The sequence below is a fragment of the Ovis canadensis genome, chromosome 24, assembly GCF_042477335.2.
Source record: "Ovis canadensis isolate MfBH-ARS-UI-01 breed Bighorn chromosome 24, ARS-UI_OviCan_v2, whole genome shotgun sequence".
Taxonomy (NCBI): Eukaryota; Metazoa; Chordata; class Mammalia; order Artiodactyla; family Bovidae; genus Ovis; species Ovis canadensis.
Genome location: NC_091268.1, coordinates 28,907,010 through 29,050,152, shown reverse-complemented (window position 1 = coordinate 29,050,152; position 143,143 = coordinate 28,907,010). Strand labels below are relative to the sequence as shown.

General features: G+C 43.8%; 4 protein-coding genes across 5 annotated transcripts; 1 reads left to right on the top strand and 3 right to left on the bottom strand.

Annotated features, from left to right (window-relative positions):
• Positions 1-9,172: 9,172 nt before the first annotated feature.
• On the bottom strand, positions 9,173-15,659 carry MPV17L (MPV17 mitochondrial inner membrane protein like). 2 transcript variants are annotated; one of them, XM_069570187.1, is made up of 4 exons: positions 15,241-15,659; positions 11,561-11,631; positions 10,067-10,096; positions 9,173-9,985 (listed from the first exon to the last, which is right to left on the bottom strand). In XM_069570187.1, the coding sequence occupies exons 1-4, from the start codon at positions 15,548-15,550 to the stop codon at positions 9,806-9,808; spliced, it is 591 nt and encodes a 196-aa protein (XP_069426288.1). In that variant the 5' UTR covers positions 15,551-15,659; the 3' UTR covers positions 9,173-9,805. The 2 variants fall into 2 exon arrangements, with proteins under 2 accessions (XP_069426288.1, XP_069426289.1); XM_069570188.1 differs by lacking the exon at positions 11,561-11,631 and having other exon boundaries at positions 15,241-15,617.
• A 24,916-nt stretch (positions 15,660-40,575) lies between these two features.
• PDXDC1 (pyridoxal dependent decarboxylase domain containing 1) lies at positions 40,576-95,619 on the top strand. Its single transcript, XM_069570182.1, has 23 exons — positions 40,576-40,795; positions 58,556-58,629; positions 59,137-59,202; positions 61,652-61,732; positions 63,669-63,815; positions 65,220-65,409; positions 67,774-67,842; positions 69,419-69,497; positions 73,961-74,045; positions 75,116-75,164; positions 75,307-75,408; positions 76,270-76,395; positions 79,552-79,602; positions 84,454-84,517; positions 85,701-85,789; positions 86,860-86,965; positions 89,670-89,841; positions 90,421-90,539; positions 90,818-90,939; positions 92,039-92,131; positions 92,219-92,315; positions 93,064-93,168; positions 93,843-95,619. Exons 1-23 carry the CDS (start codon positions 40,772-40,774, stop codon positions 94,094-94,096), a joined length of 2,364 nt encoding a protein of 787 aa, XP_069426283.1. The 5' UTR covers positions 40,576-40,771; the 3' UTR covers positions 94,097-95,619.
• Positions 95,620-95,958: 339 nt separating this feature from the next.
• Positions 95,959-111,086, bottom strand: NTAN1 (N-terminal asparagine amidase). The gene is made up of 10 exons (XM_069570183.1): positions 110,824-111,086; positions 103,860-103,962; positions 103,718-103,783; positions 103,339-103,447; positions 101,529-101,602; positions 100,299-100,352; positions 99,708-99,761; positions 98,393-98,490; positions 96,697-96,810; positions 95,959-96,308 (listed from the first exon to the last, which is right to left on the bottom strand). The coding sequence occupies exons 1-10, from the start codon at positions 110,902-110,904 to the stop codon at positions 96,129-96,131; spliced, it is 933 nt and encodes a 310-aa protein (XP_069426284.1). The 5' UTR covers positions 110,905-111,086; the 3' UTR covers positions 95,959-96,128.
• Positions 111,087-113,730: 2,644 nt separating this feature from the next.
• Positions 113,731-142,843, bottom strand: RRN3 (RRN3 homolog, RNA polymerase I transcription factor). The gene is made up of 18 exons (XM_069570180.1): positions 142,676-142,843; positions 140,518-140,623; positions 139,777-139,833; positions 135,555-135,644; positions 135,282-135,411; positions 134,826-134,885; positions 134,369-134,432; positions 133,582-133,651; positions 131,148-131,246; positions 129,473-129,565; positions 128,329-128,467; positions 126,361-126,491; positions 125,011-125,141; positions 123,887-124,071; positions 120,352-120,460; positions 117,692-117,844; positions 116,830-116,917; positions 113,731-115,730 (listed from the first exon to the last, which is right to left on the bottom strand). The coding sequence occupies exons 1-18, from the start codon at positions 142,762-142,764 to the stop codon at positions 115,569-115,571; spliced, it is 1,956 nt and encodes a 651-aa protein (XP_069426281.1). The 5' UTR covers positions 142,765-142,843; the 3' UTR covers positions 113,731-115,568.
• Positions 142,844-143,143: the final 300 nt, after the last annotated feature.

Below are 143,143 nucleotides of genomic sequence, written 5' to 3'. Positions count from 1 at the left end.
AGCCAATGTGAAGCTCTCATCTGAAGGCTGACAGGCTCCAGACACAGGAAGAGCCAATGTTTTGAGTCCAAAGGTAGCAAAAAGGTCAATGTCCTAGTTTGAAGGCAGTCAGGCAGTAAGAATGCTATTACTTAGGATGAAGCCAGGCTTTTTGTTCTATTCAGGCCTTCAACTGATTGGAAGAGGCCCACCCACATTAGGGAGGGCAATCTACTTGACTTAGTCTATAATATACATGTCACTCTTATCCAAAAACACCTTCAGAGAAACACCTAGAATAATATTTGACCAAATATCTGGGCACCTCATGGCCCAGTCAAGTTGACACATAAAATTAACCATCACAAAAGGGTTTCCCTCATAGCTCAGCTGGTAAAGAATCCACCTGCAATGCAGGAGACCCTGATTCAATTCCTGGATTGAGAAGATCCACTGGAGAAGGCATAGGCTATCCATTCTAGTATTCTTGGGCTTCCCTTGTGGCTCTGCTGGTGAAGAATCCGCCTGCAATGCAGGAGACCTGAGTTCAATCCCTGGGTTGGGAAGATCCCCTGGAGAAGGGAAAGGCTATTCACTCCAGTATTCTGGCCTGGAGGATTCCATGGAGTGTATAGTCCATGGGCTTGCAAACACCTGGACACGACTGAGTGACTTTCACTTTCTTTCAATGGTAGTCTACTGGTTTGAAGGAGGCCAAACTACCTTGATTCTACCCAATTGTTTTTCTTTCTCTTTCTGTATTTTTGGCTGTGTTGGGGCTTTGTTGCTGTGCAGGCTTTCTCTAGTTGCAGTAAGTGGAGGCTACTCTCTACTTGCTATGCACGGGTGGCTTGTGGTGGCTTCTCTTGTGGAGCATGGGCCCTAGGGCATGGGCTCAGTAGTTGGGGCACATGGGCTTAGTTACTCCAGGGCATGCAGAATCTTCCCAGATCAGGGACTGAATCCATATCTCCCACACTGGCAGGTGGATTCTTAACCACTGGACCACCAGGGAAGTCCTACACATTTCTTAAAGACAAACAATCCAATCTTTAGAGAGTTATATAAAGAGATGATTTTCAGAGGGTGTGTGCAAGTTGGACCAGGGGCATCAAAGCCTTCAAGTCCTCACCATCTCTAAGAAAACACAATTTTCTGGGCCTGGGACCAAAGTAAGTGAAGGTCTGAGCTGTATCCAGCTTAAGACAGGACAGCTACCTGCACACAGGGATGAAAATGAAAGGGTCATCCATCCAGACTGCTCAGCAGCAGTCTAGAGGCAAAAAACAGGAGAAATCCACAAATTACATTCATTCATTCAACAGTGTTACAGAGCTTCTGCTCCATGCCAGACACTGTGCTAGACATTTCAGAAACAAGTATAAATAAGAACTATATTCTTCCTTTCAGAAGTTCATTTCAGTAGGGATTATAAATATGCAAACAGAGGATGATCATACATTGTGAAAAGTTCACAATAAATTGCAATGATCTCTGCCCAGCTGGTTTTATTCAATGGGAAGTAGACCGCGTAATGTAAAGTATATCAGAAATCTTCTGCCAAAACACACCTTCTCTCCACCCCCACCCACCCAGCAATAGTTCCCTAAAACTCCATCCAGAGATACGCTGGCATTAGTAATTTAAAAAGCGAAGCAAAACTCAATTAGAAAGGCTGTCATCCGCATCTTAGTAAATTAGTTTAATAAACCTACTCTTCTAAATGTAGCTGAAATCAGTCACATGAAGAGAATGGGAGATTTGAGAAATGAGGAAAAGAAATGAGAAGTGATTTGGAAGATACAGCACTAAGCCAGAGAGAACGTGGGCTTCCCTGGTGGCTCAGCGATAAAGAATCCTCCTGCAATGCAGGAGCCACAGGAGATGTGGGCTCAATCCTTGGATCAGGAAGATCCCCTGGAGAACGGCATGGCAACCCACTCCAGTATTCTTGCCTGGAGAATCCCATGAACAGAGGATGCTAGAGGGCTACAGTCTATGCATCGCAAAGAGCTGACACGATTGAATCAACAGGACACACGCACAGAGACAATGCAGAGAACAGGCATCCAGAGATAGAAGAGGATTTCAGAAAAGAAAGGGGATGCAGCAAGGTCGAAGTCTTTGGGCACAAGAACCTATTAAGTTTTTAATACTTTCAGAAGATGAATCTAATTTCAGATGGAACCTGCCTCCAAAATGTTTCAGTTTAGTTCAGTCGCTCAGTTGTGTCTGACTCTGTGACCCCATGAACTGCAGCACACCAGGCCTCCCTGTCCATCACCATCTCCCGGAGTTCACGCAAACTCATGTCCATCGAGTTGGTGATGCCATCCAGCCATCTCATCCTCTGTCACTCCCTTCTCCTCCTGCCCCCAATCCCTCCCAGCATGAGTCTTTTCCAATGAGTCAACTCTTCGCATGAGGTGGCCAAAGTACTGGAGTTTCAGCTTTAGCATCAGTCCTTCCAAAGAAATCCCAGGACTGATCTCCTTTAGAATGGACTGTTTACTCAGTTCAAAATTCTCCCAAGGGCTGAACTTCCTCCTTTTTCTTTCTCCAGAAGGAAGAAGAGACCCACAGAGCAAGCTCTGCTTCCATCTCTGAATCATGGCTGTCTTGTCACTGAACTGTGTGGGCTCTAACTTCATCAGTTTCCGTCCCCTAGGAGTGTCTGGGTGGTCAGGTTTGTGGAGGAATGAAGGACAGAAGAGGGCTTGTTATGGCCATTTGACAGAAAGAGGAAGGTATGGATAAATAAAGATTTAAAGAAAGACAGACTTACAACAGGGAAGCAAACTAAAAAAAGATAAGCTTCTGATATATGCCCATAATGTTAATCAGTTATTAACTATACACTTGGGTAACTACAGTTTATAATAGCTTGAAATCCCGAGTACATCATTTATTGTTAAACCAGATTTCCCATTTCACTTATTCCCATGGACAATATTAAAAGAAAATTTTTCAATAGGTTTAAAATTGCATTTTCTATGACTTGGTTTCTTCAGATTCTAAGCATTGTAGGCAAAACTAGATTACATATAGCCAATGCAAAGTCAAGATCTTCAGGCACAAAAAATCCATTAATGTTCTAATACTTTCAGAAGATGAACCTTATTTCAGATGAAAGCTGCCTCCAGAATATATGGTTAAGTATGTTCTGGGTATAATTTGTTTTGGCAAACAGCGTAGAAATTCATATGAAACTCTACTGAACTAACAGTAAATTGCCCACGTAGAAAAAAATAAATTTTCAATAGCTTCAAAAGAATTCTAAAGGATGACAATCCTTGGAGGAGAAATAAAACATGGATGAGTTAGAAATTGTAGTTCTGGGCTGTTATTTAGTTGCTAAGTCATGTCCAACTCTTTTGCGAGCCCATGGACTGTAGCCCATCAGGCTCCTCTGTCCACGAGATTCTCCAGGCAAGAATACTGGAGTGGGTTGCCATTTCCTTCTCCAGGCCATCTTCCCAATCCAGGGATTGAACCTGCGTCTCCTGCACTTAGATACAACCTGAAATAGCAAAGTTAAATTTCTATATCCACATGTTTTATAGTGAAAGAAACAGAATAAAATTTTCTTAAAAGTATTAATAAATCCAAATTGCAATTATTAATGAAGTATTAGAATGTGAAAAAATGTTTTCTACCTTGAGTTATCTTTTAGTAGCTCTGGGTTTCTCTGGTGGCTCAGACAGTAAAGTGTCTGTCTGCAATGCAGGAGACACAGGTTTGATCCTTGGGTTGGGAAGATCCCCTGGAGAAGGAAATGGCACCCCACTCCAGTATTCTTGCCTGGAAAATCCCATGGACGGTGGAGCCTGGTAGGCTACTGTCCATGGGGTCACAAAGAGTCGGACACGACTGAGCGACTTTACTTCACTTAGTAGCTCTAATTCCTTTCCTCCACTGGACAGTTTTCTTATTCTGGATCCCAAAGAAAATCAGTGCCAATAAGATAAAGTTTTCCTAAAGCACTCTTCATTTTTATGAACCCCTAAGTGCCAAATTCCACTCACTGTATACTGGGCAAATTGATCACTTTGTCTATTCAATCTCCTTAGTGATAGATTTTGAGGAAAACATTTTTTCATGCCACTGTCACACATGGCTTCAGAAAATTTTCAATTCAGTGCACTCAGTCCTATCTTAAGTATATGACTTTTAAGTATATGATTTACTCAAATTTAATAGATATTAATGTATCTTACATTACTGGGGCAAGAGTAAGGAAATTTCTAGACAGTTTAACTCTAAAATAATTGGTTTGCATAGTTGTAAAGTAGTTCATACAACAGAAGAGCTATTTCACAACATGTAACACAAGCTTTGTCATTTAAAACTATAACTATAGTTTTAGAGTAACTATAGTAAAGGCTACCAGAGTAACTACAGTAAGGGCTACTCGGCAGCCTTCTAGATGAGCTTTAATATTACTTACGGTGAAAGAATAGTGTTTGGGAAAATATTTGAGAAAACAAACCTTGGAGGAAGAGAGAAAAGCTTCAGTTCAGTTCAGTTCAGTCACTCAGTCGTGTCCGACTCTTTGCAACCCCATGAATCGCAGCACGCCAGGCCTCCCTGTCCATCACCAACTCCCGGAGTTCACTCAGACTCATGTCCATCGAGTCAGTGATGCCATCCAGCCATCTCATCCTCTGTCATCCCCTTCTCCTCCTGCCCCCAATCCCTCCCAGCATCAGAATCTTTTCCAATGAGTCAACTCTTCGCATGAGGTGGCCAAAGTACTGGAGTTTCAGCCTCAGCATCATTCCTTCCAAAGAAATCCCAGGGCTGATCTCCTTCAGAATGGACTGGTTGGATCTCCTTGCAGTCCAAGGGACTCTCAAGAGTCTTCTCCCACACCACAGTTCAAAAGCATCAATTCTTCGGCCCTCAGCCTTCTTCACAGTCCAACTCTCACATCCATACAAGACCACAGGGAAAACTATCATGCATCAAAGTTTGATAATCTTTACTTAATGTGTTACTCTGTACTGTAGAGAATATACAGCATATATTCTCTGAATACTTGCAAATAATACGCTTTAAATTTTTATGCAAACCAAACAATAATAATAAGATAAAATTGTACAAAGTACAATTGTAAAATTGTAAAATAAATATAAAATTGTAAAATAAAATTATACAATGGTTGCATAACTCTAAGAACATACTAAAACCCACTAAATTATTTAAACTATTATCCAAAGAAATGACATTGAGTGGTATTTAACCATTTAAATCACAACACATTCAGTTCAGTTCAGTTCAGTTGCTCAGTCATGTCTGACTCTTTGCGACCCCAAGACTGCAGCATGCCAGGCTCCTCTGTCCATCACCATCTCCTGGAGCTTGCTCAAACTCATGTTCATTGAGTCAGTGATGCCATCCAACCATCTCATCTTCTGTCGTCCCCTTCTCCTCCTGCCTTCAATCTTGCCCAGCATCAGGGTCTTTTCCAATGAGTCAGTTCCTTGAAGCAGGTGGACAAAGGATTGGAGCTTCAGCTTCAGCATCAGTCCTTCCAATGAATATTCAGGACCGATTTCCTTTAGGATTGACTGGTTGGATCTCCTTGCTATCCAAGGGACTCTCAAGAGTCTTCTCCAACACCACAGTTCAAAAGCATCAATTCTTTGGTGCTCAGCTTTCTTTATGGTCCAACTTTCACATCCATACATGACTACCGGTAAAAACCATAGCTTTGACTAGATGGACTTTTGTCAGCAGAAAAATTTTAAAATGTGCAAACTCTCACATTGCCTAATTCTTTCTCACCAAACCAACTATGACATAGATAAAATGGAGTAACTGTCATTAATTTTCCTACAAATGAAAGAGTGATAGGTTGCAAATTATGTATGATTTTAAATTATAAGTAAGCTAGACAGAAGTATCTACATTATTCAAAGTTGAGGAATGGTTATGGATATTTCTATGTTAGAAGCTACATGCCTTTTTTTTTTCTTTGCTTTCTCCTTCAAGATCGCATCTCATCCTGGGACTTCCTGGTGGTCCAGGGACTAGGACTCCATGCACCCAATGCAGGGGGCCCAAGTTCAATCAATGGGCAGGGAACAAGATCCCACATGCTGCAACTAAGAGTTTGCACGCTGAAACTAAGGATTCCATATGCCTCAACTAAACAACCCAAGTGCTACAACTAAGACCAGTGCAGTCAAATTTTAAAAAAAAAAAATCTCATCTGATCCTACCATTACCACTCCAGTTCACAGACCCTCAGTCTTTTGAATCCATCTTTCAACATCCAGCTGTGGCATCTCCTCCATGGAGCCTCCCCAGATTGCTCAGGCACCATGATTTTAAAAACTTATGTGCTTCCCTGGTGGTTCAAACGGTAGAGTCTGCCTGCAATGCCGGAGACCAAGGTTTGATCCCTGGGTCAGAAAGACGCCCTGGAGAAGGAAATGGCAACCCACTCCAGTATTCTTGCCTGGAGAATCCCGTGGACAGAGGAGCCTGGTGGGCTACAGTCCATGGGGTTGCAAAGAGTCGGACATGACTGAGCAACTTCATTTTCACTTTTCACTGCTTATGTCACCAGCCTATGTCTGGGTGGCATTATTACATTAACAGTCAAGCTTTCTATTGACCACTTGTCATGGATGCTGTTCAGGTACTGAATAGTGAACTGGATTAGATCTCCTGAGAACCTGACTATCATTTTTTTTAATACTTATCCTTGCAACTAGATCAAGGACTTCTTTTTTAATTTTTAAAAAACATTTATTTACTTGGCTGCATTGGTCTTAGCTGTGGCATGTGGGATCTTTGTAGCATCGTGAGGGATTTTTTGTTGTGGCGCATGGACTCTCTAGCTGTGGCACGCAGACTCAGTAGTTGCAGTGCTCAGGCTTAGTTGCTCTGTGGCTTGTGGGATCTTTAGTTCCCCAGCCAGGGACTGAACCCAAGTCCCCTAAATTGGTAGGCGAATTCTTAACCACTGGGCCACCAGGGAAGTCCCCAAGACCATCGACTTCTTTTAACAGTTGTCACATGCTATTTATCCTCTTCACATCCCTACAGTGGCCATTTAATAACCTTTACTATTTACGTGAGGGTTATGAAATTTTATCTAAACAGTTATCCTAGTGGACTATAAGACGGGTTCCATCCACTCGTGTAGAAGGAAAAGATCTCTCCTGAATTGAGAATTCATTTTTTAGTTATTTGAGTAAAAGGCCTATGTCTGAAACTGGAAATGGAAACCAGGAAAGTCAAGACTGGACACCCTTGATATTAATGGTAGCAGGGTCAGGAAGACAGCTCCCTGGGTGTGGTGGCCAATGGCATCATTACAAGGTGACTATGAAAGAGCCAGAAAAGGAGGAAAACTGGCTAAGTGCCATCACAGCTACAGGGCAAATGGACCCAGGATCAGGAAGCAGTAGTCTGTGAGCTTTGAAAACAAATGTTTTGACATCCTCCAAATTTCCATTTTGTTTTCTACATGTATTAGGTGAAGTTGTTTTGAAAATCCAGTCTTCTTCAGCTCTGTCATGGGAAACGAATGAAAGGTTTTACCTTTGCCTGAGCAACAGAGGGCCAGAAAAGAGGGCCAGGGGGCAACACACAAGCACAAACCCTAGGGGGAACTTTCCTGATGGTCCAGTGGTTGGGACTCCACACTTTCAAAGCAGAGGACCCTGGTTGGAGAACTCAGAGTCTGCACGCTGCGAGGCACAGCCAAAAATAATGATTGAAAAAACAGACAGAGAAGAAGAAGCCTTATGGAATGGAGAAATTTGGAAGAATAGCATCCATCTGGTCTGTTCTAAACCCTGGAAGGTCAAGAGCGTGTTTTACCAAGGATGGCAGCATTTTAAAACAAACATTGCATTATTTCAAATGAGTTCCATTTCTCACACTAAGACTCGAGAAAAATTAAAATGGTATCATTTGCAAAAATTCCGAGAATACATGCTACATGTCTCTGGAGTACAGAGTAACACATTATTGAGTCAAGATTATCAAACTTTTATGAATAATAAGATTTTCGCCCTTCCCCCAAGGTTTGTTTTCTCAAATGTTTTCCCAAACACTACTCTTCCACCATAAGTAGTGCTGAAACTGATCTAGAACAGTGTCAAGCAGTCCTTACTATAGTTACTTGGGATATGCTTTTCTTTTTGATAGATAAATTGATTGATTGATCTCTAGTTGTGGCGTGTGGGCTCCAGAGCATGGGCTCAGTAATTGCAGTACAAGGTAGGGCTTAGCTGCCCCTCAGCATGTGGCATCTTCCCAGACCAGGGATTGAACCTATGTCCCCTGCATTCACAGGTGGATTCTTAACTACTAGACCACCAGGGAAGTCCTGGATATATTTTTTAAATGATAAAACATGTCTTACATGTTGTGAAATAGCTCTTCTGTAATATGAACTACTTTTAAAACTATATGAAAAACCAATTATTTTAGAATTAAACTCTATCTTACTCTTGCCCCAATAATGTAAAATATATTAATATCTATTAGATTCAAATAACTTATGACATATAAATTTAAATTATAACTTACATAAATTATATGCTTAAATATTTAGGCAAACAAGCTTAAATTAATCTTAAATATAAAGTCTCAAGATAAATATATTAATATCGCAATGTTTAACATCTTTAAATTTGTGAAACACTCCATTGGAAACAACTGAATAGTGATGCAATTCTTGGGTGAAAATTGCTAAAACTTCTTAAAATAATCACATAATTTTTAAATCCACTGACTTTGAAGATAGAAATGAAAAATTGGATTGAGTTTCTCATGTCAACCTTAAAAATTACCTATAAAGACTTACGTTAAAGCAGTAATTTAAAAAAATATATCATCAGTGTGAATTTCGGGATAAATATTTTCCCTGAAACTTTATGGAATTGAGTTCTTTCTTCCAGAAGAAAAGTTTTTTTTTTTTTTTAGGAACTTCATTCAATATATTTCTTTTTAAAACCAAATATTTTATACATTTCATACATCTAGGAAATGGGATATTTAACCAAGTGAATATACTAAAAACTAAAAAACATTAACCAAAAAAAAAAAACCAAAATAGAAAACATCAATAAAATGTACTCTATTCAGGACCACTGATGATACACTATTTTTAATATATAAAATGTACTTGCAGAGCTTTCATGTTAGCATAACAATAAATTATTATACAATATTTTGGGGGTAATCTGTTTATTCAAACTTTCTGATTGAATGTGGTGTAAAGAAACATTTACTGTAAGGACTATTTTTGGTACAAAAAAATAATCTGATCCAAAAGTGTTTGGGAGACAACTTGAGATTTTAGAAGAGATGTATACCATCAAAATGGGGGTTTTCTACATCAACTGGCAATAAAATATTAGACCAGAAATAGTAATGATTATAAAATGCCACTTTGGCACTATCATTGATATTAACCAAGGGAGTAGAGGTGTAGGAAATGTGGTCAAAGTGGTGTAGGAAATGGCAACCCACTCCAGTATTCTTGCCTGGAAACTTCCACAGAGAGAGGAGCCTGGCAGGCTACAGTCCATGGGGTCGCAAAGAGCCAGACACAACTGAGCACCAGCATTAGAGAGGTGAAAACATTAGAGAATTAATAGCTCCAGATTAGAAGTAGGGGGGAGAAGGATATTTGGATAAAATTGAAAGTTATCATTGCTAATTAAAAAGCAGTCAGGTCTATAGGAAAGTAAATCTTCAAAACGGAGCACGTAACTGGTAAGCAGAGTATTTTATCTGCAGGCAATTCACTGTGCTTACTTAAGGGGAAGAAATGAGTCCCTTTCAGGGAGTTCTTGACTTGTCATTTCTCTGGGGGCTTTTCAACTTCATTTGTCCCCTTGATACGACGGAAAGTAAAAGCTGATTTGAAGGTGCCATCACCTTCCTGTTGAGAAAAACAGAGGAAGGTGGCCCACAGAAAACCACAGAGTCCAGTGTAAGCTGTTCGCCAGCGAATGGGAATGAGGCTGAAGTTGGTCAGCTGTAACAGAGAGAACACATCTGTGAGAGCTCCGTACAAACCAAACCCACGAATTAGCATTCTCAGTAGTTTGAAACTCACCTGTACAAAAGGCCAGTACATCAGACCACTCTGGAATAAAGGAAAATTTTATTAGGATGCTTTTAAATAGCACAAAGTAATCAGTTTGTACTATAAAGTGTTAAAAAAAAAAAAAAAACACACAGACAACAAAATAAATAAATAAAAACAAAGATGAAACAATGGTTTAAAAAAGAAATACCAGACAGGAAGAATGTGGAGGTGGGAGTATATTTCAGACTAAGCAGATTAAATTAGACGACTTATGGTCTCTCAAGTGGAAGAGGGTGGGAAGTTGTGCAGAAAGCTGTTAGGCACAGGAATAAAGATTTTTATTAGTTGTAGTCATAGACCTAGACTATAGAAAAGTCTACCTGAATGAGGACCAATTCTGGAAGACAACTACTTTCAAATCATTGTTAACAACATATATTTATATATTGCAGTTTTCCTGTTTGCTCATGCAAATGATTCAGGGAAATACCGATAAAACACAGGATCGTCAATGAATTTTTGAAACTATAGACCAAACCCACTTTATGGTGATTTTCTAATAATGTAGTCTAGCTACTTCATGCTAGAGAATAAATTTAGCTTTTAAGATGGATTTATTTTAACAGGCTTTAACCTGTTGGTTCGGGTTTCCCAGGTAATAGTGGTAAAGAATCCGCCTTCCAACGCAGGAGAGACAGGTTCGATCCCTGAGTTGGGAAGATTCCCTGGAGAAAGAAAAGGCAACCCACTCCAGTATTCTTGCCTGGGAAATCCCATGGACAGAGGAGGCTGGCGGGCTACAGTCCACGGAGTGGCAAAAGAGTCAGACATGACTTAGTGATTAAACAACAACTGAGTATACAGGACAAGAGGTGACTTGTTTCAAGCCCTGGAACAACCCTGAGAAAGTTTCCTTTTCTGTAAATACCATTGTGACGTTAAGAAGGTTCATTTCACAGGGACACAGCAGAATGCATACCTGGAAACATCAGCTCTAAAAGTGGCAATGATTCCATTAAGCCACTCATATTCTACAATTCCTATTTTGCAATAACCTCTTTGACTCCAAAAATCACTGTAATCACTTACAAGAATAAATACAAGAATGTCAGAAATCATTGTGAACATTGAATAAAATTCAGAGACACATATAGACATTCTTAAAGCTTCTCCTTTAACCATTAAAACAAATTAAGAACTGTCAAAACATTGTACCCTTGTGTCAACCATCTGGAGCCCTAATTTAAGAATATTTTTATTTAAATGTATTTTATGTTAAAAAGATACCAAAAAGGACTTCCCTGGTGGTCCAGTGGTTAAGAATCTGCCTTCCAGTTCAGAGACGAAGTTTCGATCCCTAATGGGGAACTAAAATCTCACATGCCTTGAGGCAACTAAGCCTGCACACCACAGTGAAAGATCATCGTGCAGAAACTAAGACCTGACACAGCCAAATAAATAAATATTTAAAAAAAAAAAGATACAGAAAGATCATTGTTGTATTTTTCAAGTCTGTCTTACCTTATACGTATTCCAGAATTTCTGTCTCATGTCCAAAAATATGTCATCCTTTCCCTGGAGAATACTCATACCTATTTGCAAAAACACATACCAAAAGAATTTTAATAAGATTCAATAGGAAGAATACTGTATAACAGTTCACGTTCAAGTTTTCTATTCCAATATGCAAAGTGACCACCGCTATCACTCACTCAGTATGTCCCATCTGACCCAACAGTGAAAACAAGACAATCTGCATTCTAAAACCGAGTACATTTTAAAGTGATGATTAATATGAAGTGACAATATGGGTATGAGGTTATAGCAGAATTATTTAAAAAAAAAACTGTAAGAGAATTCACAAAACCTCAATATAATCACAGTGGGACTATTGGTGACATTTTTCCTCTCCTTTCAAAACATTTTTTGAAATTCTTAAATTTTTAAAAATTAATTTCCTCCTTTTACAGAAAGGCTGCCAGACCCTGGATGTTCTAGCAACTGCAGATTTCCCATCTAAAGAGGCTTTCAAATTGGAATTTGAAAGCGGAACATCAATTCAATGCTCCTAAAAACATGTGGAAAACTTTGATATTCAACAACCCTGAAAAGGAAGTTAGAGGAAAAGAATAAAACCCTCTTATTTTAGGAAGGGTGTAAACATGCTGCTAAGTCACTTCAGTAGTGTCTGACTCTGTGCGACCCCATAGACGGCAGCCCACCAGGCGCCCCCATCCCTGGGATTCTCCAGGCAAGAACACTGGAGGGGGTTGCCATTTCCTTCTCCAATGCATGAAAGTGAAAAGTGAAAGTGAAGTTGGTCAGTTGTGTCCGACCCTCAGCGACCATAAAAGACTGCAGCCTACCATAAGAGTGCTTTAAAAACTTTCCCCCAACTCTGATTAGGAGGAAGGGGAAATAAAATATTTTAAGTCAATTGCAGGGGATTCTTAGAACAGGACTTACAAGAAAACTGAGCCCAATATTGGTAATACTGTACTCAACTTACACAGCAGTAACTAAGGGATAAGCATTTTCTGTGCTTTTTTTCATAACCCTGGGCTAAGGATGGTCAAGTTACAAAGGAGGAAAAGCGCTCAGGGAGGCTGATAGTGATCCAAGAGCAACCCAGGTGTGGATTCTGAACCAGGTCTCATAATCACAGCTATTCTAGCTTCCAAGGGATGCCCAGCACAAAGGATCATCTAAGACAGGCAGTTTCCAAGCCTAAAGAGCCTTGAACAGACATCCAACCTACCCCTCTCCTACCTCCCCAACTTCATTTTTACAGGAGGAGAGGGAAGCAGGGTCCAGAAATGTGAAAAGAAAACCAAGCCCCGTGGGCAGGAATCTGTTTCAGGGTCCTTGGGCTCGACTCACAAGCCCCAGCAGCCCTGTGACTGTAGCATCTTTCTGGTTTCAGGCATACTGACATTCCCCAGGGAGATGAAAACCATGCCATGAATTGTGTTTGTTTCGGGCAAATCATTTTTTCTCCTATGACCCTCAGTTTCCTCGTGTGTGTGTGTTAGTCACTCATTTGTGTCTGACTCTTTGTGACCACATAGACTGTAGCTCGCCAGGCTCCATAGAATTCTCTAGGCAAAAATACTGGAGTGGGTTGCCATTCCCTCCTCCAGGGATCTTCCCGACCCAGGGATCAAACCCAGGACTCCTGCATTGCAGGCAAGTTCTATACTGTCTGAGCCACCAGGGAAGCCCCTTCCTCATATGTAACATGGGAATAATGGTACCTGCCTTGCTGTTTAATTTTGAGAATTAAACAAGAATCTGATTCCCAAAAGCCAACACCACCACCCTCCACCCCATCACCACGGTACAAGGCCACTGCTGCAGCAGGCATGAGGAAACTTCACCAACCTGGCCTGGGCGTCACTCCCAGGGATAAGGCACAGATTTCTGATAAACCAGGCAGCTCCTGCTCTCAGGTCCTCTAGGCCCTGACCTCATGGACCCTGTCAACTTTGTGGCTGGCACTGTATCAGGCATGATTCCTGTGCAATTTGTGAGCAACTCTGGTCCTCGAGGAGAAGGCGATGGCACCCCACTCCAGTACTCTTGCCTGGAAAATCCCGTGCACAGAGGAGCCTGGAGGCTGCAGTCCATGGGGTCACTAAGAGTCGGGTACGACTGCACGCCTTCACTTTCACTTTTCACTTTCATGCAATGGAGAAGGCAATAGCAACCCACTCCAGTGTTCTTGCCTGGAGAATCCCAGGGAAGGGGGAGCCTGGTGGGCTGCCGTCTATGGGATTCCACAGAGGTGGACACGACTGAAGTGACTTAGCAGTAGCAGCTCGTCCTCAAAATGAGATCCATGGGGCAGTGTAGGTTCCTTCAAAGTGGTAATTTGATCACTTCGACCCGTTTAGAAGAAAGCACCAACAGGCACTGGCATGACCCTATGGGGGGGAATCTGTGATCCCCAATGCCAAGGCCTGGCCCAGAATCCTTGAATTTTCTTAATGGATGGGTACCCCTCCCCTGATCACTCCTTTCCAGGTGATAGAAAACGCTATGAAGATGAAGGCCACAGAGCCCTCTCCACTGTTTTAGAATTTTAGGGCGCTAAGGAAGATTCCCAAATGTAGGCCCTCAGGCTCCGCGGTGCACTTTCTGAAGAGTGGGGCTCCCTGCACCCTCACGGGTACAGAGTCCTCTCATAACAGGGGTCCAAGGTCTTCTCACATTTTTCTGTGGGTTTTGATGTGGGGATGGGACTCCCTTCAGGTAAACCTTTACAAAAGCAGGAAAATGGCCCTGAGCACACATTCTGGGGGGAAACAGGTGGGACCCGGAGGCTCAGATGGTATAGAATCTGCCTGCAATGCAGGAGACCTGGGTTCAATCCCTGAGTTCGGGCAGATCCCCTGGAGAAGGAATTGGCAACCCACTCCAGTATCCTTGCCTGGAGAATCCCATGGACAGAGGAGTCTGGGGAGCCTACAGTCCATGGGGTCACAAAGAGTCAGGACACGACTGAGCGACTAAGTCTTGAACACTTAGGCGGGACCTCAGATTCCCCTGTCTCTGCCCCGACCATCCTGAATCCCCTCACATTTTTTTTTCGTGTTGAAAAGGCTTATCCCTCCAGTGGAAACGAAGCCCCCAGGCCTAGGCATGAATTTTCCCAGGAGCGGGACCGCCTCCCCCCACCCCACCCCGGACCGTCCCACCCCACCCCCACCCCACAACATAGTCGCAGCGGCTACGGTAACGAGCTGGGGGTCTCCTTGATATTCCTGTGGATCTTTTTTTTTTCAGGGGAAAAATGGATCTCCTTTCCTGTTTCCCCCAATTCCGGCCTGCGTACACCGCAGGGCCCCCTGAAACTTCCAGCCCCAGACTGTTTGCAACCCCAGCGTCCCAAATGCGACCCTCACGCCCTTATCCCAGGCCTCTCCAGCAACCACGCCTCAATCGCTTTCCTCTCAACCCCCTTAATCCACGGTCCCCAGACTTCCCGGTCCTCACACCTCGATCTCCCGCTCTCGCCCCGACCCTCCCAGTCTCCTAACCCTTGGCCCCCACGGGAGGGTTTCCAGCCCCGGCCCCGTTCCCACAGAGCCCCAGGCTTCTGCTCCGTCCCAGCCCCAGGAAGCCCCTGCCTCCAGTCCCCCAATTCCTGATCCGACCCCGTTCCCCAGCTCCACCTCCAGGTCCCCCTCCCGGCTTCTCACCGGCATAGAAGGTAGAGACGTACACCGGCCCGCCCAGAGCCTGGTCGCACAGCACCTTGGCCAGGATGGTGCGCGGCGCGCGCCCAGGCAGCGCGCGCTCCAGCAGGCTTAGCCACACATAGTTTAAGTTCGCGTGGAAGGCCACGGCCACGGTAGCCACGTGCCGCGTATGTTGCCAGTCGGGCGGGCCGCCCCGCAGCAGCTGCTGCAGCGCGTCGCCGCCCGAGAAGAACCCGGCGTAAAGCAGTACGTTCGCTGGCCAAGGGTAACGCCCGGCGGCGCGCGTGACAGCCTGCCACCAGCTCACCATGCCGGTTCCCAAGGCGCCCCACGAACGCCGGCCGCTGGCTCCCGGGCCTTCCCCCTTCGCCCTCCGCCCCGGCAGCCGGCGCGCCGCCTCCAGCCACTTGCACCTACCTCCTTCCGATGCTCGAAGGCGATTGGGCGCCCCGCGCACACCCAACCCCCGCCGGCCAATCCCGTGGCCCCTGGCGATCCTGGGGCTGAGCTTTTGACGTGCGGTGGGTCCACAAATGCTTGATCCCCTTGCAAGAAATACCCAGAACAGGCAAACCCATTCAGACAGTAGACTAGTCAGGGGCTGGGCGGTGGCGTGGGGGCGGGCGGGGGTGCGAAGTGACTGCTAACCGGGTGTGGGGTTCTTTTGTGGCGTGATGAAATATCTAGTAATTAGGTAATGGTAGCGATTGCCTGGTAAAGAAAACCATTGAATGAATCGTGAACTGTGTGGTATGTGAATTATACCTCAAAAACAAACCAAAAAAAAAAAAAAGTTAAAAAAAGGAAAAACTTGGGGAAAAGTGGGCATACCAAAACTCTATTACCAAGGTGGCGGTGTATTTTAAATGTTTTTACATGCAAGAGATTCACAGTTTCCACACATACAGTGCACTGACTATGTGCCAGTCTTTGGAGACAATGTCAGAAATTAACCTCTGAGGTCTTTTCTGAATGTGAGGTGGTATTCAATCCTCTTCAGAGGCTATGCCTCAATGAATATTACCTCCCAAAACATACGCTGAGTTCCCAGAAGCAGGGGGTCATTGAAAACCCAAACAGCAGGTGTAACCTCTGACCTCATGGAAGTCACTTTCTCTTTGCTTCTTTTTCTCCATTTTTCCTTCCTCCGTGGTCACATCCAATTCCATTCTCATTTTCTCTCTTTCCCTCTTCTGTTTACCTTATTTGGTTAATTATTAATTTTTGATTTTAACTTTTCATTTTGAAATAATGCCAGACTTTTTGAAATGTTGCAAAAGTAGTACAGAGTTCCCCTATACTCTTCACCCAAGTTTTCCCAGATATTGACATCTTACATAACCACAGTACAATCCTCAGAACAAGGAAACAGGCACTGATGTAATAACCTGCCTAGAGACCATATTCAAATAACTGCCAATTGTCCCACCAAAGTCCTTTTACAAGGACTAGCATTCAATCCTGGGTCACTTTGCATTGCATTGAATTGTTACAGAGCACTTTAGTCGCCAATTATGAGCATTAACCAGTTATTTTACAGTTTGTTCCTCAATTTGTCAGCCCTACTTTATGGGCTGAACTGTGTCCCCACAAAATTCATAGGTTGAGGCTCTAACCCCTAGTACCTCAGAATGTGGCTGTCTTTGGAGAAAGGGCTTTAAAAGAGGTGGTTAGGTTCAAATGAGGCCCTTAGGCTAGGCCCCAATCCAATCTGACTGGTGTCCTAATAAGAGGAGCAAATTTGGACATAGGAAGAGACATGAGCAGTGCATGCATGCACAGAGGAAAGGTCATGCAAGGACCGGGTGAGAAGGGGGCCACCTACAAGCAAAGGAGACAGGCTTCAGAAAAAACTAAGACAGCTGACATTTTGACCTTGGACTTCCAGCCTCCGGAACTGTGAGAAAATAAATTGTTTAACCCACCTAGCCTGTGGTATTTTCTTCTGGCAGCCCTAGCCGACTAATCCACCCATTCTCTTCACTTTTGGGGATTCTGCCAATTTCCGTGTCCTTTGACCTTTGCTATCTGCTCATGTACTGATCTTCATCCTTTCGTGCTCGTCGTCCTTGTTACTGGTTGCAAGTAAATCTTCTGTTAGACTTGTCTCCACTAGGCAGGTTCCTGGCACACACCTTTGTTTATTACTTAAATTCCCGTTGTATTATTCTTTTCCTATTGTTGCTGTGACAAGTTACCACAAATCTGTTGCCTTAGAGGTTTGGAGGTCAGAAGTCTAAAATGGACCCACGGACTGCCCTCCCTTCAAAGGCCCTAGAAGAGGATCCATCTCCTTGCCCTTTCCAGCTTCTAGAGGCCCCCTGCATCCCTGGATGGCTCCTTCCTCTGTCTTCAAAGTCGGTTTCATAGCATCTTCCAGTCTCTCTCTGTCATTCTATCACCACATAGTCTTTTCTGACTCCAACCCATCTATTCTTCCTCTTAGAAGGACCCTTGTGATCACATTCATCCTACCTGGATAACACAGTGTAACCTCCATGCCTTGAGATCTTACCTGTTTGACTCTTTGCAACCTTAGGGACAGTAGCCTGCCAGGCTCCCCTGTCCATGGGATTTCCCAGGCAAGAATACTAAACTGCCATTTCCTACTCCAGGGGAACTTACTGATCCAGGGATCAAACCTTTGTCTCTTTCGTCCTGAATTGGCAGGCGGATGCTTTACCACTGCAACACCTGGGACATCTTTGCAGGGCTATGGGGCTTCCTGTGTAGCTCAGTCGGTAAAGAATCTGCCTGCAATGCTGAAGACCTGGGTTCGATTCCTGGGTTGGGAAGATCCCCTGGAGAAGGAAATGGCAACCCACTCCAGTATTCTTGCCTGGAGAATCCCATGGACGGAGGAGCCTGGGGGAGCTGAAGTCCATGGGGTCACAAGAGTCAGACACGACTTAGTGCACTTTGTCTTACTTCTCTGTAATCCTTTCAATTGCTAACTGCAATTGATCACATCAGCTGAAATAAAAGGACCCATATCTCAACAAACTGCGATAGGACCAGCTGTTAACTCAGGCAATCTTTCATTCATTCATTCAGTTGATCAGTATTTACTGAGCACAGTTATGGGCCGGGCACTAAACCATGGGTTTGTGGCATGGATTTGTGTTCAAAATGATTTTTTTCTAAAAAAAAAAAATCTAATTCGTGCCTAAATTAGAGGAAATTGTGGTCTTCATTAAGAAAAAAAAAGGAAACCATCCTAATGCCTCCTACACAATTCCCTTAACCAAATTTGTTAGAGAGAAAAATAGAGCAAAATTGGGGAAATTTTCTGAAAAGTAGGGTAGGGGAGGGATTAGGGTTTCCTGGTAAAATGTTCAGTTCAGTTCAGTCTCTCAGTTGTGTCCGACTCTTTGCGACCCCATGAACTGCAGCATACCAGGCCTCCCTGTCCATCACCAACTCCCAGAGTTCACACAAACTCTTGTCCATTGAGTCAGTGATGCCATCCAGCCATCTCATCCTGTCGTCTCCTTCTCCTCCTGCCCCTAATCCCTCCCAGTCCCTAATCCCTCAGGGTCTTTTCCAATGAGTCAGTCAACTCTTCGCATGAGGTGGCCAAAGCATTGCAGTTTCAGCTTTAACAACAGTCCTTCCAAAGAACACCCAGGACTGATCTCCTTTAGAATGGACTGGTTGGATCTCCTTGCAGTCCAAGGGACTCTCAAGAATCTTCTCCAACACTACAGTTCAAACGCATTGATTCTACGGCACTCAGCTTTCTTCACAGTCCAACTCTCACATCCATACATGACCACTGGAAAAACCATAGCCTTGACTAGACGGACCTTTGTTGGCAAAGTAATGTCTCTGCTTTTCAATATGCTATCTAGGTTGGTCAAAACTTTCCTTCCAAGGAGTAAGCGTCTTTTAAGTTCATGGCTGTAGTCACCATCTACAGTGATTTTGGAGCCCCCCAAAATAAAGTCTGACACTGTTTCCACTGTTTCCCATGAAGTGATGGGACCAGATGCCATGATCTTCGTTTTCTGAATGTTGAGCTTTAAGCCAACTTTGTCACTCTCCTCTTTCACTTTCAAGAGGCTTTTGAGTTCCTCTTCACTTTCTGCCATAAGGGTGGTGTCATCTGCATACTTGAGGTTACTGATATTTCTCCAAGTAATCTTGATTCCAGCTTGTGCTTCTTCCAGCCCAGCGTTTCTCATGATGTACTCTGCATATAAGTTAAATAAGCAGGGTGACAATATACAGCCTTGACGTATTCCTTTTCCTATTTGGAACCAGTCTGTTGTTCCATGTCCAGTTCTAACTGTTGCTTCCTGACCTGCATATAGGTTTCTCAAGAGGCAGGTCAGGTGGCCTGGTATTCTCATCTCTTTCAGAATTTTCCACAGTTTATTGTGATCCACATAGTTAAAGGCTTTTGCATAGTCAATAAAGCAGAAATAGATGTTTTTCTGGAACTCTCTTGCTTTTTCCATGATCCAGTGGATGTTGGCAATTTGATCTCTGGTTCCTCTGCCTTTTCTAAAACCAGCTTGAACATCTGGAATTTCACAGTTCTCGTATTGCTGAAGCCTGGTTTGGAGAATTTTGAGCATTACTTTACTAGCGTGTGAGATGAGTGCAATTGTGTGGTAGTTTGAGCATTCTTTGGCATTGCCTTTTTTGGGGATTGGAATGAAAACTGACCTTTTCCAGTCCTGTGGCCACTGCTGAGTTTTCCAAATTTGCTGGCATATTGAGTGCAGCACTTTCACAGCATCATCTTTCAGGATTTGAAATAACTCAACTGGAATTCCATCACCTCCACTAGCTTTGCTCGTAGTGATGCTTCCTAAGGCCCACTTGACTTCATATTCCAGGATATCTGGAATGATATCCTAGGTGAGTGATCACACCACCGTAATTATCTTGGTCGAGAAGATCTTTTTTTGCACAGTTCTTCTATGTAGGATGCCCATTTAATTTTGAATTTCATATGAACAATGAATAATTTTTAGTGTACGTATACCCTGGTGCAGTATTTAAGCATGCTTACACTAAAAAATTTTAACTGTTCATCTGAAATTTGAAGTGAATTGAGCAGCCTGTACCTTTATTTTTAATTTTTGGCCACACCCTGTCGCTTATGGGATCTTAGTTCCCTGCCCAGGGATTGAACCCAGGCCTGGAAAGTGAAAGTGCTGAGTCCTAAACACTGGACCTCCAGGGAACTCCCAAGGGCATCCTGCTTTGGTTTTTTAAATATTTATTTATTTATTTGACTGTGCTTAGTCGTGGTATGTGGGATCCAGTTCCCTGACAAGGGACTGAATGTGGGCCCCCTGCACTGGGAGTGCAGAGTCTTAGCCATCGGATCAGCAGGGAAGTCCAGGCATCCTGTATTTTTAAAATACAACTCTTGGGACTGACATTCTTGGAGAGCGCGCTGCATGTGGCAGTTTTCTACTAACCACTTTAATACATGAATTCTTTTTCTCCTGACAGAAAGCCAGTGAGGCTGAGGATTGGTAACAACCTATATAGGGGCAAATATCCTCCAAAATCTATGGTGATGTTTATGAAGGAGCTCAACATATTTACTTAATGGGAGTTGAAAGGAAGAGCAATTAATATTTTGAAAGTTGAGATGGTTTTATGTAGAGTGGTATATACTTGTCTCTTCTTAAAAGCAATAAAAAAATGCAGCAGTTAAAAACAATCTAACTCAGTAAAAATGCTAAAGAACCTGCCTGGCCTTCAAGGGAGAAGAGATGCTGTGAGATAAATTAATTCATTCCATTGACGCTTCATCATTTGTGCAAGCTGTGATTTCCAGCCCTCTGGCAATAATGAATTAACAGTTTTACAGGACATTAATATCCCTGAACAATGGAGGATAACCAGGGAATGTAGTGCTGAGTTAAAATGGAAAAGAGTTTTGTTAGGAGTTCTTTCAGCAGGGAGTAAAGTACTAATGTGGGAACTGAGCTTCAATTTACAACTAAGGATCACATTAAACACGCATTAAGATGATTACACGAAAGCTTATTGTAACCATTATTATTTCATTTTATTTAAATGAATGGGGACTTAATAAGAACCATCATGTGGGCTGCAATGTCTAAAATCTTCTGTCTTCTTTCGCTAATCTGGAAATTTCTACTGACAAAAGTTTACTGTGCTGAATAGGCTCCAAGACCAACAAGTCTGTTTTCCAACAAACGAAGGAAGCAATCAGCTTCAAAAAAAAAAAAATCATGACCTTCAGAAAAGGTCATGGAAGTTCCTCCTGTCCCTTCAATATCACCTCTGAGACGTCTTTTGTTTCTGAGGGTGTGGGTACTAAGCCAGAGACCGACTCCTTGTCACCTGAAGTGAGGTTGGCAACAAAAGCTCCAATATAATCCTCTTTCTTGCAACATTTTCTCACCCACTCACCCCTTCAGCCCAGACCCCTTCATTCTCAAAAATTATCATTTATCTATTTTTGGCTGCACTGGGTCTTCATTGCTTCAGGCTTTCTCCAGTCGTGGCAAGCAGGGGCTACGCTCTAGTTGCCATGCTCTTCTCCTTGGGGTGACTTTTGCTGCAGTGCAGGGGATCTAGGGTGGGTGGGCTTCAGTAGTTGTGGCTCAAGGGGTTAGTTGCCAGAGGCATGTGGCATCTCCCCAGATCAGGGATGGAGCCCATGTCCCCTACATTGGCAGGTAAGTTCTTAACTACTGAACCACCACAGAAGTCCATTCTTTTTTCTTTATTTTTATTTATTTATTTGACTGCAACAAGTCTTAGTTGCGGCATACAGGATCATCAATCTTCCTTGTGGCACACGGGATCTTTTAGCTGAGGCATGTAGGGTCTAGTTCCCCGATCAGGCATTGAACCCAGGCCCCCTGCATTGGGAGCACAGAGTCTTAGCCACTGGACCACCAGGGAAGTACCCCCAGAGGCCTTCTTTCTTAATGGAATTTCTCCAGCCTTGATCTGAATGGAAGGGGGTGCTTTGATTTGAAGCTAAGTATGCTCAGTAAACACAAGGTTTTTGTTTAGTGTGGTTACAGATGAATAAAAAGAGCTATGCTTTATGTAAATGTTAATATCATTTTCTTTTCTAAAAATTACTTTTCTTTGGATGGGTTCCAGTGGGTGGGGTTGAAATGATGGAGGTGGGGGTAGGAGGTACCACCACTGCTGACGCCCTACTATTACCGAAAGGTATGCATGGGGGTCTGGTTGCTGACCGCTCAAAAGCCAGTAAACAGGCCAGGTTGATGGAAAGGAAATTTTGTTTTATTTTAGATGCTGGCAATTGGGGTAGGGGAGGAGGAGGGGGAGGGTGGCAGACATATGTCCAAAGGCTGATTCCCCCCGCAACCCCCACAAGCAGAGGGTAAGAGCTTTCATAGACAGATTTGATGGGTGGGGCGGAGGTTATATGCAGAAACAGCACAGTGGCCTGACTAGCATCATCTTGGTTGCTTTAGGTACAGTTAATCGTCAGTTTCAGGGTGCACTTGTTCCCATTACTTTTTGGCCAGCTCTCAGAATTGTGCAGCTCAAGTCCTGGGTACAGTCTGGTCATCACGTAGTTACCTTCTCCACCTGGTGTTCTCATATCTATAAGACAGCTCACAGGATATGGCTCAGAATATTATCTATAGCCCTTGAGAAAGAACTGAAGGTCCTTGATGATACTTAATGACAACATTGTTATTACTTAGTCTCCTTTGACTGTTTTGTTTCAGCATTTCTCACTTCTCGGATTAAACTTGTTCTTTGATTCAAGTTTTCTACAGGCAAAAGGCGGACAGAAGACATGGTGAGGGGCAAGGATCATAGAGTCCTGCTCTGTTTCACTACATGAATGTCCATAGGAGAGAAAGAATGGGTACTCTAGCTGAAAAAGTTCCAGAGAGGAGGTTAGAAGGAAGAAAATACAAGCCTAGTTCCAACCGGAGCCTTAATTTCTCCTCTTAGCAGCAATGATATGAAGCAATCCCATCATGAAATCGTTGCATGTCAGCTCTAATGTGGAAAAACCACACCTAAGAAATCTGTTTCGGACTTCCCTGGTGGTCCGGGGGTTAAGAATCCGCCTACCAATGCAGGGGATGTGGGTTCAATACCTGGTCTGGGAAAATTCCACATGCCTCAGGGCAACTAAGCCCAGTGCTCCACAACTACTGAGCCCATGCACTGCAACTACTGAAACCCATGCATTCTAAAGTCTATGCCCCACAACAAGAGAGGCCACTGCAATGAGAAGCCTGTGTACCGCAAAGGAGAGTTGCCCCTGCTTGCTGCAACTAGAGAAACCCCATATGCAGCAACGAAGACCCAAAACGGCCGAAAATAAATAAATTCATATATGCATAAAAAGAATTCCGTCTCTATGACCTAGGCAACTCTTACTCCCTTGACATTGGCACCAGTTATCTGAAAGTGCTGGGTTCCATACGATCGTTTTCAGACCTTCTTAACGTTGTTGTATGGATGGATATGACAGTTGGACTATAAAGAAAACTGAGTGCCTAAGAATTGATGCTTTTGAACTGTGGTGTTGGAGAAGACTCTTGAGAGTCCCTTGGATTGCAAGGAGATCCAGCCAGTCCATTCTAAAGGAAATCAATCCTGAATATTCATTGGAAGGGTGGATGCTGAAGCTGAAGCTCCAATACTTTGGCCACCTCATGCGAAGAACTGACTCATTTGAAAAGACCCTGATGCTGGGAAAGACTGAAGGCAGGAGGAGAATAGAGGATGAGATGGTTGGATGACATCACCAACTCAATGGACACGAGTTTGAGTAAACTCCAGGAGTTGGTGATGGACAGGGAGGCCTGGCGTGCTGCAGCCCGTAGGGTTGCAAAGAGTCGGACACGACTGAGTGACTGAACTGAACGTTGTTGTTGTTGTTGTTCAGGTGCTCAGTCGTGTCTAACTCTTTTGCATCCCCATGGATGGTAGCCTGCCAGGCTCCTCTGTCCATCGACTTCTCCACACAAGAATACTAGAGTGGGTTGCCATTTCCTTCTCCAGGGAATCATCCTGACCCAGGAATCGAACCCATGTCTCCTGCATTGGCAGGGGGATTCTTTACCACTGAGCCACCAGGGAAGCTGGTGGCTTAGTTTGGGCTGGAAGTAAAACAAAGTGCTAAGGTGAGAGTTGTATCCATCCCTTGCTCTTGTTGAGAAGTTTGGAATAGTTTCCACTTTCCATCCTGCCCTCAAGAGAATATGAAAATGGGGCCATGGATTTCTTAATAGGGATGGTGGACATCAGAGAGTTCACCTGAGACTTGGTACTTTGTGCTATCTGAAAGAAATATTTGAAATAGAGGGTTTCTCTGGCACAGGAACTGTTTTCACCAGCTTTGTTTTCAGTGACTATTCTGCCCACATTGGTGTGGAATAATAGGGCAGCCAATTAAATTTATATCATTAATTTTTCATTTTTAAGCTTTGGAGAAAGAAATACCTTTTTAGTTCTCCTAAAATATGTCAAGAAGAGATTTTTAAAAATCTGAAATTATGAAAAATCTAACACTAGAGGCAGCTTTAATGATAGTGCATATTCAAATATGCAATTAAGAATTTCCATATAAAAGGTGGAATTCATTTCAGAGAGTTCTCTTCTCCAATTATGCTTTTTTTTGAACCTCTGAAACTTCAATTACTTTCAAAAAAAGGTATGACTCTACTAATATGTGAAAGAAATAATTAATTGGTGGAATAATGGTTTAAAGATGATGCTAGTGTTCTGAATGATCCAATCAGGAGAGAGAAATCACACTGTAATTAGAACAGGGAAAGTTTGATACAGTCGATTTTTATTACTCGAATTAGTTACAGTCTATAAAGTTGCTATAAGCACTAAACCAGCAAATGCTAACCCTTCCTCCTAGAGGAATTACAGGGTTAGGTTCCTTTCAGCCTCTGGTCACATTTCATCAATTGATCAATACAAAGCCTTGCTTTGTGTTTCTGCTAAAACACAAAGGACACTTTATTGAATATGCATTGTGGATGTGTTAACACTGAACTCTCAACCCAACAGCTTTATAACTCCTGCCTGAACAAAACTAGGTATTCTCTACAGAGGGCACATCACGGCCTTTTTGCATTTAGGAATACTAGACAGCACTGTAGAAGTAAGCTCAGCCATTTAAAACCGTGAAATTCCTAACAAAAAGCATAAAAATGCAGGAATCACTGTGAAAAGGACACTTGCAGTAGGAGAGACGACAAAAAGGTCAAGCATCGCCTTGTTTGACTGTAGCTGGGAACATGCAAGTTAGAAGATTCAAAGCTTTTGCTTCTCTGAGCACGTGCATGTCTTCAAATGATAGCAAAAGCATTAAGAGTATTGGTTGTGGGGCTTCCAAACAAATTTTAGCAAGTAGGTGAATTTGCAAATATAGAATCACCAAATAATGACTATCGACTGTATAAAGAATTGTTAATGGTAAATTCAAATGATGAGGGATTGAATACAAGAGAACCCTAAAGAATACAGAAATAGCAGATATAAGGACCAGCCACTACTCCTAGGGCTGAGATAAAACACCCAAGAAGAACCCTCCCTACCCTTTAGGGCTGAAATCCTGATCTTATTGGGACGGCACATGGCAGATAAGTCAGCTGCTCTAAGGACCTGCCAGCCAGTGGAATTTGCTGGAGATCTGCCTTCTAGGGTAAACTGCTGTGGGACCTCACTGGAGGTTTGTTGTTTAGCTGCTTTGTCTGAATCTTTGCAACCCCATGGACTGTAGACTGCCAGGTTCCTCTGTCCACGGAATTTTCCAGGCGAGAATATTGGAGTGGGTTGCCATTTCCCTTCTCCAGAGGATCTTCCTGACCCAGGGATGGAACCCATGTCTCCTGCATTGCAGGCAGATTCTTTACTATTGAGCCACTAGGAAAACCACCAGAGTGAGCACCAGGGTGTGATACAGTGATTTTCTTGCTACTGCTAATTCACTTCAGTCGTGTCCGACTCTGTGCGACCCCATAGACGGCAGCCTGTCAGGCTCCTCCATCCCGGGGATTCTCCAGGTAAGAACTCTGGAGTGGGCTGAGCATTAAAAAAAGTTATTTATGTAATTTGGCTGTGCAGTATATGGGATCTTAGTTCCCCAACCAGAGATTAAACCCCACCCCCTTCATTGGATGAGTGGCGTCTTAATCACAGACCTCCAGGGAAGTCCCAATGATATAGTGATTTATAATAAGAAATATTTATTTGCTCTGTGTCCCATTTCTGGCACAGAGCTCCTAAAATGCTTGGATTTTCTGAGCGATAAGAGCAATGGGAGCATCACTTTGTTATAATATTTGGTCTACAGTTTTGTACTCTGCCTGAAATAGCTTCGGAGTCCTCAGACTGAAAGGAGGAGTGTCTAGTTATTTGCAACAAGTTTAAGTGTTAGTCGCTCAGTTGTGCCTGACTCTTTGCAACCCTATGGACTGCAGCCCACCAGGCTCCTCTGTCCATGAGATTTTCCAGGCAAGGATACTGGCATGGGTTGCCATTTCCTTGCAACAAGCCCCTTTCAACTACAACTGAGTTTATGTTAATGAGGCAACTTTTGGGCTGCCTTTAAGGCCAGACTTGTTACCAGGGGAAACCAACTGCGACATCAGAGGGTTGGGACTTTTAGTCCTGCTCCCACCTCCAGGGAGGGGGGCTGAGGACTGGAGATTGAAGCAATCACCAGTGATTTAATCACCTGTGCCTTTGTAATGATGCTTCCATAAACCCCCGAGAGGATGGGATTCAGAGAGCTTTTGGGTTGGTGGACATGTGGCCATCTAGGGAAGAGGGTCTCCCCTCCCAGGGCATGGAAGCTTCAAGCTCCATCCCACATACCCTGCCCTATGAACCTTTTCCATCTGGCTATTCCTGAGCTATGACAAACCTAGATGGCATATTAGAAAGCAGAGACATTACTTTGCCGACCAAGGTCCATCTACTCAAAGCTATGGTTTTTCCAGTAGTCATGTATGGATGTGAGAGTTGGACCATAAAGAAAGCTGAGCACTGAAGAATTGATGCTTTTGAACTGTGGTGTTGGAGAAGACTCTTGAGAGTCCCTTGGACAGTAAGGAGATCCAACCAGTCAATCCTAAAGGAAATCCACCCTGAATATTCATTGGAAGGACTGATGCTGAAGCTGAAGCTCCAATCCTTTGTCCACCTGCCGCAAAGAACTGACTCATTGGAAAAGACCCTGACGCTGGGCAAAACTGAAGGCAGGTGGAGAAGGGGATGACAGGGGATAAGATGGTTGGATGACATCACCGACTCGGTGGACATGAATTTGAGTAGGCTCCAGGAATTGGTGATGGACAGGGAAGCCTGACATGTTGCAGTCCATGGGGTCGCAAAGAGTTGGATGAGTCTGAGCGACTGAACTGAACTGATTCCTGAATTATATCCTTTTATAATAAACTGGTAACCTAGTAAGTAAAATGTTTCTCTGAGTTCTATAAGTCACTCTAGCAAATTAATCAGATCCAAGGAGGAGGTTGTGAGAAACTCCGATTTATATCCGGTTGGTCAGGAACATAGGGAAACAATCTGCATTCGTGGTTGGTGTCTGAAGTGGGAGGAAGTCTTGTGGGACTGAGGCCTTAACCTACGGGATCTGATACTCGAAAGGCAGTGTCAGAATTAAATTATTGGACATCACACCCAGCTGATGTCACAGAACCGCTAGGTGAGTGGCAAACCCTTACATCTGGTAGAAGTGGAGTCGTGTTGTATCAACAGTAAAGTGTCAAGAGTAGAGGAGACATAGGAGTGAGTTTTTCCCTACATCTAAGGAAACCTGCTCCTAGCATTAGAGAGGCCACCAGTTAAGAACCTAGAAGCAAAACTCTTTCCTCTTGTAATGTCTTTCCAGCGCCCTCTACTGACAAAATGTAACATAACATTGTGCCAAGCTGTCAAAGGAGACATATTTGTAAAGGGCCCAGATCCATCTTTGCAAACCAGGCAAAAGGAATGGATTTGGAGCAAGATTATAAATTAACAAATAGCACAAATATCTGGGCTTCCCTCATAGCTCAGTGGGTAAGGAATCTGCCTTCAATGCAGGAGACCAGGGTTTGATTCCTGGGTCGGGAAGATCCTCTGGAGAAGGAAATGGCAACCCAATCCTGTAGTCTTGCCTGGAGAATTCCATGGACAGAGGAGCCTGGCGGGCTACAGTCCATGAGAACGAAAGAGTCGGACACAACTTAGTGACTAAACCACCACCACCACCACAAGTACTATTTAATGTTCTCCTTTTAAGTGACTCTACATGTGTGGAAAACAAATCAAATTAAGAAAATTAACATTCTACAGCTAAGCAGTTTCCGATTTTAAATAATTTTAATAACTTTTTCCATGTATTCATATGTTGCTGCTATTGTTTAGTTGCTAAGTCGTGTCCAAGTCTTTTTCAACCCCAAGGATTGTAGACCACAAGGCTCCTTTGTCCATGGGATTTCCCAGGCAAGAATCCTGGAGTGGGTTGCCATTTCCTTCTCCCTGGGGATCTGCACAACCCAGGGATCAAACCCACATCTCTTACGTCTCCTGCATTGGCAAGTGGGTTTTTTTTACCACTGAGCCACCAGGGAACCCCATGTATTCACAAACTTTTCCTTAAAAAAATAGGTTTATAATATACATGATATTTTCTTAGATATCTTTTTGAGGCAACATATCATCTCTCCATGTCAATAAGTAGGTTATCTACATCATTGTTTGGAAAGGTGTGTTTCGACCAAGTTTACCATAATGACCAATTTTTCATTATATTATGGAACACATAGATTGCTTAAAATACTTCATCATTATAAACAATGCTGATATGACATTCTTATAGCTAAACCTTTAACTTAATGATTTTTTAGTTTAAATTTCTGGGAGCAGAATTTGGGGGACAAAAGATATGTATATTTTAGGTTTTTCTGTTGTTATTACTGAATTGCAAACTGCACTCAGTTGAATGTAACTGAAATCTATAAAAGGTGTCATAACAATTTGAAATTCAAGCAGCAATGCATGAGATTATTTCTTCTACTCTAAGTAACAGCAGATTAACATTATTAGCAAAAAAAAACCCCAGTTAGTTTGACAGGCAAAAATCTCACTTGATTTTTGCACTTTTTAATCACTAGTAATGTTGATACCTTTTCATGTGTATCAACATCTACACATGTTTTTCTTTTTTTATATTGTCTGTTAATGTCGTTGTTCATTATTCTTTTGGGGCATACAACGAAAGAGTCGGACATGACTTAGTGACTGAACAACAATAACAAATGTTCGAGAAGACCGAATTCTTTCATAAAATATAAATCTGAGACACATGAAAGGTAAAATTACCATTTTATACTATTTCACCTTTTTACAATGTCACCTAAAATTTCAATATACTCTAAAATCCTGCTTAGAACATCTTAAACAAAAAGAAAAGAACGTCTTAAATGTTCTTTTAACGTAGTTTAAAATCTTAGTAAAGGGACTTCCCTGGTAGTCTAGTGGCTAAAATTCCATGCTCCCAAATGCACAGGCTTAATCCCTTGGACTGCAAGGAGATCCAACCAGTCCATTCTGAAGGAGATCAACCCTGGGTGTTCTTTGGAAGGAATGATGCTAAAGCTGAAACTCGAGTACTTTGGCCACCTCATGCGAAGAGTTGATTCATTGGAAAAGACTCTGATGCTGGGAGGGATTGGGGGCAGGAAGAGAAGGGAATGACAGGATGAGATGGCTGGATGGCACCACCGACTCGATGGACATGAGTCTGAGTAAACTCCGGGAGTTGGTGATGGAGAGGGAGGCCTGGCGTGCTGCAATTCATGGGGTTGCAAAGAGTCAGACACGACTGAGCAACTGAACTGAACTGAACTGAATCTCTTTTAAGGACTTCCTGGTGGTACAGTGGATAAGAATCTACCCACCAATGCAGGGGACACGGGTTTGATCCCTGGTCTAGGAAGATTCCACATGCCCCAGAACAACTACACCCGTGCTCCACAACTACAAAGCCCAAGAGCTGCAACAACTGAAGCCCCTGTGCCTGCAACCTGTGCTCCACAAGAGAGGCCCCCTTTTGCTACAACTAGAGAAAGCCCACTCACAGCAATTAAGACCAAGTGCAACCAAAAATAAATAAATATATTTTTAAAAATCTCCTTCAATCATTGTATTCCTGATTCCTGGAATACTGCCTGGCATATAGTGGACTCTCAGAAAATATTTGTTGAATCAAGGCATTCAGTAACTACTCATTGAACACCCACTCCATCCTAGACATTGGCCTGCCCAGACTTGGGAGGTAAAAATCGCCACTTGGAAGATGAAGTGTCTTTAAGCTCCAGGGGACAGTGAAAGACAGGGAAGCCTGGCAAGCTGCAGTCCATGGGGTGCAAAGAGTCGGACACAACTTAGAAACTGAGCAATAAATAAACCCATTAAAACCAGATTGAAAATAATGGAAATGTCTAGAAATAAAATCCACACATCATGCCATATAGATTCATCATTCATTCATTCATCCATTCATCACACAACTTTTTTTAGAGCTTACCTGCTAGTCCTTAAGGACAAAATAAGATTAAGACAGACTCCATCTTTACAGAAATTGCATTCGTAGTCTATCAGAGGAGACAGGCATTAAATAACTAATTAATTACAGTTATGCTAAGTACATTGAAGGAGACACATAGGTGCCTGTAAGTACTGATGACATTGCCCAAAGAATGACAGCTGAGACCAAAGAGGTTGAAAAGGGTAATACCACACCTTTCGGCCATGTGAAGGACATACACTTTATTCTAGCAACAAGGAAGGCTTATAAGCAGAGGATCCAGTTTCTCTGTTTAACAGAGAACAGAATTGTTAACAGAGAACTTGTTATTGATGGCAAGTTTGAGTACCTACTGCACGGTGAGGCCAAACAAACATCAACTTCAGAGTTTAGATCAGAGAAAAGTCTATTGCAGGGCCAAGCTTGGAGACAGGGGGGCTCATGTCCTCCCTCAAAACCTGAGTTCCCCAAAGGGTTCAGGGAAGCCCCCACCCCTATTCCCCTCACCCCCCTCACCTACCCCATCCACCCCACCCCACCCCATCCAACACCATTCAGCTTGCAGGATCTTAGTTTCCAGATCAAGGATTGAACCCTGGCCCTCAGCAGTGAAAGTGTGGAGTCCTAACCACTAGACCAACAGGAAAATCCCTCAGTAAAGCCTTTTTAAAGGCAAACTGAGGACTTCCCTGGTGGCCCATAGGCTAAGACACCTCACTACCAATGCAGGGGCCCAGGGTTTGATCTCTGGTCAGAGAACTAGATCCTGAATGCCACACTAACGATCCTGCAAGCTGCAAGTAAAAATATTCAGCATGAGGCAAGTGAAAATATTTGGAGTGCTGCAACTAAGACCTAGCACAGCCAAATAAAGAAATATTTTAAAAATACAGAACATTTCTATCACCCTCAAAAGTCCCCTAATACCCCCATACATTCAATTCCCTTTGACCCCTTGTTGTTATTCAGTTGCTCAGTCATGTCTGACTCTTTTGTGACCCATGGACTTAACCCCCCAGGTTCCTCTGTCCATGGGATTTCCCAGGCAAGAATACTGGAGTGAGTTGCCATTTCCTTCTCCAGAGGATATTCCTGATCCAGGGATCAAAGCTGAGTCTCCTGCACTGGCAGGCAGATTCTTTTACCCCTGAGCCACTGGGGAAACCCTTTGACCCCTGGCCCCAGGCTTTCTGTCATTATAGATGAGTTTGCATTGTCTAGAATTTCATATAAATGAAATCACAAAGGACATATTTAGCATCTGTATTAATTTGGGTTTGGCTTCTTTCACTCAGCTTCATGTTTTTGAGATTCATCTATGGCAGTGATCAGCAAACTCTAGCCTATGGGCCAAATCTTGCCTACTGCCTGTTTATTTAAAGACCCAAGAGCTAAGAATGGCTTTATATTTTCAAACAACTTTAACAAATCAGAATAATTAAATTCAAAATTCAGTGCCTATAAATAAAGTTCTATTGGGACACTGTCATGACTCATTTCTTTATGTATTATCTATGGCTACATTCATGCTACACAGAGTTGAGTAGCTGCAACAGAGACAAATGGTCCACAAAGCCTAAAAACTTTCTGTCTGGCATTTGACAGAAAAGTTTGCTAATCCCTACTTTGTGCTATTCCATATATCAGTGCTTTATTCCTTTTTACTGTTGTATAATATTCCACTCCATTGTATGGCCAAACCACAATTTATTTCTGTTGATGGACATTTGGTGTTTCTCCTTAATATTCTTATTCCATATACCATGTGGTTCTGATGTTTTTTATTCCGTTTAATTTTTAAAAAATTGCTAGATATGACCCAGTAAACTGATTTCACAACCCATTAATGAGGTGACTCTCAGTTTGAAAAACAAGATGTTGAGATGTTAAGTGAATAATGGAGAATGAGAATGTATAGAGTAAGAAAAGGACTTTAGGGATGAGTGCTGAGGAAATCCAGTGGTTATATGTTAGGTAGAGGAAGAAGGACTGAGCAAGGGCAGAGAGGAGAGGACAACCAAGAGAGTCTGATACTTTAGGAAGCAAGAAAAGTCTCAGTTGCCAAAGGAGGGTGATTATCTGGATCCGGTGTAGCTGAGACATGAGGTAAAATGGATTGAGAAGATTCTATGGGTGGATGAGATTCGCTTGGGGGAAAGCAGCTGCAACTAGACTGAAAGGAGTTGGTTGGGCCTCCCTGGTAGTCCAGTGTTTAAGAATCCACCTGCCAATGCAGGCGACATGCGTTCCATTCCTGGAGCAGGAAGACTCCACACGCTGCAGGGCAAGTAAGCCCGCGGGCCACAACTATCGGGTCCACGCTCTAGAGCCCACAAGCCCCAACAAGAGAAGCCCACGCACTGCGACTAAGGCCCTCACGCAGCAACATAAGACTCCACGCAGCCAAAAACAAACAAACAAACAAACAAACAAGAAACGAAATGAGTTGGTGGTGCTTGTGTCATGAAAACTCAGACCATGAGAGTAACTGGAAGGGAAGGGGGTCCGAGGAGAAGTTCTTGTTGACGTGCTTCTCGGCTGAAAAAAAAAAAAAAAGCATACAAACGTATGCTAAAGCACACCGAAAGGTTAGGTATAACCTGGATTTTACAGATCAGTAAACCAAACATCATGAGCTTAAGCAACTTGTCCAAGGAGCTTTCACTTGCACAGCTTTAAGACCCCAGACTGACTTGGGTCTAGAATCTGAGCTGTGAAAATATGCTACAGAACTAATCAAGGAAAAGCTGGTCTGGGCATAAGTCAATATTTACACCTTTGATTTAAAAGTCTACCATTGAAAGAATAGTTTGTAATCTTTTGCAAGCTTCTGGGGAAGAAAACATGACTATTCACTACCTGAGATTTGTGAACAATAAGACATTAATCTATTTTTATATCAGGTGAGGCTCTGGACATTTGTATGAAGAAAGTCACTACGCATTTGAAATATCAACATAAGGACCTTCTAAAAGTAGATGGAAATCTCACATTGATGGACGTTCTGCAAAGTATCTGGCCTGTACCCTTCGCTGTTGTGAAACACAAAGTCGGAGGAACTATTCTAGAATGCATTATTCTAGACTTCTGCCTTCCTGGACTTTACTGGGACAATTTGTCAAGATCTGAATAGAGTTTATTGATTAGAAAATATTGCAGTATCAATGTCAATTTCATAATTTTGGTGCTTGTATTGTGGCTGTGAAGGAGGACGTCCTTCACAAATATACGTCAAATTGTTGAGAAACCAAGGGGAGCATCTGCAACTGACTATGAAATGATTCAGGAAAAAAAAATGTGTGAGTTTATTTAAGAAAGAGAGAACAATGAAGCAAGTATGGTAAAATGTTAACATTTGAGGAATTTGGGTGAAGAGTTTTCAAAAATTCCTTGTACTTTTCTTGTACGTAAGTCTGAAGTTATGTTAAAACAAACATGACAGACTTCCCTGGTGGTCCAGAGGTTAAGAATTCACCTGCCAATGCAGGGGACACAGGTTTGATCCCTGGTCCGGGAAGATCCCACATTTCTCAGGGCAACTAAACTCGGGCGTCACAAGTCCTGAGCCTGAACTCTAGAGCTGAAGAAGTCCTCCAGCAAGCAAGTCCTCACCCGACAACTAGAGTAGCCCCAGTTTGCCGCAACTACAGAAAGCCCACATGCAGCAATGAAGACCCAGTGCAGCCAAAAACTTAAATAAAATTTAAAAATAAAACAAAAACACAAGAATCTTAAAAATGGAAAGTACGGTGACATGAAATCATAGCTTGGATTTATACTCTTGAAAAACCTTCCTCAGATGTAAAAATGTATATGGTATTTTAAAAATTCACAGCTCTTCCACTGAGGTTAGAATTAATATAAGTTAAAGAATCGTGGATCAGCTGGTAAAAGCATCTGCCTGCAATGCAGGAGATCCAGGTTTGATCTCTGCGTCAGGAGATCCCCTGGAGAAGGAAATGGCAACCCATTCCAATACTCTTGCCTGGAAAATTCCATGGATGGAGGAGCCTCGAAGGCTACAGTCCATTGGGTCGCAAAGAGTTGGACATGACTGAGAGACTGGACTACTTACTGCCTTCTAACAACACAGAAAGACAGAAAACCAGACACTGAGTGCCTCTTGGTGAAGAGAACAACACCATCTTTGAATTCTTTTCTGCAGACTTCAAATCTGAATCTGATTAAACGTAGATTCAACAGCCAAGCTGCAGGAAATATACCGAACAGAGGAAAATCCAGACTAAGGAAAATCTGGAACAATAATCGGGTGTCTTCAACAATTAAACTGCAAAGGAGGAAAAATATATAGGAAAACCTGTAGATTAAAAGAGATTAAAGGATACAGATATGAATAGGTGTTTTTTGTTTTTGTTTTTAAAGATGAAGCTAAACTGTAATGGTGAGGGGTGCATCTTTGGGTGATAAAACTGCAAAGAAAATGGAAGTGAATGATTACTATAAATATAGGAAATGGCTATTTTTTCTTGGGAGGGAACTAGGATTGCTTGAGAAAGTGTGATTGTTTATAGGGTGTCTGAGAAGGCTCCTTTCATTGGGGGTGAAGCTTACAGGGTATTAGTCAATGACAATTCACTTCTTTTAAGTTGTTTTCTATATTTTAACAATAAGATTTTTTAAAGAAAAACTTTCTTAGTGAACTTGATGTAACCAACGAAGTAAGTTAGGAATCAAATAGTCTCAGGGTCACCACCTCAAGTTGCCTTTAGGGACTGCAGACTTCTCTCTCAAATTTTTAAAGTAGTAAAAATGATTCGAATCTATTTTTTACAGGCAATTTCAGTTCAGTTCAGTTCAGTCACTCAGTCATCTCTGACTCTGCGACCCCATGGATTGCCACATGCTTCCCTGTCCATCACCAATTCCTGTAGCCTACTCAAACTCATGTCCATCAAGTCACTGGTGCCATCAAACCATCTCTCACCCTCTGTCATCCCCTTCTCCTCCTGCCTTCAATTCCTAGGCCATTCAGGTATGACCTAAATCAAATCCCTTATGAATATATATTGGAAGTGACAAATAGATTCAAGAGATTAGATCTGAAAGACAGAATGCCTAAAGAACTATGGATGGAGGTTTGTAACATGTATAGGAGGCAGTGACCAAAACCGTCCCCAAGAAAAGAAAATGCAACAAGGCAAAATGGTTGTCTGAGGAGGCCTCACAAATAGCTGAGAAAAGAAGAGAAGCTAAAGGAAAAGGAGAAAAGGAAAGATATACTCATTGGAATGCAGAGTTCCAAAGAATAACGAGAGATAAGAAAGTCTTCATAAGTGAACAGTGCAAAGAAGTAGAGGAAGACAATAGCATAGAAAAGACTAGAGATCTCTTCGAGAAAATTAGAGATACCAAGGGAATATTTCATGCAAAGATGGGCACAATAAAGGATAGAAACCATATGGACCTAACAGAAGCAGAAGATATTAAGAGGTAACAAGAATACACAGAAGAACTATACAAAAAAGGTCTTAATGACCTGAATAACCATGATGGTGTGATCAGTCACCTAGAGCCAGACACCCTAGAGTATAAAGTCAAGTGGGCCTTAGGAAGCATCACTATGAACAAAGCTAGTGGAGGTGATGGAATTCCAGCTGAGCTTTCAAATCCTAAAAGATGATGCTGTTAAAGTGCTGCACTCAATATGCCAGCAAATTTGGAAAACTTAGCAGCGGCCAAAGGAAAAGATCAGTTTTCATTTCAATCCCAAAGAAGGACAATGCCAAAGAATGTTCAAATTACTATAAAATTGCACTCATTTCATATGCTAGAAAGGTAATGCTCAAGATCCTTCAAGCTAGGCTTCAACCATACGTCAACCGAGAACTTCCAGATATACAAGCTGGTTTTAGAAAAGGCAAAGGAACCAGAGATCAAATTGCCAACATCCGCTGGATCATAGAAAAAGCAAGGGAAATCCAGAGAAACATCTACTTCTGTTTCATGGCCTAGACTAAAGCCTTTGACTGTGTGGTTCACAATAAGCTGTGGAAAATTCTTCAAGACACGGGAACACCAGACCATCTTACCTGCCTCCTGAGAAACCTGTATGCAGGTCAAGAAGCAACAGTTGGAACTGGATATGGAACAACAGACTGGTTCCAAATTGGGAAAGGAGTCCGTCAAGGCTGTATATTGTCACCCTGATTATTTAACTTATATGCAGAGTACATCATGCAAAATGCCAGGCTGGATGAAGCACAGCTGGAATCAAGATTGCCAGGAGAAATATCAATAACCTCAGATATGCAGATGACACCACCCTAATGGCAGAAAGCAAAGAGAAACTAAAGAGCCTCTTGATGAAGGTGAAAGAGGAGAGTGAAAAAGTTGGCTTAAAACTCAACATTCAGAGAACAAAGATCATGGCATCTGGTCCCATCACTTCATGGGAAATAGATAGGGAAACAGTGGAAACAGTGTCAGACTTTATTTTTTCGGGCTCCAAAATCACTGCAGATGGTGACTGCAGCCATGAAATTAAAAGACGCTTGCTCCTTGGAAGAAAAGCTATGACCAACCTAGACAGTATGTTAAAAAGCAGAGATGTCATTTTTCCAACAAAGGTCCAAAGACAAAGTCTATAGACCAAAGGTCTATGACTTTTGACATAGTCAAAGCTATGGTTTTTCCAGTAGTCATATATGGATGTGAGAGTTGGACCATAAAGAAGGCTAAGCTCTGAAGAATTGATGCTTTCGAAATGTAGTACTGGAGAAGACTCTTGAGAGTCCCTTGGATTGCAATCTTTGGATTGCAAGGAGACCAGACCAGTCAGTCCTAAACAAAATCAACCCTGAATGTTTATTGGAAGGACTGATGCTGAAGCTGAAGCTCCAATACTTTGGACACCTGATGCAAAAAGCCGACTCACTAGAAAAGACCCTGATGCTGGGCAAGACTGAGGGCAGAAGAAGAAGGGGGTGACAGAGGATGATATGGTTGGATGGCATCAATGACTCAATGGACATGAGTTTGAGCAACCTCCAGGAGATGGTGAAGGACAGGGAAGTTTACAGTCCATGGGGTCACAAAGAGTCAGACATGACTGAGCAACTGAACAACAACGATGAATAATAAATATATATTCCATATATGAAACTTGGTTGATTTTAAAACTTAAAGACTTAAAAACTACAGTATAATGTATATGTGTTAGTTGCTCAGTCGTTTCTGACTATTTGCAACCCCTTGCAAATAGTCATGGACTTTATTGACAGTCATGGACCTGTCAGGCTCTTCTGTCCATGGAATTCTCCAGGAAATAATACTGGAGTGGGTTGCCATTCCCTTCTCCAGGGGATCTTCCCAACCTAGGGACTGAACCCAGGTCTCCTGTGTTGCAGGCAGATTCTTTACCATCTGAGCCACCAGGGAAGCCCATGTTGTGGGTATGTAAATATTATTCAGGGTATAACAAAAACCCAAAGGGAAAAATAACCACAAACTTCCTTTATTTGGTTTGCTTTTTGTCTATTAATCAGGAAAAGTCTATATCAGAATGTATAAGCTCAGTTTTCCACACAGTGAGTGGTTTTATGTTCTGACTTCCTACAATATTTTTCTCATTGGACCCTCTCTTCATACTAGCCCATAAAATGCTGTATTATAATTTAGCTGTTTATCTATAGGCTAATGGTTTTGTTTTTCCAGGTGTGTGTGTGTGTGTGTGTGACTTGAGTATAAAATGAAAGCTATGCTTATTCTCTCTAGAAAAATGCACTCGTGCAAAATTTGGAGCATAGTTTCAGGAGTTTCAGACCTCCTCCTAGGTCCCAAAGTAAAAATCTCTGCCTTAGTATTTTATTAACAGCAGGATCTTGCCTTATTCTTGTATGTCTAGCCCCTGACTGTCCAAGATGGTAGTCAATAAGTATTTGGGTAAATACTGAATGAACCAATTATTCCCACTTTTTCATGTTGAGTTTTAAAGTCTACTTTTAAAATAGATAATGTATCAATAAATTTCACATCTCTATTATTTGTTTTGTAGACTCTACTTTTTAATATAATCCAGATACTTGGAGGTGGCTTTAAAAATTAGGAGTTTTTAATGATATCCAAAGGATGAGGTGTTAAAGGGTGAAATGTATTGAGGTCTGCAACTTTGCAATGTATCAAAACATAAGGTATACTGATGGATAGAAAGATGGATTGCTTACTTAGTCTGTTTGCTTACTTCAGACTGCTTGAGACCAAGGCCAGCCAGGCTCATCTGTCCATGGGATTCTCCAGGCAAGAATACTGGAGTGGGTTGCCATGCTCTCCTCCAGGGGAACTTCCCAACCCAGGGATCACTCCCATCTCCTGTGTCTCCAACACTGCAGGCAGATTCTTTATCACTGAGGCACTGGAGAAGTCCCAGATAGATGGATACTGATGTAAATACAATATTAAAGCAAATATAGGTAAATGTTCACTGCAGAATAGGCATATAGGTGTTCATGGTATAACAACTTTTCTGTTTGATAACACGTTTGAAAAGGAGAGTTGTTTAGCTCAAGCAGAGGTACATTCCACTTTTAACTCTTGCAGAAATCTATCATTTTTTTGTTTGCAGAGCTGTCTAGAGAACCTTAATTGTTCCCACTGTACACTCTAAATCTACACACAAGGCATCTTTGGTAGAATATAATTTTATTAACATAACTGGCCAATTTATCTGATTCAAGTTAGAGAGCTCAAACAATGTAATTACTACACTGAAATGTGACCCAGTCATTTACACATGTTTCAGAAGAGGTGCACAAAAAGAGAGAAAATGAATGTTTCTGTGGTCGTAGTATCATCGGTGTTCTAGTGGTGAATTGTTTATGGACTGCAACAGCAATAGACTAGTTCATTTCAGTTTCTCTCGTTTACAGGGGAAAATAAGGACATTTATGTCCTCCCTCATTCCCTGGAAATACCTTATGATTATACAGCAGGGGTGGGAGTGGTTATAGAGGCAGTACGTGTAGCATACAGGCGCTGGGATCCTACCTAGATTGGCACTGTGAAACCGGGATAATGATGATCTCTACATCACAGGGCTGCTGTAGCATAAAATGGAAGAGCAGCCGCTGATCTATTATTATCATTATTATCTAACAAGTCATAATTGTGCCCCAACATGAAGAAAGAGACTGTGCCGGTTGTCTCAGAACGTCTAAAATTCTGCGGGAAGATCTGAGACAAATTCCACAGCTCTGCTGCTAAGTAACTTCAGTCGTGTCCGACTCTGTGCGACCCCATAAACGGCAGCCCACCACAGCTCTGACCAGGGCCTTTTCAGTGCAGCCGGTACTCTCGATGGAGTCCGATACTTGAAACCCGCGGAAGCCCTTAGCACCTAGGAAACCACCGATGCTGCGCCATTCTGTGGTGGAATGGCCTGTTCCATTCCTGAGGGATGTTGATAGTAGGGGAGCTTGGGAGACTAAGCCCGGAAGTGCCGGTGAGTTTACTAGCATCTCCACCATTTTACTACATGACTGATATCTTGTAATTATCACACTTCTACCCTGACGCCCGCGACAGGCTTTTTGAGGAGCGTTTGGAACGGCGCCACAGTCTCTCACCTGGGACCGTTTGGGCTAGCCGGCGAGACGGCCAGGAACAGAAGCCTGGAGGGCCCCGCCCCCAAGCAGCCCCCGCCCCGCCCCCACGCAGCCCCCGCCCTTTCAAGCCGCGCCCCGCCTCCACGCGGGCTCCGCCCCTCCGCGCCGCGCCCCGCCCACAGTCCCCGCCCCACTTCGCCGCGCGCCGCGCCCCGCCCCCGCCCCCACCTCTGCACCCCGAGACCCGCATTCCCCTCCCAGCGGCGCTGTTGGGCAGCTCCACCTCATCTCGGCCCTGCCCGCCGCGGGCGCGCTGGACGTCAGCGCTGCCAGCGTGGAAACGGCGGCGGGGCGCGGGAGGCGGAAGTAGCGCCTGGGACTGCCGAGCCTCCTTCTGGCTCCACCGGCCGCCTCAGCCATGGACGCGTCCCTGGAGAAGAAGGTCCGTAGCTTGGGGATGGACGCGGCGCGGCGACCCGAAACCCCCCTCCTCCGGGGCGACTGTTTGCCGCTCGGGAGCTGCCATTGTGACCCGGGAGGGGACCGGGGGCTAACGGGCCCGCCTGAGGTGGTCTGGCTGCGAGGGCGTCCGTCTCGGCCCTCGCGGCTGGGCCCTGGTCACGTCACGGGGCCCGGGGGTCTCTAGGGTCCCCGTGGACCGGGAGGGGTCTTCGGGGCCGGGTTCTGTGCGGGGGCTGCGAGCCCCCGGAGCCCAGTCGGGGGCCTCGGGGCCGACCGTGGCGCCTGCCTCCGCTCGGCTCGCCCTCTCGAATGACAGAGCCAGCAGTCTGCGGCCCCAGAAGCGCCTGGAATGAAGCCCCAGTTGTTTCGAAGCCAACTGCAAACCTGTAGGTTGTCTGCGGTCTCCGAGTTTGCTTTCTTTAGCGTGCCTTGGAGTCACCTGGGGCCCTTGGTTAAGGAAAAAATATCCAGATTTTCAGCCTCGAAGTCCGAACCTCAGGGGGGCGAGACTGGGATTTGTGGGTTAAACAAGGTCCCCACGTGATTCTGATGCGGTAGTTTAAAGACCCCTGAGGTCCAGAAAGGGGCGGGGCTTCTGCAGATGGTGACTTTCGTTTGGGGCGATGCTGCTGCCGCGCAACTTTCTGGCTCCCCCTTTTTGTGGCCAAGGGAGACCCTGGGGTCAGTCGGAAAACCGCTGGAAGGAGCGTTTTCCTCTGGTCTCCTCTTGGGAGAACAGCAGCGTGGTGTACCTAGCTGACCGCTCTGGCATGTGAAATGGATTCTAATTGCCCCGGATTTAGGGCGGGTAAACGAGAACCAGAGCTTAGGTTTCTTCACGGATCCCTACCTTAAGACCTCGACTTTCTGCCCGCCTCCGGAGTTCTTCCTTGGGAGTCTGCTTGTCCAGACCGGGTTTTTCAGTTATGTGGGATTCAGGAGCGATGGTAGTGTTTTAAGACTGCTTTATTTTAATTTTGAACTGGCAAATATTTGGTCATTTTTTTCAGTGCAGCAGCTGCTATAGATTTATTCACTTGTCACTGGCTAGTTGAAGGGAGTTAACTACAAGTTGAGCCAGAGGTCTTCACATGCGATTTAGCCTACACGTTGGTTATTCCTCATAAATTGGGTGGAAGGAATCAAGAAAGGGCAAAGATAATATGTTTTTATTCCACTGCCTCTGTGGTGAATGTTTCTGCCTAGGAACAGCCTTCCCAGGCTTTTGATGAACACAGTGTCTATCTTTTTTTGGAGTTTTCAGTCTAAATCAGTGTTTCTCAACCACCAGGCAGTTTTTCCCACCCCGGGGGATATTTGGTCAACGTTTGGATACATATTTTGGTTGTCACAACCAGGAATTAGGGAGGGGCCTCTGGTTCCTAGTAAGTAGAGGCCAGGGATTCCGCTAACATGCGACATTGCTCCGGACAGACACCATGCCAGAGATGATCAGTAGTGCCGAGACCCAGAACCCCAGGTCTACAGCTCATGTGGACCAGTGGTTGAATACCAAATGATGCTAACAATTTCCCCTCAGTGTTGTTTCCTTTCCAATTTCATAAAGAAGATGGGAACAGCTTTGTGTCATTTCCGTTAGAAACTGAAAGAACTGGAGTGTTTTCCTCCAGGAATAGTTCATTACAGGCAAATCTAGGAAAGAGTGAGTTGGAATCCTGCTTTACATACTACTTTTTTGGTATTTGATCAGTATATCACAGTGTTTGGTCCCTAAGAGTTAATTGATAATAAAAGATCTAAACTCTTCAAATGAAGATCTGAAGAGGTACTGAAACTCCGACATGCTTAAGCCTGGCGCATTCACAATTACAGTGATCTTTTAGGAATTCAGAACGTGTGGGCTGGAAGTCTCTGCCTTTGGCCAGTGTGGAAACTTTGAATGTAAGTTTTTCAGAACTAGTACTGTGTCTTATTTTTATATTCCTTGAAGCGATAGAGGGCTTTTCTTGTAATGAACAGTTTCTCTTGGTGCTAAGTGGGCAGAAAAGAAAAAGCATTGCTGTAATATGAATGTTGAGGATTTTGTGTTCTGAAAAATAGTTTGCATCAAAGTAAAACATTGCATTGTGCCCACTATTCTGGTTTCTTTGAGGAACAGACGATTCTGTGTTAAATTCTACATTGCTAGTATGTGTAAATTTAAGAACCTTTTGAGCAGTTCTGAATGATCCCCTTTAAACTGATCCCTGCATGATTAATACTCGCTACAGAAACCACAATGTTATTTAATACCCATCCTCTAAAATTTCAAGTAATCTCTCTCACTCTACACTGTACTGTGCCATCGCTGTTTAATAGGATCACTCAGTACATTTCCTTTGGTCCAAATGTCATTTTGTACCCTTGCTTTTTCTTTAAGTAATATTCAGACTGCAAACCTGTGATGACAGAGCCTTTTCCTTGCCTTGATTTTTCTTTCACAATATATCAGTTGTCTTTTTGTATTCAAATTTATTGTCCGGAAAAACTAGAGATAGGGTAATTAAAGTGAAAGTGAAAGCCGCTTAGTCATGTCCAACTCTTTGCGACCCCATGGACTGTATGGTCCATGGAATTCTCCAGGCCAGAATACTGGAGTGGGTAGCCTTTCCCTTCTCCAGGGGATCTTCCCAACCCAAGATCAAACCCAGGTCTCCCACATTGCAGGCGGATTCTTTACCAGCTGAGCCACAAGGGAAAGGGAAAGTGAAGTCGCTCAGTCGTGTCTGACTCTTTGCGACCCCATGGACTGTAGCCTAGCAAGCTCCTCTTTCCATGGGATTTTCCAGGCAATAGTACTGGAGTGGATTGCCATTTCCTTCTCCAGGGGATCTTCCCGACCCAGGGATCGAACCTAGGTCTCCCGCATTGTAGACAGATGCTTTACTGTCTGAGCCAAAGGAAGCCCGAGCCGCAAGGGAAGCCCAGTGTAATTCAAGGGGCAAGAAATTCAAACTAGAAGAGTAGGAGCCTCAAACCATCAATACTGTATGTCCAACTCATAAGGAACGAGTGTCACAGTGTTTACTTATGTTTAAGTAAAATGTTGATCCAAGTTTAAAAAATGCCACAGGAAGTAATAACACTGGTGCTGAAGATCTTAATGAGGTATTCAGCACACCTACATACACCTGTTAGTAAAAACCTGCTACTTTAAACTTGTAGAACAGCCCAGACCTTTTCCTGTTGCTTAGGAAAAAAAACTCATTCTTCCTGGGTATTATGTTTAGACAAGGTGTATTGCAGTTTGTTTTGCATTTACTTTAATTCCAGCCTTGAGTAAACTTAGAGCAGATGTCTCCTCCTTGACACCCCTGACATTGGGCTGGGTCGTTCTCTGCCGTGGGGGCCATCCTATGCACTGTGGGGTGTTTAGCTGCATTCCTGACCTCCACCCGCTCAATGCCAGTAGCATCTCCTCCCCGACAGTGTGACAACCAAAAACATCTCAAATTGAGGCAGTTGTCCCCTGGGGTGAGAGGATCCCCTCTGGTTGAGAACCACTGACTTAGAGAATCTAGAGCTGCACCATCCATCAGCCATATTTGGCAGTTTAAATTTAAATCTAATTAATTAAAATTGAGTAAGTTTAAAATTCAGTTCTTCAGCTGCATGAGCCGCATTTCAAGTGTTCAGCAGTCACAACGTGGTTTGTAGTGCAGCACACACAACAGCACATTCCCATCGCCGCAGAAGTTCTGTTGGACAGTGGTGTGGAGCGGGGCCAATTTATTTATCGTATGTCCAACTCTTGGCTCTAAGAGAGGCAACTTGGAGCCTGTTTCTAACCTAAATAGTTGCTACCAAGCCCATTTTTGATCGTTGTGCTCATCCAGAGTTAAGTGTCCCCTATCCCTTGGACTTGACTTTGGAAAATTCTGTTCCCACCTCACTGTTTATGAGGAGCAACAGGAGCTGCATGGTGGGAACATTGCTGACCATTACTGATAAGAACTATCAGAATTTTTATCCCTGCTCTTTACTTAAATGCTCACAGAAAGAGCCCCCATGAGCCAAACTTGAAATGAGTAGTTTCTGTGATATGCCTTTGTGGATCCCACTCTTACAGAGAAAAGGAAGACTTCCGTGAGGAGATGAACACCCATAATGTTCATTTAAAGCTGACCTCTGCATTATTGTGATGGAGGGTTTTGCATGTAGGTGCATGGTGCCTAGGGCAGTAAGTGATTCTTAAATGCTGGGTGTCAGGGAACCATGGCGCAAAGTTCCTGATCCCAAACATTTGTGACATCTGTGGTTCTTGGTTTATTCAAGATTTCAGATGCAGTTTATTCAAGATATGCAATAGTTAACAGTAGAGCTATTGGTGTTCCCCAGGCCTGGGTATTCCATCTTACCTAGGATTTTGAGTTATAATTATAGATAGCAGTTGCTTGAGCTTAATGTCATCTGTTTTCACCCAGAGCACTTTGACTTCAGGTTTTTTATTGCTGGTCATCTATACTCAAAGCCCTGTGCCGTGTTCAGAAAGAGACACAAGATGCATAAGATATGATCTCTGAAAGAGGTTACAGTAGGGGGCATACAAGTTTAGGCAAAGCCTTGTATAGCAAGTCAAAGTTCGCTCAGTCATGTCTGACTCTTTGTGACCCCAATTCTCCAGGCCAGAATACTGGAGTGGGTATCCTTTCCCTTCTCCAGGGGATCTTCCCAACCCAAGGATCGAACCTATATCTCCCGCATTGCAGGCAGATTCTTTACCAGCTGAGCCATAAGGGAAGCCCAAGGATCCTGGAGTGGGTAGCCTATCCCTTCTCCAGGGGATCTTCCTGACCCAGAAATCAAACCGGGGTCTCCTGCGTTGCAAGCGGATTCTTTACTAACTGATTTATCGGGGAAGCACTTTGTATAGTGAAGAGGGATGAAAAGAAGCACAGGAATTAAGAAACAAAGGGCATTGAGTGAGTGGTCGGAAAGTTTATGTGGAAGAGATTCTTTAGGTAGAATACTTAGTTCAGAATCGTGACTTTTCTAGGTTTGTTCTAAATGTAAATATAATGCATTTTTTTGCTTTATATTTGTGCCTAATGTTACTGCTTAAGTGTGTGTTAGTCACTCAGTTGTGTCCGACTCTTTGCCGTCCCACAGACTGTAGTCTGCCAGACTCTGTCCATGGAATTCTCCAGGCAAGAATACTGGAGTGGGTTGCCATTCCCTTCGCCAGGGGATCTTCCTTACCTAGGGATTGAACCCGGGTCTCCTGCTTTGCAGGCAGATTCTTTACCGGGGAAGCTCCCAGTGTTACTGCTGTTAGCATATAAATTAAGAGAAGAGAAGCCATTTTGTCTCTTTAGGTTAAATCAGATATTAAAAGATACATATATTTATATGCCTCCAATCACATTGAAAGTATCCAGAACTTCCTTTCAGAAATTTATCTAGCTAAAATCGAATCCATTCTCTCCAAACAATATTTAAGGGCTATAAAATTATTCTGAGTTTAATATTTGTTTAATTTCTGTTACTGTCAACAATAGTTTTTGTTTTTGTTGTTTCCTTTGTGGCAAATGTTAAGTGTTTAGCTGCCTTAATGTTAGATAGTTCTTGAGTCCAGCCTGGGACCCTATCTACTTTCTAATGCCCATGGAAAAGGCATTGAGTTTCAAATGACTTGAGGGGCAGTAAACTTTTCTAAGATCTTTTTTCTATATGCATAAAAAGTAGAAACAGCAAAATAAAGTCTTCTATTTGAAGGTGCAACTCAGTGACACTGAGCATGTTGCTGCTATAAGGCTTTCAGTAACCTAGTGAGACTGAATTGCTTATTAGACTGGGCATTGTATTGGGTGGGGTCCTATGAAACTGCTGGTTTTGGCCCCTGGAAATAGCTGAATATTAGCAGAGTCACAGTTTTACTCAGTAAAGGCCTAAAGATACATAGAGGCTTCAAGAATTGACGGTTTCCTTTCCTGAGAATTCTCATTAAGATAAGGTTGACAACATTAAATCTGCATAATTCCAATTCAGTTTTGGAAGTAATTGTATTGATAAGGGCAATGGATATCTTTATCTTTCTGAATTGATCCCCCCACCAAGTCCTAGGAAACACCTTCTTAAAGAAGCATGTCTCAGTGACTTATTTTTCCCAGTGACTATAGCATGCTTTTCTTTAGGCGGTTTTCTTTTTTGTTCCAGAGTTAAGTATGTGGTTCTATGTGATTCCAAACAAACTAGTAAACATTTTAGAACTAGAGCTTGCTTGTTGTGGTATTTTTCCTTCCTTGTAGTTATTGGCACTCATGATAAAATGTCTAAGTGAATTGATTCTCCAGAAGTAGTAGTCTCTTGGAATATACAGTTTTTGAAATTTTTGGGTCCCTGGTCTTCCCAGCATGTATCTTAAAACAATTTTTTAAATTTAGTTATATATTTATTTTTGGCTGTGCTGGGTCTTCTTGCTGAGCGGGCTTTTCTCTAGTTGCGCCGATAGGGGGCTGCTCTCTAGCTGTGCTGTGCGGCTTCTTATCTCAGTGGCTTCTGTTGTTGCAGAGCCCGGGCCCTTGGTGCACAGGTTTCAGCAGTGGCTCACAGGCTTAGTTGCTCTGTGGCATGTGGGATCTTCTCAGACCAGGAATTGAACCGGTGTCTTCTGTATTCGCTGGGAGATTCTTTACCATTGAACCATCAGGGAAGCCTGCCCAGCATGTATCTTATGGCAATGAATTGATGGCCCTTTTTCCTTGTGATGCCAGATTTGATCTGGTGTCACTAACTGTGTTTCATCCCTACTGATAACCAGATTTTTCCCCTCTTATTTGTGTATTTTTGCCCCTTCTTTTTCCTGTCCTTTTCTGCCTCTTTTCTTGAGGGATTTGTAAGGTTACATACTAACACCTTATGCCACATTTGTATATCCCTTTTCAACTAAAATATTTTGCTTAATAAGCCAGTAAGTACAGGATGTCTTCATGTTCTCAAACACTCACACATAGAGTCTATGATAGTTAAAAATAAAAGATTTTCCAAGAGTATCCAATTTTTAAAAGACAAACAGATGCGAGTGCCTGGTTCTTAATTAAATTATTTTCTGTTGGCACTACATAAAAGTATTTAGACATGTAGAAACTGAGGCCCCAGTGAGAAAGTCAGGTTTGCAAGGTGCTCTGTCGGCTTGGAGGGTCCCTGTCATCTCTCATGGTTAACCTGAAAGGAACAGCTGTGTTCATGCAGCAGCTGCTGCTGCTGAGAAACTCTGCTTCTCAGAGATGCGTAGTATTTGGGGTACTTGTTTAGTGCTAGACAGCAGGCATTCTCTATGTTTTCTGCTATGTTTTCACCTGGGAGGAAAATGTATGGTGTTTGGAGAGTTGATACTTGCATGATTATCACTATCCAGGATTAAACCTGCTTAGAAAGCTGTGGAAAGCTGAAGAGTAGGTGGAATGTTAAAAACATCAATTCAGAGCTTTATTGATTGCCTTGAAGAGTAGTGAAGAAAGGTAGTGATTTGTTTGTTTTTAATTGCAGTATAGTAGATTTGGGCTTCCCTGGTGGCTCAGCAATAAAGAATCAGCCTGCATACAGGAGACCCAGGTTTGATCCCTGGGTCAAGAAGATCCTCTGGAGAAGGGATTTAGGATCCACTCCAGTATTCTTGCCTGGAGAATTTCACGGACAGAGGAGCCTGGCAGGCTACAGTCCGTGGGATTGCGAGAGTTGGACATGACTGAGGAACTAAACCACCACCACCATACTTGACTTATGATGTTGTGATAATGTCTGTGTAGTGACTTTTTTATGTCCAATGCAAATGTTGAAGGTTTAGGTCTGCATTTTTAAAATAGCCATTATTCATATACTGTTTGTGAACTTTGTTACCACTTGTATTGTTATTTGCTGAATATTTCTTTTCAGTCGACTCAATCAATTTGCCCTCCTTTTTTAAAAATTAAGGAACGATTTATATGCACTAAAAACACACAGTTTGAGTTTTGGCAGTTGTGTATAGTTACATCGGTTCAGTTCAGTCATGCAGTCATGTCTGATTCTTTGCAACCCCATGGACTGCAGCACGCCAGGCCACCCTGTCCATCACCAACTCCCGGAGCTTGCTCATCATGTCCATTGAGTCGGTGATGCCATCCAACCATCTTATCTTCTGTCATCCCCTTCTCCTCCTGCCTTCAATCTTTCCCTGTATCAGGGTCTTTTCAAATGAGTCAGTTCTTCACATCAGGTGGACAAAGTATTGGAGTTTCAGCTTCAACATCAGTCCTTCCAATGAATATTCAGGACTGATTTCCTTTAGGATGGACTTGTTGGATCTCCTTGCAGTCCAAGGGACTCTCAAGAGTTTCCTCTAACACCACAGTTCAAAAGCATCAATTCTTCAGCTCTCAGCCTTCTTTATGGTCCAACTCTCACATCCAAACATGACTACTGGAAAAACTGTAACTTTGACTAGGTGGAACTTTGTCGGCAAAGTAATGTCTCTGCTTTTTAATATGCCGTGTAGGTTGATCATAGTGTTTCTTCCAAGGAGCAGGCATCTTTTAATTTCATGGCTGCAGTCACCATCTGCAGTGATTTTGGAGCCCAAGAAAATAAAGTCTGACACTATTTCCACTGTTTCCCCATCTGTTTGCCATGAAGTGATAGGACCGCATGCCATGATCTTACTTTTCTGAATGTTGAGTTTTAAGCCAACTTTTTCACTCTTCTCTTTCATTTTCATTAAGAGGCTCTTTACTTCTTTGCTTTCTGCTGTAACGGTGGTGTCATCTGCATATCTGAGGTTATTGATATTTCTCCCGGAAATCTTGATTCCAGCTTGTGCTTCATCCAGCCTGGCATTTCACATGATGTACTCTGCATATAAGTTAAATAAACAGGGTGGTGATATACAGCCTTGACATACTCCTTTCCTGATTTGGTACCAGTCTGTTGTTCCATGTCCAGTTCTAACTGTTGCTTCTTGACTTGCATATGGATTTCTCAGGAGGCAGGTCAGGTGGTCTGGTATTCCCATCTCTTTCAGAATTTTCCACAGTTTGTTGTGATCCACACAGTCAAAGGCTTTGGCATAGTCAATAAGGCAGAATAGATGTTTTTCTGGAATTCTCTCACTTTTTCAATGATCCACCAGATGTTGGCGGTTTGATCTCTGGTTTCTGTGCCTTTCTAAATCCAGTTTGAACATCTGGAAGTTCACGGTTCATATACCGTTGAAGCCTGGCTTGGAGAATTTTGAGCATTACTTTGTTAGCATGTGAGATGAGTGCAGTTGTGCAGTAGTTTGAACATTCGTTGGCATTGGTTTTCTTTGGGATTGGAATGAAAACTGACATTTAAGCCCTATGGCCATTGCTGAGTTCTCCAAATTTGCTGGCATATTGAGTGCAGCACTTTCACAGCATCATCTTTTAGGATTTGAAATAGCTCTATTGGAATTCCATCACCTCCACTAGCTTTGTTCGTAGTGATGCTTCCTAAGGCCCACTTGACTTCAGACACCAGGATATCTGGCTCTAGGTGAGTGACCACACCATCATGGTTATCTGGGTCATTAAGATCTTTTTTGTATAGTTCTTCTGTGTATTCTTCTGCTTCTGTTAATTCCATATCATTTCTGTCCTTTATTTCTGTCCTTCATGTGAAAGTGAATAATATAGTTTTGGGTCACACTTTGGTGGGCTGGTTTAATTGAACAAAATGTGTTCAAGGGCTCAATTAAACACCTTGAAAGCTGAAAAAATTTTTAGTGTATGTAGAGCTGTGCTGTGCTTAGTTGCTCAGTCATGTCTGACTCTTTGCAACCCCATGTAGCCCACCAAGCTCCTCTATCCATGGGGATTCTCCAGGCAAGAATACTGGAGTGGGTTGCCATGCCCTCCTCCAGTGGATCTTCCCAACCCAGGGATCAAACCCATGTCTCCCACATTTCAGGCAGATTCTTTAACGTCTGAGCCATCAGGGAAGCCCTGGAGAGCAGTGGTTTCCAAATCTTTGGCCCTGGGATTTTATTCTTCTTCTGCTGTAGTGTCCATTTTTGAAAGGTTATTACAAACAACTTCTCAGTTAATAAAATATGTCTATTAACAAATTATTGTTTATTCTGTTACTAATTACCAGGTATGAATTTTCAGTGACATCCATTAAAATGGTGTGAGTCCCCATCCCCTAAACTGCAAGTTACATCCTATATATGAGATGTCAGATCAATTTAGCAGATCATGACCAGCAGTTTTTCAGAAAAATGAAATAGAATAAAATGATAAATATAACATAATCCAAATAATAGGAGTATTACCTCATAACTGAGTTGATATAATTCTAGCCAAAGGCAAAAATAAGTATTTTCCCCCATTAATTCAAATAATTTTTCTTCCAAATAAATTTAGTTTCCTACAACTTTGAAAAGTTGAGAGTTACTTCCAGACCTCCTTTACTATGTTATCTTGCATTTGAGTTTCAATTTTTTTTCCTCTAACATTTATGTTGTGGGAATTTTAGTGATATTTTAACATTACATATATACTATTTCTTCTTTTGATAGTGGCAGACTATTTTAATATCCCACATGAAAGTGATGTAAATCCACTAGTATAAAAGTCATTGTTAAAAAATGCTTATAAAAGAATGAATGGCAGGGCTTGTTTTACAAATTGAGCTGTCTGGTTCTCTGACATTACCATATGAGCAATTAAATGGTTCTCCTTAGGAGCTTCGAAATTGCATTAAGCCATGCCATGCATCTCTGTTAGACATAATTGGAGCAAAAATATGGAATCCACTTCATTACACAGAATCAGCCGTGAACTATAATTTACAAATTTGCAGTCTAATGACTAACAGTTTAATAACGGATTCTGAATTTTCAGTAGTGTACATGTGGTTTTGTAATTAGAAAGTGAGCCAGTGGATGTACACACTCTGTATATGCTTTGTTGCACATTTGGGCTCTGTTTTTAAACAGTATAATTGCTCCAAGCCTCTTGAGGGCTGAAGGACCCCAGTTGAGTAGAGACCCTAGGAGTCCAATGCAGAAGTGTGTGTTGGCTGCAGGGCCCTTTCCTAGAAAAGCATCTTGAAACACCACATTCATGTTCAGCCTGGGTTGGCTTGCTTCAAGACAGCAGAAAAGATGATGGAAGGGAAACAGACTAAATGCCAACTGACTTCAAAAGGGATGGTTAGATAGTCCATGGGGTCGCAAAGAGTTGGACACGACTGAGAGACTTCACTTTCACTTTCATGTATGGATGTGAGAGTTGGACTGTAAAGAAAGCTGATCCCCAAAGAATTGGTTTTTTGGAATTGTGGTGCTGTATAAGACTCTTGCCCTGGAGAAGGAAATGGCAACCCACTTCAGTATTCTTGCCTGGAGAATCCCCATGGACTGAGGAACCTGGCAGGCTACAGTACATGGGGTCGCAAGAGTTGGACACAACTTAGCGACTGCTACCATAAGACTCTTGAGCGTCCCTTGGACATCAAAGATATCAAACCAGTCAATCCTAAGGGAAATCAACCCTGAATATTGTTTGGAAGTACTGATGCTGAAGCTCCAATAATTTGGCCACCTGATGTGAAGAGCTGACTCATTGGGAAAAAACCCTGATGGTTGGATAAGATTGAAGGCAGGAAGAGAAGGCAATGATAGAGGATGAGATGGTTGGGTGGCATCACTGATTTCATGGTCATGAGTTTGAGCAAACACATGAGTTTGAGAGAGTGAAGGACAGGGAAGCCTTGCTTGCTGCAGTCCATGGGGTCGCAAAGAGTTGGACATGACTGAGCGACTGAACAACAACAATAAGGAGTCTAAAAAACCTCAAGTGTCTTCTTGCCTACTAACCTCCTTCATCCTGAACTCTGTCTTAGAGACAAGATATCCCTATCTTGTCCAGGAAATTCATCTACGTGATAAACTTTTGGAGGAAGCAGCCCCTTTGTGTAAAAAAAAAGGGGTGGGGGATGGTTAGACTCTGTTGCTTTTTTTGTTAATAAAGGGGCCTTTTTTCAGGAATTGTTTCTAGTTAGCCCCTAATTTTTAATCAGGCCCCTGTACTCAAGATTTAAATGAGAGAAAATATATTGTTTATAGGGAGGAAAAGATGTCTCTCGTAACAATACTGTGCGATCTTGAGCATTGAGAAAAGTGCCATGGGCAGTACCTGCACTGCAGTGCACTCCTTTTGAATTATATGTTGTCTTTGGTTTTACCTTATAACTCATGAACAGCCAGCACTGCAAACATTTGCCTGGCCTTCACTCGGTGGAATACTGATTTAAGATAGGAAGTAAACACTGTAGTGAAGGCTGGGGTAACTGTACATCCTGGTTTGCCCAGGACTGTCCCAGTTTGTACCTGCTATCCTGACTTAATTATTAATAGTACTGCCTTGACTCTTAAATATGCTCTGGTTTGGGTAATAAGTTTATGATCATCTAGTTGAGGCTGTTGTAGAATAGAAATTTTACCCATAGGGAGAGTCTTCTGATAAACTAACATTTATCTAGGTGAAAACATCAGTCAAACAAGGATTACGTTTAAAATGAGACCTTAGCTCTAATTATGATTTTGAGACAAGAGCTTTTTCAAAGTGTAAGTTGCTTTGTTTTCTTATTTGATGAAATTGAGGGGCAGTATTGCCTAGTAGTTAAGAGCACTGGTTCTAGAGTAATTCAGACCTTATTTTATTAAAAAAAAATTTTTTTTTTTGGCCACACCTCAAGGCATGTGGGATCTTAGTTCCCTGACTAGGGATCAAATCTGCACCTCCTGCATTGGAAGCTTGGAGTCTTAACCACTGGAATGCCAGGGAAATCCTCAGACCTTGGTCTAAATTCTGGCTCTGAAGCCTGCCAACTCTGTAACTTTGAGTTTGCTAGGAAGTAATGTATGTAATCACTTCACGGCAAATCGATGGAGAAGAAATGGAAGCAGTGACAGATTTTAATTTCCTGGGCTCCAAAGTCACCGCATATGATAACTTCAGCCATGAAATTAAAAGATGCTTGCTCCTTGGAAGGAAAGCTATGACAAACCTAGACAACGTATTGAAAAGCAGAGACATCCCTTTGCTAATGAAGGTCTGTATAGTCAATGATAAATGGTTTTCCCAGTAGTCATATATGGATGTCAGGACCATGTGTGGACCATAAAGAAGACTGAGTGCTGAAGAATTGACGCTTCTGAACTGTGGTGCTGGAGAAGACTTTTGAGAGTCCCTTGGACAGCAAGGAGATCAAACTAGTCAATCCTAAAGGAAATCAACTCTGAATATTAATTGGAAGGACTGATGCTGAAGCTCCAGTACTTTGGCCACCTGATGCGAAGAGCCGACTCATTGGAAAAGACCCTGATGCTGGGAAAGACTGAGGGCAGGAGGAAGAGGGGACAACAGAGGATGAGATGGTTGGATGCCATTACCGACTCAATGGACATGAGTTTGAGCAAACTCTGGGAGACAGTGAAGTACACAAAAGCCTGGCATGCTGCAGTTCATTGGGTCACAAAGAGTCAAACTGACTTAGCGAATAAACAACAACAATGTTTATAAAGGTGTTAATTAGATGATGCCTGGAATATAGAGAGCAATTCAGTAAGTGTTAGTAATGAGGGATCACAGTAAATTAAGGATCACAAATCTCATTGAGTCCTTTTTCTGCTCCAGGCCCTGTGTTAGGTGCTAAGGTTTGAAAAATATGACATTTTTCCCAGGAACCTGGCATAGAATACTATTTTTTTCTTCCCTGAATAGTGTAAAACACTCTTCTTCTAAATACTGAATGATGGACATCTTTATTCAACTTAATTCTTTGCTCATTTTGGTTTGTGTCTGGCTGTTGCCCTGCTATTGCTTTTTAACATTTATCACACAAGTCCTTTGTCGGCTCTGTAACAGGTATTGAGGTTGGGAAATGTGAAGAAGAAAGTAGTCACTGTCCTCAGTAGAAGTGTATGGAGGCATGGCTTTTAGTTTTTAATTTTTAAGTAACCAATTGATAAATATTTTTCTTAGAGCATTCTTTGACTTAAGGCCTGATATCCTGCAGGTGGGTAACATTTTATATTTTGGATTATCCTGTTAACAGAACAAGCCCATGTGGGTCTATAGCACTGGAGTCACATTCTATTCACATTTAACTAAACGTGCTATTTTCCTTACCCATCTGCTACCCCACCCCCTGCCCCCACTTCACTCCCTAAAAGAGAGTAGGAGCAAGAACAATTTAAATGTCAGTCTTTCCACTCAATGAGTGTGTGCTCTTGAGAGAGAGAGAGACTCAGATGGGAAATACGAAGCTGCACTTCCCTCCTGCCTCTTTCAGTGTCAGCGTCTTGTCATCACATGTGATTCTGGTGTTTAAAAATAAGTAATATCATGTGAAGCAGCTTCTTAAGTCGACTACTTTGTCTATTCTTAACTGAAAAATCTGTTCAATCTTATAGGAAAAGTTAGTTGTGTTGAACTTAGAGCCAATATGTTGATATCCAGTATGCTGTGTCTTCCTGAGGGGTTTCAGAGGCAATGTGGCAGGCAATCCAAGACTCAGGCTGACTTTAGACATTTCAGGCCTGTTGTTTAGCTGCTCAGTTGTGTCTGACTCTTGCGACCTCATGGACTTTAGCCCTCCAGGCTCCTCTATCCATGGGATTCTCCAGGCAAGAATACTGGAGTGGGTTGCCATTTCCTTCTCCGAGGGATCTTCCTGACCCTAGGATAAAATCTGCATCTCCTGCCTTGCAGACAGATTCTTTACCAGTGAGCCACCAGGGAAGCCCTTGAGGCCTGTAAGAGAAGGGCAGAATCAGTGGGAGTCTGAATGGCTGCCTTCAAGAAGCATATGATCTTACTGGGGAGAATACCTGTACTGGGAAGCCCACCTGTAACACAGTTCACAGTGAGGGATGTGAGAAATTGGGCAGATACATATTAGAATGGCCTCGGGTTCAAACCTTCCATCCTGCTGTCCCCGTGAATATTAGTACAGTCATTTGTCAGGCAGTGAGTCCAGATGTTTGATTTAGGAAAAAATGATATCGATATCATTAGAGGGGATGTGAAAAAGTGAAAGTGATTTTATCCTTAAGGGTTTCTTGAAAGTAGTGTATCCTGATTTAATAGGTGGTTAGCGGTAGATAAAAGGCACAGAGACATTTCAGACAGGACAGATGTTATAAGCACGAAACAGGGAAGAGTAATTGATCAAGCAAACTGTTTGTCTTTGCATTTGGCCAGATGCTCAAAGATTTGAGTGTCACAGGAGATGTGGGTGGTAAGGACCTTGACCAGCAGACTGGGGAGCAAGATCACTTCTCTTGACCATTATCTTGTTCCTCCTCCTACTCAGAATTGTTAAGGAAGAACAAGGAGACCCTTTTAAATTGCTCTCTCACTCACCTTGTGGTTGCATTTAAATTGTGATTTTTATTGGAAACACCTGTTGTTTTTTAAGTGATTTTTTTTCTATCTTTTGTAAAAATCAGGTCGGATATGGCTACGTGATTCTTTTCTAACCCCTTGTAGAATCAGTGTGGTGTAATAGAGGCAGGAACAGATCAGGAATCCAGGGTTCTGGCAGCTCTCTGTCTTTGATTAGTTCCATGAGCCTAGGCAAGTCACTGTCCTTCTCGAAGTCTTAGTTTCCTCTCGGAAGTGTGACATCAGGACTTCCCTGGCCTGGCGGTCCAGTAGTTAGGACTCCGCACTTCCCCTGCAGGGGTCACTGGTTCGATCCTTGGTTGGGAACTAAGATCCCACTTGCCGTGTAGTGCAGGCAAAAATAAGTAAGTTATAAATAATTAAAATGTTAGACTGGAAACAGAGGCTTTCATGCTATACTTTTCCTCTTTTGGAAACTTGACTCAAAACCCTGTTGTTAAAAACAGAGCTGATCTCATTAAAGGGGAGCGGAGCTGGAAGCTCCAGGTGGCTGCCGAGCCCCTTCTCCCTAAAGTTCTTCCCAAGAGTCTTAAGGCTCAAAAGAACTCAGGTTGGCAATTCCTAGACTAGACCCCTAAGGTCCCTTCTTGATTTAACATTTTCTGATACTTACCCTGGGATTTCCCTGGTGCCTCAGACGGTAAGGAATCCACGTGCAATGTGAGAGATGCAAGTTTGATCCGTGTATTGGAAAAACCCCCTGGAGAAGAATGACTACCCACCCTGGTATTCTCACACTGGTAAACAGTAGAATTTCTTTAAGAAAAAGAACACAATTTTGAGGAGGTAATGCAACACTAAAGGTAATACTGATTGCACATCTACATAAGATAAGCTGTTACCAGGTACAGTAGACAACAGGAGGAAAATGCAGATACATACACTTGAAGTACACTTAAGAGGGGAACAAAAGAGAGCTTCTATAATTGTTTATAACTCAACTCATGCTACATAGAGATTCATGGCAACAAGGCTGTCTCCCTAAAAATTGTTACGGAGATATAAGAAGAAAGAGTGAGTATTTTAATTCTGTGAGAATTTAAAAAATTTAGTTTCATCTGTGTTTTGAATGGGAGGTAGATGTACACTTGGTACTAAAATCCAAAAGGATATGAATGATAAATTCTTTGGAGACGTCAGTATTACAAGTTTGTATAAGTGTCCGGAGGTTTTAGAAGCACTTGCAAATTCTTGAATGTAGGAGTTTCATGTGATTGCTGTAACCTGTTAACATGAACTGGGTAGCTCGGATCAACAGAAATGTATTCTCTGTCAGTTCTGGAGGCCAGAAGTTTGAAATCATTGTCAGTGAACTGACATCAAGGGATGGCAGGGCGCACTCCCTCCAGAGGCTCTGGGGTGTCCCTTGCTTTCTTGTTCCAGCTTGTTGCTTGCCAACCACCCTGCCTTTATTGGTGGCAGTTCTAAGGGCAGCATCTTCAGATCTCTCTCTGCTCTGGGACACAGCACCTGCTCTCTGTTGTGTGTGGTCTCCTCCCAGTTCTCTCATGTTGGTTCATGCTAGGGCACTCAGGGCTCACCTGGATGACCACAGTTTAATCACATCTGCAGAGACTTTGTCACATGAGGGACACATTCACAAGTTCTAGGGATTAGGATATGAACGTCTTTTGGGGGGCTAGTTTTCAGCTTGGTGGTGGTGATTTAGCCGCTGAGCAGTATCCGATCCTTGCGACCCCATGGACTGTAGCCCTCCAGGCTCCTCTGTCCATGGGATTTCCAGGCAGGAACACTTGACGTAGATTGCCATTTCCTTCTCCAGGGGATCTTCCCAACCCAGGAATTGAACCCACATCTCCTGCATTGCAAGCAGATTGTTACCACTAGGCCACCAGGGAAGCCCCATTTTTCAGCTTGCTACAGCCGTAAAACAAATAGTATGCTATTCATACTTCTCTGGACTTTCTTCTAATAGTGAAAAACTCGAGTAACCTAAAAGGTGCATTAATTCAGGACCGTTAAACTATAATACATCCATCAGATACAAAAAGGTGTAACCACTAAAGAGAATGAAGCAGACCTACTGATGTGGAACGGTACTCACTGTAAAGCAGGAAAAAAGCAATGTGGAGAAGCGCACGTGAGGAGAGGGAAGCTTGGAGAGGCACATGCCAAAAGCGGCCTCCCGGGGGCTGGGACTTTGTACTGTTGGAATTCTGACATCAAGCATGTGCTTCATAACCCAAGTATGTTATAATAAATCCAGAAGAAGATGGACTTAACATTTAGTTTTTTTCTTGATGAACTCTGTTGTGGAAGTATTAGAAGGTTGTTAACATTTAACCTTTTGAAAAATTTTTTTCCAGATAGCAGACCCTACTCTAGCTGAAATGGGAAAAAACTTGAAGGAAGCCATGAAGATGCTCGAGGACAGTCAGAGGTGAGTCTGCGGAACAGACGTGACCCCATTAAACGCGCTCAGCCTACTGCAAAACTGGTGGCACTGGTTTCCTGCTGTTGAAGACACCTCTTGCTTTCAGAACGTCATGCTTAGCTGCAGCTGACTTTAAAACTGGTTTTTGTCTGGAGTGGAAGGTGCTTTATCATTAAGGGATTTTGAAATTGAGGGGCAGGACTTATAATTTTCACTTCTGCCTATTAAAATTTACTTAGTATATTAACTTGACTCTAGAAATACTTCTTACTATATATTCAGGTCGTATAGTACGTCAAGTAAACAAGAAATGGGTTGAAGTATTATTATTTTTTTTTATTATTCTTTTCCTGAAATTAAACTATAGCCCAGCCTGGGGGGCTGGGATGGGGTGGGGGTGGGGGAATATGTGTTTCAAATCCCACATCAGTTACTAGAGTTTATGAGCAATATTATCACATGTTCATGCTCCAATGTTAGAAATATAACAATTTTTTATTTCCTTTAAATTAGAAGAACAGAGGAGGAAAATGGAAAGAAGCCCCTATCAGGGGATATTCCAGGGCCACTGCAAGGCAGGTAGGTGGCAAGGAAGAGAACCACTTTTTCCTACTGTTTAGCACAGTTGCTCAATGTTATGGGAAGGGAGTTTGAGGCAGAATGTATACGTATGGCTCAGCCCCTTTGCTGTCCACCTGAAGTTATCACGACATTGTTAATCAGCTGTACTCCAGCAGTAAATAAAAGGTTTAAAACACAACAACAGATAAGCACCTTTACGTGGGGTGTACATTTTCTTTAAAGCAAGATTTTACCATCACTGATTTACAGTTTTAATGAACACAAAGCAAATTGAGAGTTCTATGCAGTGTAACATCAGAAAAGTGAAATGCTGTTGGCTGGTTGGTGATGCTGCTATACCTACTATTTCTCCCCCTTCCCGGTTCCGAGTTTAACACAGCCTCTTAGAGGCATATAAGACTCATAATATAACTCAGCTATCGTACTTGTTTCATCCTTGAAACCAGCAATCTGGTAGACTGAGCTTTATTGTGAGAGTTATCTTAACTTGATAAGATTTACCATTGTATTGTATAGTAAGGAAAAGAAAATGAAAGGAAAGCATCAGCTCATTTATTAGTAGAGTGATTTATTTTTTGGCAACTAAAGGAAATCTGTCCAATATTTGTGGTTTGAAGTAGCAGGGAAAATATCAGGAAAATAAGTAGATGTTCAGCCAAGTTTTTACAGGATGTTTGGAGAAGGCAATGGCACCCCACTCCAGTACTCTTGCCTGGAAAATCCCATGGGTGGAGGAGCCTGGTAGGCTGCAGTCCCTGGGGTCGCTGAGAGTTGGACACGACTCAGTGACTTCACTTTCACTTTTCACTTTCATGCGTTGGAGAAGGAAATGGCAACCCACTCCAGTGTTCTTGCTGGAGAATCCCAGGGATGGCGGAGCCTGGAGGGCTGCCGTCTATGGAGTCGCACAGAGTCGGACACGACTGAAACGACTTAGCAGCAGCAGCAGCACTTAATTTGGATTTTAAGTCCTGGCCCAGTTTCCTTCGGACAAACTTATTATTTTTTTTATAACCAGGAAATCGTGCATAGGTAAATAGTGCAACTCCCTTAAGCCGTCCTTTGACCCGAATATAAATACGTTCAGGGTTGCAAAAGAACAGAGGAAGGATCCCAGTGGATGGAGGAAGTCCTCTATGGGTGAAGTTCATTTTCCAGCTGAGAACAGGAACCAGATCTTCTAAGTCTCCTCACCCGGGCCTGCTGAAGGGGATTATGGGGTTCTACTCATCCTGCAGAGCTTTCCCTAGAAGAGATACTGCCAGGAGCATCTGTAATTCAGAGTGGGAGTGCATTAATTACGCCAGTCCAGGGTGTTCACACTAATAATGCTGATAGCTGCATCCAAGATCCCACTTCCCAGGCGCAGAGTTCAGTGCTTTTCATGGACTAATGGCGTCCTCACTGCTCTGTAACACAGGGTTTCCTGAAGGTCACCTCGCTTCATTTCTGCATAGAGTCCAAGGACCAGAGTCCTTCACATGTGAAGGTCAGCACCTTGAGGAAGATGGGTTTGCGGACATTGCTTTTCAAAAGGGAGAACTTTTTATGTCACCTTCTCCTTAATAGAGTGGTAGCGTGTTGACATCACATGTTTTGCAAGTCACCTTGCCATTGCTAACGAACACCCCGCTCACATTCTTCTCGTATGTTTCCACCTCACGTAATGAGCATTTAAAAACGTATCTTGGACAGAAGTAAGTCTGTTTATACTCTAACCAAGTCTCCAGTTTCTCCAGTTTGGGGAAGAGGTGGTAATAAGCGATGCCTGCATTTCATGTTTAACTCTGTTAGAACAAACAGACAAGAATCCCACATGGAAGGAAACGTAGATACACCCAGTGGTATTATAGTATTCTTGCTGCTTTTGTGATCTTCCAGCAGCTTATAAGGACTATTTTGACCCTTATAATATGCTTACTAAGTAGTCTCCAAGACTCAAATGAACTGGTAGAGAAATACTGCTAAAGCTAGTGAAATTTTTAAAAATCAAATTTACATTCAAAAAAAAAACAACTTACGTTCAGGTAGAAGATTTAATTAATCACAAGTAAGGGCCTTCCGTGGTGGCTCAGATGATCAAGAATCTGCCTGCAGTGCAGTAGACCCAGGTTAAAGGAATGGCTACCCACTCCAGGATTCCTGCCTGGAGAATTCCATGGACAGAGGAGCCTGGCAGGCTGTAGTCCATGGGGTTGCAAAGAGTCAGACACAACTAAGCAACTAATACTTTAATATATGTATGGTTATATTCAGAATTCAGTTGATAACTTATGTTTTTTTTTTAAAAACAAGGTGGTGTATACTGTATCTCAAAACACATTATTTCTGTTGTAACAGAAAGACATCAAAGCTAGTTGAGACAAGAGAAATAGTGAGAGACTGGTGAGGGGAGGGAGTGGCGTGTGCTGTTTCCCCGTCTATCAACTGTTTTTCTGTTCCACAGTGGACAAGACATGGTGAGCATCCTCCAGTTAGTTCAGAATCTGATGCACGGAGATGAAGATGAGGAGCCCCAGAGCACCCGGTAATGGAGAACGGTTGGCAGCTTCTCTTTGAAAGTATCTGTGTTCTTGGGTTTGATAATGATTGCATTCATACAAGTTACTGCAATGATAAGCCTTATTTCATTCCAGATTATATATGAAGTTACAACAACATTCACTTCCTTCAGGGAGACGTTGACATGTTTTAGATAATGTATTTTATAAAAGGAAATCATTTACTAAAACCTTGTCATTTTTATGGTCTTGCGCCTTAGGGAGGGGCTGGCGCAGGGGCCAGAGGGTAGCTGCTGTGTGCTTCTGTTTCTGGCTGTTTCTGTTCCTGGGCTTTTGATTGCTGAGAAGTACTGCAGCTGAATTCATTGGTGGCAAGCCACGCCATCTGTGAATCATCTGCTTATCTTATTTCCATTTATGCATCTGTCAAGCAATTTATCTAGTTTTCTCTTAAATTGTTTTAAATACAGTGTTTTTTAGAATAAGTAATGCATTCTTCTGGTTCAGATTTCAAAAGATAGAAAAGGTATATATGCAAAGGCAGTATTCCTTCTTATCTCTCTCTCCCTAGCTTGTTCTCCTTCCTAGAGATAAGCTGCCAGTTTCTGGTGTATTCTTCAGAGATACTTCATGTATACGTACACCCAAGCCAGATGTTTATGCTTACTGCTTCCAGGACCTAAATTCTCTGCACGTTGTTCTGTGTCTTCTTGTTTTCATTTATGTCTTGAAATTCCTGGAATAGCAGTATACAAGGCACTTTCTCCTTTTAAGAGCTGTTTGATGTTGCTCTGGGCATTCCCTGGTAGCTCAGCAGTAAAGAATCCACCTGCAGTGCAGGATACGTGGATTTGATCCCTGGGTCGGGAAGATCCTCTGCAGGAGAAAGTGGCAGCCTCCTCCAGTAGTCTTACCTGGAAAGTCCCATGGACAGAGGAGGCTGGTGGGCTACGGTCCTTGGGGTTGCAAAGAGTTAGATATGACCGAACATGCACACAGTGTTAACGGGGTGAGCCATATTTTATTTAACTAGTCTCCGATTCATGTTTTACTCTTACAATCATTCCTGCAGCTAGTAACTTTGTACATGCGTCATTTCCTCAAAGTAGTGTTTCTGGAGATTAAAGTCCTAGAAGTGAGATTGCTAGACCGAGTAAGTTTGTATATTTATAAATTTGACAGATATTGCCAAATTTCCCTGCATGGACTTGTGCCTGTTCACATTCCCACTCTGTGTGTGTGTGAGGACCTTTTTCCCCACACACTTGCCTACAAGGGTATTAGCAAACTTATGGATTGTTGCCAGTCTGATAGGTAAGAAATGATATTTCAGCATGGTTTTAGTTTGCATTTTTCTTAAGAAATCAGGTTAAGTGTCTTTTCTGTATGGTTTAAGACCCATTTATATTCCCTTTTCTGTGAACTGTCTTTGCCCAGAATCCTGTTGATTCTTTGTCATTTTCATTATTACATTTATTCTTTATAAGGAAAATCAGTCCATCCACTTTAATTATATGTAAAGCAATACCTAGTTCCCCTTGAATTTGCTGAGTTGTTATACGTAGCTGTTTAATGCAGGGAATTGATCTTCATCTATTAATTCTTCAAATTGTTTTCTGCACATTTTATCTCAGCTCTGTTCTCTCTAGTTCTTACAGCTAGTATTTAATTTAAAGAACTTACTTGGAGAAAATTATTTAAAAATAGTTTGTGTATTTAGTTGGTATTCAATAAAAAGGGTATTTATCTCCTAGCACTTGAATTCAGAAAGAAAATTTCCCCCTAAGCTATGAATACCTTATTACACATTGAATTTTCTAAATTTATCTCAATTTCTGCCTTCTAGGCCATTAAGTGGATTTCAAATGTGACAAATTTTTGTGGAATACTGTGTCTCTTAAGTTTTATTAATTTATGCTTAGACTGATACCTTTTTTAAAATCTAATATTTTTGATTAACAGAATTCAGAATATTGGAGAACAAGGTCATATATCTTTGTTGGGGCATAGTCTGGGAGCTTACATTTCAACTCTGGATAAAGAGAAGCTGAGAAAACTCACTACTAGGATACTTTCAGACACTACCTTATGGCTCTGCAGAATTTTCAGGTAATAAGTTTTTAGTTTCTGGTAAAGGCATTTATGAGTTGGATCTAGACTGTGAGAAGTCTCTTTTCTGGAGCTGTGCTACCTAGAGTCAGATCTGCCTCTTCCCTTTCGGAAGAGTTACTCAACCACTCTGCGTGCTTCAGTCTCCCTATCTGTGCAGCAGAGATAGACTTAATATCCATTTGATGGCATTGTTGTGAGGATTAAATGAACCGATGAAGTAATATGTGGAGGATCTGAGAACATGAGCCTGCACTGCTGAACAATGTCCGCAGTTTCTCTTTTGTCACTGTATATAGCAGAACTATATGTGATCTTGCTCTCTATTTTCTAAGTCTCCTGTAAATGTGTCATCATACCCATGATTTAAAAAAATAAAGATAAGGAAAGAGAAAGAATATTCCTAGTTGGCACATGTTGATAGAAGATGTAGCAGTGAAATGGAGGCAAGTTTGGGGGAGTTTTTCTCTTTTTTTTTTTTTGCCATGCTGTGTGGCATGCTGGATCTTAGCTCCTCAAGCAGGGATTGAACCCATGCCCCCAGTCTTAACTACTAGACCACCAGAGAGGTCCCTGGATTCGAGTATTTTTATTTAAAGTATTAGCTGTGTTTTAGTAGAAGGAAAATGCTGTCATAAGGAAGAAGAGTATGTGTTGGGAAATTGAAATTTGCTTTATACAGTGGTAAATACTGTCATTATTAAGGAATTCTAGCTGAGTAAGGAATCAGTAGAAGATAAAGACTAGTGGTATTTTGTGTTTATTTATACTGTTACTTTTATGGAAAAGGAATGTTTACCTAACGTTGGAATGTTTAATAACTTGGGAGACTCATTTTCAGATGGTGGGAAGGAGCTTGGCCTGGCGAGAGTACGAGTTTGCCTGTGTGGCAAAGGAGAAATTTTCTTCTAATAAAAATCCAACACCTGTAATTGTAATTCTCTCTCTTTCTCTTTAGAGATGGAGAAGAATAAAAGTTTCCAAGCAGATAATAGTGAAAGCAAAACTTAGCCTGACTAGCATTATTGACAGTTTTACTTAACTTTGGATGTTTTAGGGCTGACACTGCAAAAAACCATGCCTACATTACCCAGTGCTGATTTTCTGGTAAAGTAAGCCAATCCATGATCTTCAGCCTTTTTATATCAGAGGCATCCTATTTCCTACTGGTTTTCTTAGTTCCTACTCTTCCAGGAGCTCAGTGTGGATAAAGGGTCATTGCTTTTGTTCTTATAACCTCCAGCTGCCGTGAGTTTTCAGCCATCTGAGACGGGGGTGATTCCTATCTCCTTTGACCTGGGTGACAGTTTCTAGGTTGAGAAAAGATTTACTTCCATGGTTATAAGACTGGGACTTATAAACTCAGAGGTAAGAACATACTGACATGTGAGTGTCTCTTAATAGGTATGAAAATGGCTGTGCTTATTTCCACGAAGAAGAAAGAGAAGGGCTCGCAAAGATCTGTAGGCTTGCCATCCATTCCCGTTATGAAGACTTTGTAGTGGATGGGTTCAACGTGTTATATAACAGGAAGCCTGTGATCTATCTAAGTGCTGCTGCTAGGCCTGGCCTGGGCCAGTACCTCTGTAATCAGGTAATGTGGCATAAGGGTGATCGTTTAAGGAAACGATGCTTTATTCTGTCCTAGAAGTTTCTGAAGTGTGTTGACCTATTTCTTTAGCCGCTTTTTTTTTTCAAGTGAAAAGGAAGATGATTTTCTTACATGCGTTTGTCATTTTTAGATGTAAATGTGTATTAATAAGTTTAGAGAGAGATGTATGTCTTTTTTAGTTGCCCAAAGGCAACTGTAGTCAACATTTTACTTTATTTCTTTTCAGACTTTGATTAGTCAGAGGGCATGTACGTTTTTACATGGCTATACATGGCTTTTTTCACTTACTGTTGTAGGCGCATATCATGTTTTATCAGTTCTTCAAAGTAAAGTATATTTTTAATGCCTTCATGACATTCCTTCAAGTAAGTGTATAGTATTTAAAATTTTTTTTTTCTTTTTGGACAGTTAGTGTTTTTATTCTTTGGCTTTTTATGACCATTTTAGGGAAATTTTCTTTGTATAGTGCTGTTATGGACATCTTTGTGCATAAAGCTTTTTCTATACTTTGGGTTATATTCCTCAGATGGATTTTCAGAGCCAGTCTAGAATTATTAGATCAAAGAGCATTATCCTTTTCTGGAGTTTAGGAAAGCTTGAATAGGGTGCTACCTTGAGTCAAGAACCTGTTAAGCCTCTTGGCCAAGAACATTTTAAAGCAAAACCCATAGAATTGGAGGGATTGTCTTCTGTAAGATGGAGAAGTCCCCGGGAGAAACAGAGGAGAGACTTGGGAGTTGAGTTGTTTCTGAGCCTTGGTCACTGGTGGCAAGAAATTGTGTCCTCTTCTTCTCTGGAGGAGAAGTATTCTTGCCTGGAGAATCCCATCGATAGAGGAGTCTGACGGGGTATAGTCCATGGGGTTGAAAAAGAGTTAGACACGACTTGGTGACTAATCAGCAACAACAAATATTAACCTAAGTGGACTAAATCAGGTCGGCAATACAGAGTATTTTTACCCGTTTTCACATCAAAATGAAATCATGCCCTCTTCTTAAGGATATACAAAATGAGGAATTTTATAATACCTCTGTAGAAACATGAAAGAAATTACTTATTGGGTACTTGCTGTGAGCCAGGCTCTTACGGGCTCAAAGCTGTTTTGGAACAGCAATCAAGTCTTCAAAAAATATGTGAGGATGTTAAGTGGGAAAGGCAGGTGGCAGGTGTTCATGTTTTAAAAGTATGTACATGCTAATGTGCATATTTTTTAATACCTGGAAAAATATATAAAACATTATAGTTTTGCCTAGAAAATATCTGGAAAGTTCTATACTAACCTATTAACAGGGGTAAGGTTAATCACTCAGTTGTGTCCAACTCTATGACTCTGTGGACTGTAGCCTGCCAGGCTCCTCTGTCCATGGGATTCTCCAGGAAAGGATCCTGGAGTGGGTTGCCATTCCCTTCTCCAGGGGATCATCCCAACCCAGAGATCAACCCTGGGTCTCCTGCATTGCAGGTGGATTCTTTCCTGTCTGAGCCATCAGGGAAGCCCAACAGTGACAAATTGTGGCTCAACTGGGGGGTCTGAGGGGTGGGGGGAATGGGACGACATTTTCACTTTTAATTTCTGTAATTATTTATTGTGTGTTTTATTTGGGTTTCACTTTCATAATTTAGAGCAAAGATTCTTTACAGGAAAAAAATGTGAATAAAATGCTCATTAAATTTTTGGTCTATAAGGCTTACAAGTCTTAGTTATATAGAGCAATATGCTCAAATGTTAAAAAATTCCTAAAACATAATCTCCTTAAGGATTTGGAAGCTAAAAATGAAGAATATAAAATTTATTTGACAATTACTGTCTTTATAACACTTCATTTCTCTTGAGATATGTACATCTGTTGCTCCATATTTATTGTTTTTTAAGAATGGGTGGGACATTTTGTTCCTTGAATACCTTTAGGTGGTGTTATTTACCACTAATCCTTGGAGGGAAGATCCTAAATTACCCCCCAAAATGCTAAAGGCTCAGCCTGTTTCTCCATTTGGAAAAGTTTTTTGTTTTTTTTGGCATATTCTAAAATACAGCGAAGAATAGGTACTCATTTAGAAGATGAGTTGATAGTTACTCATTCAATTGACTCATTTAGAAAATTTTACATTGTCTGTATCCTCTTAGAAGACAGCTCCTGGAAATTTACCACCCCACCCTCCTCCACCACTTGAGTTTTTTGGCTTGACTCTCTAGATATACTTTAACATCTACATATTTATATTAAGTATTCCTAAGGAAGGGATTGTTTTAAAAGAATAATTGTGACTTAGAACCACAGTCTTTCAGGGATGTAAGGGGATGGAGACAAAGATCCTTCTTGTGAAATTGCGTGCTTCTCCCCACAGCTTGGCCTGCCCTTTCCCTGCTTGTGTCGGGTGCCCTGTAACACTGTGTTTGGATCCCAGCATCAGATGGTAAGCTCTGATGGTAAAGTTTATAATGGTAAAATACAGTGGTAAGCTCTGATGGTAAGTTTATAAAATAAGAAAGAATTGTGTTTTGAGACTGTATCTTCCTTTCAACTGTGGCTCTGTTCGCTGGCTTCCAGATAATTATTAGCTTATTCACGGGGTGCTTAGATCTTCCCATTGCCTAATACATGCTTCCAGGTTTGAATGTCCACACAGGTTGACTGGCAGAAAGGTGAGCAGCACCTGGCTCTTAAGGAGTCTTATAATCACTGTATCACCTGCTTTAAGTAGAAACATGGAGTTCAATTAAGCATCAGAAATTCCTTCTAAACCATTCTTTCAAATGGTTATCACTGTTAACCTGGATTTATGAATGGGCAGATTTTGAAAGTAAGGTTGTTTATCACAATCCTTGGGATTGGATTCTGCTTATGTTCAGACATACAAGTGATGAGGCTTTCCATACTGAAGTCAGAAGCAGAAGGGATAGGTTTTAGGATTCTGCATTTCTTTTTCAAGGTAGTTAGGTTTTTTGGTTTAGATACATCATTGAATAACATTCAGTTCAGTTCAGTCACTCAGTCATAGTCGTGTCCGACGCTTTGTAATCCCGTGGACTGTAGCACACCAGGCTTCCCTGTCCATCACCAACTCCCGGAGCTTGCTCAAACTCATGTTCATCGAGTCGGTGATGCCATCCAACCATCTCATCCTCTGTCATCCCCTTCTCCCACCTTCAGTCTTTCCCAGCATCAGGGTCTTTTCCAGTGAGTCAGTTCTTTGCATCAGGTGGCCAAAGTATTAGAGTTTCAGCTTCAGCATCAGCCCTTCCAATGAATATTCAGGACTGATTTCCTTTAGGATGGACTGGTTTGATCTTGCAGTCCACGGGACTCTCAAGAGTCTTCTCTAGGGGACTTCCCTGGTGGTCCAGTGCCTAAGACTTCATGTTTCCAATGCAGGTGGCCTGGGTTCAATCCCTGGTCAGGGAACTAGATCCCACATGCTGCAGCTAAAAAAAAAAAAACACGTGCTGCAGCTAAGACTGCAACCACGTGCTGCAGGAAAGAAAATAAAAAGTTGTAGAGGGGGGAAAAAAAGAGTTGCAAAAAAAAAAGTCTTCTCCAACACCACAGTTCAAAAGCATCAATTCTTCGGCACTCAGCTTTCTTCATGGTCCAACTCTCACATCCATGCACAACTACTGGAAAAATCATAGCTTTAACTAGACGGACCTTTGTTGGCATAACATTAGAGATACATTTTTGGCTGTTTTTGTGGCGACAAGGGGGACAGTTTAAGAGAATTTTTTAAATCATAAATGTTTTAAAGTAGAGAAATGTTGGTTTTGTGTATGTAGTTTCTAACTTTAATCTCATTTAACTGAGTTTTTTAGTTAATCTTCAAGTAAAATGATTTTGTTTTCTCATCTGTAATTAGAGGGATAAAAAGGAAAATTGTCTAGAAAAGAATTGGTAAATTTTTGAGAGTATCTGCTTCATTCAGAAGTTATCATTTTTCCTTGTATAGCGTTTATGTTGGTTGTCTCATGTTTTTGTGGTTTGTCTTTCAATCCCAGGATGTTGCCTTCCTGGAGAAACTGATTAAAGATGACATAGAGCGAGGAAAACTGCCCTTGCTTCTTGTTGCAAATGCTGGTAGGTGTCATGAACCTGAATCTTCCATTTTGGACATACAAGGTAGAAGATTGGAAAAAAAAAAAGAAGATTGGTACTTAGCCTAAAAGAGATCAAGTCTTAAGAATGTGAGGTAGACAGTATCAGTACCATGGTGAGAACTATAATAGTAAAATATTGGTTTGTTTGGGGAGTTCTTATTTGTGTGTATATACTTTTTCATTTAGGATGTAAGTGCTTTTCTACTCCATCATGTGCTTCCTTTCTAAATTGAATTTTTCTAAATTAAATCTCCCCATTTGAGATAGCAAGTCAACTACCACTTTCTGCTCTGCTCACCAAATTGTATTCAGCATTGTACTTGAAGCTCTGGACAGTGCAGTAAGGCAAGAAAAATAATTACATGACACATACATGACATGACAAAAATAGTTACATGACAGATTAGAGAGGAGAAATAAACTGTCTTTATTTATAGATGGCATGATTGTAAGATAGAAAGTCCTAAGGTAACCACAAAGAACAGCCATTGGAACTAATAAGCAAATCTATCAAGGTTGCAATGAACAATTGAAATCGAATTTTAAAGGCCATTTATAATAGCATCAAAAAACCCTTCATAGATAAATGTAACAAAATAATGCAAGATGTATACACTGAAAACTATAAAATGTTGCTGAGAGAAATTCAGGAAGACCCAAATAAATGGAACAGTGTGCCATAAACATGGGTTGAATGGCTTGATATTATTGTTAAATCTCTCCCAAATTAATTTATATATTCAGCTCAATCCATATCAAAATCTTAGCAGACTTCCAATTTCTTTTAGAAATGGATCAATTCAGTTCAGTCACTCAGTTGTGTCCAACTCTTTGCGACTCCATGAACTGCAGTATGCCAGGCTTCCCTGTCCATCACCAACTCCTGGAGCTTCCTCAAACTCATGTCCATTGAGTTGGTGATGCCATCCAACCATCTCATCCTCTGTAGTCTCCTCCTCCTCCCACCTTCAGTCTTTCCCAGCATCAGTCTTTTCAAATGAATCAGTTCTTCACATCAGGTGGCCAAAGTATTGGAGTTTCAGCTTCAGCATCAGTCCTTCCAATGAATATTCAGGACTGATTTCCTTTAGGATGGGCTGGTTGGATCTCCTTGCTGATAGAAATGGATAAGCTGATTCTAAAATTTATATGGACATAAAATGGTCTAAGATGAGTGAAAATCATTGTGAAAAAGAGCAGCATTGGAAGACCTCCCTTGTCTGACTTTTAGAGTTACTATACAGCTGCAAGGTAAGAGTGTGAGCTTAACCAAAGGAAAGAGAGTTCAGAAATAGACTCACCTATAGAAATATGGTCACTTAGGTTTTTTTTTAACAAAGATGCCAAAGGTAATTTAAAGGGAAAAGGATAGTCTTTTTCCATCAGTGGTTTTGGAACAATTGGATATCAATATAGGAAAACTTGAACTTCAATCTTTACCTCACTCTACATGCAGATGTTAATTGTAAATAGTTCGTAAGCCTGAACATAAAAGCCAAAGCAGTAAAATTTCTGGAAGAACATGTAGAAGATCTTTATGACCTTGACTGAGGACAGATTTCTGGGGACACAAGAGGCAGAACCATAAATTGGGCTTTATCAAAAATTAAAAGCTTTGCTGCCCAGGGAACTATATTCAATATCTTGTAATAACCTTAATGGAAGAATCTGAAAAAGAATGACTTTGCTGTCAGGTAGCTGAGTGGCAAAGAATGCCAAGCAGGAGACAGGTGCGATCCCTGGGTCAGGAAGATCCCCTGGAGAAGGAAATGGCAACCCACTCCAGTATTCTGGCCTGGAAAATCCCACGGACAGAGGAACCTGGCGGGCTGCAGTCCATAGGGTCACAAGAGTCGGACATGACTTAGCGGCTGAACAACAACAATACCTGAAACTAACACAACATTGTAAATCAACTACAATTTAATTAAGGAAAAAAAAAGCTTTTGCTATCCAGAAAACCATGCTTTAAAAAAAATGGAAAGGCAAGTAACAGACTAGGAGAAAATATTGGCAAAACATTTTCCTGACAAAGGACTCTATCCAAAACATACAAGGAGTTTTTATAATTCAGAATTACAGATATAAATAATACTGTGTTTAAAGTGAACAAGAGATTTGAGTAGACACTTCACCAAAGAGATACATGAATGTATAAGCACCAAAAAAATGCTTAATATCTTTAGTCATTAGAGAAATGCAAAGTAAAACCACAATGAGCTACTACTATACATCTGTTAGAATAGAGAATATAAAAAAATACAGTGCCAAACACTAGTGAGAATGCAGAATAAGTGAAACTCTTAGGCTGCTGTAGAGATGCAGTGTTCTTGCCTGGAAACAACCCAGATTCCCCTCCCCTGGTGAATGAGTAAATTGTAGGATAAACAAGTCATGGGCTACTAAGCAGTAAATGAAAATAATTACTGATATACATATCCACATGGATAAATTGCAGAAGCATGCTAATTAAGTGCCAAAATCCAGACATAAAAGAAGTTACATAGTCTATGATCCCTTTAAATGAAATTCTAAGAAGATAAAATGACAGCAAAGAAAACAGATCACAGTTGCCTGGGGCCAGTGAGGAGTGGAGAGAAGAGTGAAACATCAGGGGGAGATGAGGGAACTTTGGGGGTCATGCTATGCTGGTTACATGCCGTATATGTTTGTCAAGATTCATTGAATCGACTGAAGCAACTCAGCACGCCACACGCACATACATGAGTGGATTTTATTGTACGTAAATTATACTTCATTCAGTAAAGTTAATTATGAAAAAACAATAATAAACAGAAAAAGCATCCATCCACCTTGTTGCCACCAGAAAAACTGTCTCTTCTGCCGGATTTAGTGTATATATATTTAAATAGAAACAGAACCAATGTACTATCAATCACTTAACAAATGGGAGGGGCGTCAGTTTACACGCGGTTGGTTGCGTGACTTACCAGTGTGACCACATTGCGTTCCCCAGACCCCACGTCCCAGTGCTCAGACAGCTGACACTGCCACAAGATGAAGAGAATGTGAATGTGGCCTCCAGTTGCTTAAACACAGCATTGTGCTTTATGTTTTGATGGCTCATGTGACCCAACCCATGTCTTGGCCTTTGATTTTGTTCTAGCTAAACTTAATGTGTCATTTAAGATTTTGTTTTTTTTAAATTTGAGATGGGTTTGGGTTTGGGGGGTGGAGTTTTCAGCCTTTTCCCTGGCATAGCCTCTGCAAGAGAAGCACTTGTCTTAGTTGTGTTCATTGAATCAGTTGGTGAAGATCTGAAATCTTACTAGGTGGCTTCTGCTAACTGGAAATTTAGGACAATTGGGAGCATGCCGACACTTCATTTTATTCGTGTTCTGTAAAGAGGGTCTTCCCAGCAAAGCCTGCCATGTAAATGTCACCAAGGGGTTGGGTCAACGTGTGTAATGTGTTTAAGCTGACTTCAGAATGCTTTCTAAATTTAAACAAAGAACCCCTCATATTGGGTTAAAAAAATTATATTATTTTTTATAGAAAGTGAAAGTTCCTCAGTCGTGTCCAACTCTTTGCGACCCCATGGACTGTAGCCTGCCAGGCTCCTCTGTCCATGAAATTCTCCAGGCAAGAATACTGGAGTGGGTTGCCATTCCCTTCTCCAGAGGATCTTCCCAACCTAGGGATCAAACCGAGGTCTCCCTCTATTTTTTTATAAAGGACACATCTAAATAAAAATAACCCAGAAAGTGACGAAAAGTAAGGGATATCTCGGGTGAGGGCTTTCCAGCTGGTGTAGTGGTAAAGAATCTGCCAGCCAGTGCAGGAGACACAAGAGATGAGTGTTTAGTCCCTGAGTTGGGAAGATGCCCTGGAAGAGGAAATGGCAACCCACTCCAGGATTCTTGCCTGGAGAATCCTGTGAACAGAGAGGAGCCTAGCAGGCTACAGTCCTTTGGGTCACAAAGAATCAGACATGACTGAGCACACACACACATCTTGGGCAAATGCTGAGAGAACAAAAGTACTATAGCAGGGTTGCTGTGAGATAAAATAGACTTCATAGTAATAATTCATGGCATCTACTCAGAGATGTATGAATGCTTATGAATATAACTGAAATACATAAAGGAAAAGTTGACAGAATACTGGTATAAATGGATAAACCCACACTCTTGGTGGGAAACTTGAATATATTCTGAAACAACAGATCAAGTACATAGAAAATTAGTGTATACAGATATATAGAGAGAGGATTTAAATTGACAGCGAGCTTGATTTTTTATTTTTTAAAACTTGAATAATCCTTGAATAATCAGCTTGCAGTGGTTGATTTTAAGCCAGTTTACAAGGAAAATCTCAACAGATATATTACTTCTCTCAAAGGGAGATAATGTATATAGAAGCTTTTGTCATGCTGTAAAGACTCAGAAAAATTTGTGTCCTTTCTTGTGTGTTTTATCCTAGGAACTGCAGCAGTGGGGCACACAGATAAGATTGGGCGTTTGAAAGAGCTCTGTGAGCAATACGGCATATGGCTCCACGTGGAGGGGTGAGTGGGTCCAGAGTGGGCCTGCAGAGTGCCTGGGAAGAGCTCACTCTGTCGTCATATTTATCGCTAAGGACTCTGGTGAAGTGATAGTGAAGGTGCAAGTCGCTCAATCATGTTGTACTCTTTGTGATCCCATGGTCTATACAGCCCATGGAATTCTCCAGGCCAGAATACTCTAGTGGATGGCCGTTCCCTTCTCGGGGGATCTTCCCAACCCAGAGATTGAACGCAGGTCTCCCACCTTGCAGGCAGATTCTTTACCAGCTGAGCCACCAGGGAAGCCCAAGGACTCTCTGGGTTGCAGATAATAAAGAGATAAAAAAAAAAAAAAGATAATAAAGAGATCTTATTGGCTCCCGTAACTCAGGCCAGTGTTAGGATCGGCAGTAGGCACCACGTCACCAAGTCACTTGGCTGAACGTCCTCTGTGGTGGCTCCGGCTAGAGGTAGATAGCCTTTCCTGTTCTGGTGCAGAGTGGCTGCAGCAACTCCAGCCGCCTTTCCAGCTTTGTGTCCAGAGGGTCAGAGATCCTGCCAGGAGTCGCATGCTGAGCCAGTCACTGTGGCCAGGGAAATGTAATTCTCTGATAGTTCAGGTGATTTTGAGGCTGAGATCTCACAGAGGAGGTGGGGGTGGATTCCCAGAAGGCCGCTGGAGTGCTGCAAAGACAAAAGGCGAGGAGGATGTGGGGCAGCCCTCGGGGTCCATTTCCAGCACGTCATACGTACATGGTGTGTTGCGTCTTAATATTGTCCCTCTGGGAAGCGTGATGACTTGGATATAATACTTACCAAGATAAAGTATGACACTTATTACACTAGATAAGTAGAAGCCATCCCCCGAAACATTTTAATTAAAATGCATTTTCCAGGTTTTCCTGAAATTTGTATAATATATGTACCACACTTTATGTTGCTGTTGCAAATGCTACCAACACAGCTGAAAGACATGTAAACGTCAGCGGGGAACAGCACAGCCGTTTTGTTTTTCTTTTTGCGGGGGTGAGTACATACTTAGCAAATAAGCAGCAGTAAATAACTAGTTCTCAGGTCTGTGTTTTTTCTTCCAGTGTGAATCTGGCAACCTTGGCTCTAGGTTATGTCTCCTCTTCAGTGCTGGTATGTTGTTGATTTACTGGATACTGTGTTTTTAAGAAGGAATTTAAAATCACTTAATCCCTGATGGTTTTTATGAATGGAAGAGGGTGCTGGGTTGACTGGATCCTGATAGTCTAACAGGAAGTTGTTCTGTCTGTGGTAGGCTGCAACCAAATGTGACAGCATGACGCTGACTCCGGGCCCGTGGCTGGGTTTGCCAGCTGTTCCGGCCGTGACCCTCTATAAGCATGACGATCCTGCCTTGGTAAACTTCCTCTCACTGGGAGGGAGGAGGGAGTGGCTAGTAATCATTGAGTCTGGGGGCAAAATACAGAAAAAGGAAAAAGTACACCTTTTCCTTAATGCTACATCTGTGATTTTTCATTAAAAAAATATTTTTTTTACATAAGGAAAACTATGCCATATATATTTTTTTCTATTTATTCTCCCCATACTTCCCCATGTGTATGAAAAACTTTTATCACTGTATAATATTCCATCATTTAAGTACCACAGTCATCCTCCATTTGTGAACTTTTAGGCTGTTTTCACGTTTTTGTTACTGAAATAATGAGTATCACTCGTGTTTCAAATTACTCCTTAGACTGGATTCCCACAGTGGAATTAATAATTAAGATTATTTTAAGCCTCTTGATCTTCCACATTGTCTAAAAAGTTACAAAATGATGTAATTCTTAAAAGCGTAGTGATGGTTCTTGTTAGTGAACCACTTAGTGATAGGCAACTGCAGAGTAAGTTTTCAGTGATTCTTAAACAGTTAAGCCTTGCTCATGTGTTTCTGGCCAAGTATTTGAGGATGCTCAGAACAGCCTTGGAAGGGGCTACCTCTTGAGTGGCTAAGAGCTCCTGCTCTGGGATGAACCTGTCTGGATTCTCATCCCGCTTTGCCACATGTTAGCTACGAACCCTTGGAAAAAGCAAGGTCTCTGAGCCAAGTTGCCTAGAATACTTTGCTCGTGGAGTTGCTTGATGATCAAATAAATAATGCAAGCCAAGTGCCTGCATAGCATCTGACACAAACTAAGTGCATAGTCAATGGAAAGTGGTTAGTTCTGCCATGTGACTTCACTGGCTTTAAGTAATAAACCTATATTGACTTTTTTAGACTTTAGTTTCCGGTCTTACATCAAATAAGCCAGCAGACAAGCTCCGTGCCCTGCCACTGTGGTTGTCTTTACAGTACTTGGGACTTGATGGGATTGTGGAGAGGATCAAGCATGCCTGTCAGCTGGTGAGTGGAAACCTGAAGTTCGCACAAGTCACAGATCCTCCATGGCAGAAACAGACAGGAAAATCCTTCACTGATTTACCCTGCCTTCAATGCCTCATTGTCTGGATTTCCCTTCTCATAAGCAAGCAGACTAATTGCCCTGCACATATAGGTTTCTTGTTCAAAGTTCTGGGAGAGACTGCTGGGGCTGTCCCAGCATTTGTGTCCAAATGAAATCAGATTAAAATAAATGTCGGTGTCAGCATGGGGGAGAAAAGAAGTCACGGGGACGGCCAAGGAGTGGAGGAGGATGCGGAGGCCGGGAGAAGCGTTCCACTTGACTGACTGACTCTTGGGGGTAAAAGAATATGATGGCTGGGGGGAGTAAGGCTGGCATGGATATTTTTAACACCCGCTGGCATGGGCTCCCAAATTGCAAAGCTTTTGGGACAGTTCTAATTCTCTGTTTGAGGTGTTCTAATTGTGAAAGCTATATAATTATGTTGTAGTTCAGAAAACAAAAAATTCCTTATGTATGCAGTTTTTGAGAGCTGAGTTCTACCTAAGTCTATAGCATGATGTCACCTTTCTATCCCTCTGATTTCCCACCTGTAAAATAGAAGTGATGATGTAATGAAAGATTGTCATGAGGACTTAGTGAGTTCGTACATGTAAAGCTCTCACAGTAGGGCCTAATCATATGGTAAGGTATGCAGATAGTTTTAAAAATAATTCTTTGTTTTCCCTGGTTGAGGAGCTAAGATCCTGCATGCTGCATGGGTGCAGCCAAAAACAAGAAAAAATAAATCTTTGTTTTAAATATATTACTGGAATGCGAACATCCTTGTGTCATTTTTATATTTAAGAAAAATTAGTATTTTCATATTACTGTAATAGGGGGCCTTGTTGTAACAGGATATTTTAACATGAGTTTCTAATGAAATATAAACATTCTAAATTAAGTAGTTTCATTTTTACATTAAGTATTATTAAGATTCACGCTCATTATGTTTACAGAAGCACATTTTTAAAAACATTTTCTCATGGGGCTCTCGGCCCTCATCTTGAGGTTTGGTTCTTCGGAAGGAGAAGGCTTCGTTGCCATGGTAACTTAGTTTGGGGAAGGTTGGGGCACTCCAGGGAGAGCTGTTCAGTTCCCTTTGGTTTACAGAGTACTAGAGAATAATGATGAGATTAGCCACCAGACACTTGAGGTCCCTGCGCTCTGGCATCTACCTGCCAGCAGACACCACAGTGGATCGCAAACCCTCCTGAGGCCTGGCCTCTGCTGCTGACTCACGCTGCTAAACGCACATGTGAAGAGCCCACAGAGGTTCAGCAGGTGTGGTCTTCCATGTCCCGTCCTGCCTTGTAGTCCACACCAGGCCTCACGTTCCCTGAGCAAAAATCAGTGTCCTCTTTTTCTTCCTTTTTCTCCTCTTGGGAAGCAGTTCCAGAGCGTTTACACTCAGTGTCAAGCACTGTGCGGCACCATGGGGCACCATGGATGCAGGCTCTCATTTGGTCTCTGCAGCTCCCCCAAAGTATAAGGTCCAGTGATAACATATTAAGAATTAGTTTCCAGGACTTCCCTAGCGGTCTGGTGGTTAAGATTCTGCGCTTCCACTGCAGGGGGCCTCAGTTTCAATCCCTGGTCAGGGAACTAAGATCCTGCATGCCACTCAGCATGGCCAAAAAAAAAAAAAAGTTACTACATTAATATTGACTATATTCCCCATGACTTATTTTTTAATAATTGCAAGTTTGTGCTTTTTACCTTTTGAGTCCCTTCACCGACCTCCCCCAGCCGCCACCTCTAGCAGAGACCAGTCTTCTCTGTAACTGTCAGCTTTGTTTTGTGTTAGATTTCACATGTGAGATCATATGGTATTTGTCTTTGTTTGAATTATTTCACTTGGAGTAATGCCCTTCAGGCCCACCCATGCATGCATGCTAAGATGCTCAGTTGTGTCCGACTCTTTGTGACCCTATGGACTATAGCCCTTCAGGCTCCTCTGTCCTAGGGAATTCTCCAGGCAAGAATGCGGCAGTGGGTTACCATGGCCTCCTCCAGGGGATCTTTCCTCTCAGGGACTGAACGCTTGTCTTTCTGTCTCCTGCATTAGCAGGTGGGTCCTTTATCCCTAGCACCAGCTGGGAAGCCCTCAGGCCCACCCATGTTGTTGCAAATGACAAGCTTTTGTTCTTTTTTTATGGCCGATTATTTCCCATTGTGTGCGTGTGTGTATTATTATATGCGCTAACGTCTTAACTCATTCCTCCTTTGATGGACGCTTAGGTTGTTTACGTATCTTGGCTATTGTAAATAATTCTGAAGTGAGCATACCTCGACAAATTAGTATTTTCCTGTTCTTCAGTGCAGATAACCCAGGTGGAATTGCTGGATCATATGGTGGTTCTATTTTTCATTTTTTGCGGAAGCTCCATATGTTTTCCACAGTGGCTGCACCAATTTACATTCCAACCAAGGGTGCACAAGGGTTCCTTTTTCTCCGCATTCTTGTGAACACTTGTCATTTCTTGTTGTTTTGATGACAGCCATTCTCCCAGGTGTGCAGCGACATCGCATTGTGGTTTTGATTTGCATTTCACAATGTTGAGCATCTTTATCTTTCCATGTGCCTGTTGTCTGGGAAAATGTCTATTCAGATCTTCTGTCCATTTTTTAATTGGGATTGTTTGGGTTTTTGCTACTGAGTTGTATGAGTTCTTCATATACTTTGGATTTTAACACCTTATTAAGTAAATGATTTGCAAATATTTTCTCCCGTGCCATGGGTTGCCTTTTCATTTGTTGATGGCTTCCTTTCTGTGCAGAAGCTTTTTAGTCTGATGTAGTCTGCTTGTTTAATTTTGTTTTTGTTGCCTTGCACTCAGTATTTTTTGAATGAATGAAAGACCTCTATATTGCTAACATGACAAATTCACATATATCTAATTAGAAAAAGCTTTTCTGGAATCACTAAATGTAATTGTAACTGGCATATTGGGGAATATTTGCAGATGTTGACATGCAAAAATTGGCAGCCAAATTTAGAAATCAAGTCGCAGATGGCTTTATCTGCCCAAGATCCTTGTTTGCAGACTTGCAAAGACCCTTAGGAAAACTACTTCTTAATATGAAATTACATGAAACTGTTCTTTTGTCATTTGCAGAGTCAACGATTGCAAGAAAGCTTGAAGAAAGTGAACCACATCAAAATCTTGGTACAGTATATAATCTGGTCTCTTACAGTCAGTAACTTTTACCTTCAGCGACTTAGCATGGTTTTCTCCAGATTTGGTGCATGTCCTGGAATTGCAGCAGCTCCAGTCAACCACCATTCTTTGGGAAAGTCATACATGTCCTGATGACCTAATTCTGCAGTTAGCAGAAGGCCTAGAAATTTGCCCCATACACTGTTTGAACACCTACAGTGCTTTTCACATAATCCATTCAGTTTTTATTCTAAAATTGCACAAAGATGTAATAAGCACCATTGATTTCACCTTTCCAGGGATTTTTAGAACACCCATCTTCCTCAAGTGGAAAATTGTTTTGTCTCTCAGAGTGCTTTGGGCCACTCTTTGTGAAGCCCTCTGATCCCAGAGAGCATTTGCATGAAGGGGTGTTTCTTTGACAATTCTACAGGATATAGTTAACTTTAAAACTAACATTTGAGTTTATTTGCGGTTCAAGTGAGTGCAGTTTGTGTCCACTTCAGTACATGGTTCGGTTTAAGTGCCTGATCAGGGGCTGCTTCCCTTAACCGCCTTCTGAGTAGGAGCTGGGAGCTACTCACTTGACCTGAGGTGACTCCACTCCTAGCTTGGAAGGGGACAGTGGCCCCACCGGAGAAGCAGAGGATCAATGTAAGTCAGGAGACTTGGGTTCCGATTTCAGCCGTGCCACAGGGCCCCGGTGACGCTGACTCATTCTGTTGGTGAGCTCAGCTGTCGGTGAAGGTATGTTGGTTGGACACTCTTGATTGCAAACAGAGAGACTAAATTATGGACTGGAATGAGCATGCTGGTGGGGTGCAGGCAGTGCTGGGCCTGTGTATTTCCTGTCGCTGCTTTGCTGAGCCCTCTTGGGCTCCTCCTCACTCCTCCGTCCTCATTCTCCTGCAAACCAAGAGGAGCTGATGTTGCTCACTAATCGCCAGCTGGTTTGGACTTCTTTGTAAGACCACATACAGCCCAGGCATAACCCTGCTCCTTCCCTCCTTCCAATGGCTGCTTTACTCAATCAATAGGGGGGACAGTCACTGGTAAACACCATGAGGCACTGTGGCCTGGCAGTAATCCATCCACGCCGCCATCATCATCTTCCTGTCAGTAACCCACCATCATCATCGTCACCATTGCCACTGCAGCTGCTATTCGTGACATGCTTGCTGGGTAGCACGCGTGATACTAAGTCCCCCTTCCATGCCTGTTTCATTTAACCATCACACATCTCCTTTGTATATGCTGTTCCCCATACCTAGAAACACTGTTCCCCTTAATTCTTCTCATTACCAGCTTCTTATCCTTCAGATCTTAGTTCCCACATATCACCTCTTCAGAGAGGCTTTCCCTGAGCCCCCACCCCACCAGAGTAACACCCGCCAGCCTCCATCACTCTCTGTGCTCTGGGTTTTTTCCTCCATCATTGTTACTGCCTGAAATTGTGGGCTGTATTTGTTCCTTGTCTGTTTTTGTCTGGAGAAGCCTTGTAAAGGCAAAGACTCTTGTCTGTTCATGACTTTATATCCTACACCCAGTGTGGTACCTGGCATACAATAGGTGTTCAAGTGTGAATGAGTTGGACACAGTGGTTATTCCCTTTTTTTAAGTGAGGAGGAAGCTAAGGCACAGACAGGATAAGGAAGTGCTGAGGCAGCGTAGAACTGGGAGGCACTCTCAAAGCCTTGTCCTCTGCCAGTGGACCCTCTGTCTCAGGGTAGTTAGAGGAGAATGGATCCGTCTGCCTCGGTGGCTCGTCGGGAGGGGCGCATCAGCTAATGTGTGGGAAGGCAGAATGGAGGCCGTCAGGCACCATAAAGTGGAGGTGATTATCGATTACCTTTTGCTCCTTGCTCCAGCCTTTGTCTGGTGCTTTCATAGGTACTGACTTGTGAACCCTCACAGTAAGCCTCTGGGGTCGAGTGGCAGCGTCTCTGTTTCTGTGGCTCAGGTGAGCTGTGTGTCCAGAGTCCCAGAACTAGTATGTGGCAAAGCCAGGACTTGACCCCAGGGTATCTCAGAAAAGCTTCCCTGCTGCATAGCCACTCCCTTCTCCCAGTGCCTGTGACCTTCTTCCTTCCCATCTGGAGGGCCCTTCAGGAGCCTCTCCCATTGCAGAAACAAGGACCCACTTCCGCAGCTCAGCACCTCCAGTGCCAGGGCCCGGGGTGGCACCCGCGACCTGCTTTTGCAGGGTGCCAGTTCAGTCTCCTCGGCAACTGCGTTCTGATAAGGCTGCTGTTTTACTGGACTCTTACCAAGCACTTCGAGTGGATTCTAAAGTCGGCCTGTGAGGGGAAGCTCTAACACTGTCACCATTACACCCGAGAACTCCGAAATGCCTCCTTGGGACAGTGAGCATGGCTTCACATTTATGTCCTTGTTGTTCTGCCACTTTGACCATGGTGCATCTAAGTGAGGATTTTTTGGGGGGACTTGTGCTGATTTAACATGAGGATTCTTCTTTTCTTTTGTTAATCCTGTAAAGTTAATTTTTTCAGATATGTCATCCCTTCAAGAACACCAGCGAGCTGCATACTGAACCTGTCGTTCCACCCTCCATCACTTTCTTGGACGCCTCCATCTCTTTCTGCTGCCCTCTAGAGCCTCCCTCCAGATCCTTCTTTGAGTTCAGTCATTTGTTCTGGAGCAGCATCTCATCTGCTGTTTAACCCATTCACTGAGCTTTTTACTTCCAGCAACCTCTTTCATTCTGCGATATTCTCTTCAGTTCTTTTTCAAGTTATTCTGTTTTATAATCATCTTTTTAAAGCAAGGATTTCTGGTCCTTTGTCTGTCTGTTTAAACACAGTGATCGCCATGTGTTTCCGAGGTTGTTTCAGTCTCAGTTTTGGGGGCCACAAATCGTCCTCTCAGTTGTGTCTGCTGACTCTTGCTTCCTGTGTTACATAATTTTTCTGTTATAAGTGAGATTTTTTTCTCTTGTATGACTTGCCAGGGTCCATTTATTTGTGTTGGTTTCCCAGCTTTAGGAGTCCCACAGAGGACGTCACACACAGGTGCAGAACACAGCTGATGTTTTCTTCTCATGAAAGAATTTGTCTCTCTCTGCAGAGCCTTAGGTAGAGTGAAGCTTTCTTACTGATCAGTGGGTGAAGTTTTTCTCTCTTTTCGTAAAGACCATTTTTCAAGGGTCCTGGCTTTATGTAAGCTAAGCACTACCCCTCACATGGGCTTAAAAACCCACAACCTTAGATGTTAATGCAAAGTTCCAGGCCCCATGTGTGCTCCCCTCCCCCAGACCCTGCAGCTCAGCTTACAGTATTCTTTCTGTTTTCTCTTCTTTCTGGATTCACCTTTTCTGTGAGCCTAACAATGCTTTGAACCTTTTTTGGTTATTGATTACATTTAATCAAGCATTTCAGGTATTTAGAATTGATGACTTCAGTATTAGCTTGGTCTACCATGTGGCCAGAACCAGAATTCTACATATATAGCCCTGTACAGTATTTCTTATGCACACTGACATTGAGACCACAGGGCTCAAAAAAGTAAGACACAGAAGACTGTAGAAGTCTTGGCACTCAAATTCTACCTTGTTCTGAAAATAGGAATGTAGAGTTTTGTCACTTTGTTACCATTTACTTTTTATGCTTACTCCATTCTATATATTAAACCACTCTGACTTTAAAGATAACTAATAGATTTATTTATGTGAAAATTAAAAGAGCTAGTAGATATGAAAGCACAAGAATTGACTCCATAAATAATTGGCAGATTCAAATCTACCTGTTGCTTAATCAGACTCACACACATTTGTTCCTTTGAACAGCTTAGTGGGAGAGATCTTGGGCCTGTCTCCCCAGTTGGCATGTCCTGGTGTGGCCCTACCAGTGCCATGGGAAATAGGTTTCAAGACTAGAATTGTAGTGCTGGAGTTGTTGAATGCTTGGAGAGCCCCTCTCCCTCTACCCCCACCTCCTTCTGCAGCACCCCCGTCTATCGAGGGCATTGACACTCCCTCTGTGTCCTGACCCCAAGGGGAAGCTGATGGCTGACTGTACATTTGTTCAGTGGAGAACAGGGATCCTCGGGCTGGGCAGTCTTAATGCAGTGGCCGTCTTCATCTGTTAGGAAATCTGTTAGTGAAGATGGTTTTCTGATGCCTGTCCTGAACGTAAGTGCTGCTTCGGTGATTTAGAGAAACACAGCCTCAGTTCTAGACTGTGGTTATGCACACGCCAGCAGGACTTGCCTTCTGCTCAGCGAGTTTCACACGATGAGTGGAGGATGAGTAGGAAAGGCTCCAGTCAGTCCTGGCTGCAGGGGCCTCACTTCTGGATTCTTGAAAGCCTGGACTCTCAACGCTGATTCCAGTGCTGCTGTTTTCTTGCCTTTCTTGATCTCTCGTGTTGGACCCATGTTCATCCAGAACTATCAGAAATTTCCTTCTGCCTCTCAGGGTACCAGTGTCACATACTATAATGCATCCTCAGGACTGGCCTATAGTCATTTCTAAGACTTTACTAAGCCTTTGGTTTTTGTTCCTCCAGCAACTGAAATTAACCTTTGAACCTGATGTGGTTTTCTTGCTGTGGCGGCAGTGGTGGTGGTGGTGGTGGTTGGGTTTTCTGGTTTGTTTGTTTTCTTGGTTTTGGTGTTTTGGTTTTTCTCCTGCTGCGCAGCTTGTGGCATCTTAGTTCCCTGATCAGAGACTGAACCAGGCCCTGGCAGTGGGGGCACAGAGCCCTAACCGCTGGGCCACCAGGGGATTCTCTGTGTGTGCTTACTAAGGGCAGCACCTGCAGCCTAGTTTCCAGGCTCGCTGTCTGACTTTGTAGGTGTTTGGAATTTACTGTCACTTGGTAATAACTGGATTCCATGTTTCAGGTGGAAGATGAGCTCAGTTCCCCAGTGGTGGTATTCAGATTTTTCCAGGAACTACCAGGCTCTGGTAGGTGATTTTTAAATGAGGGTTATTTTTCTGTGTGTAAGGGCTTTGAGTGTTAAACCACTTCATGTTAACTCGGTAGTCCAAAATATTTTGATTGCTAAAATCTTGTCATCATTGCAAAAAAATGTAATAACGTTCACAAGAATTCCAGGCCTATTTGCCTTAGCACTTTACTGACAGTTTGCTGTGATTAAACCAGTGGTTTCCAAACACCAGTCTCTGGACTACTGCTGGAATGAATGAGAGAGTCCCTTGAAAACAGAATTTGGGGCCCTCCTTCCTAAGTGTTTTGATTCAGTAAGCGGATTCAAGAATCTCTATTTGTAAATAATGTCCCAAAGGCGCCCTGCTTAGTCCAGGGCTCTCTCATGTTTCACCCAACAGCCATGGACCCCATTCCAGACTGTTCTCCACATCCTGTCACCCCCTTGCCCGTAGCCTGCGTGTCTTCCCGTGCCCGATGGATGAGGTCCAGGCTCTGGACCAGGCCTCACGCGGCCTGCGGGTCCAAGCCCTCCCCTTCCCCCCGCTTTCCTCTTCTTGCTTGCTGTGCTTCAGTCAGACTGGTCTCCTCTGAGGCACCACTGCCCCCCTCATCCTCCTGGCACCTGCCCGCCTTCGGGTCCCTGCAGTGCCCACCCCCTCGTGGAGCCTTCTATGCCTGTCCTGTCTGAGGTGACCGACTCCTTCATATCATTTCAGAGCCTCACCTTCTATCAAGGCCCTGACAACAGTATTTAGTGATTTCATTTCTTTATGCTGTTTCTCCCATAGAACATAAGCGCCAGCCTGACAAAAACCTTGTCTGCCTCATATCCTAACCCCAGGCCCAGCACAGTGCCTGGCACGAGCTGGCGCCTCGACGGTTAATCACGGGAAGCCAGTTGCACTGTGAGGCCTGGCGTGCTGCTGGGCCGACCCCCCTGTACAGGGCTTGGTGCTTTTGGACTAGTTGGTGGCTTATAATTTTTATGCTTTGATTTCTGCTCAGAATTCCTTGAGAGAGAAAATGTTTTAATGAAATTAAGAATTACATTTGTATAAATATATGTAAGCGTATTGATCTTCATAATATTTGAGACTTTTCTCTCAGGTTCACATTGGGCACTAAGTGAGACGGGTTGGGGGGTTGCTGTAGTTGGCTCTATTTCTGGGAGGCAAACCTCTCTGTGTTTTGTGTCAGATCCAGGACTTCATGCCATCCCAGCGCCCAGCGCTCCCCCCTCAGCTGTTGGCCGGGAGAGGCACTCCTGTGATGCCCTGAACCGCTGGGTAAGAATGCTGTCACGTGCCCTTCCTGCTGCGTCTGGATGGTTGGGATAATGCACGGTCACCTCTAGGAAGGCAGAAGCTCACTGGGGAGCCCCTGTGAAGCGTGGGCTTTGTCCTGGGCTTCTTAAGCAAAAACCATGGCCCCAGAGGCTACACGAGTTCTGCAGGTCCTCTCAGCACTGTTCCTGCAGGTTCTTCATAGAACCGTTTCTCTCCTGCCCTGTAAGGCTGAATGACAACAAGCCAAGCATGGCCTGCAGTCCCGGCACTGTGGAGCTTTGCTGATCGCAGAAGGCACATGAACCCTCCCCTGCATGCCTTCAGTGGAGGGGCTCTTTGCTTTGGCTGTCTTTTGACACTGAAATCATGGCATGATCTGTATAAAGAATATTCTAAACAATGTAAAGGTGTTCACCAGAGCAGCACCAACCCTAGCAAAACCTTGGACATGGCCCCAGTGGTTAGGACTCAAGAGCTTCCCCTTCATGGGGCCCAGGTTCAGTCCCTGGATGGGGAGCTAAGATCCTGCATGCTGCAAAGTGTAGCCTAAAAAAAATAACTGGACATGTCTAACCTAGGTGTTTGGGTGAATAAGGTACACCCATGCAGTGGAGTTCAGAACAGCCAGTATAAACTGTGTAGCTGCGTGTTCATGGCAGAAGGGAAATGGTCACTGCGAATTGCATGGGAAAATGCAGCTTACTACGCAGCATGTAGTATATCCTGTTTCACAGCAGCAACGGAAGAAACACTCACATGCACAGAAGATGGGGGAGGGTTATACCATATGTCAACAGTCAGTAGGTGTTTCTCAGTTGGTGTATTGTGGGTAAGTTTTTGTTTGGTTTGGTCTACCTGTATTGCCTAGATTTTTCTACAGCAAACATTTTTTTAGTAAGAAAAAATGTAAAATTTACGATTTTTAAAATGAAGGTGCCATAAGTATTCAAAGAAAATCACAGATGAAAGGAAACTCACCTCCAGGACCCTCTTGGGTCTGGGCTGAGTGGACGAGGAGACACGGGTGCCCTCCTTGCTGGAGTGCGTTCATTCTGCCCCTTTCCCTGCAGCTGGGAGAACAGCTGAAGCAGCTGGTGCCCGTGAGCGGCCTCACGGTCATGGATCTGGAGGTTGAGGGCACGTGTGTGCGGTTCAGCCCTCTGATGACGGCAGCAGGTAAGCGATCTCCGTGGGGCACCCTCGGTGTTGTTCTGAGGGCACCGGTGCCAGGTTGTCAGAGTCTGGGCTATAGACTGATCGCTTTCCCCCATGAGTCTATCTTCTCTCCCTGGGGAGGCTTTTACTGTTCATTTGGCTGAGTTTAGGTAGACAAGCCCCTTTCCAGGGTACCTCCTCACAGAGAGAGATCTGTGAAGTCACTCGAATTCCTGTGTCTTGATGTCCTCTGACCTTCTGTTTTCTGCTCAGTGGTTCTCAGTCCAGAGTGGCCTTAGAGTCCCTGCAGAGCTCTGAAAACCCCCAGTGACCAGCCCCGCCTGCAGAGACTCTGGCTGGCTGAGTGAGCTCGGAGTGGAGCCTGGGCACCAAACAGGCCGGTGGAGGTCGAGATCACTGTCGTAGACCACTTAGAGAGCAGCAGAGCTGAAAGCACGTGGGCTTTGATGACAGAAAGTCCTGGGGGTTCTTGTCCCTCTTCAGCCGCTTCCTACTTGTGGGGCCTGGAGTGCGCTTCTTGTCTCCAGACCTGTCCCCACCACCGCGCAGTGGCGATGTGAAGACCAAACTGTGAGATTGTGAGCATGCAGTGGCTTGGGGAGTGCCTGGCATCTTATAGTAGGCACTTAAAAATGAGCTGTGTAGAGATGCATCAGAAATCTGATTGTGCTTTTTTCTGAGATGATCTGTGTTCAGAGAATGCTTGATGGTTTTTCATGAGGTGTTTTCGGCATTTTTGGAAAGGTATTTTTCCCACAGACTTCAGAGTAGGGAAGTGCAGGCACCTGTCCCGCATGTCGTGGCTGTGGCCAGAGGCCTCGGGACATTCTGGGAGCCTTCGGTCCTGCTGAGCAGGGCGTCTGGAACTGGAAAAAGTAACTGTGGACACCCCATGCTGCACGTATTGAGGCTGAGATCACACAGGCTTTTGAATCAGTGGAAGCGAGGGTGCAGTGAACCCTGAGACTCTCAGGCTCTGACCTTCAGAAGCACTTGGTTGAAATTTTTTTTTCTTTTTTTTTTTTTAGTTTTTTATTTTTTAAATTTTAAAATCTTTAATTCTTACATGCGTTCCCAAACATGAACCCCCCTCCCACCTCCCTCCCCACAACATCTCTCTGGGTCATCCCCATGCACCAGCCCCAAGCATGCTGCACCCTGCGTCAGACATAGACTGGTGATTCATCATCACCCTGCCCTGCCGCCCCTCCCCCACCCCCTAAAACCTCCCCCCTCCATGTTAATAGAGTGAGAACTGCGTGGCTGTCTTCTTGTTTCCAGCCTGATACAACGTTTATCACCTGGCTTAAGCAGAGTCTTTCTTCAAGAAGAATCTGATTTCTATGGTAGGATTTCACTGTGTGTTAAATCAGAGGGGCTAATCACAGTCCAACTCTCACATCCATACATGACCACTGGAAAAACCATAGCCTTGACTAGACAGACCTTTGTTGGCAAAGTAATGTCTCTGCTTTTTAATAGGCTATCTAGGTTGGTCATAACTTTCCTTCCAAGGGGTGTCTTTTAATTTCATGGCTGCAGTCACCATCTGCAGTGATTTTGGAGCCCCAAAAAATAAAGTCTGCCACTGTTTCTACTGTTTCCCCATCTATTTCCCATGAAGTGATGGGACCAGAAAGCTGAGCGCTGAAGAATTGATGCTTTTGAACTGTGGTGTTGGAGAAGACTCTTGAGAGTCCCTTGGACTGCAAGGAGATCCAACCAGTCCATTCTAAAAGAAATCAGTCCTAGGTGCTCTTTGGAAGGAATGATGCTAAAGCTGAAACTCCAGTACTTTGGCCACCTCATGTGAAGAATTGACTCATTGGAAAAGACTGATGCTGGGAGGGATTGAGGGCAGGAGGAGAAGGGGACGACAGAGGATGAGATGGCTGGATGGCATCACCAACTCGATGGACGTGAGTCTGAGTGAACTCTGGGAGTTGGTGATGGACAGGGAAGCCTGGTGTGGTGCAATTCAATAGGTCACAAAGAGTCGGACACGACTGAGCGACTGAACTGAACTGAATACTATCTTCTGTGTAAGAACAAAATGTGTCTACACCTAGGCCGTCAGCTATGTGAATTTTTAACACCTGCTTCTTCCATATCTGGGTTTGTAGTTCAGTCGTGTCCGACTCTTTGTGACCCCATTAACTGCAGCACACCAGGATTCCCTGTCCTTCACTATCTCCCAAGTTTGCTCAGATTCATGTCCATTGAGTCGATGATGCCACCCAACCGTCTTATCCTCTGTCATCCGCTTCTCTTCTTGCCCTCAATCTTTCCCAGCATCAGGATCTTTTCCAGTGAGTCAGCTCTTTACATCAGGTGGCCAAAGTATTGGAGCTTCAGCATCAGTCCTACCAATGAATATTCAGGGTTGATTTCCTTTAAGATGGACTGGTTGGATCTCCTTGCAGTCCAAGGGCCTCTTAAGAGTCTTCTCCAGCACCACAGTTTGAAAGCGTCAGTTCTTTGGCACTTAGCCTTCTTTATGGTCCAACTCTTACATCCATAAATATCTCATATCCTCACGTATCTGGGTTTAGTGGGTTTTTTTTTTTGTTTTTTTTTTTGACTCATCTGCAACTGATTGGCTGTACTGTGAACTGCTCATGTCTGCTGGTGGAAGTGAGAGCACAGCTCCCTTGTTTCCAGCCATTCCTTAAGCGCTTCCCTGACTTTCTGTGCATGTGTCCAGTTTTAGGGACGCGGGGAGAGGATGTGGATCAGCTGGTGGCCTGCATCCAGAGCAAGCTGCCGGTCCTGACCTGCACACTGCAGCTGCGAGAGGAGTTCAAGCAGGAGGTGGAGGCAACGGCAGGCCTCTTGTACGTTGACGACCCCAACTGGCCTGGAATAGGAGTTGTCAGGTATGGTAAGACCGTGGGCGGATCATTTTGTGAACCAGCTTAGAAATCTAAAATGAATTTGTGTAGTCACAGCACTCAGGTCTGATGCAGGTTCACCCAGACCTGGGCATTTAAAAGAGCACAACTGGCAAGCGGCGCAGCACACACTCAGGGAAGCAGGAGTCGCTGTGTTCTTTCTGCTCCAGCTTGAAAGTTATTAGCGCACCACTGACATGAACAGAGAGCTACAGCTCACCCCGGAGAACCACTTCCCAGTGGGGGCAGACCCTCCAGCCTCTGACTCAGTGGGCGTCTTGAGGCCCTTTGTCCCCTCTCGGGATGAGGGAAGCCTCCAGCTGGTCTTACAAGTGATGGGGCTTCCTGGCCACGCCCCTCCTTGTACATTTCATGCACCTGGAGACTTGGGCTCCCCTGGGACATTCTTCAGGTTCGCTCTTGAGACCCTGTGAGCGGCTCCTTTGCCCTGTGTCTCCTTCCACACCCTTGGTAACTTCCAGCAGCTTCTCCACCTGTCATCCTGTGTCTAGAGGGACACCTATTTTAGATTACTGAAGTGCTGTTATGTGATATTGTTTATAGGTATGAACACGCTAATGATGATAAGAGCAGTTTGAAATTGGATCCAGAAGGGGAAAAAATCCATGCTGGGCTCCTGAAAAAGTTAAATGAACTGGAATCTGACCTTACATTTAAAATGGGTAATTACTCCTATAAGTCAGCTGTGGACTGTGGAAGCCGTTTTCTAACTGGCCTAAAGGGAGTTGGGCTGTCTTAAGTGGTGTAACACTTCATAGCATGAGAGAGCTTCCTGCCCCTGCCACAGCCTCGCTGGGTCCTGAATCCGCAGTAGATCCATGCCCTCAGCCCCTAGGGGAGGCTGCCCTATGCCTGGCTGCGTGGTGTGCACGGAATGGCCTGTGTATGACTCGTGACAGCAGACTTGGGAACCAAGTTGGTCTGTTGTTTCTGCCCACAGGCCCTGAGTATAAAAGCATGAAGAGCTGTATTTACATTGGCATGGCGAGTGATGACATCGATGTTTCCGAACTAGTGGAGACCATCGCAGTCACAGCCCGAGAAATCGAGGAGAACTCAAGGGTCTGTAAGAGTAATCTGTGCCTCATTCTTTTTTGGGGTTTTCCCTGGGCAACTAGCTGGCGTCACAAAGGAAGAAGCTTCCCTCGGCGATGTCTGTCCATTCATTCTTTGCCCAGGTGTGTAAAGGCCGCCTGTGAGCCAGGCGTTGAGCAGGTACCATGGCAGTCCCTGCCCTCGGTGAACTCATGAGCCAGCCTGGGAAAGACGTGAATGAGCAAGTGAGGTGGTGCATGCATGTTTGGGAAGATGTGTTCACATCATCTCTGCCCCACAAGGCCAGGGGAGAGCTAGTCAGAGCTGGTCCTGGGGCTGGATGGGATGGTGCTTCGGGTAACAGAACTTCCTGCCCGTAATAGACCTGCTGCTCTTGGCCAGTTGGCACAGAGGACCAGGTTGTCAGGCTTACAGGACGCTCTCCACACCAGATATGAGTCATTAGGAATCCCTCAAAGGGAGGGAAAAGTGACCAGCACGAGGCTGGCCTGAGAGGAGGCAGACGCCTGTGTCATGCAACTCACGTTTGGTAGGAGGGGTGCAGAAGAAAAGGGGTTTGAAATAGAGCCCAGGAGCCAGCTTTCTTGGGTGGGCATCTTAGTTCCTTTGGACCCCGCCTGTATCACTTCCGCCTCCGTTTCCGTGAATGTTGAGCGCTGTGTCTTAGTTTTTCCCTCTGCCTGCACTGGGTCCTCCTGCAGTGCAGACTCTCCAGCTGTGACGTGCAGGTTTAGTTGCCCCAAGATGTGTGGGGTCTTAGTTCCCAGACCAGGGATGGAACTCATGTCCCCTGCATTGGAGGCAGATTCTTAACCACTGGACCACCAGAGAAGTCCCTGTTGTGTCTGTTTCCTGTTGGTAGGACTTTCAGATCATAGGGGCAGTTCTTTCTCTTTCTGGCAAATGAGGCCAGTCACCGTGGCGCCTAACACTAGGCCTCCTTTAGCATCTTGATCTATTTGATTTTCTGCTGTATTTTCACACTGACATGTTAAAGTACCATTTCCTAACACACTTTTGAAAAATGTCCCCAGTGCTGTGTTTATAGTTCTAGAACCCCGGGAAGCAGCTTGGACAGATAATGCCTTTCTTGGTCTTAACACAGCTTCTGGAAAACATGACAGAAGTGGTTCGGAAAGGAATCCAGGAAGCTCAGGTTCAGCTGCAGAAGGCAAATGAGGAGCGGCTTCTGGAAGAGGTGAGGCTCCAGGCTGGGCCCCTGGCTGGACTCAGGCTGGGAGCTGGTCTCCAGACGACAGCCTTGAGCAACGGTTGTGTTTTGCAGGGGGTGTTACGGCAGATCCCCGTGGTCGGATCTGTGCTGAACTGGTTTTCTCCAGTACAAGCATCACAAAAAGGAAGGACGTTCAACCTGACGGCAGGTAGGATTACCTTCCTCCCACTTTCTTGCATCTGGATTGTTTGGCCAGGTGTCCTGGGATGAGGAGCCGTGTCTGTGTCCCAGGCTTCACACCAGGCGCTGGGCCAGGACCTGAGAGGAGGCGAGGTTTGTCTGCCTGGACTCTCATCCTTCTCACCTATCCTGATGGTTGCAACAGCGCGGGGGCAGGTGCCCGTGCCCCCAGCAGACTCCCCTTCCTGGGGTCCAAGCCCCGCAGCTGTCCGTTCAGATCAGTGTTAATATTCTTGCAGCTCTCCTGAATGTTTTGCCCCAGTCAAGGGCTGCTTTTGCACGGGGCAAGTGAAAGGCTGTAGTCTGTAGCCTTTTTAGTTCAAACAGCGAGTATTCCCAGTTGCTGTTCTGCCATGGAGTAGGCTCCCCGAACCTGGGCCCTTCCCCAGGAAATGCTGACTACACGGTCACAGGGCAGCAGGGGATAATCTGACTCTCCCCACCAGGCCTCAGCCTTTAGCCAAGAGGCGTCCACTCCTTGTTGCTAAAAGACATTTCCCACCAGGGCCTGGCTCTCCAGGCATGCTTGGGCCACACTGCAGGCTGGCTACACAGGCTGGCTGGGGAGTCAAGGCTGGAACACCCCACGGGGCCAGCACCTGGCTCAGGGGAGCTGGAGCCTTGGCAGGAAGCTCATGGGGAATGAAGCTGACGGGCCTCCGCTGGGCCCCCTGCACTGGGCGCCTACCCCACACCTCCCTGCCCCCTTCCCGCAGGCTCCCTGGAGTCCACGGAACACACGTACGTCTACAAAGTGCAAGGCTCAGGGGTCACACCGCCTCAGACCCCCACAGGCACTCGCGTTAAACAGAGGCTTCCAGGTACGTCAGTCCCCATGCCTGAGCTCACTGATACTGAAGAACGTTGTTCATATTTCCCTGGGGAAAAGACCTTGGCCTCACATACTGCTTCTGTGACCTGCATTCCTATCTTCTTGGTTCTTCAACCCGAAGTTCTATTTCTCTTCACCTAAGAACAGTGGTCCCTGCCCCTGGGCTTCCCAGGTGGCGCTAGTGGTAAGAACCCACCTGCCAATGCAGGAGACTTGAGAGACGGGGGTTCAATCCCTGGGTCAGGAAGACCCCCTGGAGGAGGGCATGGCAACCCACTCCAGCATTCTAGCCTGGGAAATTCCAAGGATAGAGGAGCCTGGGGTTGCTGAGTCAGACACGACTGAAGCGACTGGGCCTACACACACGTCTCTGCCCCTTCAGCCATCTCTGAGCCTTGGGGAGCCGCCTGTGGAGCGTCACGTTTACCCTGTGTCCACTCCTCTGAGCTTCTCCCGGCTGGGGCTCCCTCACGGTCCCTGGCACTGGGGGCATGTTAGTGTCCCATCAGCTCTCGTTTCTCGCCTCATCACTCAATGCTTCAGAGCCAGGGATCCCTGGGATTTCTGCTGTGATTAAATACAGATCGCTTAGAGCACAGCTGGCTTCTGCCGCAGGGGCGCCCTTTCCTGAACCGTCAGTGCTGTTCATTGATCTTCCTCTAGGCCAGAAGCCTTTTAAAAGGTCCCTGCGTGGTTCGGATGCCATCAGCGAGACCAGCTCAGTCAGTCACATCGAAGACTTGGAGAAGGTGGAGCAGCTGTCAGGTGGGCAAGAGGCCTCAGAAGCTAACAGCCCTGAGCGGCACCCAGGGGCGCCCGCCCCTCTCGAAGCCGAGCCGCCTGGAGCCCTCCAAGATGGGGCCCAGGGCCTGCAAGATGACCGCCCACAGGTAGAAGAGCCAGAGAGCTTAAGATAAAACTCAGTGTTTGCTTGGAGACTGTACTGAATATTATTTCAGGAAAATGAAGTTATTCTGAAAATGTGAACCGTGCCACATGCTGAGAGAAATTACTGTTATTTGTGCTTAACTGGGATGGTTGCACAAATGTGTGCCTGAGAGCCAGGCCCAGGCGGGCAGTTGACATGTCTGATTCTGTGGGTGTTGTAGAACAACCAACAACTACTGTTTCTGTCTACCCAACTGTAGTAACACCATTTCCCCCCCGTTACCATAAACACTTTTTATTCACAAAAAACATGAGAATTTCCAGTGCCTGCCACTTGAAATACTTGCGCTTCTCTTTCTAAACAGACACATGGAAGACGTTATAGGTTGCACATAGTACGTTCTTGGTGAGACAGCTTTCTAGAACTCTCCGGGTTCCCTGGGGCCCTGCTGCACAGACAGACGGCGATCTCTGCCGTCTGTCGTACTTGGTGTTCAGTTGGATCAGGTCGCAATATGCAACTGGACTGTCTGGCTTGAAGGAGTGGGCATGATGGGGTTGAAACAGGAGCGTCAAAAGCCCTCTCCCGCACCCCCGCTGCTGCTGCCCCGAGACGTCGGTCAGGGCCGTGTCCGCTGAGCGGCGGCAGGTCAGGCTGGACCCGGCACTGCTTCTGGCTCCGCTCTGCCGCCAGCCCGTGTCTCCCTTTATATGCTATTTGTAAACAAATTAAAACTCCTCTATTCACAGTAACTGTACAGACTCTTCTCAACCATATTATATATATATATATGTATATTTTTAAATACTGGTAAAACTTTTAAATTGGCATAGAAGTACAGACTGTACTCATTTCTATGTTTAATATCTGAAAACTCAACAGATGCTGCTCTTAAGAGCCTCGTATTAAATATGCTGTGTAGCACCTCGTTATGTTGAAATTCTAAATTTAAGTCCACCTCTGACCTGTTCTCACGGGAACTTCTGGAGTGTCTGTTCACAGCAGCTCAGCCCTTTGGGCCCAACTCAGAAACCAGATCCAGAGGGGCAGCCTTTCTCAGGCTGATCAAGCCAGATGACTGCTGAAATAACAAGTAAACCCTTGACTGCGGCCCGTTTCTAAGTCCTGCGTCACTTCCTTTACCGTCGGCAGCGGCCCCTGTGCCTTTCAGTCCAGCAGTCAAGCTATGGGAGACCTTAAATGGTGGCAATTCACATGGGGTTTGGGGACTGTCGAATTGAAAGCCTTAGTTATACCATATTAAGCCTATAATTACTCTGATTTGATGTGATTTCTGACATTTGGCACTTGTCAAAATGCAGTTTTCTTTTCTTCCTGGTGCAAATGATTAACAAGTCTTCCCTGTTTCTTTGGTGCAATGAAGTATAGCAGATAAAATGGGGGAAGGGGAAATTATTACCTTTAACAAGATTAATTTTTAAATGTTTTTATATATATTTGAAATTGTTAAATTGGTTTTGCTGAAACAATTTCACCCTTGAGATACTATTTGAATGTTGGTTTCAATAAAGGTTCTTGAAATTGTTCCCAGTTTTTCACTTCATAAATCTTGGCATTAATTGGGCACGGTGACTTCCTTTCGGATAGCAGCTTCAAAAGAATAAACGTTTCTAAAAATACATAATATCAGGTTTGAATCTGATGCTTCTAAAGTATTTTGAGGTTAAAAAACATCTGAGATGTATAAATTCTCGTGGCTGCATTTTAAACAAACTAAATGACAATTTTTCCTTTATTCACTAATTTAGCAGAATTAGGAAGACTTACCCAGACTTACCCAAGTATCTGAAATAGCTGCTTATAGAATAGTGAGAAAGCCAGCTTCTCCTCTGGCCTCTTAATACTAACCAAGAAGAAAACCTAAATAAATGCCTTTGCCAAAATAAGATTTTATTTTAAAGTCATCTGAAAAACAGGTAAGGAGTAAGGAGAGAGACCTCAGACTGAATGGAGGAAGATTCCAAGTTCACACTCTTCCCTGCCCCCGTCAGGGGTCTTCTGCTGTGTCAGAGAGGTGCTTTCTTTGGTAATTCCTATTTTTAGCTTCCTGGGGAAGAGATCTTTTCCCATAAGCCATCTTCATTTTTTTTGTAGAGTAGAGCCTTGTTCCCAGGAAACAGTGTGTTAGCTGGAGAAGGGTGTTTCTTTAAAAACATCAAGGTAGATCTGATATGTTCAACAAAGTGGGGGGGCTCAGCCAGAGGTGACGTGGAAAGGTTCTGGAAAAACAAGATTTGGGGTGTGAGAGGAGAACCGGCTCTGTTCCCTACTTTGATAAAGCTGTCAAGAGTGTCTCTGTGCTCCTTACACATTCATCAGGCTGTTCTCAGATCACTGTATAAATATATATAATTTGTAAAGTTACATAAGAAACAGGTGTGCTGGGTTAACAAGAACAAAGCAGATGGCTGCCTGTTGCTCTGCTGCGTAGACATCTACCCAGGATCCACTCACCCCCAACTAACATTAGGAGCAGCTCAGCAGGGTCTGCGAATGGTGCCCTCCACAGACACCGAAGGGAAAGCTGCTATGGTCTCGTCTACACTCTCTTCTTCGATAGATGAGGAAACCAGGGGCCAGAGAGGTGCCCAGCCTGTAGATGCTCACCTCTAGTATCTGCTTATCATCTTGCTGCAACCAGAAATCCACATGGGGAAATGGCGTCCAGGAATACGGTCCTATACGAAGTTGCTCTGTCTTTGCATCGTAAATGCTAATCATCTAAAAAAAGAACATTTCGGGCAGAATTTAAGGAGTGTTATCAGCAGAAATGCTGCCTTTACTGCAAGCTCCCCTGTCGTCTTGAACTTGAGGCATTTATCTGGTAGAGAAGCTTCTTTCAAGTTTGGTCTCACTGCAAAAAGCTGCCGCTTAACTACTTCCCACCAGTCTAGTACTGCACTTGGTGGGCAACAGACATCATTTTGTTTAGTTCTGACAACAGTCCTGCAGGAAGGTGGTGTTTTTTCCATTTTGGTTGGAGACCTGAGGCTCAGAGATGGGCCTGCTGCCAAAGTCATGTGTCTGTAAGTGTCAGGGCTGGGCTGCAGACCCCATGTGTCTGACCCAAGGTCATGCCCCTCGCTGCCTCTTTGTTCACACCCCTAAGTCATCTTGGAGATTAAAGCCACACATGCCTGTTGCCTCCTCAAGAGAAGGGAAAAGCCAACTCATAAAAATTTGCCAAATGATCAATTCCTTGAATTCTCAAATGTTGCCAGTGGTAGTTTCCAGCTTAACCAGCAATGTTCAATTTTGGTTACTGAGACTATGTCCTGCTGCTGCTGCTAAGTCACGTCAGTCGTGTCCGACTCTGCGACCCCATCGACGGCAGCCCACCAGGCTCCCCCGTCCCTGGGATTCTCCAGGCAAGAACACTGGAGTGGGTTGCCATTTCCTTCTCCAATGCATGAAAGTGAAAAGTCAAAGTGAAGTCGCTCAGTCGTCTCCGACTTTTAGCGACCCCATGGACTGTAGCCCACCAGGCTCCTCCGTCCATGGGACTTTCCAGGCAAGAGTACTGGAGTGGGGTGCCATTGCTTTCTCCAAATATGTTCTGAATCTTAGCTAAATCAAGACTGTTCTGCTCCCTGAGAGACTGAGAAAGGAAACCTAACAATGTCAAAGGGTTGGCAGAACAGACCACTGGGTCCAGACGTTTCCAGTGAAAATTAAAGCTTTTCCTAAGCAAGCAGACTTCTTTTGGTTGCTCTGATGCGATTTCTGTTTTTTTCACGTTATGCGTTTTTAAAGGATTTTTTCACTCGTTCCTCAAACAGCATGTCAGTCTTGTTTTTTTTCCCAACTTTTAAAATGAAGGTGTTAGTTAACTAAAAAGACCCAAAGGCAATCAGACTTTTAAACTGATCTGATTATTCTTTGGGGTCATCAATTCATCCCAGCAAACTGCTTTCCAGTGACCTTGTCTGGGGACAGCATGACCTGCAGTAGAGAAAAGAAAAGCCTCTTCTCCCCACTTAGCTCTCCTTTCTTTGCAGTAACTTCACTGGTAAAGCTCTTACAAAGTACGAGGGGTTCATTTTGTTTGGATCTGGATGCAGGGAGAGTCACATATATCCCCAACATCTTCAGGGCACAGAACTGGGGTCTTGCGCTTCTAACCTAAAACATTCTTTCTTCTCTACGTGCTATGAGTGTATGGTGGTTCCTGATCATGGGCAGCTTTCCAGAAGCTGTCAGAAACTTCATTTCCAAAGTGGATAAAGCTCAAGGCTTTGGTTTGATGCACCCACCCCTTCCCCTTTCCCTTCACCCTGTTAAGACAAGATGCTGTCAGACTCACTGGTCCTCCTGTTAAAGCTCGGGCGGCCCGCAGCTCTTCCTCCGGACCTCGGTCTTGGAAGGAGGCTCTGTAGATTTCCGCAGTTTTGATGTTGACAGCTGTGAGGACGACAGGACAACTCCAATTGGCAAAAGGAGCTGGTAAGTCTCACACTCATACCATTGCCCGTGATAGGACTGAGCAAAGTTACGTTGGTAGTCTCTCCCTTGCTGGGAAGGGAGAATGCAATGCTTTGGCCAGTCATCTCACTGAGAAGTGCTGAGGCCCGAGCTGGACCCAGTAAGACCTGGTTCCAGACCAAGGACCGCCCCCACCCGGGAGACGCGCCATCTCTTCAGGCAGCCCGTGGCAAGGCCTCCCTGCTCAGCCCTGTGACAAAGAAGACAAGCCTTGACAAGACACGGCTGCGGACGTGGCCTGGGATCGGCGCCAGGGCTGGTGGTGTGTGTTGGTTATGACTGTTTCTTACATACAAAGGATAGAGAATAAAGCAGTGAACACCCTGCCAAATAAACCAAATGTTAGGGATATGGCAGAAGCCCCCTGTAGAGACAGCCAGTCTCAGGACTTCCCTGGTGGTACAGTGGTTCAAAATCTGCCTTCCAATGCAGGAGACTCAGGTTCAATCCTTAGTCAGGGAACCAAGATCCCACATGCAGCAGGGCAGTTAAGCCCTCACCTGAACTACTGAGCTCAGGTGCCTCAACTAGAGAGAAGCCCAGGCACCACAAGAAAAAATCCTACGTGCCACAACTAAGCCCAATGCACCCAAATAAATACTTAAAGTAAATAAATAAAGACAGCCAGTCCCAGCCTGTTAAAGCCTCAGGAGTCCCAGGGGCTGTCACAGGAGGAAGGGACACTCTGGCTTTCTTTCAGGCTAACCATCTTTAGCCTGATGGTTTCACTTTGCTTTGTAGGCTCTTTGTTCTCCATCAAAACCTTAATTAGTTCCCTGAGTATAAGAAGATTCAAATCGCCCCATTTCAGCCCCCAGAGTTCTGGCTAGAGAAAAGCAGAGGGGCCTCTTGGGGGAGCAGAGCCCACTGACATCGAGCTGTCCTCTAACCCGGCGAGGCCCAGGCTTTCTATTCACTACCTGTTTCCCTTCATAGTCTAGGACCTGGACATTGTTTCTCCCGTAGATATAAGGTCAGAGAAGGTAAGCTCCTTGCCCAGGCTCGCCCAGCAGATCCAGAGGAGTCAGGACCAGGGCCCAGGGCTCTGCCACACTGACAGCTGCGGGCCCACCAGCTGCAGAATCTGCCTTTAATCAGTGTGAGGTCACAGACCCTCCGCCCAGCATGCTACTCACCAATGCCGTAAATTATTGGAAAGTGGCTTTCATTTTCTTCCCGGTCATTTAATTCTAACACATTAAAAAAAAAAAAAGGAATTTTAAGATCTAATTTTAAAGAAATACTAAATAATTGCTTTCATTTTCTATAAACAGAGGCCAAGAAGGAGGCCCCCGCCTGCAAAGGGGGGGATCAGAACATGAAAGGGCCCGTGTCCTGTTTCCCAGCCAAGCCCGGGGCAGTCAGGTTATTGGAACAAACTGCCCCTCCAGAGTCTGAGTCTCCGGTCACCCACACACGTGGCGGCAGCTCCTCGTGGGACCGGCCCCAACCCTTCCTAGAAAACGGAAGAGGCTGCTGAGAATCCCTCAGAGGAGAGCCCTCGGGGTGGGGGGTCAGGATCTCAGTGGAGGCTGCACGGGATCTGGATGAGGGAGGGCAGGGACGGCCATGCCAGCAGATATGGGGAAAGCCAGAAGAGGGCAGCAATCCAACGACACGTGGTGCCATCTACAACTGAGGCACAGACGCAGGGTCCTGCCTTCAGGGCGTGGGCGAAACATCCCCCAAAGCTGCAGCTTCGCTCTGGGAGGAGTGGCGGAGCTCACCTGTCACACACAACGTCACCAGATGAATGTCATCTTCTTGTCTGTCAAATTCACCTACAGCGAGAATTTTAAAGCTCATGTCAAAAAAGTTCCCTTAAGCAGCAGAGCATACGCTGAACAAGTCAAGAGGGGGGATGGAGGGTGGGATCCACCACCCTTAGACCACAGCCCGGCCTGTCCATCAGAGGCGGATACCCCTGAGCGGATGCCCAGCACCCTGCCTGCCAAGGGTCAGACACGTGCCCAGCATTGGGCCCAGAGAAAACTCCCACGGAGACTTTCCTTTCTTCTCCCTATTCTGAGAGGCTGGTGGGACAAACAGTCATAAGATTTTAATCTTTCCCTAAAGAACGCTTTTTTCCTGATGGGTCATAAAATCTGACTGTTATGAAACATTTGGAAAGTATAGAAGAGTATAAGGAGTCTGTGGCTTTTGAAGGTGTAAGCGAATGGGCTTTTCCTGCCGATAATCCTAGCACTTACCAGTGTACTTCCTGCTGTGTTTGTCCGTGCACAGCTGAGCTCAGACACCGTGCAGGTACTGCCTGTCTGTACATGTTATTGTTTGTACATGCTATTTTCCCATGCAGTGCAAACCTCTTCGTTAAATATCTTTTAATGGTACGTATAACTATGCCTCTACTGGTGGACAGTAGATTTCCTGCTGTAGATAATCTTTTGCCCACCTTCAGGTGTAAATCTCTATGCACACTTCAGATTAATTTTCTTAGAAAAGATTCTCAAAAGAGAAATTGCTGGGTCTGTGATGGACCATGATGCCAAAAGGCTTTCCAGGTTTAGGTTCCACCAAAGTACTGCAGGGTGGAAGTATGCCCACCTCGCTGCTTCATGGTTAATCACAGAATATTGTTTTTTCTCATGGTAGTATTTGCTAATTTAACCAAGAAAAAATAGTATGATCAGGGTTATTTTAACTTTCTGCACATTAACAAGAACATTTCTGCAGGAGGGTGGTGTTTTTTCCCCCACACAATTCACAGGCTTACTGTGAGGCATCACCTGCTGTTTTGAAGGCAAACTATGTCCCCATCGCGTGAGCTCTAAACATTTAGCTCTTTGCTCTCCAGTGTTTATGGAAGATTTCAAGCTGAGCAGTTTGGGTGGCTCCCAGCAGGTGCGCCCCTCGTAGGTTCTGTACTAATTGAGATTTTCATCTAAGCAAAAATAGGTACACATTTTTATCAGATTTGAGGGGAAAAGTGAACTTACTAAGGAGCTGATGAGTCAGTTTCTGTGACAACTGCCTGTCGTCATTGAAGCCTCCCATGAGGTGTACTTCCAGCCTGGCCAAAGAGAGGAGAGTGGGTGCTCAGAGGCGGGACGGCTCAGCCTGGCAGGCCTGGGTCTGCCCTGAGCCTCAGCTCCTGGTTCCTGGCCCTGTTCACGCCATGGCACACACACTGGGGCTCTGCCCGGGGGCCCAGGGGCACTGTGTCTCAAACATGATGCCACCGGGAGGCAAAAGAAAGAAAGGCTGGTCTGGAAGATAACGATTACATCACACTACTCACCCGCCCTGAGCGGGACGCTTCAGAAACCTCTTAAAAGTCTCGGCCTAGTGCAGGGTCGGGGAGGGACGAGACTGACCGGGCCCTGCGTGGGGGCAACCCCGCCACCAGGAGGCCAGCGTCTTGGAGAGACAGGGGTCTCATCTTCGTTTTACAGATAAGGAAACTGGTTCAGCGTCTGACGCACATGCTTGTCTATGGCAGCAGCTTTTTCCTCAGTGCGTCCCCCTGAGCACTGGCCGCATGAGACAGAAAAGCATTTTCGGGGTTCAATAAGCTTGGGCGGCCTCGCCCGCCCCCAGGGCAGCCACCAGGCACACAGCAGAGCACAGCAGCACAGTACAGCTCCCGGAAAACCTACAGCTGGAAAACCCACATCAACTCTGTTAACCCTGCATTTCCCAAGCTCACTTCTCTGCTAACTCCAGTCCTTGGCCTGTGACGACCTGGGGACCCGAGCTCAAGAGAGTGCAGCCACCTTTCACACTCCCCTCAACAGACAGAACCCTCCTGAGGAAGGCCCCAGAATCTTCCACGTCAGCAGCTCAGCGTGAAGCATCTGGTGGCCTCGAATCCTCTCTCTCACAACCATGTGCTGAGAACCATGGTCCTGGGCCTGGAGCCTAGTCCAGCTATATACACTGCCGGGCTCAGCGTCTGACAGGACACAAGGTTGAGGCCAGCCCAGCCGATCACAGACCCGGCAAGGGGAGAGTTAAACTTAAACACAGATCTGTGTTCCACTAGGGAAACTGCGACAGCGAGGAGGCCTTCCTTAAATCCCTGGGATCGGGAGAACGTGTGTATGACTAGACTAGTTCATTCCAGTGAACTGCTGCCCCAGACTTCAGATGAGAGCCATGCCTGCCAGGCCCGGCGATGAGAGAGAAAGGGGAGGCGACAGTGAGCACCAGCCAGATAGCCGGGCTGGGGCCGCGGCTCCCTTAAGTAGCCACGTGGCTCCTGAGGGCCCACCCTGGGGGCCGCACGTGGGAAGCAGTCTGTCACTGGTGAGCAGGCGGGCGCTGTGCTGGGCGCCCAGGCGGGGCGCCAGCTCTTGCTCACAGTCTGCAACACTGACCCCCTTCGTTCCCACCTTCCTTTTCCTCGCAGCCCGTCCACTACTTAACATCCTGCTTTGCTGGCGTCTCCTCCCCATGGACTGTGAGCCCTGGGGGCAGGGTTTTGTCTCCTCCATTCACTGCGAGGCCCCTGGCACCTATGAGCAGTTCCAGTTCACAGGAAACACTCAACAAACACCTCCTGAAGAAAGGGAGAGATTCCACTGCTGGGGTGCCACAAGGCATCGGCGGACACACAGAGGCCAAGAAAGCGCCACTGAGAACACAACTGCAGGTTCAAAGCAGACCCTCCTTCCGGGACCGGCCCCGAGTCCCGTCGCCCACTCTGCCCTGAGCAGCTGCTGAGGCGAGGGCGGGCACCCCAGCAGCTTCCTCTACACGACGGGGCCACGTTCCCCACATGACGCAACGCAGGAGCGGGGCGCTCACCTTCCACATTGAGTGTGGTCGGAAAAGGATTTTATGGCGTTCACGATCAAGGGGACCTCAGCTTTGGTGTCACTTCCGTCACAGTGCGTCAAGCAGGTAGCCCCATTACCTGAAGAACAAGGGTGAAACGACTCGTGTTATTCCCGATGAGAACTCGGGGCGCAGCCCAGGTCTACGCCTGTCCATTCGGACCACTTCATCTTTGAACGGCCTGCAAGAAGGAAAAACAGAGACGTCTGGGCTGCCCAGCCAACCCATCTGACCAGGGCCTCGGGGAGGGGCCATGCAGACGGAGGAGAGGTGAGCGGAGCCAGGAAACGCAAATTGAGACGCCCATGGTCCAGGTAAGGAACAGTTTCCTGCATGTCCCTCGTCATACCTGTGTGCCTCAGGACCACAATGTGACAAGTGGTGGCATCATCAGAACCCAGAATGGAGATGGAGCCTGTTTAAAAAAGAAATAAAATAAAATATCCACTAGCCTTTGGGGAGAAGGCCCAATTCACTGGTTCCTAACCTACCATCCTTTGGGGAGGTCACTGCAAGCTCTCTTTGCTGAACATACAGAAGGCCCTGGGGTCCCACTTGTTGAACAGACTGACCTCTGAGAAGTCTGGCTCTTTCCTGTTTAATTAAAAAAAAAAATAAAATAGTGATGGAAATTAGTGAGGATTGAGTAACTAGATAGATAGATGGAGAGAGCCAAAGTGCGCCCTAGGTGGAAACAGACCCTCGTGAGGTCTGAGGTGTGTGTATTACCTGACAGAAAGGCTAAAATAAAAACGCAGTGGGATAAATAAAAACACTACCATGTGGAACAGTGAAGAAAGCAAGGAAGTTCTGGGTTTTTTTCACCCTAGAGAACAACATTCTAAAACCTATGAAATAAGATGCAAAGATCCTTTTCTACAATTCTTTGCAATTATAAAGAGAATCAGATCAGATAGACTAGTGGAGTGAGTGGTTCAGAAATTACAGCCCTTCTTCACTTTCTTTAAAAATGAGGATGGGTCCAAGCCTTCCCTATGCCCCAACCTAGTAATCCCCCCTCTGGAAACCTGTACTATAGGAATAACCCCAAATGCCAGTGCGCTTATCCCTGTTACTGGGAGCGGCACGAAGCTGGGGACGACAACCGAAAAGGTAAGCAAATTATGCAGAACCGGCTCACAGCCATTAACCCCACAGTCGCAAACAATGAAGACCACGGGAAAGGAGCTTTGAGAAATGGAAAGCTGAAGAGCAAGACACAAGGGTGGGAAAAGAAATCTAAGCTGTGAATATGCTATTAGTGCGACAATGCTGAAAACGTTGCTACATGTAGGGGAAATACTGGACGGAAAGCCACCGATATAACCATGACGGTGTTGGAACAAGGCCAACGCACGCCATTTAACTGTCCCAGCTGCCGTTCCTCTATTCTCCAAATGCCCTGTGAGGTAATTATGCTATTAAAGTAGAAAACCAGGGGACTTCCCTGGTAGTCCAGTGTTAAGACGCTGAGCATCCCATGCTGGGGGCAGGGGTTGGATCCCTGGTTAGGGAACTAAGACTCCACATGCCACATGGCGTGGCCCAAAAGAAAAAAAAAGGCTACAGCAGAGAACCAAACAGAACTCATAACTAAGCAAATTAACAAAAAGGTAGGGTAACATTAGGTGTCCACTGAGTGTCTGTATAAATTCTTCTGTAGTAAATCTGGAGCGGGGAAAACTCAGGTGGCCAGTTAACTCTTTGCCCAGTCGCTCAGTTGTGTCTGACTTTGCAATCCCAGAATGTAGCCCACCAGGCTCCTCTGTCCATGGGATTTCCCAGGCAAAAATACTGGAGTGGGTTGCCATTCCCTTCTCCAGGGAGTCTTCCTGACCCAGAGATCAAACCTGGATCGCCTGCATTGCAGGCAGATTCTTTACTGTCTGAGCCACCAGGGAAGCCCAATTAATTCTTTAATGAGAATTAAATTTTTTTTCAAAAATGTCAAATTGATGCATCACTAAAATGTATCCTAATTTCCTTCTTACTTACAACCAGTAAACTCCTCAATAAACAATTTCCTAACCACGTGTGCAAACACAGAGCGTGTAGGTACTTGTCTAGACCAGAGAACATTTTTATAGACTTACACTGGCTGCTGGCCATTCCTCACAGCTGGGGCTAATTTCAGTTAGTGCTGGCTTACCAGACAAAATACAAGAGATAGAAGAGAACATGACAATCCATTCGATGAGTTATAAAAAGTTCTCTTCTAATAAACTTCCACTGATTAGAAGCAAGGCAGCAGTTACAGTGAGGAACTACAGTGAGAAATAGCGAGGAACCACTTCAGAAAGGAATTGAATTGGGGATCAGCAGATGCAAACTGTCACACACAGAATGGACAAACAACAAGGCCCTAACTGTATGCGGCGCAGGGAACCAGTCAGTGTCCTGTAATAAATGATAATGGAAAGGAATATGAGAAAGAACATAAATACGTAAAACGGAATCACTGCTATACAGCGGAAATGAACACGTCGCAAATTAACTAGACTTCAAGTTACAATATTTTTCTAAAAAGAAAGCAACAAGGACTGAATGAAGCACAGTGTGCGATCCGAGGCCTGGAGTCAAAGAGAAAGAAATGCAGCCGATGGTGCAAAAACTCACACCTCAGAGCAGTGAGCGCTCTTCCTTTCTATACCACTTCTCACCTCAATTCAAGGCAAGATAAAGGAGAACGCAGAATTTCTTTTTTTTATCATTCCTTTAATACTCACCTCCTTTGGTTGTTTCGGGGAGAGGGAGGGAGGAGTCAAGACAAATTTTTACCGCTCCTTTTCACAACTGGGTCACCACCCAAAAGCAAAGCTTATTTCTGAGAAATGAATTATCACTTGTTTACCTAAGAACCCCAAATCACAACGTCTCTGATCTACAGTGCCTACTGTTTCCCAGAGAAACAGAAGCGCGCTGATCGGGAGAGAGGACGGCCTGAAAGGGAAAACAGCAATGTGGGTCTGTCACTTTCAAAAAGGAAAGGAAGATTAGCTCAAGTTCTCCTCTAAGCAAAAACACACAGCCCTACTATATAAACTCTGAAATAAAAGCAGCCCAGGTTTTTTTTAATGTTCTGAACGCTCAGATTCACACATACACACACCCCACACACACCCCCAAAACCTTTCCCCTCAGTCTCTCTTGCTACTGCTCATCCTGATTTCTCAATTCCTATCTGAGGGCACTGTCCTCTTATCCCCAGGGTCAGTGCACTTGTTTCAGAAAAGGGCCAGACGGTAAATATTTGGGGCTTAGCAGACCGTGCAGTTTCAGCTCCTCGGTGTGAAATCAACAGAGGACACGTGACAAATGGCCGTGTCCCCAGAAAATATTTATGGGTGACAATGAACACTGAATTTCATGAGACTTCATGTGTCACGAAGTGACTTCATATTTCACATTTCAGGAAGCATTCTTTTCTTTCCCCTCATCGTTTAAAACTGTAGAAACCACTCTGGGCTGGTGGGTCATCCACCAACAGAACGCGGCCCGTGGCTGTAGCTGACTGTCCCTGGGTTCACCCATCGCTGGGGTGCAACCCCAGAGGACAACTAAGTCCCCCTCACCCCTCTGCCAGACTCCGTCTTTCTTCCTTCAAAAACGGGAAAGCAAGTGTGAAAGCACCGCCCGGCCCAGCCCTTGGGACTGAGCCTTCTTCCCCTCACAGGGCCCTACCCCATCGCCGTCCCGTCTTCCCTCACACCTGCTGTTGTAGCCGTGTAGTCTCTCGGTCGTGTCTGACCCTCTTTGTGACCCCATGGCCTGTAGCCCACCAGGCTTCTCTGTCCATGGGAGTTCCCAGGAAAGATTACTGCAGTGGGCTGCCATTTCCTCCTCCAGGGGATCTTCCTGAGCCAGGGATCGAACCTGCGTCTCCTGCATTGGCAGGTGGCTCCTTTACTGCTGAGCCACCTGGGAAGCCCAAGAAATGGGAGCATGATGGCACTCTGGCCGAGAACAGGGCCCGGGGCCTTCTGTGTGGGAGAATTCTTCCACTGAAGCCCATGCGCCTCTCGCCTCAATTCCTGCAACTCGTGCCCCCAGCGAGAGGTACAAGGCATGACAATGCAGGGGGGCAGGGGGCGCCCCCCACTCACTCCTGGAGTGAGTGACCTGGGCAGAGCCTGAGCCCCTGTGCTTCATCCCGTCCTCTGGGAAACGAGGCCACTGCTTAGGGTGTGGGAGGATTAACTGGGAGCAGGCCTGCGGGGAGTGGCTGTCCCTACTCCCCACCTCTGCTCCCCGGTCCTGACCCCGAGGTCTCCCATACCCACTCTATCCTTGGGATGGCTGCCTGCATCCTTGCTTCAAAACACTGGTTCTGTTACAGGGTTTTTGTGCTCAAAAAGCCCTTCAATGGGATAATTACAGGGATTTATAAAGATTCAGCTCTGTGAATGTTCCTAAAGGGGAAGGAGCAGAAATGTCTCGCATGCTTAAAAGCAGGAACTACATTATGTGGAATTCCATGGGACCGTTAAGTCTTAAGATGCTGCGGGACCGGATTCTGAGCATCCAGAGGCTGGATAAGAGCGGAGGCTCTGGACCGCACCATCCGAGGGTGCTCTCTGCGGGGACGGCGGCATCTGCACCTGCTGCCTCATCTTGTAGCCGCTGTCACTCATGACTGTCGAGCACCAGAAACATGGGTAGTGTGACTGTGTGTGTGCTCACGATGCTTCAGTTGTGTCTGACTCTTTGCGACCCCATGGACTGTAGCCCGCCAGGCTCCTCGGTCCACGGGATTCTCCAGGCAAGGATACTGGAGTGGGTTGCCCTGCCCTCCTCCAGGGGATCTTCCCGACCCCACAACAGAACCCGCATCTCCTGCGTCTCCTGCACTGCAGGTGGATTCTTTAACCACTGAGCCACTTGGGAAGCGCAGTGTGACTGAGGAGCTGATTTTTTAATTTTATCGAATTTTGTTGCTAAGTCGCTTCAGTCGTGTCCGACTCTGTGTGACCCCAGAGACAACAGGCCACCAGGCTCCCCCGTCCCTGGGATTCTCCAGGCAAGAACACTGGAGTGGGTTGCTATTTCCCATGAATTTTAACTAAATGTAAACTGCCACCTGTGGCCAATGGCTACGGTACTGAGCAGCGCTGCTCCAGAGGCAAAGGCCAACCCGCCAGGGTTCACCTCGCGCAGCATGCAAAACCTTGGGCAACTTACTCCACCCTCCGTGCCTCAGAGTCCCCGGCTGTAAAACGGGAACAGTATTAGTACCTGCCTCCTAGGGCTGGGATGCTTGGCGAGCTCCACAGCACTGCTATTACTGTTGTTGCTGTTGTTATTATCCTACGCTAAACATAGCTATAGACGGGCTAGTAACTGCTGCTACTGCATACTGTCACAGGAAAAAAGACACCTTATAGAACAGAACATACAGTATGCTATCATGTAAAAAAGTACGTCATATACAAAGAAAAGCCTCTGTAAGGATAGTCACCAAAGTGTGAAGCATGGTTGTGGTCACAGATTCCTTTTTCTTCTTTTTGAGACTTCTGTTTTCTTACCAAGGGGATACTACTTGCTATTAAACAAATAATAATTAAACCTTTCATTTCTCTACACTGTGTGTCAGCTGAACGACCCATCTAAACCTCTGCAACCTACGTATGACTGACCTCTCCCGGCTTGCCTCCCATTCTGCCCTCCTGCCCTCTGTGCCAGGGAAACCAGTCAGTTCACCTGCCCTCGGAGCCCCTCCTGCCCTTCCCAGGGGCCGGGGGGCAGAGACCAGTTGGCCCAGTGAGAATGCCTCCCTTCTCCCCTTAGGCCGCCGCATGTGGAAGCGGCCGCCCACCCCAGCCACACTCCTGTAAGGCAAACTGGTCCCCACTCCACAGCCTTTCTAGGCCGAGTCTCCCCAGAGGCCAAACCTCCCTTCTAGAGGTTCCTGGTATCCCACCTCATTCCCCTTCTCTCCACACTTAGGGTGCTGCCTTGGACTAACTTTTTCATAGAAACTTTCTCACAGACATAAAAATAGAGTGTCACTAAGTTCTTCAGGCAGCTGCAACTTCTTCCCCTTTGAGCCCCAGTCCCAACTTCAGCAGTTAAGTGACACAGCACAAGGAAGGAAAGCGCTTAACACGATGACTAGTGTCCGCTGGGCGCCCAGTACGTGCTGGCTGATATTACTACGGCTTTCTCGAAATGTAAGTTGAGAATCACAGAGTTGTCCCCTCTTCCCTTGTCAGTAACATCGCCTCATCTTTCGGGGGTCATTCTGCTCACTTGTTTGTGTAACACATATTTACAAAGCACAGATTCATGGCCAGGGTCTGCCCTAGGCTCTGAGGATACAAAGGGAAGATGCATACTCTGCCTTCAGGAAGCTTAAGTTCTCGCAAGGGGAGGCGGAGATCAAGGGAAAATAAAACAAGCCTGCTGGACAAGATCATTACACACCGCCCAACTGGTACAGAAGAAACCTCAAGAATATCTTTCCTAAGCCCACAGACTTGGCCAGATTCCTGAGCTTCACTTTGCCGAGTGAAAAGGGGCATTCTCCCCTGTACGAAACTTAATTAACAGTTAATGGTGTTTGAGCCACTCTGCGGCTAAAAAACATAAAAACCATCCCCACCCCATACATACCCTGACTGTGAGGAAAGAGGCAAAGGCCATAATGAAGGCACATGAGGGGCTCAGCGGGCATCTCTTAAATCCATGAAATGGGTTGAACTGGATCTGAGACAAGTGGGAGGTTTGGTTCCGATTTTTTTTTCTTTTTACAGTAAAAACCGTTTTCCAAACAGTCTCTGCTTATGCATGGAATAAGGGTTCAGAGGTCTATCTAAGGACAAAAGCAGGAAACAAAACAAAAAAACCTTCCATAGGGTGTGGTCCTCAACACAGCCCAGCGGGGCGAAAACACCGAGGGCCCTTCCTTCCGTCTAAAAATACCCGGGAGCCCCACACCGCGGGGCTAGAAGCCCAGGGGACCCGCCGGGATGCCCCTGCCCACACCCGGAACAGCCTCCAGCTTCCTGAAACCCCCAGGAGGGTGGTACACTCACCGCGGGTGGGGATGGCCGGCGAGGGAGCGACCCAGGGCGCTGCCCAGATTCGCCTAAACGGGTCAAAATCCGGACTGGGGGGCTGGGACCGCCCTATATGTGAGAGGGGGTCCCGGCGTGTCCTCCAGCCGCGGTGCTGGGCCACCTTGGGCAAGTCACCTAACCTCTCTGGGCCCCCGCCCCCTCCTCTGGAAAAAGAGGGGGGCCTCCGCAGATGCCCTGTAAGGTCCAAAGAAGGTAAAAGCCCCACAGACGCCTCAAGCCCGCGCTCCGGATGTGCCGACAGCACCTCAGCTGCGCCAAGTTTCGAGCCTGACTCCGGGGAGAGCTGGCGGTGCCGGCGGCGGCAGGCTGAGGACGGCTCTGGCCCGCCTGCGGGTTCCCTCGGGCCCGCCTCGTAGCCCCCCGCCCGGGCCCTGCTCACCTCCAGAAGCGGGTGGGCTCGGACCAGGTCCCCGGCGGACTGCGGCAGCCGCACTCGCCGCCCGTCCACGAGCAGCGGCATCGCGGAGGCGGCCGCCCGGGCAGGCCCAGGGAGGCAGCGGCCTCCCCACCCCGGGGCCGCCCTCCGCCCCCAGCCTCGGGCAGCCCCGCCCCGGCCCGCCGCGCCGCGCGTGCCTCCGGGAAATGGAGTCCGACGGAGGCGCAGTCCCCAGAGGCTAAGGAAACCTAGAGCGGGGTCGCAGGGCCCCATGGGAAACGTAGTACAAACCGGAGGGAGCCCCCTCCTCCGCAAGGGGCGCTGGGAAATGTAGTCCTGAAAACGTGGAAAGACACGCAGGATGGGGAGGAGCCGCGCTTCTCCAGAGGGCCTTTGCGCTCAGCTCCAGGCTCACAAGGAAAAGGCAATGACACCCCACTCCAGTACTCTTGTCTGGAAAATCCCAAGGACGGAGGAGCCTGGTAGGCTACACTCCATGGGGTCGCTAAGAGTCGGACACGACTGAGCGACTTCACTTTCACGCGTTGGAGAAGGAAATGGCAACCCACTCCACTGTTCTTGCCTGGAGAATCCCAGGGACGGGGGAGCCTGGTGGGCTGCCATCTATGGGGTCGCACAGAGTCGGACACGACTGAAGCAACTTAGCAGCAGCAGCAGCGGCAGCCAGGCTCACAATTCAGCCAACCTGGCCTGAGTTTGGGCACTGAGGTCGCCTAAGTTCATCATAGTGAACTAGAGAAAGTCTGCAAACCTGCGTGTTGCTTCAAAGGGCTGTATTTAATGATTAACATAAACTGTTTATAGATGAAAAAATGGACCCTGAAGTTTGCTAGTCCCACACATTTAGAGATCGCTAATAATGATCTCTTTCAGATCATGGCTTCCCAGGCGGCGCAGGTGGTAAAAGACCCTGCCTGCTAACACAGGAGACTAAAAAGCTGCGAGTTCGATCCCTGGGTTGGGAAGACCTCCTGGAGGAGGAAAGAGCAACCCACTCCATGACTCCTGCCTGGAGAATTCAATGGACAGAGAGCCTGGTGGGCTACAGTCCATAGGGTCTGTAGAGTCAGATGTGACTGAAGAGACTTAGGACACAAGTAGGCGCAATAATGCTTGATGCTTGACATTAAATAGGCACTAAGAGATGGGCTGCATCCAGTCCCATCATTTCATGGGAAATAGATGGGGAAACAGGGGAAAGTGTCAGACTTTATTTTCTGGGCTCAAAAATCACTGCAGATGGTGACTGCAGCCATGAAATTAAGACGCTTACTCCTTGGAAGAAAAGTTATGACCAACCTAGATAGTATATTCAAAAGCAGAGACATTACTTTGCCGACTAAGGTCCGTCTAGTCAAGGCTATGGTTTTTCCTGTGGTCATGTATGGATGTGAGAGTTGGACTGTGAAGAAGGCTGAGCGCCAAAGATGCTTTTGAACTGTGGGGTTGGAGAAGACTCTTGAGATTCCCTTGGACTGAAAGGAGATCCAACCAGTCCATTCTGAAGGAGATCAACCCTGGGATTTCTTGGAAGGAATGATGCTAAAGCTGAAGCTCCAGTACTTTGGCCACCTCATGCAAAGAGTTGACTCATTGGAAAAGACTCTGATGCTGGGAGGGATTGGGGGCAGGAGGAGAAGGGGACGACCGAGGATGAGATGGCTGGATGGCATCACTGACTCGATGGACGTGAGTCTGAGTGAACTCCGGGAGTTGGTGATGGACAGGGAGGCCTGGCGTGCTGCGATTCATGGGGTTGCAAAGAGTCGGACACGACTGAGCAACTGAACTGACCTGAACTGAAGAGATGGGCTAAGAACCCTGGGAGTAAAGATCAGCAAAATGCCCTACAGACCCTACTGAGGACAGGTACGCTGGTGTGAGGCTTCTCACCCTGGAGCCAATACTATTCAAATAGATCCGACTCCACAATGAACAAAACAATTTTAGAAAAGTCATAACGGTGAGATGATCAAGGGGGACGCACTTCACACAAAGCAAAAATTATTAGACTGTCTCTAGGATGCTGCAGTAAGCACTGCCTGGCAGGCAGAGCCTTCAGACCCTTCTCCTCCAGTTGAGTTTAAGTTGGTACCAAATAGGTAAACATGGGAGGAATGGAAGTTATCTTCCCCTTGAAAAGACTTTTCCATGCTTCCTGCATAACTTTCTCCCAAGGTGGTGAAACAACTGACTTTACATGAACATTCATCAAATCCTCACAACCATGAAGTAGTTATTAGTAATTTCCACTTTTATTTTCAAAGTGGAGCTCAGAAAGACTAGGTAACTTGCTCAGGGTCACACCTCAGAAAGAAGACAGGTCTGACACCCTCGACACTTTATAAGTCCTTTCACATCTGTAAGAATTAGCCACTTCTCATTAAAGAAGGCCCACCCATAGCTGGCAGACAAAATGATGGACCCTGGGACTCCTACTCCATTGAAAGCCTGCTTTTGAGTACGAGGGATAGAAAAATCCTGTTTTCACATAATTCCAAAGATTAAACACTTTTTTTTTTTTCCACAGATGTTCCTTAAAACCCTGTAACTTTCTGGAAGTGTTTGTTCTCCTTGGACCAGTTGGGTGGGATGCCCTCTAGACGCACCTGGAAGTGATCCTCATCACCAATATGCAACTATTTCTGAGTACTTGCAACCTGGCCTTCCCTGGTGCCCCAGTGGTAAAGAATCCGCCTGCCAATGCAGAAAACATGGGTTTGATCCCTGGGTTGGGATGATCCCCTCCAGAAGGAAATGGCAATCCACTCCAGTATTCTTGCCTGGGAAACCTCATGGACAGAGAAGCCTGGTGGGCTATAGTCCATGGGGTTGCAAAAGTCAGACACAACTTAGTGACTAAACAACAACTTGCAAACACACTGACAATTATTTTTGCCTCTTTAATAAAGTCTCAGTTTAGTAAAGTCTCAATTTCAGTTTTCTATTGCAAAATGGTGCTTTAATACAGTAGGTCAATTCAGGAGGAAAAAACACAGAAATCAAAAGAACGTTAGTGTGACAAGCCTCTTTATCGGGGTATCTCCCTTTACCCAAGGTGGTGAAACAACCGACTTTACGTGAACGTTCATCAAATCCTCACAAGTAGTTATTAATTTCCACTTTTATTTTCAAAGTGGAGCTCAGAGAGTGTAAGAACAAAAATTCCAAGTTAACCACGTCACTGTTTTATCCTCACAATAGATTTTTTTTCCAACTCCTTTGAAATTTTAGACTTCTATGTATATATCCTTCTACATTAAAGCTATTCCCCAACTCACAGAGACTCCACTCACCATTAATTTCTATAGACACATTTTCAATCACTCATTTTATGCACTATACAAAAATCCCATCGTTTTGTCTGCAGTTAAAAAGAGAACCTAAAGGCTCTCAAAGGACCTTCCACCAAGTCACCAAAAGAAAATCACCAATATCCAAAATTTTTTAAAACAATAAAAATTTGTTTTTCAAAAACGTATTTACAGACTGAAGCTCCAAATTCTACATTGCCATCAATGTAATATACAAGAGCATACAAAGCCCTAGGAAAGAGAAAAGTATTTCATTACAAAATATTTGTGATCAAGAAAATATCGCTTAACTTTAAATAAAGAATAGGAAAAGTGACAGAAAAATAAATATATTTAAAGATGTCCATTTTCACAAATAACAAAAAAGTACACAGATAACAAATGAAGCTAAAATATGCAGGAGCTTCAAAATGACTCTAGCAGCGCTTGCATAAGTCTGTTATACAGCAATGTTGTTTAGACTCCTCTCTCTCAGTGTTTGGTTATAAAAATACAAAAAGAGACTCAAGAGAGGAGGATTTCAGTGAGCTGGAATTCATGATACAATGAACAGCCAGTAGACAGGGACTGCGTTGTAACCCTGGCCTCTTGTTGCTAGCAAAACCATTCCACCAAATAACCTAAAATCCCCTCTCTTCCCCCACTTTTGGACAAAGGAATTCTTCGTTACCAACATAACATTCCACTACGAACAAGTAGTTCCAGTTCTAACTGCACTCTTGGGAGCCTCAAGATAAAATACTGTGTTTTATAAAAGTTCAACCCCTCTTTTAGTCAATGTGAATTACATTAACCCAGATCTCCCTTTTTCCTCTTAAACCCATTTTTACACTCACAAATGTATGATCTGTCTGATTCTGCTTCTCTAAATCCTCTCTCTCTCCCTCCACGCGTCTATTGGTTTCTGAAGTCCTTGGAGATCTCCTTTAGTGCCAGCTCCAACCTGCAGCATCCAGGACCAGCCCTGGCCGCCTCCCTCATCTGTCCTCCTATGTTCCCTGCACCCCACTGAAACTCCAGAACACAAATGCAATCAGGCAGAGGGTACACAGTGTATCCAAAATAGTTAAACTCATTCTGAAGATTTTAAAGAGTGTCCTAGAGGACTTTTCAGTGAAAAGATATCATGTCAACAAACTCTTGTAAGTATGAGCCAAGCTTTCAACATTTATCACCAACTCCACTATAAAATATTGCACATGGTACTCTGTCTTTTCCTTTAGTCTCTACAGGAACAAAACAGGAAAAAAAAAAAAAGGAAGAAAACAAAAAACTCAACCACATCTGTTCAGATACCAGAGTAAGTCTAACTTGAAAGTAAGATGCCTGAAGCATGTACTCGCTCAAGTTCAAAGAAACACTCAAACAGGATGGAACCCAGTACTGAAGGGCCCTACGGGAGGAGTGTCAGCCTCAGTCACAAATCCTTGTGACCAGGGGGGACTGGTCCGGCAGGTATGAGACAGGTGGGGAGCCCACACTACTTGAAGGGCTGCGGAAATGTGCGTCAAAGGAGCTCGGTGTAATTCCAACTTCACCTTTCAAAAAATCGTCTTCCTCATCTTCTACCACCTCCTGCACAAAAACAGAGATTACAAACAAGATTGCAAGCAGCAGTTTGAAATGCTTTTAAGAATTCCTTTCCTCAGGAATGTGCTACTTCTGGAGGAAAAAAAAAGTGAAGAAAAAAAAAAATCTTCATTTTGAAGGCTTCCTCTGATGCATACTTCTTTGTTACAAACCACTCACACAATTGCTCATGACACATTGTGAACATCTCTTTAAAATCTGATTTTTTTTTAAACAGATTTTAAGTTCAAGGAGGACAGGTAACATCATATTGATATATGCTCTTGCTCAATCTAACATAACATGGAATGAATAACCATCTTCCTCAAATGCAAAATTTAAAGAAAAAATAAAAATAAAAAGCATTCCAATGATAACTTATGAAAAAGAAAGCCATATTAAATCTGATTTTTAATGAAGAAATGAATGTGCCACAAAGAAACAGACGGTGACATTCCTATCTTCACCACCTATTCATGAAGACCTACAAAATTAGTGTGAACTTCTGGGGATGTTTCAACAATAAGCAAATCTGAGACTGTTTCTTGGTGGTAACTATCAGTGGTAAAGATCTAAATTTGTTAAGCTGATTTTTAATTATCCTTCACGTCCCAGAGTCAGCATGTGAGATATCTGGTTTGAACAATTCATTAAAAAGCAAGCAGGACTAGTGGTTAAGAATCCACTTGCCAATGCAGGAGACACAGGTCCAACCTCTGGTCTGGGAAGATCCCACTGCTGCGGAGCAACTAAGCTCTCGCGCCACATCCACGGAAGCTCATGCACCTGAGCCCATGCTCCGCAGCAAGAGAAGTCACTACAGTGAGAAACCCACACCCCACAACAGAGTACATCCCAATGACAGAAAACCCACACAGCAACAAAGACCCAGCACCGCCAAAAATAAATATACAAATCTTTAACAAACAAACAAACAAAAGGCAAACACTCTTCTCATAAGAACATAACCTCAGTCTGGTGTTCCATAATGGCTGAATGAACAAATGTAGCATTCAAATGTAACACTGCCTTTAACTCTTTTACTGTGATCTGTAGCCACATAGGAGATTCCCAGAAAGCATACTGAAATCACAACTTTATTTACCTTTTTAATGGGTTTCTTAAACTCCTGAAGCTCTTCCGCACTCATGTCTTCCCATATCTGATAAAGAGGATCGATGAATTTCTTTGACCTGTCAAAAAGACCACATTTCAAAATCAAATTAAATAAACACTAACAGCGAAAGTCATATATTTATTAGCTCTTTTCTCACAAGATCCAAAATGAAAACGTAAAAACTATAACTCAAACAACAGTGTCCAAAAATACCCTACGCAGGATCTGTTAACGTGGCTCCTCTGTAAGAGCACATCCACTCACACAGATGGAGTCTTACACCTACTGTTTCTCATCTTTTCAAGTGAAAACTACTTCGACTGTGCGAAGATTGACAGGGAGTTATAGTATGTTCAAACTGAAGGTGAAACTATTATTCTAGAACTTCCTTTGCTGTTAGTTACAGACTGTCATAACAGAAATTCTGCTTCCTTATATACATGCGAAGTTAAGACTGGCCTGAGGTTTTCTATAATTACCCATCCAGATAAATCACTTGGCATTTGCTTAATCGTGCAAGACTATGGGATGTGGTCTCTAGAGGAAGGAACGAGTCATTTGGGAGAAATTTATGAGCAAAGAAAAGGCAGCATCCTCCTTCTCCAGCCTCTTCTATGTTCAAACCAACAAGTTTCAAGGATGACAAAAAAACCCCTTGGTATCATCTGGGCTCCTACTGAGGTAGACCCTCAGCAGCCTCAAACTGGCTTTTCCACACTGGGCCTGGAATACACACAAGGAGACCAGGAGAGCCACGCATGACAAAGAAACCCTAAGTGCTGATCCTGGGAAAGGCATATACACACCACATTTAAATTCACCACCGAAAGGGCGACTGTGTAACACCCACCTCTTCAGCACACAAGGATCAAAGGGGAAGAAGGTGTCCAGTGGGTTCGTACAGGTCTGCACCGAGTCCCCTCCAGCAGTGTTTCTGATAACGGGCAGCATCTGGCGGTTGTTCCTCTCAATGAGAGTGTAGCAGAAGACAAGCTGGTATTTGCTGTGGAACAAAACCAACACCAACAGAAGCATTAATGTGCCACAGTTACTCTATGGACACGCCCATTTCTGTGTGACAGCCACCCCAACACACAGACCTTACTGAACATAACTACAAGAAAAAACAGCATAAAGTAGAAAGTAATCCTTTTTGGGAACAGTCCTCTGGGCCTACTATTTACAATTGGCGAAGGAGGAAGAAAATTACTATCACTTTAAGAATATGAGAGTGGGCTTAAATTATTAATAGGCACCACTCACTGAAAACGAATGTGTTCACGGTAATTGTTATTATTTACAAAATTATGTAGCTGTCTACTTATTTTTACTGTTTGTAAGAGAATTAGTGGGTTGGTGAAAAAAAAGGGCTTTGGGTTCCACTGAGAGAAAATACGCATTGTTGATGAAGAGACTTGGCTACTGAAGAAATTAAGACGGGTCCTAAGGGAGAGACATGGGGTTTACTGAATCACAACCTCAGAAAATGGTAAAGAAAGGAATAGAGGGTGAAAACAGTTAAGTGGACAGAAGACCTTGCAATAAAAACCCATGGGACCAAGACACAGTCAATCCCTTTGTGGGTTTTGACTTAGCAATTCAAGATCATTCACTGGGCTGCTTCTTCGCGATGAGGACTTAGCTCACTTCTGAAAACTCCCCCGGCTCCCCGCTTCCCTCCCATGGTACTCGTTCAGGCATCTGTTCTCAGGCTCTCAGCTCATTACTGCAGTCTTAAGTATGGCTGTTTCGGTTCCATTAGCCAAGGATCACATTTGACTCTTGGTGGGAAGGTAGTATGGCAAAACTGCACTTTCCAGTATCTGGTAAAACTGAAGGTGTATACTTCTACCGCCCAGCAACTGCACTTCTGGGTGACAGGAGTCTATGCCTGTGTGCCAGGACACACATACAACCATGTTCCCAACATTGGAAAACTAAGGCAGCTTGTTGCTGCTACTGCTGCTAAGTCACTTCATTCATGTCCGACTCTGTGCGACCCCACAGATGGCAGCCCACCAAGCTCCCCCGTCCTTGGGATTCTCCAGGCAAGAACACTGGAGTGGGTTGCCATTTCCTTCTCCAATGCATGAAGGTGAAAAGTCAAAGTGAAGTCACTCAGTCGTGTCCGACTCTTTGTGACCCCATGAACTGCAGCCTACCAGGCTCCTCCACCCATGGGATTTTCCAGGCAAGAGTACTGGAGTGGGGTGCCATTGTCTTCTCCTTAAACCCCAACAAAGAATCGATTTTTTAAAATTATGAGAACATTACACAGCAGTCAACATCAAAAGACAGCCATATGGGTCCACATGGTTAACTCAATAAGTATGCAGAAGCAGCAGCTACAGAATAATACTTAAGATCCTTGACACAAACCTTTATTTCCACCTCTTGCTTACAGACTCCCATCTTACTCCTCACCTCCGCCACTAATCCCAGCCCTAAATCTCGAGCCTCTATGACCAGCCTGCCCCTCAGCTGCAGCCCCTACTCCTACCCACACACACTCTACAGGCAGCAGCCTCTGTCTTGCTCCATCCATCCTTATTCTTCCAGAGGCTATCTTCCTGCAACATGCTAGAAATGTCCACCCACTGGGCACTATTGCTGGGTGGTTTCTTATTTTTTCACTATCATTTTTGAGATCTCAGGAGAGAGAGAAATCCTTAGACTAGATACCCAGTGAAGGAAAAATGAGGATGCTGATGTCTAGGGGAGCAGAAATTATCCTTGTCTTCTAATAGCACCATCTGTTGAGCATTTTAATCTATGATCTACAGTCCATGGGGTCGAGAGATGTTGGACACAACTGAGCGACTAACACTTCTTTCTGTCCTCAATATCCTAATTAGAGGCCCAAGGTCTCCAATTCACTTTCTACACAAAGCAGGATAGTTCAGTGAATGCTGACAAAGGAGCCAGCCTGTCGGCATTCAAACCTTAGCTCTGCCACAGTCTACCCATGACTTCTCCCAAGTCATTCAATCTCTCTGTGACCCCACCTTGTCATTTATAAACAGCGGTTAGTAACACAGTCATAGGACAGTGTGAGGAATAGGTGAGGTCTGTGTAGAGTGCTTACTGGGACCGTGCTGGGCACACAGCAAACGCCATGCGTCAGCTGCGGCCACAAGGCCTCCACTGAACCATCTCCCTATTTGTTGGATGTTTATCTCATGTCCAGTCTATTTTTATTACTACTATAGGAGTCATTCTAATAAACATCTGTGGTTTGTACCTCTTGGCTTGCGAACTTACTTTAAAGTGCCTGAGCTTCTGCTGAATGATCCTCTTTAGACTAAAAAGCAGTAGCAATTTGCAATGACACCAAAAGTACAAAAACGCCTTCGATGCAGTGTTTTCTGCAGGCACTGGGTTCCTGGTTTTTAAATGTCTTTTTGTTATGAATTTTGTTAAGTAATATTACAGAAATTTAATGGAATTTTACAATACTAACATAAGTTTACTTTTTAAGTAACTTCCAGAAATAAAGCAGAAAGAACTTACTTTGTGATTGCGGCAAAAAAGTTAACGACCGAGGGCAGGCAAATCTTCAGAGGATTCAGCTGACTCATCACTATCCGTTCAAAATTTAGACTCTGAAGGTACCTCAAACCTTTGATTAAAAAACAACAAAAAAAATATTTTTTAAAAGGTACAAACACAACAGTCTAAGCAGCACTCATTATTCTATATATTAAAAAAATTTTTTTAAGGGTATTTGCACAAATGTTTTGAAGGTTCATGTAGATATTCACATAGTGCAAAGCCCAAAGAACACAGTTTATCTTAACCACACGCATTTACAACCAAACCAACCTTTCTAAAGAAAAGAGTTTACTCTTTTAAAGATCCAGGAAAGTAAAGATACATTCCTAGTGGGCTACGAGCTTATAAGACAATTTGGAACTCAGATACATGCAAGCTCAGCACATGCTGACTGCAGCACGGGAAACACAGAACATGTGATCTGACTTCTGCTAACAATCATGGACTCATTAAGCAGTTGGGGAGCACAGTGAATTCCCCATTCCCTCAAGGTAATGACTGTACAGTATGGAATTTCTCCTTCCTGAACTCCATATGTATATATACACACACTAATATGACAGTTAACAAAGCCAACAGCAAGCCTTACAAAACTCAAATTATCAGTAAAGTTGAGCCTATTTTTCAAGCGTGCATTCACTGTATTTCGGGGGTTTTTTGTTTTTTGTAACAAAACTATGGAGGTAGAAGGAAAAATTGGGTACATACTACTGTCTTGGAATCAATGACTATACTTCTCTCCTATATAAAAAGAACACCACACTTATTCTAAGAGGTGAGCAAACCAACTTGTGCCTAAGTATATTTTTGTTAGGAGATCCTTTGATGTATATATTTTGATAAAAGTGACTAAAAATGCAATAATGTAAAGGCTTACAAGAAATAGATCCACTCCAGTACTCCTGCCTGGAAAATCCCATGGACAGAGGAGCCTGGTAGGCTGCAGTCCACGGGGTCACACAGTCGGACACAACTGAAGTGACTTAGCAGCAGCAGCAGCAGCAGCAGCAGCAGCAGCAGCAGCAGCAGCAGCAGCATGCAGTTACAAGCATAATGTAGATGGATCCTAAACTACATATCATGGGTAACTCATAAATGAGATTGTGCTTACATAAAGTGATCCTCTTAAGTGTAGAATTAATGGACGTTTAGATATGTGGATGACACCACCCTTATGGCAGAAGTGAAGAGGAACTAAAAAGCCTCTTGAGTAAAAAGTAAAAGAGGAGAGTGAAAAAGTTGGCTTAAAGCTCAACATTCAGAAAACTAAGATCATGGCATCTGGTCCCATCACTTCATGGGAAATAGATGGGGAAACAGTGTCAGACTTTATTTTGGGGGGCTCCAAAATCACTGCAGATGGTAATTGCAGTCATGAAATTAAGACGCTTACTCCTTGGAAGGAAAGTTACCACCAACCTAGATAGCATATTGAAAAGCAAAGACATTACTTTGCCAACAAAGGTCCATTTAGTCAAGGCTATGGTTTTTCCAGAGGTCATGTATGGATATTAAAGTTGGACTGTGAAGAAAGCTGAGTGCCGAAGAATTGATGCTTTTGAGCTGTGGTGTTGGAGAAGACTCTTGAGAGTCCCTTGGACTGCAAGGAGATCCAACCAGTCCATTCTAAAGGAGATCAGCCCTGGGATTTCTTTGGAAGGAATGATGCTAAAGCTAAAACTCCAGTACTTTGGCCACCTCATGAGAAGAGTTGACTCATTGGAAGACTCTGATGCTGGGAGGGATTGGGGGCAGGAGGAGAAGAGGACAACAGAGAATGAGATGGCTGGATGGCATCACCGACTCAATGGACATGAGTTTGGGTGAACTCCGGGAGTTGGTGATGGACAGGGAGGCCTGGCGTGCTGTGATTCATGGGGTCGCAAACAGTCGGACACGACTGAGTGACTGAACTGAACTGAACTGACACAATATCCTTTCTGTGTTGGTGCTTGTATTTAAGACTGTAAATCTCATCAGCTTTTGCACAGTTAATGTCTCTATTAGACTCTTTAGAAAGTATCTTTTATGGTTAATAAAATGTAAAGACTACACTTGCTATTATACTAGCTTTCATTCTTACATATTTTCAGAGGGAACCTGTTTTAATGAATTTACTTTGAGAAGTTTTAAATCAAATTCTATGTCAGGATTTTACATTAATGTCCAATAGGTGGTTAGATTTGTTCAATGTTAAAATAGGTATTATGGTAACTTCGTCGTCAGTTAAATTACTAATTTAAAGTATAACATGTTTTTTATTAAGGAAAGGTAACTTATAGAGAAGTTTGGCGGAGAACAGACAACTGTTAAGGCCCTTTGCTGTACAGAATGCTGTGCTTTAATAAATCATGATGTTGTAATAGAAAAAAAGAAAATAGATCCTCTTTAACTAAGACTCTTAGCATTTATTTTTACAGAGAAGAGCACTGATTTTACTTACCTTGTGATAAAATCTTGTCCTACTACTGTTCATAGACCTATTTTCTAGCCCCCATCTTTTTAGTAGTAGTCATGATGTAAGAAAGTGCATGTGATGCAACACGTACAAGCTTCAGCTTAGAGCTGTGATTCTCAACCAAAGGCCACAGTGCCCTCAAGAGAACATCTGGTAGTGTCTGGAAGATAGTTTTAGTTGTCACAACAGAGGACGAGCAGGGCTAGTACTGGCATCGAGCGGGTAGAGAGTGCGAGATGCTGCTGGTCACCCTATTATACACAGGACAGCCCCCACAACAAAGGATTATCCAGCCTAAGGTATCAGCAGTGCAGAGTCTGAGAAACTCTGGCTTAGAGCAAACAGCATATTAAACCATTTGCATTATTCATGAAAATGAAACAATTTAAACTGACTTAACTGATGCTGTTCTTGGGGACTGCCTTCAACTGTAATACACTAACCCAAGAAACAATCTTCATCTGGTAGACTCAAATTTTAACTCTTAGAAATTAGCAAAACTGAAAACCAGGAGATTAACTCGAGTCTTTGGGTCCAGGAGCATACCTGAATAACCTCAAGCTTCAGGGTCACTCTCATCTGGTTTTAATCTCTCATCCTGCCAATAAGTTACTTCCCTGGGGTTTGGTCTCATCTGTAAAGCAGGGATGACGTCCACAGTTCACTGGGCCATTGCAGGGATGGGATGGGATGGGATGGGATGGGGGCAGCATGGGGGCGGGGGCTGAGGATCAAAAGTGCCGAGGCCGGCGTGGCCACAGCGCAAGTGATGAGTCACACCTCACATCTGACGACGACTCCTGCTCACCTTCTGGAGCGGAGCTTCTCAATCACAAATCCACCGACTGTTAAAAAGAAGGCTTCCGGGACTTTTAGGGGCCCACAAGCTGCTAGAAATTATCTGTAAAAGCTTAAGTGCACATGTAGCTTTCTAACAAACAATTTTTGTCAAAAAAAGTAATAAATCTTCATTCTGAAGGGTAACTAGTACATAGGAAAATCCAGTTTCATATCCATCAACCCCACATCACTGACCTTCCTTCAGGTTTCCACTTAAAAGCTGCTTGTGTCTAAAAACAAACGTGTAGAATACAGCTTGGCAAGCTGAATAAAATGGTCCGTGGAGAGCGACATCACAAAATGCCTTTGTTCCTGAATCCTGGTTATTAAGGTATACGTGTAGCCAGTTAACCAAAAGATCTAGGCATGATTTTACAGTACTAGAGAAAAGAAAAATTCAAGTCAACTTCACTTGCTTCATAACACACTAAAGTGACACAAAAACACATAATTGCCTCTCATTGCAAACTAAGAAAAGTCTGTCCATTGGCTTCTTTATCTATTACCCATGGGCACAGAGGAGAAGCAAGCAAAGGAAAGGATGGGCAGGTGGAAAGGCAGCCTTCCATTACAAAGCCAAGAATGTGGACCTTCCATGAACAACAGGAAGCCCCTAAGGCAGCCTAAAGGGTCACTTGGAGAACAGTTTCTCCTGGTCAACTCAGAAGGGTTCTTCCGATGGCCTCCCAGTCCTCTTGAGGGAAAATGGTCAGAGAAGAGGCATGTCTACCCACAACTCAGAAGAGAAAAACAACCTGGCTGACTTCACCATTCCCTGGGGGTTCTGATGAAGTCCTATGGTCCACAATTCAGGACAGAATACCCAGACAGCTTTTGGTTGTCAGGGAAGGGCTTTTAATAGCGCTCTGGCCCAAGGATATCTTCATGGACCACTGGAAGAAACAGGCCCAGCACCGGCCTCCTAAACAGACCCATTACCTCCAAAGGGGATTTTTTTCCTTCAGCTTTAACAGATACAATTGATTCGGAATGCAAATGAAAAATGACAAACCTATAAAAAGAATCAAAACAGTATACAACACTGTACCCATCCATGAAGACAAATGGATCTTCATGTTCAAGTGCAACGATACAGATGACAAAAGCTTTGCATGTGAGGTTTTACAGTTTTAAAATGAGACATTTTATTCTGAAATTGCCTCTTGGAAATATAAACATCTTGCATAGAGTGGAGAAACAAATTTTCTACTTTAAAGACAGGCCACAAAAATAAGGCAGTTATTTCTCTGACTTGAGACAATACTATATTCTTTTTTAAAGCATGATAAGAAAAGCACTTGGAAAATCAGGTTACTTACATAAGAGGAATAAATTTAGCTCTTGCCAAAAAGCTCCCAATATAATTTGCAGCAGCTTGCCTGATGATAGCAGGATTATTTGGATCCTGCAATTTTTTCCAGAGATGTTCCAAAAATGCTTCTGCAAATCCCTATAAAAATAGAAGGTGTTGATCTCCTCTTTTTCTAATGCTTCAGATATTCTAGCTAGCAGAATTCTAAGATTTTAAACTCACCAACATGGGAGCGCTCCAGTATCTCAGTTATACTGCTAAATAATGAATAGGGTCATCATGGTTCTTATTTTGAAAACACTCTGAGATAATACTATCAAAAACAAAAGGCATTCCCCAGCTTTAAACAATTCAATGGATGCCCAAGCCAGCTGAGCATCAGACCTAGGGCTCTGGAACCCCACACACCCCTGATAGGGCGCTGGGATCCAGCAGTCTGTAAAAGCTCTGTTAAGTGAGAATTCTCTGGCGGCCCGGGGGTTAGGACTCAGCGTTCTCACTGCCAGGGTGCAGCAAAACATAAACAAGTAAGTAAAGCTCTAGGACGCTGATATTCAGCCGTAACTAGAAAGCAGTGCTTATCCACACTCACATGGGAATCCCTTTTGCCATACCCTCCAGACTGCACATAACAAGCTCAACCAGAAACAGAAACGAGGATTAACGTACAGTTGATATCTGACTGATTATGCTAACTGTAGGGAAAAAACTGACCAATTCACTTCTTTTCAACAAAGAATGCAACTTCCAACTTCTCTCAAACAGCTCTTTTCAAAAGCTACTAATATATGCTTTGGGGCAGATTGAGTTTAACCTTCCTACCCATGAACAGTACTCTCCTAGACTAGGACTAGGAAGCTATGAAATAGCGCAAAGAAGAGTCCTGTGTTCTTTTGCTTTGTTCTCAAAACAGAAAAACAAACTCTTCCGAGTTTTAAAATCCTGGATTAAAACTTTAGTTTGGGCTAGTTAATATCAACTGAAACAGAATTTAAAAAAATAAAGTTACATACTGTATATGCGGTTTTTAAAAATTGGAATATAATTGCTTTACAGCTGCGTCCATATGAGATTTTAGTGAAGGCTTGAATTAAAGGGAAGGACACCACCTAGTGGACCAAACGCAGGACGACGTTTTCAGAGCACAGCTTCAGCTGATGGGCAGCAACGCCCTCGGCTCCTTCCACAGGTTGAGAAGGGCTTTCTATTTGACTAGAGGCACTAAGTAAAATGAGCTCCAGACAAAGAAATGGTCGATTCATGGTCCCTCTTCAACATTTCCCTCCACCCCTCATTTTTTAAGGAAAACTTGGGGCAAGAATAACAGAAGCTACGATAACGCAAATGACATACTCACCAATTTAAAGCTACAGAGGTAAAACATGAAAAACTGCACATGGCAAGAGGCATGGGTGGGCAACAGGAGCTTGTCAAAGATGGTTATGAGATCCCGATATAAATCTTTTGTTTTGTTGTTATCAATCTTACCTGTGAAGAAAATTTGGCATTTCAGTTCTATACATTATTTTCAAGCCACGAGTTTCATTTACATTTTAAAAAAGCAAACAAAACCATTAAGAAATACTTCATCCATGAAGCTAATGGGGGGTCGGGGTGGGGGCATAGGAGGCCATCTTTATCTGGCACAGAGTTTCCATTTCAATTATAAAAATCCAGGACTGGTAAGGAAGTGGGCCCTCATCTCACACACACCACTATAATTCCACACATTGGAAAAATCACCATTTACAAGTTCTACTGCTAGGAATTTATCACAAGCAAACACGTGACAATATAGGTATAAGTATGTTCATTACACTGTTACTTACAATGGCAAATAAAGCAGGGGGAGGAAAAAAATAAGGAACCAGTCAAACCCATATGATGAATAACTATTTTAGAAGAACCGTGAATTGTATGAGAAAATGTTCTTAAGAGGTAAAAAGGGAAGATTATAAAATACTACATATAGTGTGACTCCCCCGGAGAAGGCAATGGCACCCCACTCCAGTACTCTTGCCTGGAAAATCCCATGGACAGAGGAGCCTGGTAGGCTGCAGTCCATGCAGTCGCTAAGAGTCGGACACGACCGAGCGACTTCACTTTCACTTTTCACTGTCATGCATTGGAGAAGGAAATGGCAACCTACTCCAGTGTTCTTGCCTGGAGAATCCCAGGGACAGGGGAGCCTGGTGGGCTTCCATCTATGGGGTCGCACAGAGTCGGACACGACTGAAGCGACTTAGCAGCAGCAGCAGCAGTGTGATTCCCCAAATCCGTTGAGAAAAACATATACACCCATGCAAACAGAACAGAAAAAAATTTAAAAATGCTAATAACGGTCCTCCAAATAGGAGTGTGTGACCATAAACTGTCTTTTAAAAAAAATTCCTTTCCTGTATTTTCCAAATCTCCTCTAACCAACATGTATTACTTTTATAGCAGCAAAAAAGTTAAAGTAGTAACATACTCAACTCAGATTCAAGCCCTATTATTCTGAGTGGTTGAGTTTTATTCTTAATCTGAGAAATGCAAATAGAAAAAAAACTGCTTTTTTCAAGGCAAAGTGTCTAGACTAAAAATCTAAAAATTCCATTAAAGGCAAGAAACATATCAATTTGTCCACCAACACTTGGAACAACCAAAAGTACCCAGACTCTAAATTTCAAACATAACACCAAGTGTGTCCATGCATGCGTGCTAAGTCGCTTCAGTCATGTCTGACTCTTTGCAATCACATGGACTGTAGCCTACCAGGTTCCTCTGTCCATGGGATTCTCTAGGCAAGAATACTGGAGTAGGTTGCCATGCCTTCCTCCAGGGGATCTTCCAGACCCAGGGATCAAATCCGCATCCTCTTAACATGTCCTGCATTGGCAGACACACTCTTCACCACAAGCGCCACCCGAAAAGCCCCAAATATCTACTATGTGTACGTATGCTTGGTCATGTCCAACTCTTTGCAATCTCATGGACTGTAGCCTACCAGGCTCCTCTGTCCAATATTGGGGTGGGTTGCCATTTCCTTCTCCAAAATATCCACTATACCATTCTTAAATGTCTCCAGCTTGAGGTCCACTTTAAACTGTCCAAACTCCGTATATAATCTTTTAATACAGTAGGCAGTGAAAAGATCACCAAGGCCTTTGAAGACAAACACAACTGAGTCTGGGTCCCAGGTCCACTATTCTCAAGCTATGTCACGTTGGCAAACAATCTCTCTAAACTTTCTTTTCCTCATACTCAAAACAAGGGTTTTTATCGTGATTTTCTATCAGTATGCCCAGCACAGTGCATCCCAGCTGTGGCTACTGCAGGCTGTTACCGTCCACGTAGCAGACGTCCTTAATGTAGGACAAGAGTAAAGACAGGAGGATGTCCAGGCGCTCAGCCATGGGATGGACCATCTGATCGAGCCTTCCCGGATCAGCCTCAGTTTTGTGGTCAGCTTCCTCATCTTCATCCTTTGAAGGTAAAGTAAAAACTGACGTTATAAAAACTCAGTAAAAGTAGTTTAGGGAGAAAACCCTGAGGTAAACTGTTTCCTTTAAAAGATAAAGGGAAAACCCAGAAGTCTTGCCAGGCAGAGGCTGTCAACCAGAGGCATGAATCAGAATCACCCTTGGAACTCAACATGAAAGCACAGATCCAGCCTCTGACTCTCATGTAGAAGAGCCACCTACAGTGTGACCGTGCAAACATCACAGCTTTCCCCCAGTTTCTGGCACAAACTCTTGGTGCCGGGTTTCCTTTCCTGGGACGGGGCACCCACCCCCTCAGCTGCTATGAGCACTGGCTGCCAGCTCACAGCTGGCCCATTCTCTGGAGAACTGCCTTGGCTCCTCCCAACCCTCCCAATCAGACCTAGTAACTGACATGAGGTCACAAGAGGCCATTCCCCCCAGTCTCAAGGTAGGACTAACTCTGTCCTGTAACTCATGCTCCAGAGCTCCTGGGGGGGATCAGGCTGCAGTGACTTCCAATCGAAACCCAACTCTCCCTTCCTTCCTCCCCCTGCCCTTCCTGCTTCCCCACACCCTGTGTCCCAAGGGCACCTGCATCCCCATCTCAGGCTCCTCCCAGTGAACCCAAGTTAAGACACAGCTCCGAGCAGAGAGGCACTGCGTGAAGGTACACAATTTGTAGAACACAGGAATCACACTGACGTGCTTTTCTACGTATCACTCCTCCACAAACAATATGTGGTGTACAGAAACAAACTTAAGGAACAGACAGAAGAGTAAAAGGGAAACAGACTTCACCAAAACCAAATTCCAAGCCTTGGAAATGAACTCTACTAGTCAATAAACAACAAGGCAGCAAACTACCCATTTAAAGAACCATTTTCAAGCTTGCCGAACTACTGCTTTAACCCAAAGCCTTGACAAAGGTGAGGAGCCATCAGCTGTCTCTTGCCACCCTCTGGGACTGTGAGCTGTATATGTCTGACTACGTTCACAAATGCTGACCATATTAAATAGGGCTTCTGTGGCGTCGGCTCCACCACCAATTTGAGCTGCTGTTTCCTCAGCATCCTCAATATCCTGCCGGGATGCATTCACCTACATCATAACACAGAAGAAAAAAAAGAATAAAAACATATAAAATACAACCACAGTATTCAGCAACTGGAAATTCACCTAATGTACATGTTCTAAAGATATCCACACTAGCACCCTAAACAGCACTGTAACTCAATATACAATTATGGCACAAACCTATAAATGAAACTCGGTCATGAGAGAATTGACAAGATTGTAAATCAAGCACCCTGTACTACATAATAAAAATCAATACGAACTGTGCTATGTTGGTCTATATCAGACAGCTTCAAAATTCAACATTTATCTCAACACTTACTAGGCACAAGGCACATGCATGGAATATAACAGCATACGATCAATCAATGGAGAAAATTATTAAATCCAAGTCAATTTTGAATTACTGAAAATTTATTTTAGCATATAACCCTCCAGATAGCTTGTTTAACATACCATCCAAATATGCCTTTTTAACATGTCTATGTACATGACCTTCTTCCTAAATGTACTCTAAAATGTTCCATAAGCATACATCAGAGAAGGACTTTATAAAGATTATGGATGCAGGTGATCAGAGAGGTTTAACTCCAAGCGAACAATGCGCAAGCCCACCCAACCTCTGGTCTTTCCTAGAACTCCCTCCCCACTACAGATCAGTGTGCTTTCCATCAACCCCTATCTCCTTAGTCCACAAACCTCCTCTCCCCAACCCTGAAACATGCCTCTCACCCCTGCTTCATCTTCTCTCTACACCGCAAACCCTCAGCAGGTCTCTAGCAGCCCCACTTCCTAAGCAGCCACACTCTCCGTAGCAACAGACTGCCTCCGAAACCCCAAACCCAAGGACTCTGCTTTCCCCAACCTCCTGAAGAAGGCCAGCAACATCTCATGCTGCTGAGAGAAGCCTGATCCTCCCTGGGTGCCCAGGCTCTTGCTTTTCCTCCCACTTCCAATCTCACTTTCTCTCTCCTGTCGGGTTTGCTCTCAGTCCTCGACCTGCAGCTTCAATTGCCGGCTGACTGTCCTCCACCCCGTTCCCTCACCCGCACCTCAACCCATCCAAAGAGGAACTCATCACCCTGCAACTTCCTCCTGACGGTTTTTAATACTGTTATGGCAACGCCAGGCTTTCGTTCCCCAGGGAGCTACCTTTGAGGGCTTCCTTCACCTCACCCCTCCACTCCCCTACTCCCAGTCCAGTCAAGGCCCTTTCCTCCACGTGTCGCCAGAATCCACCACTTTCTCATTCCCTCTGCAGCTTATTGCAGGTCACTTCCTAGGAATGTCTTCCCAACTTCTGACTACAGCAGGTTTTCTAGCTCATAATGCATGTGTCCCATCCACAGCATTTATCACAATACTTTTCCACTTATATGACTTCCTAATTAATGCCTTATTCCCCAACCATGAGAAATAGGACTGTCTATAAACAATAACACACCAATGTTCAAGGGAAATGTTTAAGAAATGTTCAATGAATCAAAGGCGGAACTGCGGATTCTCTTCTATTGTTGCTACTATTGTTTCAATTATTATAACAAATACTATAACATAATATTTGGAAAAAGAAAACTGAAGAGAAAACAGATTATCTAATACTTACGTCCAACTTGAGTAGCTTTTCAACAACAAGCTCCAGAATTTCATGCCTCAAGGTCGGAAAATACACACTAATCCTGAGTAAGTTATGAACATAACATTCCTAAAACATAAAAAGATAGAAAAAATGACTATCAAGCAACACAGAAACTACAGTTTATATACACAATATCAGCATAATTGTGATTTATATACTCCTACAGTATTTTTAAAACAGGTTTGCTGATACACAATTCACCCACTTTAAGTGTACAATTCAATAGCTCTCAACTATTCAGAGTTGTGCAACCATCACCATAGTCAACTTCAGAACATTTTCATCACCCTAAAAAAAAATCCTTGTATCTTCCAGTAAGGTACCTCCTCCGAGCCCTAAGTAACCAATGGTCTACTTTCTTTCTCTATGAATTTGCCTAGCATAGATATTTCACATAAGAATATTACAACATGTGGTGTTTTAGCATAATGTTTTCAAAGTTCATTCATGTAGCAAGTAAACCATGTTTATTGTTGACTGATATTCCAATCTGCAGGGATAGCACATTCCATTTATTCATAAGCTGCTAAAGACTGGGCTTCCATATTTTGGCTACTACGAGTAAAGCTGCTTTGAACATTTGTGCAAAAGTTTTTAGGTGGACGCATATTTTTACTTCCCTTGGGAGCAATGGAAATGCTGGTTCATATGGCAATTCTATCTTTTATGAGGAACTGTAAGGCTGTTTTCCAAAGCAGCTGTACCATTTACCATTTACATACCCACCAGAGCGTGGAGGGTTCTGGTTTCTCCACATCTTTGCCAACACTTGTTACTATCTATTGTTCTGAGTACAGCCATCCTAGTAGGTAGGAGGCAGTATCTCACTGTGGTTTTGCCTTGCATTCTCCTAATGACTAAAAATGTTTAGTTTTTCACGTGCTCCTTAGCCATCTGTATATCTATTGTGGAGAAATACCCCTTTAGACTCTTTGTACATTTTTAAATTAGGTTCAATAAGAGTTCTTTAAATATTCTAGATACAAGTCCTTTATCCAATATATGATTTGCAAATATTTTTCCATTATTTGTCTTTTTATTTTCTTGAAGACTATGAAGCACAACAGGTTTTAATTTTGATGCAATTCAACTGTCTTTGCTGTGGTTTCTTGTGGTATATCTAGAAATTGTCTAAGATAACAAATATTTTCACCCACATTTTTTCTAACAGTTTTATCCAATTTGAGTTCAATTTTGTATACAATGTGAAGAGAAGTCCTATTTCATTTTTGGCATATGAACGTACTCCTGTCCCAGAATCAACTGTTGAAAAGAGTATTTATTCTCTTCCCCACTGTCCTAAACAACTGATCACTATACATTGATCTGGCATCCTGTGACTATACTGAACTCACTTATTACCACTAGTGTTCTTGTGAATTTCTTAGGATTTTTCTGTATATAAGATCATGTCATCTGCAAAAAGAGACAGTTTTACTTCTTCCTTTCCAATCTGGGCGCCTTTCTTTTTCTTGCCTAACTGCCCTGGCTAGAAACTCTAGAATAATACTGACCAGAAGTGGCAAAAGTGGACATCCCTGTTCTGTTCCTTATTGTGGGGGAAAGCCTTCAATCTTTCACTACTGAGTATAAAGACAAGTTTTGAATTTTTCATAGATTTTTTTCACAGATGCCCTTCATCAGGCTGAGGAAGTTCTCTTCTGTTTTTGTCACAAAATGGTTTTGGCGTTTTTCATCTACTAAGATGATCATTGGTATTTACCATTTATTCTACTGATACAGCCTGTTATACTAATTGCTTTGGGAGTATTAAATCAACATTGCATTCCTAGGATAAATTTCAGTGTATAATTCTTTTTTGTATGTTGTTAGGCTCAGTTTCCCAGTATTTTGCTGAGAATTTTAGCATCTATGCTCGTAAGAGATACAGAATTTGTAACATTCCAGTTGAAGCACACTCTCACAAATATCAACAAAAGTTATTAACTCTTTATTTAGTACCTATAATACATTATTTAGAAAAAAATATTCTGTATTTAGAAGGAAACCACTGTTAGTTACTAAACGCTACACAGATGATCTAAGTATTAGGCAGAAGACTTCCACGACTTCATTAACAGAAGGCTCTGCCTTCAAATAAGGCATGTTTACAGCTGGTAATAAATGAGCTATTATCTTCCAGCAATTCCTACCTGTGTTAACATTAAGTTCTATCTAGATATTTCTGAAATGGACTCTGCCTTTGACACGTACACAGGAATAAGAGAAAAGGCACTAAGAATCCTCAGTCAGTGGCTTGCTAAGAAAGGATGAGTCAAATTCTTAGCCTTGAGTTTAAAATTCAGCAGACAAAACTTTGAAGAGAAAGACCCAAATTCACCTAAAACTAAACCACACAAAACAACTTTTCCATTATTTCCCCCATGAAAAGATTTCTTACCAATGTTCTCTCTGATTTTCGAACAAACGGAAATTTTTCCACCAGTATTGGCATAAGAAACCATGGTGTGCTATTTGAAAAAAAAGAAAACAATTTCAATAAATCCATGATAACAAGACTTTCTCAGAAGGTAATATTTCCATTCTAAGAGCAAATATGGATACAAGAGGCAAAAGGCAACTCCTACCTCAAGCAACTGGAAGTGAAAACACCTCAGAGAAAATCTGTAACAACTTAGGGAAAAATAAGCTTCTGCTGAGTTTGATATCATCAGCATATTAAAGGAGGATTCTTTTTTTTTCAGTTTAAAATCTAAACACTTCCCACTACACATGTTATTTTTAAAAGGAGAAAAAATTACCAACTTGGACTTTTTAAAGTTAGCTTATGTGCTAAGCTTACTGGGGGAATTTGAAGTTCACCCCTCCAAAAGAAACCTACATATAGAGCTAATTTCTATTCGTAAGACAATACACAAACACATAGGCGGTTCTCACTGAAAATTTTTGGGTATTTTGTCTGTTGAAGTTAAAAGCAAAAGTCCAACCACCATAGAAAGCTGGAGGGTAGACTTGGCATACAGGTTTTGAAAAGAAATTGAAGACAATGAATGGAGAACCGAAATGCCATGTTTTCTACACTGTGATATGACAGCAATGAGATACAAAAACGTGCTGCACACAACTTCAGGTTTGATGCTGTGAACAGTCTATAATTTTCTACTAACTGATTGTAATTTTCTTGAGACTTAAACACAATACAAAATAAGTAACTGAAGTATACTCACGATGGGACATATTTTGCTATTATCTGTAAGGCTCTATGACAGGTGTCAAAATTTGCAGGAAGATCTACAGGTGAAAAGGGAGAGCATGAGCAATAAGATAAGACTGAAAACTGAAAAATTACCCACTTAAGGCTAAAATCGTCTGCTGACCAAAACGGAATCATCTGTCAGCTAAATAATCACATGTCAGCAAAATAATAATCTCAAGACTTTTCTCCATGACTATCAATGAATACTATAAATAATGCCAGTAATGGCAACTGATTGCATAGTAATCAGTTAAATATAACTGAGATTCTTTTTGTTAGATCTATAACAAAAAGACCCCATCAAAGGTTGCCCTTTGTTACCGTCTACCCGTGAGACTAAGTCCTAGAGGAACCAGGATACGTGAGCAGTCAGCACACATTCACTCAGACACAAGAGGTGGCCTTCGTCTAATTCTCTTTGTACTTACTCTCATCCTCATCATCAGAATCCGAAACATCTACGTCACCTTCTTTAATAACCACTCGGGCTTTTGAGGAAAAAAGAAAATGTTATACTTCTAACAATCTGAACAAGCAACAGCTACATAAAACAAGCGATTTTTCTGTTATCCAAACTTAATACAATAAAATTTACAATGTGGGCATGAAGTTTAAGCAGCGAAAAATCCCTGAGTTCCAAGACTTCACCAGAAGCTCACTAAAGCGAATTAAATCCATAAAAATCACAGCAACAAATAAATCCAGACACTTCCAGGGAGGTCATTACAGGGAACAGACAAGTACTAAAACTACTGCTGCCCCAGTAAGTATCCTGGCCTCTCCCATGGTGGCATAATCTCCAAAATACAGTGGGAAGGCAGCCTTTTTAACAGAGATAAATTTTTAAAAAGAAAACTTGAAGCAAGAAAAGCGCAATGACTTACGAGGTACAAAATGAGAAGCAATCATGCTGAGACATGGTCTAAGGAAGACAGTCTGTGCTGATACAAGATTACCAAGGAAGGATAAATACTCCTCCACTACTGTCTGACTTCTGTTCAACCACTGCAATCTCTAGAGATGGGAGGGAAAGACGAAACATTTTACTGATACAACATATCCTATTTTCAACATATACAATATATACTATTTTCAACAGATACTATTTTCAAAGTACTGAATTACATATAAGTCATTGAAATAAATAGTGAACTTACCAACAGAATATTAATAAGCTGCTCAAAGTCTTTCGTTAAGTACATGATGGAAGAACGGAATTCAAGCAGCCAGTTAATGATCTGGTCATCCTTAAATTAAAAAAAGAAAAGTACTTTCAAAATCACAAGTCCTCTAAAATAACAGAGAAATTATATTACCTGGCATTGGTCATCTATCAGCAACATTTAAATTAGCGGGGAAGTCACAAACTTGGACTTAAGCCAAAATTGGGATGAAGATTTCTTAGTTTTTATCAAAATAAAAAAAGATATTACAATAAATTTTCCTTTTTTCTAAAAACAAAGAAGAAGAAGTAATATAGTAATTGATATCAGGGAAAGGAATCAAGTGCAATATTTAAATCTAATCATTTTTGCTTGCCCTAGAAAAGTGAGAACACCTCAAATGGTAAATGTTGACACCTGGGACTTTTTTAAAGTGAAGAATTCCAACAGATCAAATATTCTAAGGCCACAAAGACCAAGAGGCACCTCTACTTCCTCTATACTCATGATGACCTGCAAGCATGTGGATAATATTCAGTCTAAGCTGATTAACCAGAGTCATCAATAAACGTAACTTTTTTTAACCCAACATGCAAATGGGTCTAAAAGAATCAAAATGTGTTCTATATTAATGATGGGTCCACTACTCCATTAAATATTTTTCAGACAATAAAATTACTATTCATAATACTTTCCATGACACAGGAAAACCTGCCAAGTTCAAAAAAGAGGCCATGTAGAGAATAAGGTATCAGTGATACTTAATAGATATTGCTTGCATTGAAGCATATATACAACACACATGTGCAAGAAAAAATTAAAACCCCTAATTCTGAGGAACTTCCTGGTGGTCCAGACTTTGCTTTCATTGCCAAGGGGGCAGATTCACTCCCTGGTTAGGGAACTAGGATCCCACAAGCTGCACAGTATGGCCAAAAAAAAAAAAAAGCCCCTAGTTTTTTAAAGACAATGGTTAATGCTGATAAAGATTCAGTAGGGGAAAAGAGAAATAAAGAAACAAAAATAATACCGTGTTGCACCTTTAGCAACAGACTACAGACAATGTTGAAACCCAGTGATAAACTACTGACAGACAGGGCTGGACCTACAGCCCTAGACTACGTATAGGAAGTACACGCCATGCGCCAGGCACGGTGCTTAGCACCATACATATATACCTTTCCCTAATCCTAAACATGCTGCCAAGGGATTACTGTTATTCTCATTTTATAGATGAAAAAACTGAGGCTAAGAAAGATTAATAAGATTAATTTGCCCACCACACCAGTAAAAAAGGACTTCCCTGGTGGCTCAGATGGTAAAGCATCTGCCTACAATGCAGGAAACCCGGGTTCAATCCCTGGGTCAGGAGGATCTCCTGGAGAAGGAAAAGGCAACCCACTTCAGTATTCTTGCCTGGAAAATCCCATGGATGGAGGAGCGTGTAGGCTACAGTCCATGGGGTCGCAGAGTTGAACACGACTGAGCGACTTCACTTTCACTTTCACCAGTAAAAGACTAGGTTCAAACCCATCTGCCTAGATCGATGCCCCGCCCACTTCCCCACAGTGCCTTGCCCCACACAGTGGAGCTCCCCACCTGCCACTCAACCAGTGAGAGCTTCCTATGCATTATCTATGTGACAAACCTCCATGACACTATTTGCTGATGAAACCCTAACTAACCTGGCAGGAAAATAAAGTCACAACTCATTTGCACTACAGTTTAACTTCATAATGTCCACATTCATTAAGGGTAACAAGACCTGAAGCAGAGAGGTCAAGCTAAGTTACATACACAGTTAGCTCTAGTCTGTCACTTTCCCACTAAAACAAGTGCAACAAAATCATAAGGACATTTAATGCTCCAGTTTTCAAGTAAACCAGTCAGGGACTATGGTACTGAACAATTATTAGAAACAAATTATTTCAACACTCCTCTGAACTAACATAAACATAACTGATGTGATTCTTGGGTCTGTAAAAATTCCCTGGAGATGTGCTGATATGAAATATAGTAGAACACAAAGAATGTGCACCCGGGGAAGAAGGCACAGGTCAGAGAAAGCTTTAAAGACGAAGTGATGCTTCCATTGTCTTTAAACAGACTGAGTACTCTCAAGGGCTCTACACTTTACAATGGTGAAAGCATGTCTTCAGAAAACCAAGAGCAGTTTAGTCTGGCTGGAGTATACTGTGAGCAAGCAAGCCAACAGATAAATTTGGAGAGCAATGAGGGACCAGACATATCACTGAAGTCCCTGTAAGCCAGATTGCTAATTAGAGATCTGCTGGAAGTGTGGGGCACGGTCTCAATGAAGGCACAGTCATGTGCTTAGACAATATCTGGGAAAGTTCATTAGTGAAGATGACATTTCAGTTGGGTCTCAAAGAATAGTCTTATAATTACAGTAATAATAATAAACAACACTAACATAAGACTAGGTGCAAGGCACTATTCTAAGACTTTTAACATTCCATGAGATAGATAGAACTACCATTGGTTCATAGCTGGGGACACCTAGGCACTGAAATGCAGTAATTCGCCCTCAATCACAGAGCCAGTAAGAGAGGGAGGTGATGTAACCAGAGCCCATGCTCAAACAGGCACCAAGCAAAGTGGATCCAAGAACCTCTCACAGGCAGAAAGAAAAGGCACATCAAAGCCGTAAAGTGGCAAATTCAAGAAATAGAGTCTCTAGTGACGGAACACTCCAAGTCTGCTGCAGGCCATGCTAAGGGGCTGGTCCTCTATTCCTCGGTGGGCAAGAAGCAGGGCAATGGCATTTCGAGAATGTGCTTTAGAGATGACTCAGATGCACTGTTAAGATATAAGGGATGGAGGGGACGTGTACGTGAGACAGACAAGCAATAAATCATTTAATCACATAAAGCCTGTATAGAAGTGGTTTTGAAAGAGAGAAAACACTAAATCCAGGGCACCTGTAACACCTGTGGGTTTGCGGTTAAGAAACAAGTCCGCACAACGTTGTAATTCAATTATACTTTGATAAAAAAAAAATAAGTGATATTAAAATTAAAAAAGAAAGAACAAAGTCTGAAGTCCACAAGAGCAATCTGATCTATAAATGCAAATAGCTCTATTATGAGGACACAGATATATCCCAAAGCCACGAGAACATAGGGCAATCACACAGGAAGAATCTGTAAAGTGAGGACGGGGTAAGTTAGGAAATCCAATCAATACCAAATTTCTGAAGAACCTGTCAAGAGAGAGATGAGAGATAAGCAGTAAGAAGACAGGAAGATCAAAGAAACTGAAGGAAAGATTTTAAGAAATGGGCAGTCAACTGCACAAATTGCTACAAGAAATTACTATGGGGCTGAAAGAGAAAGTCCATGAAATCAGAATGCAGGAAATCATCAGTAACCTTTGTCACAGTACATACAGCAGTGGACTTCACAGTGGATTTAAACATGAATGAGAAAGTGCAGACTGTCGGCATGAACAATTACAAAGTCCTCTGAGTCAGACACTGCTCTCACTGGATCCTCGAAAGACCTCTACGCTTGAAGAACTTATTTCTCTGGTTTTACAAGAAGGGAAACAGAGGCAGAGAGGTTAAAGAATGTGCCCAAGATCACACACTGGGAAACAATGGAGCTGGGATTCTATCCCAGGCAATCTGACCACCACTGCCCACAGTAACAGACTATTCTTCCCACAACTGGGCAGTCAAGGAAGAAAGGGGGAATAATGTTTACTTGACGGGTACATATCTTGAACCATTTCCAAAAACACTGAAACAGGGTAGTAGGTTGAAATACAAATCATCGTTGGCTGGTTTCATCTTGCTGTTTTGGCACTGGAGAGCCATGAGCATTGCATGCAGCATAGAAGACCGGTTCTAAAACAGCAAATTAAAGCCGGGTTTCCCAGCCTCAGGACCGCTGGGATTCGGGCCAGACTGCGCATTGTTGTGAAGGGCTGTTGTGTGTGCTGTATGCTTTTCAGCAGCACCCCTATCACCCACTCACTGGATGGCAGTACCACTGTTCCCTTATCAAAAATGTCCCCAATTCATCACTAAGTTCCCTCAGGGGTGAAAATGCCCCTGGTTGAGAACCGTTAAAGCAGGATCACCAAGTAAGTTCTAGAGAATGGAACAGGACAAAAAGTGCAAATTAACATCCTTGTTAATAACATTAACAAAGTGGTAACAACTTTGCTAATAATCAAACACAAAATTAGTTACCTTTATCTCTGGATCTGACAGCTGGTTCTTCAACAACTCAAAGTCATTTGTTTCCCCCTTAAGAAGAAGGGGAAAAAATGAATTTTTGCTTGCTTGGGTTTTCCTTTTAAAGACCAACAGCAGGACTTTAAACTATTACAAAAAGAAAACTGTAACACTGACACCTCAGTTCTGGGGTGTTTGGGTACACTTGTGTACACCTGTGTACTGACATCTGACCATGACAGTATCCATGCACATATGTGGAATTAAACACAGGTCACACATGGAAGCACACAGAATGCACATTTTCCCACCATCACTGAGACACAGTAGAATCACTTCTAAACTGACATGGAAACAAAGCCCATTAATAGAGCTGGTTTATTATCCCAAAGCAAAGCTTATGTAACTACTTAAATAAAATGCTTTGATTTAATGGGTTTTTTAAAATTATACCACTTGCTAAAGATTTTAAAGGACACGAAATAAAGTGTAAATAAAGCTTTAAATAAAGCATGTGAAGGTATAAAACCACAGAAAAGGGGTTACTATTCTAATTGTGAGCGGACAGCACCATGCTATTGTTAAACTGATTTGACTTCAATATTGATATCTAAAATCCACCTTATTTGCCTATTGGTCTTTAGTATAATAGCTATAATTGTATTCCGACCACCGAAAATCAAACCTCAATACATCAATTATATTTCAATAAATCTGAGGGACAAACCCACCAAACCTCACACTATCCCCTCTTACCTTTTTGTACTTCAGTAACACTTCTGTCACAGTTCCACCAAACCGAACAGTTTTTCTTGGAGGAGAATTGAAGAAATCATTCTCTAATGCAAGCATGTCTGAAAGCCTACAGAACCAAAAGTATCAAGCCATTAGGTGCATGACAAGGAACAATCTCATCCTTCAGTGAGACCACTGCTAAAGCCCCCTAACTGGCCTCCCTCCTCCCACTTGAATCCCCCATCAATGGATTCTTCATTCAGTGATCTAAAAATCTTTCAAAAACTAAAGACAGGCTTCCCTGGTGGTCCAGTGGTTAAGAATCTGCCTGCCAATGCAGGGGACACGGATTTGACTCCTGGTCCGGGAAGATCCCACATGTTGAGGGGCAACTAAATAAGCCACCACAACTACTGAAGCCTGGGCACCCCCGAGCCTGTGTTCTGCAACGAGAGAAGCCACTGCAGTGCGAAGCCTGCACACCACAACAAAAGCAGCCCCTGTTTGCTGCAACTAGAGAAAGCTCACAGCAACCCAGTATTTTTTATTTTTTTTTAAACTTAAAAAAGATCATGCTACTCTTCTGCTTAAATTCTCCAAAGGTTTCCTACTTCACTTAAATAAAAAACCCTAAACTCCTTATCGTTAAGGTCCTACATTAATCTAGCCCCTACCTATCTCTCTGACCTCACCTCCAACCCTTACATACTGCAGCCAGAGTCCTTTCTGCTATGCAAGTTCACCAGTCAGATTCCCATATAACTTACTATTCCCTCTGTCAAAAACACTCATTCTCCAGATGTATACATGGTTGGACCCTTGTCTTCTTTCAAGTTGAAGCTTAAATGTCAGAGAGACCTTCCATATCAGAAATCTTAAGTACCCATCCTCTCCCTCTTCCCTACTGTCACACTGTTTTATTTCTTCACAGTAGCTACCACTATCTGAAATTATCGTTGATTTACTCTTTCCCTCCTTAAACTTTAAACTCGGTTGAGAGCACGGACATTGTCTCTTGATATACTGTCCCCAACTCTAACATCCAAAGTAGGTACTTAAAAAAAAAAATTATGATATTATGCCAAGAGTTCCACAAAGTCTGTTTCTTTTAAACAAGTCAATGAAAAAAACATAGCATCCTACTAAAGACTCTCATGGAAGAAAAGTTATGACCAATCTAGACAGCATATTAAAAAGCAGAGACATTACTTTGCCAACAAAGGGCCATCTAGTCAAGGCTATGTTCTTTTCAGTAGTCATGTATAGATGTGAGAGTTGTAAAGAAAGCTGAACGCCAAAGAATTGATGCTTTTGAACTGTGATGTTGGAGAAGATTCTTGAGAGTCCCTTGGACTGCAAGGAGATCCAACCAGTCCATCCTAAAGGAGATCAGTCCTGGGTGTTCATTGGAAGGACTGATGTTGAAGCCGAAACTCTAATACTTTGGCCACCTGATGCGAAGAGATGACTCATTTGAAAAGAACCTGATGCTGGGAAAGATTGAGGGCAGGAGGAGAAGGGGACCACAGAGGATGAGATGGCTGGATGGCATCACCGACTCAATGGACATGGGTTTGGGTAGACTCTGGCAGTTGGTGATGGACAGGGAGGCCTGGCCTGCAGCGGTTCATGGAGTCGCAAAGAGTCGCACACGACTGTGCAACTGAACTGAACTGAAAGACTCTCAAAGTTAAACCCCAAAGTGTTTTATGGAAGTTACGGGTTTTAAAAGTTGAGCTAGATATAAAGCATTGTTAAGCAAACGTGCATCAAAATAACCTTCAAGCAAACAAAAACTTAAAGACACAACCTGCCATCAGTGACATCATTTGGTTAATAATCCAAATAGCCCAAGTATCTCTTTTTGAATCTAGTCGAAGAAGCAGGAGGGAAGAAGGGTAAAGTAGTATAAGGTACTACCCAGGCCTGGAAAAATGAGGGAGCCCAGTAGGGAGAAAAGGGGACTCTGGAACCGAGGAGGTTCCTTTTCCCCGCCCCGCTCCCACCTTTGTTACCCATCTAAGGGTCACGGGCTCACTCCTGACGACCTAAAGTGACCCTCTTCCCTCGGCCCCCACCCATTCCATGAGCTCTGGCCCAGACCCTTCAGCTCCGCTCTCCTAATCCGGTCCAGTGCTCTGGTCCCGGACGCGCAGAAGGAAGCGTCCTGGATTCTTACCCGGTCCTCGACGAGCCCAGCCTCTTGACAGCAGAGGCCGAAGCGGCCGCATCTCCGGGCAACCGCGTGTGAAGCAGAGGAGCCGCCATCCGGCCGGACAAACGCGACGACGGCGGCTTGTGCCGGAAGTCTTTCTCCCTCTAGGCCCGCCTCCGTCCCGGAAGACTCGCGTGAGAGCAACGGGCTTCAGCCAATCAGGAGCCCCAGGCAGGGAGAGCTGAGTTACCTCGGTCCAGGCTAGAGCGCCGCCAAGGCGTAATCCCTGCCGTGCATCAAGCCCCTTCTTCCGCTTGAAGGATTTTCCCCGCCAAGCTAACTGCTGACGGCGGCTGTGGACTCTGCCGGTGGCTCAGCGGTAAAGAATCCGCCTGCCAATGCAGGAGACTTGGGTCCGATCCCTGAGTCGGGAAGGTCGGGTGGAGAAGGGCATGGCTACCTACTCCAGTGTTCTTGCTTGGAGAATCCCAT

What these genes read in the sequence shown, in the direction of transcription:
- NTAN1 (XM_069570183.1), bottom strand. Translation starts at nt 110,904, where the DNA reads ATGCCGCTGCTCGTGGACGGGCGGCGAGTGCGGCTGCCGCAGTCCGCC. An exon ending in TCCAATAATTTACGGCATTG is followed by an intron (nt 98,491 to 99,707) that starts GTGAGTAGCATG and finishes TCGTCCTCACAG; the next exon opens with CTGTCAACATCAAAACTGCG. An exon ending in GAGCTTTAACAGGAGGACCA is followed by an intron (nt 96,811 to 98,392) that starts GTGAGTCTGACA and finishes TTCTTTTTTTAG; the next exon opens with ATGATTAGCATTTACGATGC.
- RRN3 (XM_069570180.1), bottom strand. Translation starts at nt 142,764, where the DNA reads ATGGCGGCTCCTCTGCTTCACACGCGGTTGCCCGGAGATGCGGCCGCT. An exon ending in TGTCAGATCCAGAGATAAAG is followed by an intron (nt 135,645 to 139,776) that starts GTAACTAATTTT and finishes TTTTAATTTAAG; the next exon opens with GATGACCAGATCATTAACTG. An exon ending in AAGTGGAAACCTGAAGGAAG is followed by an intron (nt 120,461 to 123,886) that starts GTCAGTGATGTG and finishes TTTTAATCAAAG; the next exon opens with GTTTGAGGTACCTTCAGAGT.
- PDXDC1 (XM_069570182.1), top strand. Translation starts at nt 40,772, where the DNA reads ATGGACGCGTCCCTGGAGAAGAAG. An exon ending in TGGCTCTGCAGAATTTTCAG is followed by an intron (nt 63,816 to 65,219) that starts GTAATAAGTTTT and finishes GTCTCTTAATAG; the next exon opens with GTATGAAAATGGCTGTGCTT. An exon ending in AGCATGACGATCCTGCCTTG is followed by an intron (nt 75,409 to 76,269) that starts GTAAACTTCCTC and finishes TGACTTTTTTAG; the next exon opens with ACTTTAGTTTCCGGTCTTAC.
- MPV17L (XM_069570187.1), bottom strand. Translation starts at nt 15,550, where the DNA reads ATGGTGAGCTGGTGGCAGGCTGTCACGCGCGCCGCCGGGCGTTACCCT. An exon ending in CGTCTCTACCTTCTATGCCG is followed by an intron (nt 11,632 to 15,240) that starts GTGAGAAGCCGG and finishes TTTTGCAAATAG; the next exon opens with GTATGAGTATTCTCCAGGGA. An exon ending in TGTACTGGCCTTTTGTACAG is followed by an intron (nt 9,986 to 10,066) that starts GTGAGTTTCAAA and finishes TCTCTGTTACAG; the next exon opens with CTGACCAACTTCAGCCTCAT.